The sequence below is a fragment of the Rutilus rutilus genome (assembly GCF_951802725.1).
Source record: "Rutilus rutilus genome assembly, chromosome: 14".
Lineage (NCBI taxonomy): Eukaryota > Metazoa > Chordata > Actinopteri > Cypriniformes > Leuciscidae > Rutilus > Rutilus rutilus.
In genome coordinates, this window is record NC_140219.1 from 5,246,122 (window position 1) to 5,376,732 (window position 130,611).

At 36.1% G+C, this 130,611-nt stretch overlaps 7 protein-coding genes across 8 annotated transcripts in view; 3 read left to right on the forward strand and 4 right to left on the reverse strand.

Annotated features, from left to right (window-relative positions):
• Positions 1-2,486: 2,486 nt before the first annotated feature.
• Positions 2,487-5,478, forward strand: LOC311303928 (uncharacterized protein). The gene is made up of 6 exons (XM_084430675.1): positions 2,487-3,416; positions 3,539-3,638; positions 4,151-4,269; positions 4,460-4,567; positions 4,640-4,807; positions 5,024-5,478. The coding sequence occupies exons 1-6, from the start codon at positions 3,405-3,407 to the stop codon at positions 5,192-5,194; spliced, it is 678 nt and encodes a 225-aa protein (XP_084286801.1). The 5' UTR covers positions 2,487-3,404; the 3' UTR covers positions 5,195-5,478.
• A 2,862-nt stretch (positions 5,479-8,340) lies between these two features.
• LOC311303924 (putative UDP-sugar transporter protein SLC35A4) lies at positions 8,341-9,985 on the reverse strand. Its single transcript, XM_084430670.1, has one exon. The coding sequence runs from the start codon at positions 9,977-9,979 to the stop codon at positions 9,026-9,028; it is 954 nt and encodes a 317-aa protein (XP_084286796.1). The 5' UTR covers positions 9,980-9,985; the 3' UTR covers positions 8,341-9,025.
• Positions 9,986-10,142: 157 nt separating this feature from the next.
• On the reverse strand, positions 10,143-15,369 carry LOC311303930 (SLC35A4 upstream microprotein-like). The gene is made up of 3 exons (XM_084430676.1): positions 14,666-15,369; positions 13,082-13,180; positions 10,143-11,156 (listed from the first exon to the last, which is right to left on the reverse strand). Exons 1-3 carry the CDS (start codon positions 14,678-14,680, stop codon positions 10,956-10,958), a joined length of 315 nt encoding a protein of 104 aa, XP_084286802.1. The 5' UTR covers positions 14,681-15,369; the 3' UTR covers positions 10,143-10,955.
• Positions 15,370-15,621: 252 nt separating this feature from the next.
• On the forward strand, positions 15,622-34,468 carry hmgxb3 (HMG box domain containing 3). The gene is made up of 21 exons (XM_084430596.1): positions 15,622-16,035; positions 17,357-17,483; positions 17,573-17,747; positions 18,682-19,152; positions 19,305-19,400; positions 20,428-20,559; positions 21,299-21,588; positions 22,275-22,378; positions 22,461-22,544; positions 22,647-22,738; positions 23,601-23,699; positions 23,822-23,968; positions 24,763-25,052; positions 25,146-25,273; positions 26,302-26,427; positions 26,515-26,699; positions 26,942-27,161; positions 29,642-29,775; positions 29,981-30,100; positions 30,176-30,385; positions 31,433-34,468. The coding sequence occupies exons 2-21, from the start codon at positions 17,359-17,361 to the stop codon at positions 31,925-31,927; spliced, it is 3,723 nt and encodes a 1,240-aa protein (XP_084286722.1). The 5' UTR covers positions 15,622-16,035; positions 17,357-17,358; the 3' UTR covers positions 31,928-34,468.
• A 435-nt stretch (positions 34,469-34,903) lies between these two features.
• On the reverse strand, positions 34,904-61,534 carry csf1ra (colony stimulating factor 1 receptor, a). The gene is made up of 22 exons (XM_084430614.1): positions 61,452-61,534; positions 59,059-59,223; positions 53,262-53,543; positions 52,554-52,841; positions 51,806-51,942; positions 51,173-51,335; positions 49,639-49,840; positions 49,352-49,467; positions 47,380-47,491; positions 46,651-46,838; positions 46,487-46,578; positions 45,077-45,203; positions 44,522-44,626; positions 43,365-43,475; positions 42,146-42,308; positions 41,466-41,545; positions 41,025-41,134; positions 40,734-40,856; positions 40,501-40,612; positions 39,654-39,753; positions 37,554-37,662; positions 34,904-36,599 (listed from the first exon to the last, which is right to left on the reverse strand). The coding sequence occupies exons 2-22, from the start codon at positions 59,105-59,107 to the stop codon at positions 36,441-36,443; spliced, it is 2,928 nt and encodes a 975-aa protein (XP_084286740.1). The 5' UTR covers positions 59,108-59,223; positions 61,452-61,534; the 3' UTR covers positions 34,904-36,440.
• Positions 61,535-63,001: 1,467 nt separating this feature from the next.
• pdgfrb (platelet-derived growth factor receptor, beta polypeptide) lies at positions 63,002-111,281 on the reverse strand. 2 transcript variants are annotated; one of them, XM_084430597.1, is made up of 24 exons: positions 110,804-111,280; positions 109,500-109,710; positions 92,895-92,974; positions 91,611-91,895; positions 90,487-90,744; positions 88,445-88,575; positions 87,387-87,552; positions 84,215-84,386; positions 84,011-84,126; positions 81,698-81,821; positions 80,202-80,410; positions 78,909-79,003; positions 78,698-78,830; positions 76,155-76,259; positions 75,961-76,071; positions 72,962-73,118; positions 72,199-72,365; positions 69,148-69,263; positions 68,397-68,519; positions 68,203-68,314; positions 67,221-67,320; positions 66,892-66,997; positions 65,881-66,134; positions 63,002-64,533 (listed from the first exon to the last, which is right to left on the reverse strand). In XM_084430597.1, exons 3-24 carry the CDS (start codon positions 92,941-92,943, stop codon positions 64,416-64,418), a joined length of 3,207 nt encoding a protein of 1,068 aa, XP_084286723.1. In that variant the 5' UTR covers positions 92,944-92,974; positions 109,500-109,710; positions 110,804-111,280; the 3' UTR covers positions 63,002-64,415. The 2 variants fall into 2 exon arrangements, with proteins under 2 accessions (XP_084286723.1, XP_084286724.1); XM_084430598.1 differs by lacking the exon at positions 109,500-109,710 and having other exon boundaries at positions 110,804-111,281.
• A 6,956-nt stretch (positions 111,282-118,237) lies between these two features.
• cdx1a (caudal type homeobox 1a) overlaps positions 118,238-130,611 on the forward strand; it is a 15,864-nt gene continuing 3,490 nt past the window's right edge. The window contains exons 1-2 of the mRNA XM_084430674.1: positions 118,238-119,528; positions 129,316-129,464. Coding sequence (XP_084286800.1) covers positions 119,171-119,528; positions 129,316-129,464 — 507 coding nt within the window. The 5' untranslated portion in view covers positions 118,238-119,170. The remainder of the gene's footprint in view (positions 119,529-129,315; positions 129,465-130,611) is intronic.

A 130,611-nucleotide genomic window follows, 5' to 3' on the forward strand; every position in this document is an offset into this window, starting at 1 on the left:
TGAAGTGCTTTTCAGATCGCATATATGTTGATCAATGTAATAATATATGCGATTTCATCATTCAATAATTGTGCAAAACAGCTGCACGTAGAGTGCATAGTTCATATGAACAGTTGTGCGAAAAACATGCAGATTAGGGGTTTTTAAATATCCCGTCTGACTCATGCACTTCCTCTTTCAGATCATTTTCACTGAATAATAGAATGAATAGATATAGATAGATAGATAGATAGATAGATACATAGATATAGATATTGCCCTCTGATTTGAGAAGTGTGGAGGATTCTCTCTTCGTGATCTCTTCAGTTCAGTTTCAGTTCATATCCTGATGTGTGGACGCTTAAAGCTGTGTGTTGATGAAAACCCTGTGAAAGAGAAAATACAAAACTACTGTGACCTGCTGTTGCGCTGTATAAAGAGAGAAGAGACTTTACCTGAGTAAACGTATTCATCTCTGTTGTGTTTGTTAGGGGTGAACAGTTTAGGACCCAAGGACCAGATGTTTGAAAGAAGACCCGGAGTCAGAATTATAATAAATTGAAGAAAAGTTTTACTGAAGATAGTTTGCAGTTTCATCAGCAGAAGTTCAGCTTCAAGACTCACACAGGAGTTCGTAGGCCGCCCCCCTTACAGTTACAAAGATCACAGCAGTTATACCATTTCCAAGGTCTAAGCTACGTCATTGCTTACAGGTTGAATGATTCTCATTGGCTAAGAAATTGATAAACATAGTAATTTTCCACACATATACAGATAGACTGAAGCATATCTCCATAGATTATGCGGCTGACACTCGGACCCTGAAGTTAGGCACGTCATGACCTTCCAGGTCGCAGAACAACAACTCAGTCAATCTCCAACAATGCCAGTGGTTCCTTAACCTGTAAGCAAAAAGACTAACATACACACCGACACACAGCTTTTCCAAGGCTGGATTTGGCCAGGCTCTAACTATAAACAGGAGTCTCGTCTCAAAACATCAAGATAATGCGTTCTTTCTCAATGAGAACTACATTATAGTCTAAGTAAGGCTTTAACTGACAAATGGTCCCTTAAACTATTGGCTTCAATGACCCCTATGTGTTTTAACACGTTGAAGACCTTTCTCAAACACAAAACATTTCCCTATTTCATTTCTGGAAGCCGGGTTAAATGAGCAAGCACTGTTCCTGCATTCAGATATCAAATACTGACATTATAAAGAATACATGAGGAGAACATTTCAGTAATCACACTGGTAACTTCTATAACAAAGTAAAATCTCCAGAGAAGTTATTCAACTCATTTGATATTTAGAACGAAAAATATTGATTAATACCTTGATTATAATCACTCATTACATATACATTGAAGCAGCAGTGGATTCCCTTCATGTTGAACACCTGTCATCAATGATCTTCTGTTGTAACAGTTTATTACTGTAATAAACCTCCAGAAACTGGGTTCTAACTTGCTTATGAGTTTGGTGTGTTGTTACAATATTCATATATTATAAAAGATAATGTAAATATAAAAATGAAGCCTAATAAAAAAATATGAACTATATACAGTATATATATGTATATATACACTACCGGTCAAAAGTTTTAGATCGGTAAGATTTTTAATGTTTTTAAAAGAAGTATCTTCTGATTAAAAATACAAACAAAAACAGTCATATTGTGAAATATTATTACAATTTAAAACTGTTTTCTATGTGAATATACAGTAAAGTGTAATTTATTCATGTGATCAAAGCTGAATTTTCCGCATCATTACTCCAGTCTTCAGTGTCACATGATCCTTCAGAAATCATTCTAATATGATGATTTGATGCTCAAGAAACATTTATGATTATTATCAATGTTGAAAACAGTTTTTTTACATTTTTATTTCATGATGCTATGATGTATAGAAAGTTCAAAAGAACAGCATTTATCTGAAATCTAAAGCTTTTGTAACATTAAACACGACCGTTCACAAGTTTGGGGTCAGTAAGAATTTTTATTTTATTTTTTGGGGAAATAAATCAATCAGGATGAGTTAAACTGATCAAAAGTTACAGTAAAGACATTTATAAAGTTAGAAAATATTCTATTTTAAATAAATGCTGTTCTTTTGAACTTTCTATTCATCAATTAATTTTGAAAAAAAAAAATCTTTGAAAAAAGATTTTTTCTATGAAAAAAAATATTTTCAACATTGAAAATAATATTGAATGTTTTTTGAGCATAAAATCAGCATATTAGAATTATGTGTGTAAGTTGATGAACAAATTAAAATAAAATTTAATTAAAGCTAAATAGAAATTAAATGTACATAAAATAATATTAAAATTAAAATAAATTGAAAAATAATGACAATAATTTTGAAAAAATTACAAACTAAAATGTAAATGAAAATAAAACAGAAAATATAAAAATGAAAACTTGTGTGTATGATATGTATATATATATAGATACACACATTAATTAATATATAAATATACAATATTATAAAGTATACAGTATAAATAAATAATATAATAATAATTAATATAATTAGATTAATATAATTGCTTCACTAACGTCACTTTCTTTCATTATATCTGAAGTTTTGTTGATTGTATCAGGTAGTGTTTTAATGTTTTTTTTCTCCTCAAGTCCACAGATGAATTCATGATAGAAATCATTTGTGATGTCACTGAAATCTCTAAACGAATACAGTGAAACTGATTTGTCCAATGATTTGCTCAGTTCAGCTGATGCTAAAACATCTATTTCTTGTTAAATATCTCAATCTTCCTTCTCTTTCTCAAAACGGAAATGCTCCGTTTCATTTCCCTATTTATGTCAAAGTAACAAGATTAAAAAAACAGTGTGACTTCCTTAAAATTATGCATTTGCAAATGAGAGAGAGATATGAGGTCAGCGAGGAAATGAATCTCACAGAAGACATTCAGAATAAACTGAGCGCATGATTATGACTCATACAGATGCATTTAATCAGTGTTCATTTACTTTGTATTGTTATTTTGAATGTTTTTGTTAAAGTTTAAGTATTTTTTGTGTGTACATTTTGTTATTTGCATTAGATTTTTTACATTTCAGCTTTAGTATTAGTTATTTTACATCAAGTTAAACTGAATGAAACATGAGAAATGTAGCCTTGGCAGCTATAGGTGAAATAAAGTAAGTTTAAGTTTTTGTATATGTTAATTTATTCAGTTAATGTTTACTTTATTTGAAGTAACAAAATGTTTTTTTCTTTGTTATATAACCCTATAACCCTGGATGCAACATTTAAATAGCCCAACACAGACACGGGTGAAAGTGAACACTGAGTAATGAATATTTCATGAGAGTGAACCCACACACACACACACACACACACACACACACACTCTCCCTCTCTCTCTTCAGCTCAGAGAAGCTCAACACAAGAACATGGACACATCTGTGAGTTACAAAAGAGTAATAATAAGATAAACAAAGATATACATAACTGCTCGTGTTTTGTGTGAAATATGAGTTTAATGCTGATGGAGTTGATACCGTGTGTGTGTGTGTGTGTGTTGTAGGTGGCTGATGGAGGCAGAGCTGAAGAGGTGTGTGAGACAGCGGACAGTAAGACAGATCTGCAGGAGCTCCTCAGACAGGAGATGGAGATGCATATTACTGGTACATCAGTTACATATTGACCATAACCACGACTGAACGATTGCTAGATTTTTTGCTTTCACAAATATAACATTTCTAATAAGGAATAAGGGATTTAAAAGGGATTAAAGAAGAAGAAAAAAGTAGAAAATCAACTAGAATCTAGTGTATAGTAATGCATTTGAACTATATGCAAATTATATTTTGTATTTTAAAATATGCAGTTTATAATATTTCATATGCCTAATATGCAAATGGTTCTGTTAAAGTCTCTTGTCTCTCATTCAATTACAAATTTGTTTGTTTGTTAGATTATTTTCTAATATTTATATTTCATTTAATTCAACTTGATTTCAATGAACAAAATGCTTTTAATAGTTTTAGTTGTAGTTAACAATAATAGCCCTGAATGGAAGCATCGTGCTGGAACATAAATAATATTAAATATTGGGGGACAATTTGTTCATATCTAATTATCGGAGGGAACTTACATCCTTGCACTAACATGATGATGATGATGATGATGGTTTCAGAGGGCAGGACCAGCATTCAGAGGAATCAGGAGAGGATGAGCCGAATCAGACAACTGAAAGAGGAGATCAGATTACAGGAGACACACAGAGAATCCCACCAATCACACGCCACTAGCATGGTGAGTGGCCAATCAGGAGACAGGAACTCAGTCCTGTGCTGATACCTGATAACACAGTCCAGCACTCAACCAGCATTCATTTTAGTAAATGCATTAACTAATGGGACGCTATTTTAAAGTGTTACCATATTGCACAAAAACGTATAAAGCAGGTGTTTTAACTGTGTGTGTGAATGTGTTTGTCTCTCAGGGGGTTCATGAGAAACTCCTGGAGCGCAGAACGAGACTGAGAGAGACTCACGAGAGACTGATCGAGGATGAACTGATGAAGATGGAGAGAGAACTACAAGAGGAGCAGGTGAGAGCAGCTGAACAAGAAGACCTCAAACGGGCCGTTCTGATCATGTGACTGCCTCCGTCCCGTCCGCAGGTGAGTGGTGTAGAGGGGGAGATGTCGTACCTGCGCAGAGAGAGACACGTCCTGGTTCTTCAGATCGAGGCGCTGCGCAGGGAGAACCAGCAAGCGTATGTGGACCTGGAGGACCAGAACCAACACCACCAGCAGGAGGTCCATGAGCTCAGAGAGGAGAGTCTACAGGTGACAACACGGGACATTTACGGCTTTTTAATGATTGGAAAACCAAATTAAGGAATGAAGAAAACCCAACATTAATATCCGTCTTCTTCCTGTTCTGAATGCGAAGACTAGGCTAGACTCGTGCTAAAGTTTTGTTTCAGTATAGTGCCCAAGTTTCCATTTCCCATCTGAATGCTGTCATCTAGTGTCAGGTCTGTGTTCTGCACGCGTGTCCAGGTGTTCAGGGCGTTTCGTGAGGTTCTGGAGGAGCAGAGGAGGATGTCAGAGAGCAGGTACAGGGCTCTTCTCATAGACGCCATCCAGGACGCGGTTCACCTGTCCTCACAAAACCTGCAGCTCCAGGAGGAAGTTCAGCAGCTCCGGAAAACTCAGATTCCCACTCAATGACACCGCTGATACAACATGGTTACCCAATAAGTTACTGTAAAAGATAAAATCAAGCTTTTTCAGTGATTATAAATGGAGATAATTTCAGAATTGATGAGCTGAAATGAATCAACACTGAACTGACTCGAGCTGAATAATGACACTATTGACTTTGTAAGTTTAAAATTGCCTCATATTTGATGAAGTTTGCATGGTTGATTCTGTTATTTTCCTGTTTATTACTGGGAAGCTGCTTTGAAACAATCTGAATTGTATAAGGCGCTAATAAAGGAGGCATGACATGACATTTTCAACTTTATGTCCATGGAGGGCTTCAGTGAGTAAAAACTAACAGGAATGCATTGCAGTTATACAGTTAAACTAACCAGGAGTAACGTGTCAAGCAGTTTGTATAGTGACATCGTGAGATGTCGATGAAAACTTTACAGTATAAGTTCAGTTAATAAGATACGTTAGTTAATAACAGTGTCTTCGAAAATCTAATTAAAGCAATAAGCCCCGCGAAGCCGTGATTTACAGTGAATTTAGAACAACTAAGGGGCGTTTGGCACGAGTGGAATGCCTAAAACCCCCTTAGCTGTTCTAAATTTACTGTAAAAGACGGCTTCGCGGGGCTTATTGCTTTTATAAAACGGTTACTCCATTAAAATATTCATTTTAATATCTATTTTATTCATAAAATAAACACCAGCAACAAAAAAATATAACGTTATAACACATTTTATTCCTCCGCCAAGCAATGTAGTTCCAAAGAGGTTGCCAAGCAACACATGCAGCAACAAAGAATCACAGTTGCGCAGTAATATTAATGTAATGCGGTCACAGGCATAGACATAATATACATTTATATTACACATGTATATTATGTCTATGGTCACAGGTGTATGTTTGTTGAGTAATTTACAACGGCTTCGAACGCGGCTCAACCAATCAGAATCAAGGATCGGAAATCCGTTTGATAAAATATAATAATAAATGCATCTCTACTCTACCATAGTGAAGCACAGAGGAAGAGTGTCATTGTTAGCTGCTGGTGGTATTAGTGAGCTACTTCACCGTGAAAAGTCATTTAATGCTTTGGAGAACAGCAGAATATTGCAGAATGGCTTGCTTCCCACAAAGGGAAAGTTGTTATCTGGGCGTTTCTTCAACTAGGGGCACTTTTAGGCTTGTGAAGTTGAATAAAAAAACTTGTTCAAAAGTCACGTAACACAGTCTCATAAGTTTAAATAATTTGTCTAGTTTTAAAGTCTGTAAGAGGACAAACTTAGATAACAAGAGAAATTGTTAATAATTTACATTTTTTCCGACCTGCAATGAACAAATGTCATTTCCACCACCACATCTCTATACAGCTGTTATTTAAAAACAGAATAACTTATGTCACTCAAGAATTGTCTAAGATCATTTTTGTAACTAGTTTTATCAGTTTTTCCACAATGTACAAAAATTATACATTTGTCAATGAGATAAATTAACTGCCCTAAGGACCAAACGGTGAACTGTACACCTGTCACACTCTGAAATTTAATATTGGTTAGGGCAAGAGCTTATTACAAAATAAATAACTTGAATTTTTATATTAAGTAGAGCATTATCTCGTAAATTGTGGATACATTTTTAATGTGTGATGAGAACTTTTTTAATGTTTTTAAAAAATGTGTGTGGTGATGGAAATGACAGGGTGGTGGTGGAAATGACAATGAATTAACGTGAATGTAGAGAAACAGTAATATTTAGAGAAATATTTATTTGAAAAACTCAACTCATCACACTCAGTAAACTCAAATCACAACGTCAATCTACTCTTGCAATCCATATCAATTGTACTTTGTAATCATAAATGTCATTTCCACCACATGCTGTCATTTCCACCACAGAGGGCAGTGTGGTGGAAATGACATTTCTGTAGTTTTTTGTGAAAAAAGGGAAGATAGCTTCACTGATCAGCTTTGAATTAATACTCAGCATTTCATGCATGCAAAATACTCTTATTTAACTTACATTTTTTTTACTTTTTAAAAACACCCTTGAAGGTACAGCATGTTTCCACCACATGCTGTCATTTCCACCACAGAGGGCAATGTGGTGGAAATGACTGTGGTGGAAATGACATTTCTGTAGTTTTTTGTGAAAAAATGGAAGATAGCTTCACTGATTACCTTTGAATTTATACTTAGCATTTCATGTATGTAAAATACTCTTATTTAACTTAAAATTTTTAACTTTTAAAAAACACCCTTGAGCATGTTTGGAAATGACGTAGAATAAATATATTAACGGATCAAGCAATATTTACCTTGATGAAAATTTTAAATTGCCTCCATGTCCAACATGTGCTCTGATGTCTCTGAACATTTCCATAGAAACCACCTAAACAATCTTTCACACAAACTTTTTAAAGGGACATTACAGTGTTGTGGTGGAAATGACACCAATACTGTGCGACAGCTATATTTTGTATAAAAAGTAATATTGATGGTGGTCTCACATTAAATGCTATAATGTATTTTAATTATTTTACTAGTGCTTAATTTAGGTATATTAATAGTTACCAGATAAGTCATACTTTTAAACTGTATTTTCATTGTTGAAGGTAAAAAGTCTGGGTGTGCGACAAGGAGAAAACAGTGATTTTGACACCTATAAGGAGGTTGAAAAGTATGAAAAAATCATAATAGAAAGGTAGTAAAAAGTTTTTAAGGAGATTTTATTGTTAGTTTGAAAAAGAAAGAGGATTTTGTCCAAAATTGTATGTATTTTTAAAAATATGACCAAAGTACATAAAAGTGCCCATAGTCTAAGAATCACCCATCTAAGAATGATCAGATGTTATTTTTCAACCAGACGTGCTCAAAGATCAAGTCCATCAAGCTCATGTTTAGACCTGGTCAGAGTCCAGATTTGAACCTTATAGTGAATATTTGGTCTCATATTAAACTCAAATGAACTGAGAGACATTTTTCAACTACTAATAAACAGTTTTAAGACATTAACATTGAGTGGAACAACACTGACTCTTCTTCCTGTAAAACGATGTCTGCGAGTTTAAACATTTAAAGAAAACAAATGGAAAGGCTAATCCATGCTAAACTACTTCATCTACAGTATTTGTGCGATTCGTGCTAATTTCCTGACCAGTGATTTGTAATTAAAATGGTTAAAACCATTAAAAGACCACAAAATAATGTACTTTTTTTTTTTGCCCAGTATGTATTTTGCAAAATGAAAAGGTCTAAAATTGAAAGTATATATTTTACAAGTAAAACCATTAGACATGTTAATCACTTACCAAGTCCATATATATTTATTTGCATAAATCAGTCTTAAATATGAGGCTGTACAATTCGTATTCATTTCAACACATTTAATCAAAATAAATACTGACAGATGCATATGAATAAAAACAACAACAAATCAGTACACATTCAGTCTTCATGAGATGATTCACAGTAAGATGCACTTCCAGAATGAGGATGAAGGCAACAGAGATATTTTAGGGCACATGCTGAGAAAATAATAATAATAAAAAAAAAACAGAAGAGGGAAATGAAATAATGAGAGAAATGCTGTGGTTCATACATAAAGAACGATAAAAAAGCAATTGCAATGATATACGTCTTTTGAAAAAGTCTTTTGTGGTTGTCCTCAGTGGCGTACGCTCTATTTTTATATATTTTTTTAACAAATTGCACAAGATATTACTAACTTTTTTATGGTGAACTTAATAAAATGACATATCTTCCAAAAAAATATTTCAACGATTTGTTTTAGTATACTGATGACAATGTAAAGGCCAATTATTTAATTTTGTTGTTGGTGTCGTCCGCTCTACCTGTAATACAGGTACACAGCCCATCCAATCAGCACAACAGGAAACAGGAAGTAAGGTGTGAGCTGTATTCCCAGAAGCCCCCAAGACAACACACCATTTACCAGCATAGCAGAAGATATGACAAAGAGCCGCGTGATTCCCGTTCCATGTTTCATGATGACGGACATAAGGAGCCCGTTAGCGGCCTGTCCCGCGATAATTAGCCAAACGAGCGTGGAGAAACCCTCCAAAAAGCCCTGCCGCCCGCCGCCGGAGAGATGCGACGCCAGATTGATGGCCACGCCGAAGACGTACAGAAACAAATTCTGGAGACTCAAAGGCAGCCGTTGGGTTTTCAGCACCCGCTCGGTGTAGACGGCAGCCAATCCTGAGATAAAACAGTACACAAGCACCAACAGCAAACCCCAGGATGTGATGTGAAGCCGGCCCATGGATTCGTCCTCCAGTGATGGTTCCCGATCAAAACCGGAGTAGCTGTGAGAAACGCCGGCGGCCACGAGCATCCCGAGAGCGAACCACTGCCCGCGCCGGAGACGCTTTCCCAGGCAGGACGAGTAGAGGAGAGCGGTGGACACGATTTTCAGGTTACTGAGCACTTGGAAGGAGCTGGGATCCATGTAGGCTTGCATGAACACCACCAGGTTGTTGTTGAAAGCGTAGAGCACAGCAGGAACGGCGTACGGCGTCACCGTCATCACAGACACCGACACTCTGAGGGCGGAAAGATTCCCAGATGCCAACAGGGAGGCGAATGAGACCAGAAGCTTGGCGAACTCGATCAGAACCACACATGACGACGGGCTGAAGGGAACGTGACCGTCGACTTTGGTGAGCGAGATGAGGGGAGCGTGGGAACCGTAAATGAGAACCAGGAGAAGCAGGAGAAGGACCCATCGTCTTCTGAGAGGAGGTTCTGCTTCAGAAGAACCAACATTATCTACCGCAATCATGCTCGCGATCTGCTTTCCAAAGTACAAACTCAGCAAACCCTACAAAAAAAAAAAAAAAAAAAAAAAGCACTAGGACGAACTTGATTCTTGAACAGCAAAGTATAAAACAAAATGGACATGATGTTATGTCTTGCACGACTTGGGAAAAACGTTCGGTTTGCGATTTTCCTGCGAAAAAAATTGGAATTGCAATTTAAAATGTGATTTAAAAAAAAAGAAAAAAGAAAGAAGGTTTGCTGTGCTTGTTTGTAGGGCTGCACAATTTGGCCGAAGATTTAGTAATTATATATCAATATAATTATAAAATTATAATCATGACTAAATAAAAACATTAAACAAGAAATGTTACTTTTGTAATGTTTCAAAGGTAAAATAAAAAATGAATTTTTTAAGAAAAATTATATAATAATTTTACAGTACAACTAGAAAAATAAGTACAACTGTAAAATTAAAATACTAATATTTTTGACGATTATTATTAAATAAAAAACTATTGTAATATTTTTGTTAAAAATTAAGAATTTAAGAACGTTTATATAATTTTTTTTGACAGTACAACTATAAAGAAAAGTACAACTATAAAATGACAATACTAATATTTATAGCTGTCTTAATTTCTTCATTTTCAAACGTTAAACCATCGAAGTTGTATTTGGGCGAAAAACTAACCATAAAGCCGCTCTGAGACGCTGCAAACACCGGCGTGTGTAAATAAACACAGTGCTGCGCTTCACTCTGAAACTTGGTTAAGGTTAAATCACAGCCTTTGCGATGTGATAATCGCTCTAAGCCATATCGTGCAGCCCTACATGATGCCCATTATAACAGTCTTCATTATAAAGTCCAAATCCACACTCACATATAGACCTCAAAACACAGTTTTTTTTCTAAACCAACAGGTTTGTTCATGAGGGAAGGAGCTCCGATGTGACGTTGAATGACATGCTCTCCTCTTCAGTCTGAATTCAGTCCACTTCTAATCACTGGGTCCTTTCTTCAGGGAGTTCAGGAAGTCTCGTACGGTCTCCTCGATGTTGGGCACCTGATAGGTCTGAACAGCGCAGATTCCCGTCAGCGTTCCCAAAGCGACTCCTAAGATGGCAGACGAACGCATTTTGGAAACCACATACCCAGCCAGGAATCCTTTCAGGAAGGGAGACGCTAATAATGACCCACCCTAAGAAACACAAACAGGACAGTTTCAGCTGCTGCCTGGGAAGTGTGCAGTCATTGAGCTGTCCATATTACAGTATATAAAGAGCAACATCTATATAACATACTCTCTTCTGCTTACCAGCCCACTTTTAACCACTGATGGTCTGTAGGTTTTTTTTTGGTTTGTTTTTTAACAAAATTCACTAAGGGCATTAATGAAGTATGTATAACGTTTATATTTTTTCATTCACTAAAATAAATATTTCATTTTGCTTTCTAGAAACTGGTAAAAAAATCATGGCATTAATTACAATAATTTAAAATAAAAATATATTTGTGGCAAAAATATCTGCTATAATGCTATATATGCTGTAAAAGTAATTATTTTTCAGAAATTATGTTAATTGCTTTTATAATAATAATAATAATAATATAAAGGAAATTATTTAATTTAATTTTGTTGTCATAATAATATTAGATTTAATATTTTCCTCACACTGTGTAAATGGATTTTTATACATAAAAATATTCAGCTGCAAATATTCAGCCCCTCACAAGGGGATCAGTGTATTTGGTGGTACTTAGCATTAAAAAGTTTGAAAACGCTTGCACTAGGATATAATTAAGTAATAGGGATGCAATATACATACATATATACAGACCCTTTCCAAAAAATTTGAATATCATGGAAAAGTTTATTTATTTCCATAATTCCATTCAAAACGTTAAACTTACATAGATTATAGATTCAGGGCCCACAACTTAAATGAGTTCAAGTATTTAGTTGTTTATTTGTACATAATTTGGGCTTCCAGCTCATAAAACCCACGAAAACAGGATTTCAAAAAACGTGAAAATTACATGAAATCACACAGTAATTACACAGTCATACCATGGTCATTGAACCAGGTTTTGGTTCTTTTGGCAGTGTGGGCAGGTGCAAATCCTGCTGGAAAATGAAGTCAGCATCTCCATAAAGCTTGTCTGCTGAAGGAAGCATGAAGTGCTCTGAAAATGTCCTGGTAGACGGCTGCGTTGAGTGGACAGCACAGTGGACCAACACCAGCCGATGACCAACACAGACTGTGGAAACTTCACACTGGACTTCAAGCATCTTGGATTGTGTGCCTCTCCATTCTTCCTCCAGACTCTGGGACCTTGGTTTCCAAATGAGATGCAAAATTTGCTCTCATCAGAAAAGAGGACTTTGGTCCACTGTGCTTTATTAAATCCAGAGTCAACGCAGCCGTCTACCAGGACATTTTCAGAGCACTTCATGCTTCATTTTCCAGCAGGATTTGCACCTGCCCACACTGCCAAAATAACCAAAACCTGGTTCAATGACCATGGTATCACTGTGTAATTACTGTGTGATTTCATGTAATTTTTTGAAATCCTGTTTTCATGGGTTTTATGAGCTGGAAGCCCAAATTATGTACAAATAAACAACTAAATACTTGAAATCGTTTAAGTTGTGGGCCCTGAATCTATAATCTATGGAAGTTTAACGTTTTGAATGGAATTATGGAAATAAATAAACTTTTCCATGATATTCAAATTTTTTGGAAAGGGTCTGTATATCTATATATATATATCAGCACCATATTTGCATCAGCCATAATTAATTAAATTTAATTAAAATGAAAATAACTACACTTTCCGATTCAAACACACACTCTTCTTCTATGGCAGGTTTCTCTCCTTTCCTAATTTATATTATAATGTTTTAATAAATCATTTAATTTGAATAATGTTACATGAATTTAATTTAGTGTGCGAGTATTTTCTGTTTACGAACAGGCAAAACCGTATCGATTTATAATATCAACATATTTATTATCGGCCAAAGCAAAACTAATAAGCAGTTCAGAACCAAAGTTTCTGTATGTGTTCCTCAGCATGTTAGGACCGGGCCGGATCAGAGTCGTGGATCTGGTTCTGTGGTACCTGTGGGATTCCAGCTTGAACCTCATTCTCCACCTTCTTCTGGATCTCCTCCAGTTGGTCTTTGAGCTGAGCCAGATCCTTCAGTCGGGTCACCGGATCCTGAAACGGATCCGACACACATCAGATCACATGCTGAACAACATGCTGTTATAAGAGTAATAAACCCTAAGAAGCCGTGGCATGATTTACTGTACAGTCAAATTCAGGTAATCACGGCTTCACGTGGCTTATTGCTTATATAAAACAGTTATTCCACACACCTGCAAGGTTTCATTAACAAAACACATAGACACCAAAATGTAATGTTATTGATAAAAAAATATGATTCTTCCACCAAGCAGTGTAGTTCAGCAGCAGGACGTCTAGGAAGATATTTAGAAGAATGTCAGTCACCAGACAGTTTCTGGTCTCATTGACTTCCATAGTAGGAAAAAAATATACTATGGAAGTCAATGAGACCAGAAACTGTCTGGTTACTGATAACCTTCTAAATATCTTCCTTTCTGTTCAGCAGAAGAAAGAAATTCATAAAGGATTGAAACAACATGAGGGTGAGTATATGATGACAGAATTTTCATTTTAAAGTGGGAGTATCCCTTTAATTTACAATGGCTTTGAACACAGCTGAGCTCAACCAATCAGAAGCAAAGACTGGAACAATCCATTTTATAATCATGTTTGGACAAAATTGACAGATGAACTCCTTTTGCTCAATTTCTAAGCACTTTCAAGCTGGTTAATGAGATCTTTTTTTATTTTTTATTATTAACTTTCAGAAAACAAAGACACTTAACATCAAACAGAAGAGAATGATACAACAGATCTTCTATTATTGTGTTTGGCAGTCCTTATCATTAAAGAGTTTGAAAACACTTGCACTATGATATAATGGAAGTACAAACTAATAATAAACTAATTAAATTGGATGCAATTTATATCAATGGCCATTTTTATTGTATCCATAATAATTAATGTATTACTTTTATTTAAAAATTCCAACACATACTCTTTATCTATGGCAGGTTTCAAATCTAATAATTTATTTCCTTATATTATGTTTTAATAAATAATTTAACTTGAATAATGTTACATGAACGCAATTTAGTGGATGTACTTTCTGTTTAAGAACAGTAATAGACAGACAGTACAGACTTATAATATCAACATATTTATTGATATGATGTGATAAATCACATAGGCCTAAATTACTTATTATTTTATCTTGATCAATTTACATATTTTCTTGTATCCCACAAGGAAAACATTAAATTCTACAGATAACATTATTCAAAATAAGATGTTTCTATACATTTCTTATTTCTAGTAATTGCAGTTAATCAGATCTTACAAGTGTGATGCTTTTCTTTCTATGACAGCCGTCTATAATGCCAAGAGTTCAGAAAGGCAGCAGTGACTTTACATTACTCCAATAAAGCGTCACAACAGCTCTAATAACCAAACAGCAGGTGACATTGATAGCACAACACTTAAATATAAACGACATACCCGATTTGTCCCTATCTGTACATTAATTCATTATGAAAAAAAGCGTTGTTTTAGAGTAGCCAGACCGTGGTTTCTCACCTTGTCTTCCGCCATACTGCAGAAATGATAAACGATTCAATGTGCGCTCGATTCATTTGCCCTGAATGAATGACGACTCGCTCGAACACAACTACTCACGCTGTTTTACTTTTAGTACAATGGCTCGAAATAATAAATATAACATTTTAAATGCATATTTTCCACTAAACGTTTATTCAAGTTATTAGTATCATTATTCAGTTGTACATAATTGTCCTCCTGACCGATCTGGGGTAAACGGCAATGTCACGTGCTACCTGTTACTTTCCTCATCGCTGTTCATGATTGACCAATCACTGTAGTTTTTCATTACGTTATCAGTTTTGTGTTATCAAGGTTGTAGGGGCTGATTTCTATTTGCGTCTTATTAAAACATGCCTCTTTTGGAAAGACTTAAATTATATTATTAATTTTTTTATGACAAAAAATATCCTGAGATTTGACAACGGCTCAACGGATTACTCGGCTCCCTGAGCACCAGAGCGACAACTACTTGAGAAATAAATATTATTAATTGATTTATGAATTAATCTCTTATTCTTTTTCTTCATATCTTTCTGATTCACCCTTTTCTGTCGTTAGCAAATTGTTAACTATTTCCCCCCCTCTGTATTCTGTTGACAATGGGTATTGTTGTTCAATTTCGTGTATTGAACACTAAAATGTGTATTATAAACATGTCACCTCTGTATTTTTGCATTAATAAAAACGGCATGTTATGAAAAATTAACAATCGGTTTTCTGTTAATAAAGTATATAAACCTTCAAAAAACATTGTCTCCTAGGAAACAGATATTTACCGTAGATATTTGCCACTATATGGTTTCTACAAACATACAACAGAACAACTAAACAGTGCAAAAAATAATAATAATAATAATAATTAAATAATCAATATCTATTCAAATTTCTCAGTGTTATTTACAGAACGACGATTGTCACGTGCAACCTGTTACTTTTCTAATCGCTGTTCATGATTGACCAATCACTGTCGTTCCTCTTTACGGCATAATGCAGTTGAGATTGTAGGGGCTGATTTCTATTTGCGTCTTAGTTTTTACATATATGTACCAGACCTGAAATAGTGTAAAAATAAATATCGCTTAAACACAAGGGCAAAATAAAGCTCGTACTCTATTCAGTTGGAAACGCTGTAGATCAAACTCTCATTGGGCCTCCAGTCGTTCATCTGATCTCTCCTCCGCCATTTTTACGGCACTATTCTGCAGGAAACACACGCTAAAACACCGGCTCAGCTCTGAGCTCTCACACTCCCCACACACACATGATCCAGATCCCCGATCCCGCGGCTTTACCGGTGTTATGCTGAGAGATTCGGCTGGATTTGGACCGATCCTGCGCTCATTCAGGTAAGGCTTCAATAAGACACGCGCTCATTGGCCGCAGTCAGTCAGTATCAGCACTCAACAACAACCGACATCACACACACACACACGGTGACGGGAGGGAATAAAACACACTCTGACATGTCTGCATACACTCTTTAAGCACTTTAGCCGCGGCTTTATGTAAATAAACTGTAGTTAAAATCATATATGCGTATATATTTTTATATGAAGCTGTTGAGTAGTGTCACGTGATGTTGTTCAAACGTTTTTGTTGTTTACCTGCATCTGTTCCAGCTGTGTAACTAATGCTAACAGTGCATACACGTACCGTGGTAGCACCATGTCTTGTATATGTACTATAGTAATACTATAGTATTCTCTGAAGTCCGTTAGGATCATATAAGGAATTTCAGGAGACCCGTAAAGAGCATGTAAACATGGATATTTCACTCCAAAATGAAAAATAAAACTGAAGAAAATATATTTTGCAAAAAGAAAAATACCAATGATTGTCTTTAAAAAAAAAAAGTAATATTTGTTTATTTATTTATAATCTGTCTCTTTAGTCTATTTGTAGGCATGGTGCAAACACATTTCCAACCAAAAAAGGGTTGGCAATAAAATATTGATTCCTGAATCAAAATTATTGAAATCCTGCTTCTGTTTTATTTATTATTAAAGTTCACTACACACCTTGAATTGCATAATTCATATTAATTACATTTGAATTATTTCAGTTCGAGATAAACACAAGAATAATAATAGAAGAATAAAAAAACAAAAAAACATACTAAATGCTATATCTGCATCTTGATAAGCAAATAACACACATGTTAACACACATCGGTCAAAGGATAGATTTAAGGCTTTGCAGTAATTTACAGTCTTTATTTCGTTATTTCTTGTTGCTGTTAATGAAGGTAGTGACCTATTTTTATTTTAAAATAAGTAAAAGAAGGTTTTTGTGATGCCCGTTACATTTATAAAGAAAATTCCCGGATAAAGAATTTTCCATATATATACTACATACATTTATAATATACCACATTTTAAATTCAGCATCAATATCATAGAAACATAACACATCTTTTCCCTGAGTAGCATTTAACAAAATAAAAGTCAAATCACACCAAAATATTAAATACAATCATAAAATAAATGTACACAGTGCAATGTTTTCAAGTCAAAAACCTTGCAATCACCAGCCGTACAGGATAAATCTGGTGAACAGTTTTAAATTATACCTTTTAAATTTTTTTGGTAATACAAAAAAACACTGTTAAAGGCTTGAATTGAAACATTTTGACATTTTTCTTTTATTCTCTTTCTCTATTTCTCCTAGAGATGGAGGCCATTTATGGAGAGATGGAGGTGGAGAGCTGCTACACGCTTCTGGAGCTTCCTTCGCCCAAGAAGAAACGCAAGAGCAAAAGCAGCATGGAGAACTCCGACAAACCCAAGAAGCCCAGGTAGACCCTCATGGAGAAAGCTGAAGGCGGGAGAAGCGTTAACATCTGTAGTTGTTTGAGCTGCTCTAACAGCCTGTCTGCTGTCACAGGTCAGCGTACCTGCTCTACTACTTTGACGTGCATCAGAGCGTTCAGCAGGAGCATCCCGATCTGCCGCAGTCGGAGATCAACAAATGCATCAGCGACAGCTGGAAGAGGCTGAACGTGGCGGATCGAGGTTATTACCTGGAGAGAGCGCGCATGGAGAAAGACGGCGTCGACCCTGTAAGTCTGTCACTTTGAGAAGACCAATGTAAATGAATTTCAGCCAGGGCGGTGGAAGTTAACTGCATAGCTAAATATGGTTAATTCCATGACATTTGTCTATACGTTTTTACATTTTAATGTCATCTAATCTGACGTTAAAATCAGCATGAAACGGAAGTCTTTTCTTCTCTATTATGATGTATAAAAACTCGGTCAAGAATAAATGTTGGGCAGGATTTTGTCCGTAGGGAATTGATTGGATGGTTGTGGTTTGCTATTGGTGGAGCTCATGTGAGTGACAGGTCGCCCCGCCCTCACGCCAGTAAACACATCATCAGAGAAGAGAAGAGAAGAGATGAGCTGCAAGAGGGAGGAGAAGATGTTTTTATTAAAGATTAGTAGGCGCATGAATTAAAAACTAATAATAATGTGCACAGATGCATCATATAATAAATACTACAGTGTTCCGTAAAAAAATAAGAATGGTACATTTTTAGTTTTTAATTTGTCAAATTGTTTTCACTTAAGTATATATTGAAAATTAGGCCTATTTTCTTTTTAATTAATTAGATTAGATTCAATTTAATTGTCATTTAAACAATATGTGCGTGTATATAATTTCTAGATTTATTATACATTTTTAAGTTTGTATATATATATATATGTGTATGTATGTACGTATGTATATATATATATAACAATTTTCAGGTTAATTTTTGATATATATATATATATATATATATAAATTCACCTGAAAATTGTATATATATAGTCTTTAGATTTATAATACATTTAAGTGTGAGATATTTAAAATATTAAAATATATATATAATTTATAAATAATATATATATATATATATATATATATATATATGTGTATATATATATGTATATGTATAATAATTTTTTTAATAAAAAATTATGACCATAAATTTTACGTCTCTTTTCACAGAGCAGCCAATCAGCAGCTGCGTCGTCTCAGGACGTCCCAGGTTTCCGCAAGATCCTCCCGAGGGCGAATTATGTGCTCCTGCCCAAGACTTCTGCGGGAGGAGAGCGGGCCGAGGGCGAGAGCGACATGGATGCCCTCACGGACGGGGCGGTGGATGGAGCCCCTCGGGGCCCCGCTCAGGAGCCTCTGGTGTCCCCCATGACTCTGGGCAGTGAGGTGGAGCTCTCGGAGCAGTGCATCGCCATCGAGGCGCTCAGTGAGGACACAACCGCGTCCCACAATCCCAGTGACAGACTGACGAGTCTTAGGCAGGACGGTCACAAAGCTGTTACTCTGCTGATGAAGAGGGAGGAGTCTCGAGTGTCTTACGGTGACGTTGGCATAGCGATAGAGAATGGAATGGAGGGCGGGGCTTTGATGCCTCAGATCAAAGCAGATGCCACTCATCTAGTTGCCATAATACCCAATCAGGTGGGCTGTCAATCATCACTGCAACATTCACATTGAAACATAAAGCACATGAATGAAGGAGCCTTGATTAGCTAAACTAATGAATGTACAGCTTTAGTTAGAATTTTTTTTTCAAAATGATTAATATTTATTCTGTGCCATGTGTTTCTCAGGGCCTCGAGAATAAAGTGATCAGCACGGCCAGCCCAATAATGATGTTTCCGTTAATGAGCGCTATGAAACCAGAACCCAAACCCTCCTTTAAACTGGTCAGTAAATCATCTGCAGAGATGTGATGTTTACCTATTCATACAGATTTCCGTATTTTCATACCCGAGAAGTAATAAAAGGGAAAAAATGGCTTTTTCAAATGCATTTCTTTCATGCATGGATTGCTTGCTTCCGGGATGTGTTTCCGGGGCTCGTGGAAATGCTTCTCCACACAAACTTCATCTCTGCCTCTGCTCTGAGTTTGAGTGGCTGATAACGTGTATTTGAGAATGAGATCATCATTCATAAATCTGTTGCTGACAAAAGAGAAGCTTTAAAATTCTCCCTGATGTTTTTCTACAAAATAAAGGCTGCATGGTTTAATATAGACATAAATCTTAGTATTGTAATGTTATTGTTGTTCGGTAAATTAAAATGATTATTATTATTAAATACTTTTTTTTTTTTTTTTTTTTTTTACTGTAATTGTATTAATACAATAGCAATATATTTCTTTATTGATTTTTATTGTAATTTTAATTATAAATTATAATTTTTATAATAATAATAATTATTAAATACTATGTTATCTTGCAGTAATACTATTAATGTAATAGTAAAATATTGCTTTATTGAATTAATTTTTATAATTTAAAAGATAAAAACAAAAAAGAAGTAAACAATAATAATAATACTTTTTTTTTTTTTACAAACTGGCAGTAATAGTATTAATCCAATAGTAATATATTTCTTTATTGATTTAATTTGTATAATTTAAATTAATAATAAAAAAAATGATAATAATAATAAATAATGATAATAATAAAAAAAAATGCTTGTTTGTTGTTGTGTATACACATTGAATGTGTTTTTCCTTTATTGTCACAATACTGCATCAGCAAAAACAATAAGTAATACAATATTTATACAAATCTCTTCCTCAGAAGCATTATATTACTCCACTGCCTTTTAAATACATGTTTTGTTCATATATAATAAACCCGCAGTCCAGTTTTCTGTGCACAATGCATGAAATGAAAAGGTCAGTTTATGTTCTGTAACTCTCACACGTGTGTCTGTTCTCAGCCCATCAAATACACACGGAGAGGACGGGGCAACTGCACCACACCCGGGTGTGTGTTTTCATACGTCACCCGTCACAAACCGCCCCAGTGCCCTGACTGTGGACAACACCTCGGGGGGAAGTGGGTCGCAGCAGTGAGTCCTCAAACCTGTGCTATGAGTCAAGCTTAGTGGTGGTCGATACTCATTCAAATACATTCATACAATAGATGATCAAAGCATACAGTTAAAAATCCTAAACATCCATATTGTGGTTTTTTTTATGTCTCTTCTGCTCACTTAGGCTGCATTTATTAAAAAAAAAAAAAAAAAAAATATATATATATATATATATATATATATATATATATATATATATATATATAAATATATATATATAAACTGTTATTCCTGTGATCAAAGCTGAATTTTCAGCATCATAACTCCAGTCTTCAGTGTCACATGATCCTTCAGAAATCATCCTAATATGATGATTTGATGCTCAAACATTTTAATGCGTTCTTTCTGAATAAAAGTATTAATTACTATTAATTACTTGCCCCAAACTTTTGAATGGTAGTGTCTCACAGTTTCTACAAAAATGTAAGGCAGCACAACTGTTTTCAACATTGATAATAATCATAAAAGGTTTCTTGGGCATCAAATCATCATATTAGAATGATTTCTGAAGGATCATGTGACACTGAAGTAATGATGCTGAAAATTCAGCTTTGATCACAGGAATAAATTACATTTTAAAATATATTAGAACAGAAAACGGTTCTTTTAAACTTCCTGAACTGAAATATGTGGCTTTTGTGCTTAAATATTAATTTCTGATTATAATCATAAAGATAGAGGAATTTAAACCAAGTTGTATTTCCCTGTTTTACAGGCTAAGAGAAGCTCAGTTAAAAGAGACCCGTCTTCAGCAAAACAGTGTGACGACTCCAAGCCTCCAGATCACGTGACAGACCCCGATGAGACGTCGTCCAAAGACACAGAACACACGAGCGCGTCCGTTATTCCTCAGAGAAGCTCTTCAGATAAAGCCGAGGACGGCGGGACCGCTGCTGTCCGCAGGGTGAGCCGTAGAAAGAGAGAGCGGATGAATGCAGTGTCAGCTCCTCAAACACCTGATGGCGCTGGTGTCAACAGATCTGATGCTGAACACACTGCGGTCCTGTAAGAAACTCAATCACACACTTCTCACACTCTTACTGCAGAATACCGGGATGACCGGCTATATTGAACAAAATCTGCACTTTACAACATTATTTATTATGAATTTGTGTTTCTTTTTATATTTTAAATTTTCATTTTACTTCGTTTTAGTAATTTTAATGTGCTTATATCATTTCTATTAGTTTTTAAAATGTCTATTTCTTTATTATTTTATTTAGCTTAAATTGGCTGAAGGATTAAAATGATTTAAAAACTAAAACTGAAATGTAAAATGATTCATTTAAAATTCAAATTTTAAAGTTTTTTTTTAAGTTTTTCATGTAATATTTATATATATTTTTGTGTCTGCTTCACTGCATTGACCCGAAAACAATATTTAATAGTTTTTGTTTTCAGTTTAAATTTTGAGTGTGACATGAACATTAGCATCTATTTCTTGACTCATTATTTAATCAATTTTAACACAAAAGAATTTGATTAAAAATGCGAAATAACTGATAACTGGACACTTGCTATGAGATGATTTAACTACAGTGTAGCACATTACTGTATGAAATGTATATTATTGCATACGGTGTACTGTTTGCATACAATGTGAACGGCACAAGTAATGCATGTTTGATCATCTTTGTCTTCCTCATTCACTGCGACTCTCTAATGTGTGTGTTTGGTGTCGTGTGCTTCAGAGCGTTGGGTGGTGGGCATATTCAGGTTGTCGCGAGAGAGAAACACAGCAGTGTGGTTCAGAAACGCCGGATACGAGCTATCCTTCCAGCACCCGCCCACAACAGTGAGTCCGCCGTCATTTAAAAGCACTAATGAATCTGTAAATGAACTGCATCTGATGTTTACATGCAGCCTTTCTCTCATAGATGTGTCTGGCCAGTCCACAGTGGTGCAGTGGATCACGGTCCCCCCTGATAAAGTCAAAACTGACACGAATATCATCAGAGCTGGTGAGTCAAACACCAAGGAGTGATCTAATGATATTTCTGTTGGGTTGCATTCATCTTATCTTCATTGTTGACTCTATTAGTTGTGATATGTTGTGTTTGCAGTGAAACCGTCACCCAGTGAACACATGACCGGTCTGAAGCCCAGCACCCTCAAACAGCTGGGTCACATGATCACACCCAGTGCCTTAGAACAGGTGAGATTGCTGTACCCAACACTCTGAGATGAGAACAATAATAATAATAATAGTAATAATAACTATAGTAATGTTCATAATAATAATCTGAGAGAATAATAAAGTATTAAAAACAACAAGGAAAATAATAAAAATAACATTAATAATAAAATTAACAATACAAAATACAACAAAAATACAAAATAATAATAAAAATATTAAGACAGCATAAAGTAAGAACAAGAATAAGTAATAACCTGAGAAAGAGAAAAATATTAACAATAATAACAACAGTAACAGTACAAAATAGTAATAATAATATAAACGATAAGAATAAAAATAATCTGAGAGAAGAAAAAAATATTATAGTAATATTAATAATAATTATTAAAGCAATACAAAGTAATAATAATGCAAATATTCTGAAAGAATAAAGTGATAAAAACAAAAACAAGAAAAACAAGGATACAAAGAAAAATATGAACAATAATAATAACAGTAACATTAAAATAATAATAATGATAGGAGTGAATAATAATAATAATAATAACAACAACAATAAAATAACCTGTAAGAAAACAAAAAAAACAATAATAATAATAATAATAATAATCTGAGATAATACTTTAATCTAGAATAATAAAAATAGCAATAATGATAGTAACAATTCAATAATAAACAACAACAATAATAAAAACAACAACAACAATAATAATAATAATAATAGTAAAATACAGAGAATAAAAAATAAATAAAAACAACTACAACAGAAAGAATATATATATATATTAATAATAATCTGACATGATAATAATGATGATAATAATAATCTGAAATTGGTGTGTGTGATAGAATGTAAATGTGTTTGCCGGTGTGATTGTAGAAGCCGCTGACGGTCAGCAGTAACCAGTACATCATCACAGACAACGGTGTGAAGATCCTCTCCATGGTGCCCTTCAAGAGGAGCGCCGGATCCTCCCTAGTTAGTGTTACAGAACACACACTCTTCAACATCTTCTGTGTTTTCCTATGATAACTGTGATCATCAGATTACTAGTGCTGTGTGTGTGTGTGTGTGTGTGTGTGTGTGTGTGTGTTCTTCAGGCTCTGGGGTTGTCTACAGCGAGAGGTCGAGGTCGCTGTAAGAATCCGGCGTGTGATTACGTCTATAAAAACAGACACAAACCTCAACACTGTCCGACCTGTGGCTGCGAGCTCGCCAACAAACACGTCAAGAAAAACAAACTCACGGTTCGTTTCAGGCACACCGTATCTACCAGAACCAGTCGCTTTATTAAAGTTATTTAAGTAGCATTAATTAATGCATCGTTTGCAGTAAGAGTTTGGCAATGTTTCTTTCATTTCAAGAAGTGAACATGTTTTAGTTCACTCTTGGTGGACTGTTGGAGTTTGGCATTGTGAATGTACATTCAAACTAAAATGTATTCAGACACCTTCAGCATTTCTCACATTATCACAGTTTATTCGCTATAGTTTAGAAAATGGTAATAAAATATGACAAGAACTCAGAGTTATCAAATCTGTTGATATCTGACTGGTTTTGTCCGTCCTTCTGTCAGACGGTCTCACACATGAATTATGCTGAATATCTGTCAGCTGTTAAATTAATCTTCACAATTAGATAATACCAGTTTAGCTCAACCAATCACCAAGCAATGCTTCATTTTGTTTAGTCTGTGGTGTAAAAATGTCGCATTAGCAATTAAAGAAAACACACTTCAGCAAAACATGGACAGGTCAAAGTGTCTGAATCATTTTGGTCCCAAATTTTTATAAATGTTACTGGTAGTCACTGTATGAAGGATTTTTGGGTATAATATTTCACATTTTACTTTATTTTGCTCTCCTCACTTACATAAATGAACTATAGTGTCCTGCACCCACTAGTAAAACATATCAAAAATGATATCTGGTGTCTGAATAATTTTTGGTTTGACTGTATGTCTATAATACAGCGCAACTAAAATGGTGTTTTCCCTGATGAGTCCCACACTAATGAGTGTGTGTGTGTGTATGTGTTCCAGCCGTGCGCTGAGGATGTGTCCAGTTCTGCTCTTCTGTTGGACTGGTCTCAGGCTCTGAGCGGGTCTCAGAAAGAGCATCAGCGTCACTCCACCGTCAGCCTCCTGCGCTCGTGTCTGCAGTTCCCGGAGAGCGAGAGTGAACTTCAGGACGTGTTCAGACTCATTCACGAGCTCAACAGCCTAGAGGAAGAGAAACACACGCAGGAGAGCAGCGGCTGGCCCAGCTTCTACGAGTCTGCGGCCACACACTGCAGTCTGTGTCAGTGCGCACTGTTCAGAGGAGACCCGGGGTGAGAGGAACCGCACCGCATGGGGGTGTGCTGGAGGAATGGGTGGAATCGCTGGGAGATTCTCATGTTGTGTTGTTGTTTTGCGTTGTTTAGTTCAGTCGCAGGTTTGGAGGATTGCTGGTTGTTGACGGATCGTGTAATTCGTCCCGTCACTCTGCAGCTGAAGGTCTGTACCAATCTCCAGTGTCTGGCGATACACAGTTTCACAGACCTACATCCAGGTAAACACACACACACACACATTTTCTTGTTTAAATATACTTAAAGTAATTTGTTTTAAAATATTAGTTTAAAACTTTTACTTTGCCATGAAAGTAGTTTGTCATGTTCATTTATGCTTTTGTCAGACCAGACTCTTTTATCCTAAGCTTTTGTCTTAAGTAACAGACCGTAGAATATGACAGTTTGTGGTAATCACTCAGGGTTATTACCGTATAGTTAAGTAAAACTAGCTAAAACAGCTAGCTGCCATGGAAGCGTTTTTCATGGAAAAAAATTCTCAATTTCATTTTCATGTATTAAAATAACTAATATATATATATATAAAAAATTACACAAACAAAAAATTACTAAAACTTTAACTAGAATTAAAATGAAAACGAAAATATGAAAATAAAACCTAATTCAAAATAAAATAAAAATCTAGAAAAACGATATAGACGATTAAAAATAATAATAAAAATGACAGAAAACAAACCAAAATTAACAAACCTTTAACTAAAATAAAAATAAAATAAAAACTAATTCAGAATAAAATAAAAATTAATAGAAATTAATTAAACTATTTATACATATATTTTTAGTAAAATAACTAATAAAAATGACAAAACTCCGCAAAATGACCAAAACTAATTAAAATTAAGATGAAAAATAAAATACAAACTATATAGACAATTAGAAATAATAATAAAAATAACAGAAACACAAAATTGTTAAAACTTGAATTAAAATAAAATAAAAACTAATTCAGAATAAAATAAAAATTGATAAATCTATAGACATATAAAAAAATATATAAAAAAAAACATATTTTAAAAACCAAAACCTAATACAAACGCACTACAAAATGACTAAAAGTTTAACTTAAATGAAAAAGAAAACAGGAAATATGAAAATAAAAACTCTTTCAAAATAAAAACTATAATGCTATCTGAATGATACTGAAATAACACTGTGCTGTATCGTCTCTCGTAACTCTGACAATGCAACATGTATTACTGCAGGTTCTGTGTGTTTGTGTGTTTCTCAGGTGTGTTTAATGTTGGCAATAAACTGCTGGTGACGCTGGATTTGTTCTTTAAGATGAGACATCAGATCAGACTGGGAGACGAACCTGCACATGCTGCTCTCAGTTTAATCAACCACTCACTAACAGGTGCTTCATCATCATCATCATCATCTTCATCTCTCACACACCGCACGTGTGCGTGAAGTTTACCGTGCCTCTTTGTGTCTCGTGCAGACGCTGTGTTGAGCTCGGAGCAGGTGTCACATGTTCAGGATCTGTTCTGCAGCGGTTACTGGGCGTTTGAGTGTCTGACGGTTCGAGACTACAACGACATGATCTGTGGTGTGTGTGGCATCGCACCCAAACTGGAGATCGCGCAACGCAACTCCAACAACACTTTACTGCTCAAAAACGTGGAGGTAACGCCAATGAAGTAACATTTACAAACTCAAAATGAAAATGAATCATAAATAAGTTCATGTTGAAGCACTAAAATTACTCAAACTAAAATAAATATAAATTAAAGCTGAACAGAACAAACTAATAAAAATGACAAAAGCATATAAAATGACGACAATTAAAATATGAAAAAAAACAAAAAAAAACACTGTGATAGTCTAAAACTCTCAGTAAATGAACACTGGTGTCACGGGTGTTGTAGTTCACGTGGCCTGATTTCCAGGCACCGGATGAGGTGCACGTCGATGAGTTTTGGCTGACGATGGAGAACGAGGCGCTGGAGCAGGCGGTGTTTCCCTCCAGTGTTCCTCTCACACGCTTCGACGCCTCCATCATCGCCCCGTTCATCCCTCCGCTCATGAGGAGCACGGTGGCCATCAACACGGAGAAGGACAAGATCGCCTCTGACACTCAACACAGAGGTACAGACACACGTGTTCAATCCTCTGCTGCTGCTCGTGTTAAAAAACTATTTAAATGAAATGAATGTACTATATTTTAGTTTGATAATGTTTTTTTTTTTTATATTGTTTGATACTAAAGTATATTTATGCAATAGTTATTACATTTATTCACTTTTTGAGCGTAGACCTGAAAATGACGTTTTCAACTTAAACTTTCATAAATCTTGAATGCTTTGGAGCGCAGACTTAAAGGGATAGTGCACCCAAAAATGAAAATTCTGTCATTAATTACTCGCCCTCATGTCAGTCCAAACCCGTCAGACCTTCGTTCATTCTTTTGGATGAAATCTGAGAATTTTCAGTCCCTCCACTAGGAGCAACGGTTTAACCTCAATTTTATGAAGTGCTTTGTTTGCGTAAAAAAACATAATTTACCTCTATATAGGTTAAACCACTGGAGTCACATGGATTACTTTAATGATGTCTTTCCTATTGTTCTGAACCTTAAATGTGTAAATTGCGTTGCTCCCAATGGAGGGACTGAAAGCTCTCAAATTTCATCAAAAATCTCCTCATTTGTGTTCCGAAGATGAACGAAAGTCTTACGGGTTCGGAACGACATGAGGGTGAGTAAATAATGACAAAATGTTCATTTTTGGGTTTAAGTTTTTTTTTTTGTTTTTTTTTTTTTACACTTGGCAGATTATTATGGAAGCTTGTTTCCGCCACTGAATAATAAATAAATAATAATAATTGCGATTTAATAATAATAAACCCGACTTTTTTTCTCACAATTGCGATATATCAAGTCAGAATTGTGACTTTTTTTTTCTCACAATTGCGAGATATGAAGTCAGAATTGTGAGAAATAAAGTCGCAATTCTGAGAAATAAAGTCGCAATTGCGAGATATGAAGTCAGAATTGTGAGATATAAAGTCGCAATTCTGAGAAATAAAGTCGCAATTGTGAGATATAAAGTCGCAATTCTGAGAAATAAAGTCACAATTGGGAGATATAAAGTCGCAATTCTGAGAAATAAAGTCGCAATTGGGAGATATAAAGTCAGAATTGCATGATATAAAGTCGCAATTGCGTGTTATAAAGTCAGAATTGTGAGATACAAACTATTCTGAGGTAAAAAAAAAAAAAGTCCGGTCTTTTTTTCCCTTAGAATTGGACTTTATATCTCATAATTGTGAGTTTATATCTCACAATTCGGAGAAAAGATGTCAGAATTGCGGGATATAAACTCGCAATTATGTGTTATAAAGTCAGAATTGCGTGATATAAAGTCGCAATTGCGAGAAAAAAAGTCAGAATTCTGACTTTATAACACGCAATTGCGAGTTTATTTCACGCAATTCTGACTTTATATCTCGCAATTCTGACTTTATATCTCGCAATTCTGACTTTATAACACGCAATTGCGACTATTTCACGCAATTCTGACTTTATATCTCGCAATTCTGAGAAATAAAGTCAGAATTGCGAGATGTAAACTCGCAATTGTGAGATAAAAAGTCGAAATTATCTTTTAAAATGTTTTATTTTGTGGCGGAAACAAGCTTCCATAGATTATTGCTAAAGTGAAAAAAAAGGTTTTAAAAAAGTGAACGTAAAAAGTTATAGAATTTTACGTTTATTGTCAAATTTAAAATTTAAATATGAAATATATATTTTCCAAAACAAGTTTTACTCTAAAACTGCGAGAAAATCAAAGCCATAAATCTAAACAAGTTGTTTCCCAAATTTGAGCTTGATATCCTTCAGTAAGATTTTGTTTGGTCGCAGTACCAAACGTTTCCACTAGGTGAAAACGTTTCCCATTCATTTCCAATGCGATGTGACTATTTTTTTCAGAACCATTTAACCTTTTCAAATCATGTCCATGATTTTTTTTTTTTTTTTTTTTGTGTTCACATAGCAAGTTTACCAAGTTTCGTACCATTCAGATAAAGTAACAAAAACGACAACAAGAAATTCGGTCCAGAATGACTGAAGAGCACAAGAAGGGAGAAGTGTCTTGCTTTATAGTTCACTCGACTTTTACATTTACATTTATGCATTTGGCAGACGCTTTTATCCAAAGCGACTTGCATTGCATTTCAAGGTATACATTTTACATTCTTCTTATCAGTTCTTTTTGCAACATCGAACTGTGATTTCTTCACAGTTATTGAACTGAATCAACATGAATCAGCTGACTCGAGCTGAATAATGACTATTGTCTTCTGTAGTCTCTTATCCGATGAAGTTTGCATCATTAATTTGGCTATTTTCCTGTTTTTTTCTGTGAAGCTGATTTGAAAAAATCTAATATTGTATAAAGCGCTATAAAAATAAAGGCGAAAGGTGAAGTGTCTGATTCCTAAAAGCTGTGACCTGAAAGCTTATAGCTTGATTTAAGCATCATTCTGTGTGTGTGTGTGTGTGTGTGTGTGTGTGTGTGTGTGTGTGTGTGTGTGTGTGTGTGTGTGTGTGTGTGCGCGTGTTTCAGGGGACCCGTCAGCCCTGGTGCGTCTGATCCACGAGGGTCTTCTGATTCCCGATCGGATGGATCTGCACAGTGAAGAGGAGCTCAGGGACGTGCTGGAAAAATGTGGGATTCCTCCTGCAGAAGACAGTGCAAAAGTACACGGCAAAACACGTCTAGATGGGAATATTTCATAAACTTCTATTGCTTATATACTGAGCTAATTATTAAAAACTTAAGCCTAACAGAAAACTTTCTGCATTTTTACAATAAAAAAAATAAATAAAGAACTTTATTTCATAGTGACAACTGAAAGAAGCATTTAAAACATGTAGAGAATGGGCTTCTGGTTTGGTTTGACAGGACGGGCTGCTGGAGTCGGTGTCTTTGCTGTATTCACAAACACAAAACGGACTCTGGACGGGACGTCAGCCACAAGCGCTCATGACGGCAGGCAAGATCAGTAAAGTCTGTCCTCATCAGGTACACAGGACTCACTCTTATAAACGTTCGTGATGATGCTGAGTTCAGATGAGCTGATGTCTGGTCTCTGGTCAGGTGGTTTGCGGCTCCAAGTATATTGTGCGTAGAGAGAGCGCTCGAGATCACCTGGACCTGCTGCTGTCCTCGCGCTTCTGGCCGCCGGTGTACGTCACAGACTGTGCCCAGAAGGTGGCGCTCTGCACTGACGTATTATACCCGGAACTAGCCTCACAGATGTGGGAGAAGAATCAGGGATGTTTTTCTGATCCCACTACAACACCACAGGTGACAGATTTAAAGGAATAGATCACACACAATTTTTTTTTTTTATTATTTATATTTTAAGTACAGTATATGTGTAATATATATATATATATATATATATATATATATATATATATATATATATATATATATATATGCATCATAATGCATTATTATTTTTATATAATTATTATTAAAAAGTTAAAAACATATTTATTTTTATTATTATTATTATTTATTTATCCCAATGTCATTCATTGCTTCCATGAAACAAAAAAAGCAAAAAAGAAATTAAAATTGTAAAAGAATTGTTAAACATTTATTTCAAAGGTTTAGGAAGAAATAAATTATATATCCATCCTTATTTATTCATTAAAAAAAACCTAACATTTTTAAGAAATTCTACACAATTTTATTTCATCTTAGAGTGACAACTCCAAAAAGGACATTAAATTACCAAACATTACACTGATTAATTATTTAGATATTTAAACATAAATATAACAATAATTATTTTGATTATTATCACCCAATGTAATTGTATAATTTGATGATAATATTATCATAATTATTTTTTCATAATTATTAAAAACATTTATTTTTATTATTATAATTAATTTTTTTATGTCATTCTGCTGTGATTTCTTCAATGAAACAAAAAAAGCAAAAAAAAGAAATTAAAATTGTAAAATAATTTTAAGCATTTATTTCAAAGGTTTAGGAAATAATACAGTAGTCAACATTTGAAGTGGATCAAAACCGTTCGTCAAAGTTATACATACCCGTTCTTGTCTTAGGACAACTTGGATGAACTTTTTTGATCTTATATAATATATTCATTCCTAAACCCTCATATATTTATTTCAAATGTTTAGGAATTTATTATATTATTTATTATTATATATATATATATACTGACAACTCCAAGAATGACATTAAATTATCAGAAATTAGTCCATTTATTTCCAAAAAGCTGCTGTTTTGTGTATAAGTGCTGATAAAGATTTCAAAACAACTGATTGTCTGTTGAACATGTCAGTCTCACAGCTGTCTTCTTCTCTTTCTCAGTACGTGTCCTGCTCGGAGCTTCAGGATCAACCGTACAGCTTAGATCTCACAGCAACTGAATCAAACCCTCATCTGCACCCGCTCACCAAATCCTCGTCTCGCTGGATAGTGCGACCCGACAGACCCGACTCCCCCCACGACGCCCAGCACGCCATGAGCCTCTGCAAAGAGCTCGAGCCTTACGCCGGCCTCGTCTCCGAGATGTGGGACCAGTCCGAGGGTGAAACCAGCAACAGCGACCGGCGTAAGGCTCTAGTGTTCGAGAACGCAGCGTATTACTACCTCTACAACAGATTACTGGACTTCCTGAGCAGCAGAGACATCGTGAACCAGCAGATCGCAGAGGTGTTGAGCGCGTGCCAGCCGGGAGAGGTGGTGATGATCCGGGACGCCCTCTACAGGCTCGGGGTGGCACAGATCAACACTGACCCGGAGGAAGAAGAACTGGACAAACACTCAGATGGACTTGTGTTTGAGGAGGTGATGCTCGACTGAATCAGGGACGACAAACACAAGCCGGAAATGTGCCTGGAAAATGACTTCAGGTTTTATTTAAGAGATGGTGTGGAGAGAAACGGAAACTGGGAGGAATAATTCATGCAGAAATAAACTCTGTCGTTATTTATTCACCTGCATTGTTGTTGTTGGTGTTTAATCTGGAAATGTGGAGCACAAAATTATCTTTAAAGCAGCTCTTTTTCATACAACAAGAGTCTCTTATGATTTCAGAAGAACATGAATACAGCACACATTTACTGTGATGATACAAGATACTAATCTTAAAGCAGGGTTTCTCAAACTCAGTCCTGGAGGGCCACTGTCCTGCACAGTTTAGCTCCAACCCTGATCAAACACACCTAGCTGTGAGTTTCTAGTGATCCTGAACATAGATATCATATATAAACGCTAGATGTCTTATGGCGCAGTCACTTCCGGCATCATCGTTCGGCCATCTTGTGACAGTGCTCTGTGCATTAAGGTGATCAGCACGCACACAAATCCTCTTATCTCGCTGAAATCTTGACGGATTTACAAACGGTTTGGTTTCTTACAAACGTTATTAACGTGGCTATAATTCCGAATGCTTGAAAATGTATGTTATAATTTTTCATATGTATGCAGTGTCATAACTACATCTCTGATGTTTATAACAAACCAAACCGTTTGAAAATCGGTAGAAAAATGAGCAAGTTATGGTTATTTAAAAGTACATGCACCATTGAAGTAGTGAGCGAGTACACTGTCGCAAGATGGCCGCCACGTGCGGACGTCGACCTCCATTGGCCAGCAGTGCGCACGAGACATCGAGCCTTATATGATATCTATGATCCTGAAGACATTGATTAGCTTGCTCAGGTGTGTTTGATCAGGGTTGGAGCTAAACTGTGCAGGACAGCGGCCCTCCAGGACCGAGTTTGAGAAACCCTGTCTTAAAGGGACAGTTCACCCAAAAATTAAGATTCAGTTGTTTCAAACCTGTATGAGTTTATTTATTTTTCCATACTATGGAAGTCAATGGGGCCAAACAACTGTTCGGTTGCTCATATTCTTCAAAATATCTTCTTTTTAGTTCAACAAATGATGACAGATTTGGGTGAACTATCCCTTTAAGATTTACATATTTAAATCATACAATTTCAATCCGTTTGGATTTCAGTGTTAACAAATACAGTTAATTAGTTTAACTAACAAAATGTGATGCATTTTATCATTCATTAATGAATGAAACTGCATTTCTTTAAGTGAATGTGATTTAAATACACAATAACCATATTAGTATTTATACATCATATTTATTTATGAAGATAAATATTTATATATTTATTATTAATATTTACAGTTTGTTTCTATCTGAAATTTTAACAAAATTAAATATTGCTCGTTCCACAGCTAGCCGTATTTTACTTTTCAATTACTTTTCAATTAATTATTTTCGCAATCAGCAGATTTATGCTGATAAATGCGTTTTGCGAATATGATAATTGAAGTAAAAATCAAATAGTTGCAATTAGTTAATAATAAACTATACCATGACCGTTCCATTCATGTATGACTGAGAAATATGCATTACATTAAGTTTATTAGTTTGTTAAAACGGTGAAATCCAAATGGATGGATATTTTTATACGCAATTAAAAATTTACACCTACATATCATTTTTTGTGTATGTTGCTTTTTAAAGCTTTAAAGGCCGTATAAATCATCACTCACTTTCATTGTGTGGAAAAGAGCAGCGTGAACATGTACTTTTGTGTAAAAACACAAACACGTTTGGAAGGACATGAGGGCGAGTAAATGACGCCGGCAGCCTCATTTTCCTTAACCTCCCAGCGTGTCTCTGAATCCTGATCTTCTGACACGTTAATGATTGTAAATAAGAAGAAAACAGAAAAGCGAAACCCACTACAGGTGGAAAACCGACAGTATTTATTTTCATTTCATATTTTGACAGCTTTTTTCATGCATAGAAAGACTCTTTGACATGTTACAGTATTTATTCGGAGTGCATTTTGATCTGTCCTAACAGAATCGGACTGAGATATTGAAGTTCGTGTTTGACTTGATCACTGGAGCAGCAGCTGGCATTGAGTGACCTCACACTCGCGCTCAATAAACTGTATTTTCACTGATGAAAACAAGATCACCTGACATTTTCCTGCTTTATTAGTAGCTTTCAGTAGCGAGAAACACAAAAATATACAGCTCTGCAGATATCCAAGGTGCAGAATTCATTAATGAGAGCATCAAGGAAACTATTAATAAACTTCTAGATAATATACATGTAGATAAACACTGAGAAAAGACATCATTCTGATTGAGAAATCTCATATAATTCAACTATAAATGTAAAAAAAAAAACAAAGATATAATATAAACATAAACATGGCAGTTTGTGCTTTGAGAAAGAAAACATCAAGTTAATCATATTTTTCTAAGCAACCTAAAGTTACTCTGGCAGTGTGTGTCTGATGCTACGATGCTAATATATGCTCTGAGAACCAGTGCAAACGTTAAACCACAGATTTTTCACAATGTTTGATGAAAGTAAGAAAGTTTGAACACAACGTGACATTCAGCTTAAAACATTTCCACCATATACATGTATTTCCTTCACACCAAATGATCAAAGAGGAGTTTACAAATATCTAATTCTTAAAGGGATAGTTCACCCAAAAATGAAAATGCTGTCCTCATTTACTCACCCTCATGTTGTTCCAAACCTGTATGACTTTCTTTCTTCTGCTGAAAGCAAAAGAAGATATTTTGAAGAAAGTCGGTAACCACACGACTGATGGACCCCATTGACTTCCATAGTAGGAAAAAAAAATACTATGGAAGTCAATGGGGACCAGCAACTGTTTAATTACCAACCTTCTTTAAAATATCTTCTTTTGTGTTTAGCAGAAGAAAGAAAGTCATACAGGTTTGGAACAACATGAGGGTGAGTAAATGATGACAGCGTTTTCATTTTTGGGTGAACTATCCCTTTAAGTCATTTTGCGTCACAGGTAAATGGATCTGATATTAAGTATTCCTTTCTGAAAAAATATCAACATCAAAATGAAGTGAGTTTATGCTTATAAATATTAGTAAATATCTTCCATTTGGGTCAGAGAAATAAACTTAATTCAAAGTGAAAAGATTATTTTTCTGAACCAACTGACCGATATTTCGGAAACACTTTACAATAAAGTCTCATTATTAACATGAATTAATAACATGAACTAACAATGAAAAATAGATTTTTTTATAGCATTTATGCATTAATGATAATACAACTTTTGATCTTTAAAATACAGTAGTAAATGTTGAGATGTACTAAGAAAGATTAAAACACGTTGTAGAAGTATTGTTCATTTTTATGTTTAATGAAACCTTATTGTAAAGTGTTACCGATATTTTTTTAAGCAAACACTTTTCTTCTCAAGTAAACGCATCTTGATTTAAGAATATTTGTACTTGTAAACAAGACAAAAATACTGAGGAAAATCATTTTTGCAGTGTAAATGCGCAGATTAACATGAAATGAAACTTGTCTACCTTTCATTCTACGTTACAGGAAAAGGCAAACGGTTAGTTTTTCTTCCTGAAATGGTTTCTGTCGTTGTTTTCCTCGCTATTTTTAAAGCTTTTTAGGGTTGTCGGTTAATGCGTTTAACCTTTGACCCGCAGCTATCTGAAGAAACAAGACGACATTATTGCACCAACAGTGTCAATATTTCCCCCGTTGGAGACGTGAATCTGTCCTCCAAACCTCCGCTGACCTCGCGCTATCACTCCAAACCCCCGTAATCATTGCGGGAAGCAATAAAACACTGTGTTTTCCTACAAGGATTGAGTAAGAACTAGAGCAGATGAATGATTTCATATCTGACCTTTGACCTCCACTGATTGACGTCCTGCATGAAACCCGTGCTGACATTAGGAGAGGTATACGTGTGATGCAGATGCACATCATGTTTGTTTGTTTGTGAGTTTTTCAGTGATTGCAAAAGTATAAAGTGGAAGTGAAACATGCAGCGTTTGCAAATGCAATGCGTGTTAAACGCTGAACACGATGCTTTCCAACCCTGGCGACCGAGAAGTTCAAGTAACGGAAAAAAAAGACACACGTTTACCAAAAAAAAAAAAGGCACGCCAAACAAATCCAAGGTTTGGAGTTTTCCACTCGAGCACTTGGCAGAGAAGTGAAACCGGTTCACTCTTAATCTTAGCAGACAAAGTGTACTAGATTTCATTGAAGCAGAGCAACGAAATCAGAGCCGGGACTGTGTTTGAGAACCACGGAAGCTTGTTTTTGCCACAGAATATAAAAAAAGATCACAATTAGGACTTTTTTCCCTCATAAACTTGGAATTGCGAGAGAAAAAGTCTAAATTTTGTGATCTAAACCCACAATTAACTCGCTTTTATTTCGCTTTTAAACTTTTATTTGTATTATTCTGTGACGGAAACCAGCTTCCACAGATCAGATGAATGAATGATGCGTACATGCGTGTGTGTGTCCTCAGCAGAACTGGTAGTTGTTGGCATTCATAAGTGGCTGATCTTCTTCTTCCGGGTCACATGATGTCTCGTTTGACTCCTCTTCATGCTTCACGGGGTCACATGACTCTGGTTCTTGGTCACTGTGCTCTTCAGACTGCACATTTTGGTACTCTGTCTCCTGTGAAGGATTATGGAAATAATTACAGAATGTGACTGGTTCATTACTCACAAACACTGGAAAAAACATGCTATTTTAACTGCGGGATGGACTGTGCACAGTATGCGGTTTTACTGTATGCGTGGATGGACTACATTTTTGAGATACCGTATCCCACAATTCAATGCGCTTGAAGTGATGTCAACCTCAATTTTTAACATCCCATTTCATGATTTGATCAGACTAACAAAAGTTCAGGGATTATTTTTGCAGAAAATTTTAAAATGTGAAATATGCTAAATTAAAATGCAAAAGTTGTAATATGCAAAACACAAAATTGAAATGCATAAGGTGATGCAGTGTTATTTTAATATCATTGACACACCATTATAGTTTTTTTATACATATTTTGAAAGCATTATTATTTTTGTATATTCCACTTTCACTTTAATTTTAAAGTTTATATATATATATATACACACACATTTCTATTTCAGTTATTAATCATTTTTGTACATCAAGTTAAACTAAATGAAAATGAGAAATGTTGTCTTGGCTACTAGCTGAAATAAAAACCATTTTTACATTATATTTCAGTTAATGTTTATTTAATTTCAAGTAACGAAACGAAAATGTTTCTAAAATTTAGTTTTAATTTTAAATGTAAAACACAAAATTTAAATGTATGCTCTGAAATGTGATTCGACCGTTAAGTGTTGTACAGTTTCACTATTAAAAAAACAATAGGCCATATTTTAATGTAAAAAAAGTGAGGCCTTTCATAACTTGAATGTGTGTCATTTGCTTCTAGTTATTGAAGCCGAAAAGATACACTTGCTTATGCTGCTCGATGCTGTTAACTGGTATTCCTACTATTTTATTTATTATCCAAATAGCTATCCGGTTTATTAATTCTTCCAGTTATTCACCTATAGGGGCGGATAATGAGTATCTAATGTGTTGATCGCAGTTTACCTGTGCGTCAGGTGTGTCTCCCAGCATCCTCTCGATCAGCTGACCGATCTTACTGAACGTTGGTCTCTCAGAGGCTTCCAGGTTCCAGCACATCTTCATGATGGTGTACCTGCACACAACATCATGTGCTTCATCATCACAGAACCTGTCGTCTGAATCACATTTACCACAAAACCACAAGATGAAATGTGACCCTGGACAACAAAACCAGTCACATGGGTACATTTTTTGAAATTGAGATGTATGCATCATATGAAAGCTGAATAAATAAACTTTTCATTGATGTAAGGTAAATATAAAATAAAATTTCAACTTTTTATCTCATAATTTTGACTTTACCTTATAATTGTCTTTTTATGTAATAATTGTGAAATTAAAAGTCAAAATTATACCTTAGTATGTAATTTTCAAATGTTCATGTCATAATTAAGATTCACTAAAGCATTGGTTTTCCTTTTGTGGCAGGAATGGGCTTCCATTCTTCAAAAGTGTTTATAAGCAATAAAAATAAGTTTAAGTTTTTTCCACCCTAATGGTCATATTATTTTATTTTACTGAAGCTTTATTTCAGTTGTAATAGTTTTAGTTCCAGTAAGAACACTGACAGTGAAGCAGAGTAAAGACACACGGCGTGGATGAAGACGAGAGGACGAGCATGAAATGTGTGGAAAATCAAAGGCTTGCAGTCGCATCATGTGTTTAACACACAGAACTAAAGATCCGTGCAGGACGACACAAACAGGAGCCGAGACGCAGGAGCCACTCGTGGAAAATTTCACATTTTCTTTTTCTATTTTTGTGCTTTATTTTTAGTATTCATAGAGTCAATGAAAACAACATACATGATCAGTCAAAGACTTGGACACTCCTGTTATTTCACTGATATATCATTATAGTTTTTATTCATATTTTGAATTAGATTTTATTTGTACATTTTCTGTTTTGGTTTTAATTTTAATTCAAGTTTTGGTAATTTTACTGTGTGTTTTTGTCATTTTTTAAAAATATGTCTATGAAGTTTTTTTTATTAGATTTAGTTTTAGTTGTTGCAGTGCATCAAGTTAAACTGAATAAAAATATGAAACATTGCCTTGGAAACTAGCTGAAATAAAATAGGTTTTTTTTTGTTTCAAGAAAAAAAAAAAAAAAAAAAATTTTAATGGCTTTAGTTTTAGATCATGAAAACCCTGACTCGACTATTGATATTTAAAACATTTTCATCTGAATCTTCTTGATTAAATGCATGAAATTAGTTTTGGATACAAATATTGTAGTTATGAATGTCTATACAAAATTAAATATACACATATTCTCATTTAAGTGCTCCTCGTCATCACACACATTTAAAGCGCACATAATGTCTGCCACATAAGGTAATATCATGCTTTCGTAATTCATAATTATTACATAAAAAGTCGAAATTATGACATACTAACTCATAATTATGAGATAAGTCAAAATTACAAGATAAAGTAAAATGTATGACAATGTTGAAATTTTTACGTTAAAGTCATAATTACGACATAAAAAATATTTTTATGACAATCAACTACAACAATCAAAATGACGACATTAAAAGACAAAATAATAACAAGTCAAAATTGACATAAGTTGTAATTATTACAGAAAGACAATTATGACTTTATAATCTGATAAATTAAAACATTTAATCTGATAATTATGATTTAGTATGTCATAATTTCGACTTTCTCATAATTTCAACTTTTTGTCATTGTGATATAAGTCACAACTACTACTGTCATAATTTCAACTTTTTTATCTCATAATTATGACTTAATGTCATATTTTCGACTATTTATCTCATAATTTTGCTTTTGAATGGCATAAATATTACTTTTTTATGTCATAATTAAGATTTACTGAAGCATGCTTTTTTTTCTTTGTGGCGAAAGTGGGCTTCTGCACATATTCCTTCTTTAAAAGAGTTTAAACGTACGATGTAGATCTCACGTAGATGGTTGAAATCACTACGTCATTCCCAAATTTCATAGATTTGATGATTTATTATTATTGTAAATTGTGGGAAATGGTCATAATAAAGAATGAATATTTGTGTCTGATAATGAACATCTCACTCACATCTCTGGAGAGGCAAAGTCAGGTCTGGACATCTGATATCCACATTTGATCATTTTATAGAACTTGGAGTCCACCAGGACGTTGGGATACGGGCTCTTCCCTGCAGAAACATGCAGACGAGTCAAAATCTCACACCTGTGTGTGCAATGAGACTGGACATGATTTTAATATTAATCTATTATGCATTAAAGACGCCTGATGATGTTTTTTAGATTAGCAGGTGTACAGTACACTATGCAAAACTAAGTGAAAAACAGGTGTACACCATGTAAAACAAATCAGGTAAAAACAAGAAAGCTTTACCATTAGTAGTTCTCACACATTATAAATAAAGAAACAAACAGACAAACATGAGAGCATATGATTTTAAAACTGTAAGTATTTTTTTTTTTTACACATTTAAACCATTTTAGACACTGTTTAATAAGTGTATAGCTCAAACAGTAGAGCATGACGCTCGCAACGCCAAGATCATGGGTTCAATTCCCACTGAAATTAACAGGTATGAACTGATAACAATATATTCCATCAAAGCAGAAAAATATTTGGACGTGTACAGTTTTTGGTTCTCTGCAGCTCCCTTAATTAATGAAATTATTGGGTCAAAGTGACCCGGGAACATCATAATCGTAACTATTACTAATTATCATAACTAATTTGGTACGCACATTCCACAGCATATCAGAGTGTTGATATGCTGATGCCTGTTCATGACACTAAATGAGACCAAAAAAGGTCACCGAATATCAAGAAATAAATCATGGGTTAACCATTATTTCCATATGTGGGTCAAACTGACTATATAATAATAATAATAAAAAGAATAAGTTCTGTGTTCCTGTCTCACCCAGTGAAAAGATCTCCCACAGCAGGATCCCGTAAGACCAGACGTCACTCTGAACCGTATAAACACATTCGAAAATACTCTCTGGAGCCATCCACTTCACTGGAAGACGGGCCTAGACACACACACACACACACACACACACACACACACACACACACACATACATTAGTATTGATTTAAACTGAACTTGATTTGTAGGTCTATCACAGCGTTTGTGTTGTTTGTTCCCTCACGTTTCCTTTGACCACGTAGTTGGAGTCGTTCATGATGTCTCGAGCCAGTCCGAAATCACAGATCTTGGCCACTCGACTGTTGGTGAGGAGAACGTTTCTGGCCGCCACATCTCTGTGAATGCACTGTGAAGATTTACAGTCAATCCATCAGATCAACTGATTACCTGAAGATGCAATGTAAATTTTTTTTTGCATCTATTGTTTATGAACGTAACTTCCTCCAGATCTTCGAGCAGATCTCGTCGTTTATGAGGCTGCTGGTGGTTTTCTGTTTTTATTTTAGGGACTCACATTCTTAGCCGTGAGGAAGTCGAGTCCCTGCGCCACCTGATAGGAGAATCTGAGTAAGTCGTCCATGTCCACTGGCCACGAATCTTCTTCCTGAATCTCAGCAGAAGAACCTGGAGCGCAAGAGGAACCGCATGCATTTCAACAGTTTCTTCTTTCTAAAGTCAAAATTAAAATTATGTCCTGAACCCATTTCCCTTGTGTAACATGACACATTTGTGAAACATGATTTTATATAATTATATGTATAAAATATACATACATACAAAATATCAAATATTTATAATAAAAAGGAAATATATAAAAAAAAATCATAAATTACAACACAAGAACATAAAAAGTGCAAATACAAAAAAAGAATACAGTATATGGTGTCATACCAAACATCTGATATTCATTAAAGATTTGTATGTCTCTGTGATGTGAAAGTGGTTTGTGACTCACCCAGAACAGAGTTTGTGTTCGATGTGACCGGTTTCATGTCCAGATAGTTATCAGAGCATGTGCTGGAAATCCCACTGTCACTGTCATCGTCAAATAATCAACATTATCAAATGATGAACACAACAGCCACTACAACCACTGTTATTTTACGATCATTGAGATGCTTTTATGTTTTTTTTGTGTGTATTTTACATCCTAATTTTTAGTAACCTTGTTGTGTGTTTGTCATTTTTCTTAAATATGTTTATTCATCTTTATTCCAGTTTAATTATTTTAGTACATCAAGTTAAAGTAAATGAAAATGTCAAATGTTGCATAGCTGAAATAAAATAATTCGGTAGCACTTTACAATAAGGTTGCATTTGTTAACAGTAGTTAATGTATGTCTATATATTTTAATGGCATTTATCAATCTTTGGTAATGTTAGTAAAATAAAAATCCAGCAGTTCATTGTTTGTTCATGTTACTTCACACATATCACACATGTCACACAAATACTAGTAAATGTTGAAATTAACATTACAAATTAATAAATGCTGTAGTAGTATTGTTCATTCTTAATTTTAATATATATATATATATATATATATATATATATATATATATATATATATATATATATATATTTGATCTATTTATATATTTGTTTGATATATTTGTGTATGTTTATTTAACAGACCTTCTGATGAACATTCGATCAGTGTTCACATTCTTATAATCCATCGTTGGCTCTGGAAAGTTCGGAATCGTCATGACGAAGTTCAGGAAGTTCTCGGCTTTGCTACGCAGGAAGTTCAGAAGATCCCCATGACAGCAATACTCTGTGATCACCAGCACAGGACCTGTGAATGGACCGGATATGAACCAAAAATCAAAATCCATGACCAGTTTCCGATGGTTTTACATGGTTTCGAGCTAGGCAAATAGCTTTTGCTTTTGACATCTTGGTCAATTAGAGCTCTAAAAACCTATTTAAAACCATTTTTTTCCCCAGCCATGCACTCTCTTGAAAATAAAGACAACCTTTTAGGGTGTGTTCACACGTTGCATGTCTGTTTTGATTAAAACGAACCCTGGTTTGATTTTTCTCTGTTAGTGCAGTTCATTTGAATAAGTGTGAACGCTGCCACCTGAACCCTGGTGCCACCAAACAAGCGGACTGACACAGCTAAGATGAGTCTAGATCCGCTTCCAAACCAACTCTGGTGCGGTTCGAATGAAATATGAACGCAACATGGACCAAAGACATGTAAATGACCAAAAACAAGACATGATGTCACAAGATGTGACTCTAAAAAGGACATCTGCCCTAAGCATACCTATTTTTTCTCATCATAGTCGTGATGTTGCCCATCACAGTTCGGTTCAGGCGTCAGAACCGCGTCTCCTCGCAGCAGATCTTCGTTTGTGTGTGACAAACACACACATTTTCTCTCTTCTTCACGAGTTCAGCTGGTCAAAATACCATCATATGTAGGCTACACACATACAGCGAGCGCATTTAGCCCAGAACACATGAATGTTCGGTAAATTCCGTTGCGAAATATACCTTATAAAAGCCAATTAGGTTGTGAACATCTTTATCCCTTTAGGATCCGTGTCTTTAGGTTCGGTGTTAAAATGCCAATGTGAACACTAAGCGGACCAGGACTAAATTTTTTTTTTTTTTTGGTTGACGAGCGGCAAACGAACCGAATTACAAGTGTGAACACACCCTTAGTGATCAGTTCTTAAAAGAAGCATTTTTTCTTAGTGTCGAGAACATCACAATAATCTAAAGAACCCTTTTCCACTAATAAAGAACATTTAGTGCAATGCGAAGGTTGCATGGATGTGAAAGGTTCATCCGTGCTCATAAAGCAGGGTTATTTTCCCGAGCGAGCAGGATTGAGTCTTACCGCCGTGTGTGCAGGCGCCCAGCAGGTTTACGATGTACTTGTGCTGTCCCAGATGACTGAGGATCTTCAGCTCTGACATCAGAGCCTCCCGCTCGTCTCGATGAGCGCTGGCTGCTCCCAGCATGCAACACAACACAGTTCAATATACGCTTACTGGCTTTGTGAAATAGTTTTGTCAGAGAAACATGTTTACAACAAAAGTAATGTTGGACCAAAATGGGGTTTTCAGTGGCTGTTGCCAATTATCTGCAGATGGTAATGGTAATTACTGAACTGAATAGACATTATTCAGAGCAGCTCCATGACAGGTTATGAAAGCGAGGCTGTGAAAGATAGACTTGCTGTGTTTTCAATGGTATAAAGCAGAACGTTTTTTGTCTACTGAAACTTCTTGGAAAGATATCTTTTGCAGCAGAACAAGCCAAAAACACATTGAATAACAGTACAACCCAGTGAAGAGTATGTCTATCCCTCACAGCCTCGCTTTCATTCCCGTTAAAAAAATCCTGTTTGTTTCATAATTAAGGAACTTTGCAACATTAACACCGTTTTTGAACTGAACTGAATCAACATTGAGCTGAATAACGAGACCATTGTCTTCTGTAAAGCTGCTTTAGAGCTGGGTCAAATTTGTTACATAGTTAAGAAGCAATTTTGACACTGTTATTGAACTAAACTGAATGAACATTGAACTGACTTGAGACGAATAATGACATGCTCATCTTCTGTAGAGCTGCTTTACAGCGGAAATGAATTCGTTTCATACTTGATGAATTTTGCAACATTACCACAGTTATTTTTTTCTGTTCATTTCTGTGAAGAAAAAATAACTGTGGGAATGTTGCAAAATTCATCATTTTTGAATCAGTCGATTGAATCAATCTGTTTTTTAAAAATAATTCCTTCAGAATAATTAAACAGTTTAAATAGCCTGCAGCGATTAACATGTTGTCAGAGCCTCTAGTAAATGACATGTTATTTTGTTTAGTTGTCTGTTCAGAATCGTGATCTCTATTTGAAGCAAAAAAAAGGTGAATCGTGCAGCTTCAGAAAAGAAATGTGAAATTTAATAATCATACCATAGTATTACCACAGTACTAAATTACTAAAAACATAGTAACAATGTAGTACTCTTTGTAATTGTAATGTTTTCTGACCTTTCAGCATTTTCACAGCCACACGCATGACGTTGTCATCCTTCCCCAGGCCGTACGCCGTGGCCTCCACCACCTTCCCAAATGCTCCAGCGCCGAGAGTCTTCCCTGCACACACACACACACACACACACCACTTACAGCTCAATACATGAACAAACACTTTACGGTAACACTTTACAATAAGGTCTCATTTGTTAACATTAGTTAATGCATTAAGTCACATTACTTGAACTAACAATGTTTTAGTCAATTAAAATTGTTAACTAAGATTAATAAATGCTGTAGAAGTGTTGTTCATTCTTCATTCATGTTAACTAATAACTAATGTTAACAAATGATAATAAATAAATAAACAAACAAACAAATAAATAAAGGAAATAAAATGGCGTCAGAGAGAAAACTGTATCTGAATTCTGAAAAATGTCACATTATTAGACTTTTATGACTTAGAAAAGATAGTTGAGGTTTAATGGTGTCAAATGGAACGTCATGATATTCATAATTCAAAAGGCTGTCATATGAGAGTGTGTTGGACGTCAGTGACCCAGTACAGACCTAGTTTTAATTTGTCTCGAGGAAACTCCCATTTCTCATTGTATGGAAGTTGTGTCGGGTCTATGAAGGTGTAGTTGTTTCCATTTGTGGCTTCAATGATTTTCCAGCGGATCTCAAATCTGGGTTTCTAACAACAGAGAAGAGAGGCATAAACTAGAGTCCAGGGCTTCACACACATATAAACATGATACTGACGGGCAATTCAAAGTGCGTGAAATCAACAGGTCTCAAATCTTCAAAAGAACATGATGAATTGTTGATGAGACCAGGGATATGAATGAAGAGAGTCAGGAACAGTTTGATTCTGTGTTCGTTTTTTAAACAAAGCAAACTACTCTTGAAAATAAAACAATATAAACAACAGTATGTTTTACAAGAGAAAATACTATATTCTTTCAACTTCAAAATATCAAATTTAATTCAATGTTACTTGCTTGTTTCATTGTAATTAATTGTGAAATTTACAAGCAATTTCTGAATGAAAATTGTTTCGACAACAAATTGTCTATTCCTTAAAAATCTCTCATATATCTTCTGAATACTTGGGGAAGAATTATATCATTGCCAAAGAAAGAAAGCAGGACAGAATATTTTTTGCAAAACAAAAAATTTTTTGCAAAAGAAAGCAAAAAGAGCAAAAAAAAGAGCAAAAAAAAGAAAGCATGCAAGAAGAAAGAAAGGAATAAAAAAAGCGAAAGAAAGAGCGAAAAACTAAACGAAAAACAAAGAAAAGGCAAAAAAGCACAAAAAAGAGTGAAAGAAAGAAATTATATTTTTGCGAAAGAAAGAGCGAAAGACAAAGAAAAAAAAGAGTGAAAGAAAGACAAAGAAAAAAAGAGCAAAAGGCAGAAAGAAAGAAAAAAATAGAAAGAAAGAAAGAAAGATTATATTTGTGAAAAAGCGAAAGAAAGAGTGAAAGACGAGATAGAGTGAAATAAAGGAAAAGAAAGTAAAAGCAAAAAAGAAAAGAAAAAGCTAAAGTGAAAGACAGAAAGAGCAAACAGCACAGAAAGAGCGAAAGAGAGACAGCGAAAGACAGAAAGAAAGAAAGAAAGAAAGAAAGAAAGAAAGAAAGAAAGAAAGAAAGAAAGAAAGAAAGAAAGAAAGAAAGAAAGAAGAAAGCAAAGAAGCAAAGAAAGAGTGAAAAAAAGATTAACAATCTTTGTTTCAATAAGAGATAGTGGTTGTCAAACAATAAGACAACCAATGAAACCAAGCAGCAGAACTACAGTTTCCACTGAACTGAGCAGGATTGAGGAAGTGATCCTCTGAGGAAGTCTTTAGCAGGACGGCAGAGATCTTACACTCACTGAAGCTCACCTGTCTGTACAGGACGGCAGAGATCTTACACTCACTGAAGCTCACCTGTCTGTACAGGACGGCAGAGATCTTACACTCACTGAAGCTCACCTGTCTGTATTTGTAGAACATGAGAGCGAGCAGCAGTGCCAGGACCAGCATGGAGGCTCCACATCCGTACATCGCACTGATGAACAGCTGATCTGAGACCAGAACACACACACATCACCACTGAACCTGAGGAATCAGCCGGAACCTTCTAGAAACACACTTACCAGAGCCGTCCATGGAGAAGACGTCACTGCCCTGACCGGCCAGATTAAAGGCCACACACACCACAGTCATCCTGCGGTTCGGGCCCACGGTCAGCACACTCTCCACTCCCACCGAGCCGTACGGATCCTTCTGGACCTCCACCGTCTGAGTCTGGATCGGCTGGAGGTCTGTGGTGTTCTCTGGACAACTGTTCAACACAAACATCATCATCATCATCATCACAGGACTGGCACTAAAAGCTCTACAGGAGAGCTGCATTTGAAGAGCATCGAACATTACACCGCTTTAATAGACAACTAAACAAAATAACATGTCATTCACTGGAGGCTCTGGCAACATGTTAATCGCTGCAGGCTATTTAAACTGTTAAATCTGAATAAATTATTATTTAATAAACGCTGATTGAATAAATGTAATGTGATGCATATTTGTCAGTCAATATATATAGTTTTCTTGGCACTCAAAGCGCTTTACATAGAAGACGGGAATTTCCACAACCACCACCAATGAATGCAGTTCAAATAAAAGAAATCTTAAATTTAGGCAGCAAGTTTCACTTCTGTAATTGGATGCATTTCTGAGTTTCTTGTTGAAGATAACTAATGAATCATTCACAATAAAATCCCAAATGTAAATTTAGAAAGCAAAATGGCTTGATTTTGATATAACTCAACAGCTCATAACAGTGCCAGTGTTGTCAGACGTGTAATAAAGAGGCAAACACGCACGTGGTTCTGCTTCCTGCGCACTGGTACCAGAAGATACTGGGAGCTGGATATCCAGAAGATCTACATGTCAGAGTTGTGACATTCTCCCATCTCACCGTCGCTACAGGTTTCTCTGTCAAACAAAACGAGCTTGAATATCTCAGACGGCTTTGACTTGATTTCTTCACAGGAATGTTCTGGGTTCAATAATCTTCAGCTCCATCAGTAGCGTTGATTACACAGAAAATGATTTCATTCCTCATGTTGTTTTGTTTTTTTTGTGTGTTGCACTTGTGATTGAAGTAAATGGCCCAACTATACACTGCACTGGAAATACAGTCCTTGCCTGTGCAAAGTTATATGAAATACTCTGCCTGTCAAAAGTTTTGAATAATTAGAATAAGTCTCCTGATGCTCACCAAAGCTGACAGTTTTATTGCTTACCGAATTTATTTTAGTAAAAATGGGAATTTTGTGGACTATTATTTGAATTTAAAATAACTGTTTTGGATTTGAATACATTTTAAAATGCAATTTATTCCTGTGATCAAAGCTGAATTTTCAGCATCATTACTCCAGTCTTCAGTGTCACATGATCCTTCAGAAATCATTGTGCTAAAAAATGTATACAAAAAATCGTAATTATTCCAAACGTTTGACCGGTAGTGTATATTAACTCCTGCCAAGAGCATTTGCATGGACATATGAAATTGATTTTTTTTTACAGACAGAAAAATCAAAACAGTAAATACATTTGTGATTAAAAGCAAAAAAAAAAAAAAAAAAAAAAAAAAAAAAAAAGATTTAGACAAATTTACAGCTCAAATATTTAATTTACACACATTTTGAATTCATTCAAGTGCTTAAAATTAGTGCCTGTTTGGTAAAGTTTTACTTGGTACTGAATGGGGGATTTTTATTTATTTATAGGGCTGCCAACTCTCACGCATTGAGCGTGAGACTCACGCAATTGACACTTTTCACACACTCTCACGCCACCCATCCATTTTCTCACGCACAGAAAAATCGCGAAGCAAAGACACGGAGACCGACAGACTAGCCAGAGCAGGTTACTTATGATATAAAAAAATCTCAGCTCTCAGATTCTGTCAATTTTATTACGAAATTCAAACACTAAATACCGCTTGTAAATGTGACGCGACAGATACCTAGCGGCACGTGAACGATCATCTCTACTAGCTAATAGTAAATAAACACGAATGAACAACGTTGAAAGATAAAGTACAACTTACAGAAATGTATTTTCCTCATACATAATATCGATCAATCAGTGTTTTTCAACCGCGGAAAGGGTCAACTGAACAGCTGGAGAACAATTATGTCACTTAACATTTACCTCAGGAAATCCATTTAATGACCATAATATAGGCTAGCACGTTAGTTAAAATTAAGCTAGAAAAAGGAGCTATAGAGAGTATTTTGCTAAATATGTGTAGGCTACTATTACATATTTATTATATTTGTACTTATATCATTAAATAAGGTTGTTATTATAATAAAAAAATGCATTATATTTTATTTGAGTTATTTTTAATCTCTATATTTTAAGCTCTCTATATGTTTACAGCATTAGGTGAGATTTTTTTTTTCTTGAGAAAAATGTACGCCTATCTTGTGTAGGTCTGATTGAGTCAATATTGAATCAAATCAAAAGATCTGATTCTGAACTTTATTGTGAAATTTGTGTCAAGCAATAATAAAAAAAAACATAGCTTACCAGAAATTGTACCATGTAAACATTGTAACATGTTGTCACTAAATCTAATACAATTCTGTTTAGTTAATAAAATGTTTTGACAATCACAATACACTTATTGTGATGCAAGACTTTTTTTTACATACCCAATCCAATACGCCCCAACCTCCCCCCCCTCCATAATTCTCCCTCCGAGCTAACCTCAAAAGTTGGCAGCCCGATATATACACACACACTTGGATGATGTGCAGACATAAACAGACTAACTGTACTTACTGTACATTTTGATATCAAAAGTAATGGAGGCATTTTTCCTGCTGCTGGTCACATGGAGTGTGTAGCTGCCGATCTCCTGGAAGTTCAGTCTCCTGAGGAACAGCAGCGCCTCGTACCTACACATTCACAAACACTGAGCTCAATATATCCCAACAAAACACACATCACAGTCGGCCCATGAAGATGTCAATCTGGCATGTGTGAAAATTCATCTTGCTTGCAATGGTTGATATTTGCATTTGGCTATATATTGTCATTTACTCACTAAATGTGTGCTTTCTACTGACCTGTCGTTGTAGTTGTAAAACCTGTTCTCTGGGAGTGAGGCATTGTGGGACGTTGGGGTCTCCCACCGGTGTGAGGTCAGAGGAGGATACGCTTCGATCAGAACAGAAAGATCCACATCGTCCCCTTCCCTCACCTCGATGGACAGACCGCGGTGAGTGAGTTTAGAAGAGAGCTTCGGGGAGAGACGAATGTACGGCTCGTCTGTCACAAATCAAAAAGTGCTTTAATCGTTTTAAAAACACCAAACAACACCAACACCAACGTCTCGCCCTTATAGAAACGGCCATCTGGAGGGAAAAACAAGGCTTTCCTCCAGTGCCAGCCAGTTAGGTTTGCAGTGATATTAAAAGACCAGCATATGAACCCAGAATATAAACATGACGTGCAGTTTCTCATTAAGCGCCTTTCCATAGAAAACCATTATAAACGCTTAACCATTTGGCGTGTTGTTTACATTCTGGGCTCGTCTGCTCGCTAGTATATAGTATGCAACATCAATAAGCTGTATATTTTATCCTTTAATATCACTTTACATTAAAGGAACACGCCGACTTTTTGGGACTTTAGCTTATTCACCGTAAACCCCAGAGTTAGATAAGTCCATACATACCTTTTTTATCTCCGTGCGTGCCGTAACTCTGTCTGACGCACCCACCGCTAGCCTAGCTTAGCACAAAGACTGGAGGTAAATGGCTCCAGCTAGCATACTGCTCCCAATACGTGACAAAATAACGCCAACATTTTCCTATTTACATGTTGTGATTTGTATAGTCACAGCGTGTACAAATAACAAGGTCACATGAGACACAGCCAACCATATACATACTGGGAACTATATTCTCAGAAGGCGAAGCACTGCTACTTGGGCGGAGTGATTTGCTCGCAGCGCCTGAGAAGCCCCGTGGTGAGGAGCAGAGAGTTCGCTCAGAGTTGGAGTAAATCACTCCGCAGAAGTAGCAGTGCTTCGCCTTCTGAGAATATAGTTCCCAGTATGTATACGGTGAGAAGATGGCTGTGTCTCATGTGACCTTGTTATTTGTACACGCTGTGACTATACAAATCACAACATGTAAATAGGAAAATGTTGGCGTTATTTTGTCACATATTGGGAGCAGTATGCTAGCTGGAGCCATTTACCTCCAGTCTTTGTGCTAAGCTAGGCTAGCGGTGGGTGCGTCAGACAGAGTTACGGCAAGCACAGAGATGAAAAAGGGTATGTATGGACTTATCTAACTCTGGGGGATAAGGTGAATAAGCTAAAGTGCCAAAAAGTCGGCGTGTTCCTTTAAGGCACTTTCACGTTCAGCCTTTTAGAATGCAGGACTATTGAAATACTGCAGCTGGTGCTTTATATGGATCACAAGTGCCCAATACTGTTCACATATTTTTGTTTTTTTCTTTTCAGAGGTGATCTAAATATACAAAATTAAAAAATGAACCGGCCCGTGCTTCAGTTCTATGGATGTTGTGCCCTCCAGGTCTCTGTGTCAGTCACACGACTGAAAACTATGACATATCAAGCATGATTCTCACCCACGACCAGCAGTTGTGTGGTGGAGCTGTTGGCTCCGGCCTCGTTCTGGCCCGTACACGTGATGTTGCCAGAATCAGACAGCTGAACAGCCGGCATGTTGAGGATGCTCTCGATGGCCAAACGATCCCCCTGCATCTTTGATTTCTCTTCTGCTCGAGGCAGCTGCGAATGAGAACAACATTACTGGACTCTTTACATGCTTAAAGAAGTCTCTTCTGCTCACCGAGGCTTCATTTATTTGATCAAAATTACTGGCATTTTGTGAAATGTTTTCTATTAGAATATATTTTAAAATGTCATTTATTCCTGTGATCATAACATTTCTGATTATTATCAATGGTAAAGACAGTTGTGATGCTTCATTTTTGTGTGGAAACCAAGATAAAGCAAGATTTTTCAGGATTCTTTGATGACTAGAAAGTACAAAAGAACAGCATTTATTTAATATGGAAATATTGTGCAACATTATAAATGTCTTTACTGTCGCTTTTGAATAATACAATTGTTTCCCAAAAACGTGCCAGTTAAAACTGACTATTGGCTTTTTAGTCAATTGAAAGAGGCCTGATGTATTTCATTAAAAAAATATTTTACCCAGAATCAGGCACGAGTCCAGAGGTCAAAGGTCGTACCTTTCTGGTGGAGTGTGTCCATGTGACGTTGTAGTAAAAGTCTGGGTTATTTGTGGTGCAGATGATCTGTAAGCTCTCTCCCACCAGTTTCACATACTCGGTTCTCCTCAGGAACACGTACGGTGGAAAACGTAACCCTGATTAAAAAATACAGCAGAGATATTAAATGAGTAGCTTTCATTAACTTTGATATTTTGTTACAACTCTGATGTACTGAATGTTGCACATCAGGGATTCCCATACGCTTTTGCAATTTTGTGCAGATTAAGATGAAATTCTGATAGCTTTTACTGTAAATCAATGAAATATTTGTAACATTATAGCAGACTACATATATTTTTTTCAAATTATACATTTTACATTTATTTATTTATTTAAATTTTTTATGATTGAGTTAATCATTAGCTTTTTGTCAACTCAAAGTTGGGAAACCCTGTTTTACATTATTCATTCAGCAATAAGAATAAATTGACACATTTTGGAATTTTGTGCTTTTTTACAAGCTTTTCATCTTTGGAACAGTTTGTGAAATCACAAAATTCCAAAATGTATCAATTTATTCTTATTCTTAAAATCTGGAGCTAGCAAGATGTAATATTTTTGAAGTCATTTTACTTCTCAAATCAATGTATTGATATAAAAATAAATGTATATTGACATTTGGACTGAAAAACAATTTTTTACTTTTAATTATTATTATTTTTGATTTTTTTTGCTGAGTAAGCACAGCAGCTTAAATAAAACTCACTTTGCCTGATGTTTATTTTGAATATCTTTGACACTTTCTTAACCCCTCCAATTCTAGCGCTGCAAATGTAGTCGGCGGTGAATCCAGGCTGAACGTTGCGAATCAGGACACCTTTCCTGGGGTCAAAGGTCACGTTCATGCCGTAAGGTATCGCTGAGCCGTTCTCCATGCGGAAGGTGAAGTCCGTGGCGTCGGGGTCGGTCAGAAGACACGGGATCAACAGATCTTCACCTTCTTTACGCACAAATGGCTGAATGAAACCCGGTGAAGCGAAGAGATCTCGGGGATCTGTAACAACACAGATGCGGTTTCACATGTTATTGAACACTCAACTTCACCAGTGACCAGATCTTTAACCACTACACCACACCTACTCTTGTTTTCCATTACAAATATCCAAAAATCTGCCAATAATCTCGTTTTCCCTTTGAATTAAGTTTACTTTTCTGATCCCATTGGCAGATTTTTTCTCTTGTTTTAAGCATAAACTCACCTCATTTTGATACATTTTTCACAAAGCCAGACTTAATATCTTAAGTCATTTTGCTTCTCAAGTAAATGTGTCTTGATTTAAACTGAGATAGTTCACCCAAAAAATTTAAATTCTTTCATAATTTACTTAACCTCAAGTTGTTCTATATATGGTCAACTATACATTTTTCATGTTCATTTATAAAGTGTTAAGTTGAGAAGTAGAAATGAACTCACCCCTGACAAACACATGAACTGAAGACGACATATTTGAGTCATTTCCGTTCGAATAATTGCACTTGTATGTTCCTGTAAAATCCGCCGTGGCTTTTTCCACACGGAAACTCCGGATGTTTCCGACATCTTTGGAGAGGTAACGTTTGAATTTGGCCAGTCGGAGATGCCATGTCACCGGGCCGTCGCCCTCACAGATCAAATGAAGAGGAGAACCGGAGCTGAGAATCACATCAGATCCGGCCAGAGCGCCAGAGTTCAGTCTGATCCGAGGTTCAGACAAACCTGACAATCAAAACGCAGAAGAGAAACAATCAAACAATCAAAACACAGAAGAGAAACAATATTCAAAATGGAACAGTTTAATAAACCTCTTTGTTAAATCAAGCTTTTCAGGCTCATATTAGAGCTGAAGATCTTTGCCCGAACCCGACGGGACCCGACGGGTTTGGTCGGGTTCGGTCTTAATTTCTATTATTTTACACGGGCTCGGGCCGGGCTCGGGCTCGCGCTTCGGGTTGCGTGGTAAATGAGCGGTCAGGTGATGTGTCAGATTAGCGTGAAAATGGATCTTTCTTGAGGAGGTGAAATGGAGGCTGGTCTCTGGAGGACTTATTTTATTTCTTTGTTCCAACTTCCAAGTGGCCTCTAGCCTCCGTTAGTCATGAATAAATGATGTTAAAAAATGTATAAATTACTCCTTTTTTTTTTACGAAAGACAAAGCTGTGTGCGTGCGGCGCAGTCTCTTTTTTCCTTTCTCTCCCTTTTCCGCCGAGTGGTGCGTGTGCCGGCTCGCGGTGTGAAGCGCGTGTCCGCGCTATTCTCCGACACTCTTATCACTGCTGATAGACGGCCTTTTGGACAGTCGGGCTGTAAACGGGTTCGGGCTTTTAAAAAGCTGTCAATCAAAATGTACTTGTCGGGCTCGGGCCTTTTCGGGCCGAACTTTTAAGGCCCGATTACAGCTCTAGCTCATATAGTATGATAGCTTGTAATGTAAATCAGTGAGATCTTTATAACAGAATAACCAACTACCGACATAAACTCATATAAATATCAGTCGTCACTCTATATCTCCAATAATGAGTACTATCACTCAGACGACAGAAGGCATGCAGTAGATCATGTGCAACAAGTTTATCAGCAAAGTTTTGATCATTTAGAGGCCTTAGAAATGTGTGTATCAAATATGGCTCTTTAGAGTTTCAAGTTTGTTTCAGATGTTACTCCAAACACCCTTAGAAGAGAAATAAGATTTATACATTTAGATCTATAGAAATAAACAGCCGGGAGCTTCTCTCATCATATTGCAACAATGGATGTTTCATGACTCACATTAATGACGTTTCCTGAGTCTGACCTCTCATTAACCCAGATGTCCTTAAACTTCAAACGGATTACTCAAACTCCTCCATCTGACAAACCCCATCAAACATTACAACTTCAGACTCTCAGTTCAGATTCCCACAACTAAATAATGACTCTTTTGAACAAGAACTCATATTTGATAAAACTCCCATCAATGATTCAGTTCCTGTTTATTTCTGTGAAGCTGAAACAATGTCTACAGAAATAAATAAAGGTGACTTGATTTGACTTTAGCACAAGGCGAGTGTACTGCATACTGCACACTATATACTGCATACTGGTTTTTATATAGTATGTGAAACAGTATAGAGCTGTAGAAGTGTTTTATTCTCTAAAATTTCTTCTAGATTCACCTTAAATGAAACCACAAACCTACAAGTGTAAATCAACTATATGTATATATCCTGGTTTACAAAACTCCCCAATAACATTTTAGTTTAGGGTCCAATTCTCACTATTAACTAGTTGCTTATTAGCATTTAGTATTATTAGGTTATTGACTGTTTATTAGTAGGTATAAAGCACATATTAATGCCTTATTCTGCATGATCATATTCTACATACCTTAAAATCTCAATACCTAAACTTAACAACTACCTTACTACCTATTATAAGCAGTAATTAGGAGTTTACTGAGGCAAAAATCATAGTTAATAATTAGTTAATAGTGAGAATTGGACCGTAATCTAAAGTGTGACCAAATTCTGGTTTAAAATTGTCAGATTATGACATGTTTCTCGACAAGCATCATTCCTGCTCTCTGTACTGCAGATCTCTCTTGAAACGCTGATGGTCATATCGATAAGAAAAGGTTCATGTGAATGTGTTGATATGAGGGGCGAAGTAATGAGGAGAGAAATGAAAGCAGTGTGTGTGTGTGTTCAGTGAGAGAACATGATGAAGAGTCGTGATCCGCACTGCGCAATCAGCCTCAAACATCCCGATCCTTCTCTCACTTCTGCTTTCCTCATTGACGCTCACGCATGAACTGGAATGTTAAAGGTCTAACAATAAAACACGTCTCTTTCCGTCATTTAATGGGACGAGCCTTTTGTTTGTGTTGTGTGTGTTTTATTCAAACTCATTTCAATGAGAATTTAAGCATCTGCGTCTTCTTGAAAAAACCAGTTGTTTTGGATATCAATGCAAAAATTAATGTTCTTACTCAGTTTTTTTCTTGTCTTGTTTTCTAGCGCAAATGTGACCCTGGACCACAAAACCAGTCACCAGTCGCACGGGTTATTTGTGGCAATAGCCAACCATACATTGTATGGGTCAAAATTATTGATTTTTCTTTTATGCCAAAAATCATTGGGATATTCAGTAAAGATCATGTCCCATAAAGATATTTTATAAATTTCAAACCGTAAATGTATAAACCATTTATTTTCGTGAGTGAATGCAGCACAATTGTGAACATAAATGGACAACTTTAAAGGAGATTTTCTCAATGTTTCGATGTTTTTGCACCCTCAGATTCCAGATTTACAAATAGTCGTATCTCGACCAAATATTGTCCAATCCTAACAAACCATACACCAGTGGAAAGCTTATTTATTCAACTTTCATATGATGCATACATCTCAATTGCAAAAAAAAAATGAACCATGTGACTGGTTTTGTGGTCCTGGGTCACAAATATCAAAACAGTTTGAATCAAGATAAATTTACTTGAGATGCACAATGCCTTCAGATATACACTCTTAAAACGGATGTGTTAAAAACAACACAACCTGTGTTATATCTTAACACACCTGTGTGTCTAGTTAAGGACAACACATTTTGTGTTACTTTTAACTCAACCAGTGTGTTATTGTTCTTAACACAGGGAGTGTGTTGAAACCTTTTACACACTAATGTGTTATAGTTACACAACTTGTGTCAGATATGTGTCACATGTGACTGTAGTCGGTGTGTATTTGCCAGAGTGCCTGTGTTTTTACAACTGAGTGTCTGGATGAACACTGAAACGTATTGTTAACTTGTGTTTATGGAGTCCAGTGACATTTAATAAAGAGTTTGTTTGAACATTTGGATGGTTTAGACATCATGAATCTACATAGACAAGCTCTTATTGAGAATTAACTGAGGTTTAGATGTTGATGTTTCACTGAATGTTTTATTTGAAGTCACCAGAATCGTGATTAATGGCTCCTTTATTTGAGCTCTTGACCCTTTACTCTTCTTTTAGTTTTTCTCTGGCTGCTTTAACTGTATTTTAATAAAATAGGCCTACATTTGTTATGGTGAGAGAAAATATGATCAGATGTTTCTTGATGATGTCATAATCAACAAGTGCTGATCTGATCAAGTCTTTGAGTATATGGATGGTGTGCATTTAATTTATTTATTTGCTAGTTATAACAATCTTGTGACACTACATCATGCTATCCAACATAATAAAAAATGTTTTCTAAAAATTTTAATCTGCAGCAGAAACTAGACAAATACAGACATCAAGAATCAGCGTATGAATCTCAACAATGGTGATAAACAAAAAGCTCCATGCCGCAATGCATGCTGGGAGTCATGGATGAGATTTGTACTATGGTGGCACCCAGCATGCATTGCGGCATGAAGCTTTATGTTTGTCACCATTGTTGAGATTCATACGCTGATTCTTGATGTCTGCTTGATACCATAGACTGTAAAGTCCTGTATGCACTGTACATTTAAAAACTAATTTTAAACTAATTGTAATATGCTAATCCTTTTAAAAGTCATATTTTAAATATTACATTAATCTTATAAATATTGAACTCTTGCTGAGCTTAACAACACTACATATCCATGGTGATAATATTATCATCTAAACATATTTTTCTCATGATTATTTCTGCTGTTTCAAATGTGTTAAAATAAATACACATTTACAGCAATCACAGAAGACTAATGTTAAAGAGTTAAAGGTCAAGAGCCCAAATAAAGCTGACACTAATCACGATTCTGGTGACTTTAAATGAAACATTCAATGAATCGTCAACACCAAAACCTGTTAATTCTCAATAAGAGCTTCTGTAGAGTCTGACAGAAATAAAGTTAATCTGGTTATTAATAACACGTGAAAGCAGCATTTGAAAAAGACATTGAAAAAGAGGCATGATGTGATTGGCTGCCAAAAAACACCCGTTAATCTTTAAGTTTTCATGAATTAAGATTTAATTTATTTATTTGAATGTATTGCTTTATTTATTTTAGAGCATTTTATGGGATACCATATACAATATACCTATACTTTTTTTTCATAAACACAAACTCTCCTCCATCCAGTGCTATTCTATCCAGAGTTACACTTGAACACACATTGTGTGTTAAAAATATACACAACATGTGTCAAAATACCATCAACACATGCTGTGTGTTGTTTTTTAACACATCTCTTTTTAGAGTGTAAGGTGCTAAGTTCACACTCTCAGAAATAAAGGTTTCAAAAGGGTGTTTTCGCAGAGATGCCATTGAAGAAAAACTTTTGGTTCCCCAAAGAATCTTTAGTTGAAATGTTCTAAAAAAGACATTTTAGTAATCTGAAGAATCTTTTGTTGAATAGAAAGATTCCATGGATGTTAACGTTTTTTCATAGAACAATCAATGTCAATAAAGAACCATTATTTTTAAGAGTTTATGCTTAAAACAAGAACAAATATCTGCCAATAGGGTAAGAAAAATAATTGTTAATTCAAAGGGAAAACACTACATTTGTTCTTAATCATAAACCTCATTTAATTTTGATTAATTATATATATACTGTATATATTTTTGCATCCCAAGTAAATTGATCTTGATTTAAGAATGTTTTTGAATATTTGTACAGGGAAGAAAATAAAAAATACTGAGTAAGTGCACACTTTAGTCTAATTCTCAAAAGCTACAGTAAACCAAAGTCCATCAGCGCTGGTCACATGACACGATAAACAGAGTCAATCCATAGACAACATTTCAAATCCACCTCAGAACCGATTTCATCCACAATTGTGTATGAAACACTGAGACACAAGAACCAGATCAAGAACCGGTTCACATCAATACAAAAACAAACCAAGAATCTTGGAAAACGATCTTTTCATCGTCCTGAAGATTTAATGCAGATCTATCTCAGTTCTGTCTCATTTCATCAAATTTGTCTCAGATGTTTCTATTAAAAATGCTTATAAGAAACAAACACGAGTCTAAAGCATGAGTATAAGAGATATTAAATGAATGGAGAAAGCATATCAGATCAATTGATGAGGAATGTATGAGGTCATATTATGACTTCTGAATACAGAGTTTGGCATATTTGAGCAGAGTTTGAGACATTTTTCAGATCTCTTCTGAAACTAATGTGAGATTACTATGACTTTTGACAGGAGAAACATCTGAGAATTAAGAGAAATAATAGAATATATATATAAAAAAATTTTTTTACAGTAATGTAAATGTTGAGAGTCTTACCCTGGGCTCGGCCGAACAGGATCCCACAGACGAACAGGACCGCAAACATCTCAGAGCGGCTCCTGTTCAACAGTTTATCAGTCTTCAGTGTCTCAGAGGAAATAAGGACTGATCCTTCGGTCCGTCAACACAGACTTCTCATTTCTGTCTGACAGGATATGACAACTGAGGGAAATTAGCTGACTGAGCAATGATCCTTAGAAACAGTATTACAAATAAACATTTTGTGGAGATAAAGTCTATTGGTGTGCACAAAAACGACGTTGATATTGAGAACGAAGTTCTTGCTCAGAATGTTTGTCTTGGTTTCCAGTACAAATATCTAAACATTCTTAGAATAAAGATGCATTTATTTGAGAAGCAAAATAACTTACGATTTTAAGCATTATTTTCTAAAAAATGTGCCAAATTTTAGTACGTTTATGGTTAAAACAATTCTAAAATATCTGCAAATGGGGTCAAAAAAATTAACTTAATTCAAAGGGACCTCATTGGCAGATATTTTACATTTGTTTTAAAGAGGCTACATGCGATTTTCTGAAATTTAAACTCGCGACTGACACCTGTGGCCAAAAAACGGAACTGCTCTTCCTTTCTGCTTGCTCTCGTACGTGCACACTTCACAAGTCATCCGCTGCAAAGAAGTCAACATTATGTTTACAGAGGTAAGAACAGTCAAATACATATATTGTTTGAGAAACTAAGTTTGTTTGCTGACTAGCGGTGGTGGCAGAGTGATCTGAAACGTTTAACATGAACGCGCCTGACGTCACATCCGCAGACAGCGCGCGAAAAATCCGACCCGACAGAAAATAGGAAAAATAGGATACAGGCTTATACAGTACCAGTCAAAAGTTTGGAAACATTACTATTTTTAATGTTTTTGAAAGAAGTCTCTTATGCTCATCAAGCCTGCAGTAAAAAAAAAACAAACAAAAAAACCCAGTAATATTATGAAATATTATTACAATTTAAAATAATGGTTCTCTTTTTTAATTTACTTTAAAATGTAATTTATTTTTGTGATGCAAAGCTGAATTTTCATCAGCAAGTACTCCAGTCTTTGGTGTCTTATGATCCTTCAGAAATCATTCTAATATGCTGATTTATGATCAATGTTGGAAACAGTTGTGCTGCTTAATATTTTTTTTATAACCTGAGATACTTTTTTCAGGATTATTTGATGAATAAAAAGTTAAAAAGAACTGTATTTATTTAGAATAGAAATCTTTTGTAACAATATACACTACCGTTCAAAAGTTTGGGAACAATAACTTTTTTTTTTTTAAGAAATTTGTACTTTAATTCAACAAGGATGCGTTAAATTGATAAAAGGTGATGGTAACGATTTATATTGTTAGAAATGTTTTTATTTTGAATAAATGCTGTTTTTATGAATAAATGCTGTTAACGTTTTACTCATCAATGAATCCTGAAAAAAGTATTCCAAAAAAATATATTAAACAGCACAACTGTTTCCATCATTGATAATAACTGAGTATCAAATCAGCATATTAGAATGATTTCTGAAGGATCATAAGACACCAAAGACTGGAGTATTTGCTGATGAAAATTCAGCTTTGCATCACAAAAATAAATTACATTTTAAAATATATTAAAAAAGAGAATCCATTATTTTAAATTGTAATAATATTTCATAATATTACTGTTTTTTTTTGTTTTTGTTTTTTTAACTGCAGGCTTGATGAGCATAAGAGACTTCTTTCAAAAACATTAAAAATAGTAATGTTTCCAAACTTTTGACTGGTACTGTAGGTGCACCCACTGTGAGCTGACAAGGTGTCAGTATGCTCATCAGGAGATGTTTGAGTCATAAATGGTCAAATAAAAAGGCTATTGGTACGTTTAGTTTGGGGAAAAAGTTGCATATAGCCTCTTTATGCATAAACTCACTAAATTTGGGTATTTTTCAGAAAATAATACTTAAATTCTTAAGTTATTTTGCTTCTCAAATAAATGCATCTTGATTTAAGAATGTTTAGATATTTGTACTGGAAAACAAGACAAGAATGATTTTTGCAGTTAAGAAGCAAAATGACAAGATAGGCCTATTAGGTCTTGCTTTCTGAAAAGATTGATCATATTGAATTGAGTTTATGCTTAAAAAACGTGGGTAAGAAATATACATTTAATTCAAAAGGAAAGCAAGTTTATTTTTCTCACCCAATGGACAGATATTTTTCTTGTTTTAAAATAAACTTAATCTTTTTATCACAAACTCACTTCATTTTGATAATTTTATCGGAAAACTCGACTTAATATCGTATCTGAAGAGTGTATCTTGATTTTAAGAACATTTAGATATTTTTACTGAAAAAGACAAAAGATTCTTTTTTTTTTTGCAGTGCAACAAAAAACAAAGGTTTGTTTACCTGAGTGTCAGTGAAGCTCTAAAGATCCAGATGAGAAGATCTTCATGAAACCTTCTGCTGTGTGTCCTTGTAATCTCCCGTCTGAAGCTCAAACTGAAGCTCGCCAGGGCCTGGAACGGTCACACTCCTCAAACCGGCAGCACTGCGGTACTCAACTGAAACGAATGCGGGTCCTGAACACTGAGAACTGCGGGAGTTATGGACGTCTGTCCGTGACCTCTTGAACAAAACCATCCAGTGTTCAGACAAGCCTCATGATCAGCACATCTGTGTTTACATGTGAAAAACAGGCCATCAACAGCTTCTTTTAATATCACATGAAGAAAGACTGCGGCTGTATTTGCCTGAGATGAGTGGATAATTGATTTTGCTCACTTTATGGCTTTTTTCTGTTGCTTTTGTTTGGACTACGAGGGTTCGAAGAAGGAAAAAGGCCTACGCGATTTTTCAGTGCACTCAATTACTCAGATCTTAGCAGTGAAAGGTCTTCAGTATGATGTATATAGATCCTGATGACAAACCAGTATTTGCCCTCTGATATTTGCCCAAAACATTACAGGTTTTGTTCATTTCTGGAAATGTCCAGCAGTTATTCAAGTAGCCTATACTTTCTATATTACATATTATTAATATACACTCGCCGGCCACTTTATGTACACCTGTTCATCTTGCTTGTTAATGCAAATATCGAATTAGCCAATCACATTGCAGCAACTCAATGCACTTACGCGTATAGACATGATCAAGATGATCTGCTGAAGTTGGAGCGTCAGAATTGGGGAAGAAGTGACTTTGAACATGACATGGTTGTTGGCGCCAGACGGGCTGGTCTTAGTGATTCAGAAACTGCTGATCTACTGAGATTTTCACACACAATCATCTCTAGGGTTTACAGAGAATGGCCAGAAAAACTGAAAATATCCAGTGAGCAGAAGTTCTGTGTGAAAATGACTTGTTAATGTCAGAGGAGAATGATCAGACTGGTTCAGCTGATAAAGGCAACAGTGACTCAAAAAACCACACGCTACAACCGAAGTCTGCAGAAGAGCATCTCTGACAACTCTAAACAACACTAAACACTAAAGCATGGATCCTGCCACGTACCAGCGGGTATTTCAGGCTGATATTTTGAGCCTCTTAGGACCAATTGATCATCGTTTAAACGCCACAGCCGACCTGAGTATTGTTGCTGACCATATCCATCCCTTTATGACCACAATTATTTCCAGATAGCAATTTAAGTGCTTAAAAAGTCAACTTATTTCAGTTAGCTGCAAAGGCAACAATTTCAACCTCATTTCAATTAACAAAAATGCTTTTAAAAGTTTCAGTTTCAATTAATTTTAATAACCCTGACGTCGAGTAAAGAGTTACGGTAGACTACATTTATAAATACATTTATGTTTCTCAGAGACAGTAATAACACTAAATTAAGAGCGAATGGAGACTTCTGCTGAAGTCTGTTGTTTTTAGGGCGAAGTTGATCGTTTAGGGTGTAACTAATATCTCCATTAGCTCTCCTGAGCCGTGAAAGAGCAACAACAGACACATTATTAAAGACTTTATCACAGCTTTTATTGTTTATCATACACAGACTGTGTAAAAGAGCAATGTACAAAATATCTATACAAAAATATACTTGTAAACATACATATAGCTTTGGTACCTTAGAGTGTGTAACTTTACTATGTGATATATGTATTGAAATGTGCAATTTAATAAGGCCTTGTGCATACATAGAAACACTTAAATTGCTATAATGACATAAAAGACAATGAGGAATAAACAAGATGAAGCCATACAAACTCCTTCTTAAACTCTGTTTGGGTATATCACGTGTCTGCATGAAAATCTAAGCACTCAAACATTGTGTGGAAGAGTTATTGGACTGGTACTAATATGATTATTTTGATTCTAATGTACCGTGAGTCATTCAGATATACTGTTAATATCAATGACACATTGAACATTGTACAAAAAAAAAATTATGTTCTTCTTCAGGATTGTCGACTTGTTTTCTAGTACAAATATCTAAACATTGCTAAATCAAGATACATTTACTGGAGAAGCAAAATTACTCAAGACTTAAGTCTTGTTTTCTGAAAAATTAAGCAAGCTTTTGCTGGAAAACAAGAGAAAATATCTGCCAATCGGGTCAGAATAAACTTGCTTTCCCTTTGAATTAAGTGTATATTTCTTACCACATTTTTTTTCTCCTGTTTTAAGCATAAACTCACTTGATACATATTTCTGAAAATAAGACACAATGTGTCTTTTCGCTTCTCAAATAAACCAGACTTAATATCTTTAGTCATTTTGCTTCTCAAGTAAATGTTGATTTAAGAATGTTTAGATATTTCGGATTGGAAAACATGACCATAGTAAGAAAGAAAATCATTTCTGCAGTGTAGTCGTAGTTGAGTTGCTTTCACTTTACAGAATCATAAACAATCACGTGTGTAAATATGCTTCAACTACTCATAAACATTAAAGTGCAAGTTTGCTACAAGAATCTTAAAAAAAAGAAAGAAAAAAAAGTTAATCAAAAGTCAGAAATACAGAAATGAAATATGCACTTCATTTTTTCAATAATGTTCAAAATAGGCTGAGAATGATTTAAACACCAAGTAAAAATTAGAAATCATCTATAATGTAAAACATCATATTTCTGATGTGTTTGATTTAAAACGGTGTACCTTTTGAATAACACAACTAACGAACGGTATCAGCTGATTGTAGCTTTGCCTTCTGCAGTTTATAAACTGCATTGTACCATTTTAATTAAAAAAACTGGTTCAAGCCTCAACCTTCACAGACGGTCCTTTAAGAGCACACGAGGAAGTCTAGCATATCATTCTGATGTATTTATGAACATTTCTTTTGAATAGATGCATACAATTTGTAAAAAAATCTGCTCAAAATGTACATTAAAATTACTTCATGATGACAGGAAGTAGGAATGCGTCACAGGAAGCTCTCCTCCACTTCTGGACTTCCAGAATGTTCCGGCAGCAGTTCCTCCCGCTCGGGTTCAGTACTCGGGGTTTCCATGGAGACCGTCTCCTCATCAGAACTTAAAGAGCTTTTGAAGAGAGAGAGAGAGAGAGAGAGAGAGAGAGAGAGACATTAACATCACATATGTTTGAACCTCCAGGGGGTGCTGTTATATATCGTTAGCCTCATAGCATAATTGCCTAAGTCATTTTTTGTTTTTTTCTTGTTTTCCAAAGACATTGAAATATGACTTAGGCAATTATGCTATGAGGCTAACGATATATATATATATATATTATAAATAATATATATATGATCATATTATATTATCACATTATATATATATATATATATTATAAAAATGTTATATATATGATCATATTATATTATCACATTATATATATATATATATATATATATTTATTATAATTATTCCAAATTTTAAACACACATTGAACAAATGTATACCATGAATATGTCGAGTAATGAATGTTAAATAAAACATGCTAAATAAATAAATACACAAATAAATATACACTTCATCAAACAATTTATATTATATATCCTTTATATTTTCTCATATATTATATAACTATTTACGCACATACTGAAAAAATGTATACCGTGAATGCAGATGTCGGCTTGGCCAAGTGAATATATGTAAAATAAATAAATAAATAAACACTTCACATTAAAATTATATATTATTTATATTATATGTATCCTTCATATTTTTTATATATCCTTTATATTTTATTAAATTTTATATATATATATATATATATATATATATATATATATGTATGTGTGTGTGTGTGCGTATATATACATATACACACACACACACACATATATATATATATTTATATAATTTATGTATTCATCTATAGCTAGCATGTATTTTACATGTAAAAATAAATAAAAATAATAATGTATATTCTGTATATATATACCCACATTAACTACACACACACACATATATATATATATAAAATATATACTGATTTATATATATATATATATAAAAATATCATAATAAAAATAATTATAATAATAATGATATAACAATAATATTTTATATATACACACACACACACACACACATACATACATATATATATATATATATATATATATATATATATATATATATATATATATATATACACACATGTGTGTGTAATTTATGTATGCTATTTTTTAAGTTTGAAAGTGTTTATTTATGCCATAAAAGTTAAGTACAGGCTCTCATTTTCGTTAAAATCGTTCCCATTTGCACAGATGAATAGATTATTCATGCAGTTTAAAAAAAACCAAAAAAAACAGAAGTGATCCTCTCTGCATGGAAGAGGAAGAGGTAATGTCTCATCTTTCCTTCATCCTCTGCGGTTTATAATGGTCTGATTTATTTCTGATCACAGGAAGCCAGCGTTACCTCGAGGGGGTTTCCGTCAGCACCGGCTGGTCCTGGGTCTCCTCCTCCGGCTTGGGGTCGGGGATGGGGATGATGTACTCGTTGTGTGGAGCCTCTCCGTCGGCCTGCGGGCGCGGGTTCGGGTTCGGGGTTTCGTCCGAGGTGGGAGACTCAAGAGAGAAGGCACCCGGGAACGGAGAGGGGACCAGCGGCTTCACACGAGCCACCGCAGGGTGATCGCTCTTCAGAAAGCTGTCGCTCACCTGAGAGTATTTCTGAGGGAGAGATGATGATGCTTTCATGAAGAAGATAAGAATTCAGAGCTCACAAACGGTCAAACGTTTGGAATAATTACGAGATTTCAATTATTAAAAGCCCCTAATGCTCACCAATGATGCCTTTATTTGATCAAAAATACAGTAAAAGCAGTGACATTATTACAGATTATTACAATTTGACTACATTTTAAAATGTAATTTATTCCTGTGATCAAAGCTGAATTTTCAGCATCATTACTCCAGTCTTCAGTGTCACATGATCCTTCAGAAATCAGTCTAATATGATGATTTGCTGCTCAAGAAACATTTCTTAAAACTCAAAGGTCTTAGTTTTAAAATGGATCCCATTAGAATAAATTCTGCTTTATGCTTAAAAGTACTTTAGCAAAAGTTGTGACCACAGAATGATGGAGAAAAGACATTTAGGAATATTGCAATTCGAATTGATTTGCAATCTAAGAGGTTAAAAGATGGTTTGTTTAAAATGTATCAGTATGTTCTCTCATTTTTAGTTAAAAATGGCTCCCATTTAAATGGATTATTAATGTATTTGAGTTTGATGGAATGCTTAAATTTTGCTTTATGCTTGACGATTCTCTGCATGTTCCTTTTCTTTGTGTTGATTTTAGAGTACTCGAGTGAAGGACTATAACCACAAAATGACAGAAAAAATCATTTTAGGAATATTACAATTAGAATTACTTTGCAATCTATAATTGAACCATGGAAACGAAACAAGGAACATAAAGGAAACCTTTTTATATCCGTCTGAGAGCATGTTCCCCATCGTGTGCACCAGAAAGGAGAACTCTGGACGCTTCTCGAACTTCTCATCCCAACATTTCCTCATGACCTCATAACTGCAGAGGAACAAACCATCAGCCTTCAATCCGAACCCACCATCACCACATTTATTTAGAGATGCCATAAGAAATTTCCAAAAGCACAATGGCTGTGTTTTAAACGGACAACTCAGCCTGTTACTGAGCACAATCTTATTTACTGTATGAATATAGAAAACAAGGATAAATGCAATAATAAGCATGCAAGCCTATATGTTTACGTAATTGTATGCAAACATACATGTCCTCGTTGGCGTATGAGGGTTTGGCCATGCGGTAACCTCTCTTCAGAGCGCTGTAAAACAACTCGTTCATCGGCAGGTCTGGATACGGGGTTCCTCCTGCAAAATCAGCCATAAAGAGAGCTTTTCATTTCACATTTCACTCGCATAAAACAGGAACAATCCTGTATTTGTAAAAGCAGTTTTTGCTAATTCATCAGTGAGCAGTTATGTGCTTAAAATGGATCGTTTTAAATCTCACATAAAGCAAACATGCCTTATGAAAGAATTTGCTAACACTTTACAATAAAGTCTTAGTTAATGCATTGAACTAACACTGAAAATAATTCTAATGCATTCTTTAATCTTCACATCAAAAGTATCAGTTCATGTTATCATTAAATAATATTAACAAACAATGAAAAGTTGAATTTGTATTAACTAACATTAACGAAGATGAATAAATACTAATGACAACTGCATTGCTCAATTGCTAGTTAATGCATTAAGTCACATTAACTAATAGGATCCTACTGGATAATAAAGTGTTGCCAAATAATTCTTATAGAATGGATGTCATTGCTAATAGTGACATGTATACAGTATCAACTGTGTATTGGTTTCACACTATGAAATGTATTATTTAAGCACAGACCTGAATAAGTAGTAATAAGACAAATTTCTTCTGTTTATAGGAAATATACATTTATACAATATACTGGCTGCCCAAAGTAAAAAGTCCCTACATAACATTGCATCAGATTTATGGATTTGGCAGATGCTTTTATCCAAAGCTTGCATTCAAGCTATATATTTTTTCCCTTGGGAATCAAACCCATGACCTTGGCGTTGTCAGACCATGCTTTTTCAGGTACAATATATAGTATAAGAAACCTCATCAATGTTCATTTCTATTTGGGGATTAATATTTAATGTTTATTCACAAAAAAAAAACCATGACTTCATAGACAGTCAGGAGAAAGAATAAGTGAACTGACTCACCCAGAGTGAAAATCTCCCACAGTAAGATGCCGTAAGACCAGACGTCACTCAGAGTGGTGTACAGGTTATGAAAGATGCTCTCCGGCGCCATCCACTTCAGAGGAAGAAACGTCTGCAGAGAAACACACACCGTTTCATTTTAAAATCACAACTATGACACATGTTTGAATGAATGTGTTGAGGGATCTACGTACGCTGCCTTTGGAGATGTAGTTGTTGTCGTGCATGATGTCTCTGGCCAGTCCAAAGTCACAGATCTTGGCCAGTTTGCCCTCGCAGATCAAAACGTTTCTTGCTGCCAAATCTCGATGGACACACTGACAGAGACACAGAAAGATGTGCTTTACTTTGCAAAGAAATAAAATGAGACACTTTCTCTAGATCAGCAAAAAATGAAATAAAATACTCAGCAGGAGGTTGAAGGTTAATCAAGACATTGTTTTACAGATGGGATGCATTTCCCATTTACAGCAGTAGATGGTGATGTATGTGTTCATACTGGCCAGGGTTATTATATTGAACTAAAACCAAGCAAAAACTTAAATAATGAACTGAAATACTTTAAAATGCTTAACCTTTTTTTTAAAAACTACTTCAATTTTTTGTCAGCTAGTTCCCAGAGCAACATTCTCATTTTCATTTAGTTTAACTTGATAAAATATAAAACTAATAAAAAAACTATAATATAGACATAAAAAACAACTAATAAAAATGCCAAAACTCAACAAAATTACTAATGCAAATTGTAAATTACAAAATAATTCAAAATATTAATAAAATGTATCTCAATGCTACTAAAATAACATGCTACTGGCATATTAAAACATGCCTGACAGCTTCTTCTGAGTGGAACGGTGAGTAAGTGGACTGATATTATTTCATCATGTCAGGTCTAATGTTTTGCAGGTCAACAGATTTAGTACTGTAGTTATTGCAGATGCTCACGTTCTTTGAGGCCAGGAACTCCATGCCTTTGGCCACCTGGTAACTGAAGCCAACCAGGTCACCGTAGCTCAGAACCGGAGAATCACTGATGACCAGAGAATGATCCACCCTGTGACCTGTGACACACACAACATAAATCACATCATTTGATGATGCAAATACAAACGCAAAAAAACATGTAGTGCCATGGCATTCTTAGAAGTACCTTCGAATTCTACCGTTGTACCATCGTATTAGCTTCTAGCATCACTGCAAAAAACTGATTTTCTTCCTTAGTATTTTATCTTTTTTTCTAGTACAAATATCGAATTATTCTTAAAGTGCCCCTATTCTGCTATTTTAAAGGCTCCTAATTTTATTCTGGAGTCTCCTACAATAGGTTTACATGCATTCAAGGTAAAAAAACACATAATATACAGTGCAGCATCACCTCTTTTCTCACAGTGTCTGAAACGGTTCAATAAAGGATTCGGTCTCTCTAAAGCCCTCTTTTCCAAGAGATTCCATGCTCTGAATGGTCAGATGGCCCAGTCTGTCGTGATTGGCCGACAGCTCACAGCGCGTGTCAGAGATGAAACACCCATTAAAATATCTGAAATTCAGGCTTCCTCAGCGCTTGACACACAGTGATACGAACAGTAACGACTGCATAGGTTTTACCGTATTAAATTCCAGCCTGAGTCCTCATCATTAGGAAGTGCATCAAAGTGGATTTGCTTTCGCAGCGCAGAAAACAGCGTCTTCCCGACATGACAACAACATGAACCAAACTTTTCCGGTATCGGCCACAACTACCGTGTTTGAGGGCGCTTAGACGCCCAATAGAGGGCCAACGCCGCTCTGCGCTGTTCGCAGCAGCCAATGACCATAGACTGGCATTATGCAAATTTGTTACAAACCCATGTAAGTTTGAGCAGGATGTGAGGCTGGAATAACTGACGACTCGTTTCAGGCAATAACTGCATTTTCTGCACTTCTTTGATCTTTGAAACTTTGCAGACCTTTTACATTCACAAACAGCTATTACACAGGTAATATGTGACACTGGACCACAAGACCAGTCACATAGGTCACAATTTTGAAATTGAGATTTATACATCATATGAAAGCTGATATATAAATAAGCTTTCCATTGATGTAAGGTTTGTTATGATAGGACAATATTTGGTCGAGATACGACTATTTAAAAATCTGGAATCTGAGGGTGCAAAAAAATCGAAACATTGAGAAAATCTCCTTTAAAGTTGTCCATTTATGTTCACGGTTGTGCTGCATCCACTCACAAAAATAAATGTTTTATATATTTACGGTAGGAAATTTACAAAATATCTTCATGAAACATGATCTTTACTTAATAACCAAATGATTTTTGCCATAAAAGAAAAAATTTATATTTTGACCCATACAATGTATTGTTGGCTATTGCCACAAATATACCCGTGCGACATGTGACTGGTTTTGTGGTCCAGGGTCACATATTGGTAATTTCAGGAAAAAAGCATAATAGGGCCACTTTAAATCAATATACATTTACTTGAGAAGCAAAATGGCTGAAAAAAAAGTTTTGATAACTTTGACTTTATGCCTAAAACAAGATTATTTTTTTTTTTATATATAAAACTCTTTTTTTTTCTTGTTTTAAGCATAAACGCATAAAATTTTTTTTTTGCAGTGATCACTACCACTGTACTGTTTTATCATGGCTTTCTACGTCCATGAGAAGCTGAACTCATCCTGACATCCTCTCAGCTCAAATTAAAACACGTCTCAAGAAATACTCAAACAATTAATAAATGTAGAAATATACAATGAGACTTTTTAGTCTTGATTTAAATAGCGCAGAAACCTCAAGCGTTTCACTTTCATTAAGTTATTCGGACATCCTGTCAGAGGAGGAAGTGAAGCATTAATGAGCATTATGAAAGGCATGATGGGAGCTTCAGGATGTTAGTTCTATTTCTCTGCAGAAGGTTTCAGTGTCTGCACAACTAGACAAAACCTTACAGTCTTACATCATGATGTGAACTTCCACTTTCTGAATCACCACAATATTACAATATTAAAATTAAAGTATAAATAAAGACTGTTTAAACATACTGAACTGTTAAATTTCATTTAACTAATTACATGAATTATATGCAAATCCATGAAGATTAACCAGATGTGGCAGACAGTGCTGCTAATAAATCCTGTGATCGACATTTGGAATTTCAGCAAATATTGAAATAATTGTTTATTGTGATTATTATCATTATTAATAAATGCAATGCAATTAAAAATGCAAAAGTGCAATTGAGTGCAAAAATGCAATTAATATATACTCTCTCTCTCTCTCTCTCTCTCTCTCTCTCTATATATATATATATATATATATATATATATATATATTTTTTTTTTTTACAAATATTCTTCCAAAATAAAAGCTAGAGGTTTTGAAATGTTAAAGTTAAGGATTTAAGACAAAAATATTGTTAACATAGTGTAAAACATATTTTTTAATATATAATTATCAATTGTTTTGTTTTTTTCAGTACAAATGTAATGTACAACAGTAATATATTTATGTCTTCATTTTTATTAGAGTTCAAACTAATATTAATAATAATAATAATAATAATAATAATAAAGACTGAAATGTCTCTATAATAATAATAAATAATTAAAAGGTCTCATTTTCATATGAGATTAAATCTTACATCGCTGTTAGAATTGCCATTTATGTAAAAAAATATATATAATAATTATAATATAATATAATATATATAATAATAATATTTTTGTCCAAGTTGTGCCACCCTAAATCTAAACCTAAAAATAAAAAAACAATCAAAATATCAAATATTTTATCTGTCATGTCATGTGACCATTAACCAACATCAGATAACCCTGAACATGCAAATGTGTTGTAAAATGATTTACATATTACCTTAAAATCTCAACAGGTATTGAAATAAATATTTGACATCAAAGGTTTGAGCTGACAGCAAGGTTTGGGAATGAACGCTGCTGTAGTTGAGTTGGAGGACTGTAGACAGCAGGGGGAGTGTGTACCTTGCTCCTGGTAGATGTCCTGCTGGTACGGGGACTCGTAGGGTGACGGCTGGATATCTGCATACTTGATCGAGTCTGTGAGCTCCTGCATCGGGACATATTCCATCTGCTCGTCTTTAGTCATGTCCATATATCCTCCATCACTCTCGCTGCCAAACGACACATATCTGCAGAGCAAATCAATACAACCCGATCACATCAATCTTACATTATCTAATGTTATAGTCATGCATTATTAATATTCACCATAGTATTTTAAGTTATTTTTAAACGTACACAATCGGTCAAAAGTTTGGAATAATTAACATTTGTTAATGCTTTTGAAAGAAGTCTCTTGACTTAGGTTCACTAAGGCTGCATTTATATGATCAAAAATACAGTAAAAACAATTTGCATTCTAATTTGGTGCTCATTAATTATCAATTATTATTGGTGCTTAATTATTAATAATGGTTCTTATTATTATCAATGTTAAACATTTTAGTGGAAACATGCTTTTTTTAAGAAATGTCTTTACTGTCACTTTTGATTTTTAAATAAATTGCATTTTTAAAATGTATTCAAATAGAACACAGTTATTTTAAATTGTAATAATATTTCACAATATTAGTGTTTCACTGTATTTTTGATCAAATAAATGTAGCCTTGGTGAGCAGAAGAGACTTCTTTCAAAAACATTATCAATTCTTCCAGTCTTTTAACCGTTAGTGTCTATGTGTAGAATAATGAAATCACATAATCATTTGAGAAATAATTCTCGTACTCTTTCCCGGTTGGCACGTCATTATCGTTACAGATCAGGCTGCCGTTGGTGATGTGGTTCTTGTCGGCGTAGGACTGGAGGAAGCTGTGCTTGTTCCTGTGCAGGTAGTCCACCAGATCGCCATAGCGACAGTATTCTGTCACCAGATATAATGGACCTGCGTAAAAAATAAAGATACAACCTGAAAAGACATCTCAAACCAAAAGGTCTGATCTAAAGAGATCAGTGGCTTTAAAGGAACACGCCGACTTTTTGGGACTTTGCTCGCAGCACCTGAGAGAGTTCGCTCAGAGTTGGAGTAAATCACTCCGCAGAAGTAGCAGTGCTTCGCCTTCTGAGAATATAGTTCCCAGTATGTATACGGTGAGAAGATGGCTGTGTCTCATGTGACCATGTTATTTGTATATAACAAACTATTGTATATAACAAACAAATTGACTATACAAATCACAACATGTAAATAGGAAAATGTTGGCGTTATTTTGTCACTTTTGGGAGCAGTATGCTAGCTGGAGCCATTTACCTCCAGTCTTTGTGCTAAGCTAGGCTAGCGGTGGGTGCGTCAGACAGGGTTACAGCACGCACTGAGATGAAAAGGGTATGTATGGACTTATTTATTTAATACGGTGAATAAGCTAAAGTCCCAAAAAGTCGGCGTGTTCCTTTAACCCTCTGGGGTCCTTCGGGTCCAAATGGACCCGAAGCGTTTAAATAAAAAAATGTAAAAAATCATAGCTTCATCGGAATGGTCCGAAATTTGGTGACTTTGTTGGTACTTGGTATATGAACAACCAAAAAAATTGGGGACAGGATTTGAATAGTCTAAGTGGTTGTAAAAAAAATTGTCACACTCAGGACCTTCGGGTCCAAATGGACCCACCATAGGAAATGAATGGGAAATTGGCAAAAATGTGAAAATGCAGAGTTTTTTTGTGCGTACAATCTACAAATCAGCCACGATCCAGAAAAAAAGCACACAACAGTGAAGGGGTTAATCTATAAAACATCAAGAGTGCAAAACAGACACATCCACACACACACACACACACACACACACACACACACACACACACAAACACACTTTTATACACATACACACTAATAAATTCAGATTACAAAAATCTGTTTTGAATTTTTAAAAATCACAGCTTCATCGGAATGTTACGAAACTTGGTGACTTTTATGGTATTAGGTATGTGAACACACAAAAATATTGGGGTCATGATCCAAGCACGTCACACTTCTGTTCTTTGGTCAAAAATGACCCCCATAGGAAATGAATGGGAAATTGTCAAAAATATGAAAACACAGAATTTTTTTGTGCATACAATCTACAAATCAGCCAGGATGCAGAAAAAAAGGACTCAACAGTGAAGGGGTGAATCTCTAAAACATCAAGAGTACAAAAAAAACCACACACACACACACATTTTTTTTTTATAAAAATAAAATAAAAAAATACATATATAAAAAATGTCTATTATATTCAATGGGAAAAAATGGGTCATAATTATTGCATAAATATTAATTAAAATCATAAAATTATCTCAAAACACCAAAAAAGAAAAGAAAAAATATTATAAAAAACAAGTAAAAAAAAAAATATGATTTTTTTTTATATATATATTAATCCCGCCCTCCGGGTCCATTTGGACCCGAAGGTCCTGAGTGTGACTGTTAAACGAAGGACCCCAGAGGGTTAAACATTTAATTTGGTTAGGCTAAAAAACTATATTACTTGGGAGAAAAGGTGTCTGCTTTCAACTAGTGTTCATTTTGCCAGTTATTTTTTTCATTTAGTCTCAGTCCTGTATTAAATGTCCTTTTTAGTTGTCATAATATTTAATCAACCTCGTCCTGTTTTTGTTTGGTCACGTTTTATTCAACTAAATGTCTTAGTTTTTAGTTGATGAATAGCATAGTTCCACATCATTCTCCTACGCTGCTGACATAGTAAACACAGCCCAGCGCTTCTTGGTTCTACGTCAGCTCACTATTGGCCGGATCCTGCATCAGCATCATACGCATGTGTCGTAGTGTTCCCATGACCAGCGTCGGCCAATAAAGAGCCTACGTTCTGACGTAGAACTAAAGAAAAATTACGTGGAAGAGAAGAGATTGTTGAATAATGCCGTTATTTTTGGGGGGTTTTGTGCACAAAAAGTATTCTAAAGTCCCTTCATAAAACATTAAGGTTGAACCAGTGCAGTCACATGGACTATTTTAACGCTGTCTTAACTACCTTTCTGGGCCTTGAAAGTTGCAATGAAGTTGCAGTCTATGGGGAGCTCTCGAATTTCATCAAAAATATCTTAATTTGTTTTGCAAAGATGAACGAAAAAGCTAGAGGATTAGAAATGTTAAAAAACTTGAGGGTTTGAACATTGTAAAGTGAAGGATTAAAGACAAAAATAGTCTGAGAGAGGTCTTAGTTGGTATCAGCAACAGCAATCTCATGAAAAGGTCTCATTTTCATATGAGATTAAATATTACATCGCTGTTAAAATTGCTAAAATAATATTTTTGTCCAAGTTGTGCCACCCTAAATCATTTTAAAATAAAAAAAACAATCAAAATAAAACATTTGCTACTAATGAAAAAAGATACAAAGAAAGAAAAAAATGCAATTATTTTATCTGTCATGTCATGTGACCATTAACCAACATCAGATAACCCTGAACATGCAAATGAGTTGTAAAATGATTTAAATATTACGACATGAGGGTGAGTAATTATTGACAGAAATTTCCTTTTTGGGTGAACTAACCCTTTAACATCTGGCAACCACAAGCATGAAAGCTTGTAGAATTATTATTATATTTAACTACATTTTAGTCTCGTCTTTTTTAGTCAATGATATTGTTGATATAATCACAGTTATCACGCGGTCTCATCATCGTCTCATCTTAGTTACGGAAAAAGAGGTTGTGAACGAAATGAACACTACTTTCAACAACCCTCGACCGTGTGCTGGGTGAGTGCTTGAGTTGTTTGCTCACCTTGTTTGGTGCAGGCGCCCAGCAGGTTGACGATGTTCAGGTGAGGACCCAGGTGACTCATGATCTTGAGTTCAGACATCAGAGCTTGTGTCTCGCTTCTCCGTGCCGTCGCTTCAGTGACGAGAGAACACGAATGACTACAACCAATCAATAACACTCACATACCTGTGCTTAAGTGTGTGTTTCACACGTACATTTGAGCATTTTCACCGCCACTTTAGTGGTGGTTTGCGAACGGCTGAGACCATGCGCCGTCGCCTCGACAACACGCCCAAACGCTCCAGATCCCAACGTGCGACCTGAAGAAACAGATACATGTCAGTAAATAAATCACCTGGACATACAAACACTAAGGGCCCTATTTTAACGATCTGAAACGCAAGTATCAAACTCGAAACGCAAGTAACTTTGTGGGCAGATCTCGGGCGCTGTTGCTATTATACCGGCGGGATAAATGACTCTTGTGCCCGACGCAAATCTAAAATGGGTTGGTCTGAAGTAGCTTCATTACTCATAGGCAGTGTTGGGTAAGTTACTTTAAAAAAGTAATTAGTTATAGTTACTAGTTACTTCTCAAAAAAAGTAACTGCGTTAGTAACTGAATTACATCATTACAAAAGTAACTAATTACCAGGGAAAGTAACTATTGCGTTACTTAAAAAAAAAAAAAGTTTAAATATAAGAAATTTCTTGGATACCCCCAATATGAAATGTTAAATGAATTAAATGTACACTAAATAGAACATGCTTCTTAAGAAATGTACCATAAATAAATAGTAATAGAAAATATAGCCTACATAACACATACACTAGTGCATATCATTAAAATGATAAAACTCACACACCTTTACAACTGGTAGACTGTATTGCCTACTTGAAGTATTTTCTTCCTCACAATATTAAGTTTAACAAAAAGTGCTCTCAATATAATAATGAACAATGTACCAACATAAATAATAATAATAAAATATAATCTTTTGGGGCTTTATTTTTATAACCTACAGAGAACGTCATTATCAGAGGTTAGCCAAATTCTAGTCGTGTTTGCCGCACAACAACCGGTCAAACAAATAGCCATGTTTGAACGTTCCCTGCAGGTTATTTTGGAGTTTATGTTAGGCTATATAAACTAATTAAAACATTGCATATGATACCAATATGCTACAGAGATTATTCTAATGCTGAAATGTGTAATTTATTTATAAATAAAGTATTTATGCTCGTTGCTCGGACACATTCGGTCTCTGTCGCGCACTGTCGAGCGCGTTCTCGGACACACTCGGTCTCTGTCGCGCACTGTCGAGCGCGTTCTCGGACACATTCGGTCTCTCTCGCGCACTGTCGAGCGCGTTCTCTGACACACTCGGTCTCTGTCGCGCACTGTCGAGCGCGTTCTCGGACACACTCGGTCTCTGTCGCGCACTGTCGAGCGCGTTCTCGGACACACTCGGTCTCTCTCGCGCACTGTCGAGCGCGTTCTCTGACACACTCGGTCTCTGTCGCGCACTGTCGAGCGCGTTCTCGGACACACTCGGTCTCTCTCGCGCACTGTCGAGCGCGTTCTCTGACACACTCGGTCTCTGTCGCGCACTGTCGAGCGCGTTCTCGGACACACTCGGTCTCTCTCGCGCACTGTCGAGCGCGTTCTCTGACACACTCGGTCTCTGTCGCGCACTGTCGAGCGCGTTCTCGGACACACTCGGTCTCTCTCGCGCACTGTTGAGCGCGCTGGCTCGCGGCATTCGCCTCGCTTTTGTCCAGTCCGGCGCCTCATAAACACACACACTGGGAGAAAACCGCTTCAGTGAGCTCAATTATAGTAACGCCGCATTTTTATTGACAGTAACGGCAACGGCGTTGTAACGGAGGAAACAGTAATTAGTTTGATTACTCGTTACTGACAAAAATAACGCCGTTAGTAACGCCGTTTATTTATAACGCCGTTATTCCCATCACTGCTCATAGGTGTGGTTTGGGCGTAACGTGAAATAAACCAATCAGAGCATCATCTCACATTCCCTTTAAGAGCAGGCACGCTTGTTCCATGGCGGATTGCTATTATAACGGCGGATTTGCCAGGCGCACGCCAGGAGCAGTTCACAGCCGAGGAGACCGATGGACAGAAAAGTGATATTGTATGGGGATGGGAGAAACCCACCCAAATTAGCTTCGGTTAAACAGGCGTATGATAATTTGGGTAAATGCGTAAGCTAGATTTATGCTTATTTTTTACATCTTCATGGACACCACAATGATTTCCCTCATGTGGAATATTTTTCCTTGTAATTATGTATGAATTGCAAAAATGGCAACTGCTGTGTCTGTGTGTAGATGAGAGAAGCAAAGTGTATGCGCGTTGTGCACATGCTACATTATGGCCAAGCATGCGCCCTTAAAATAGCATCTGAACGCGCCACTGAAAACGCACCACTGACTTTAGACTAGGTTTTTCCTGGTCTGTGGCGGAATTGTTTTCTGAAATGGCAAATTAGCACCAGGGAACGTTTGCGCCGGAACACGCCTCCTCTTTTCGCTGAACCGCCCCCGGGAGCGCAAGTTCATTCCCTAATTTACCGACGTGCGTCTGTGGAGGGAAAAGTCCGCTGTGCGCGGGTGCAAAATAGGGCCCAAAGTGGTAATTTAGTATTTTTGACCACTTTGATTGTCCAGCAACAGGAAAATCTGATTAGAAAAGACACTGAAGTAAGTGTGGTGGATCAGTGTGTCCTGTTCTCACCCAGAATCAGACTGTCCCGTGGCATCTCCCAGGCCAGGTCATAGGGCAGGTGAATGGGGTCAACGTAGATGTACTCGTGTCCATCTAAACTGACTGATTCAATGACCTTCCACCTGATTTCATACCGTGGCTTCTGCAGGAAGAACAATATAGAGTTTCAGTTTAACAATGTTAAATCTGTAGCAGTCAGACAAGATGTGATGTCACTGACCTTCCTCCACACAGCGATGAGGATGATGATGGAGATGATGACGATGACCACCAGTGCTAAGACAGCGGCCAGAACTGCCACCTGAGAAAACAACGCTGGACAGAAAAGATGAAAGTTTTGAAATCTTCATATAAAACACATTAAATACTGATTCTTACAGCTGAAGTGAATTTTTTTTGGGGGCACATTTTCAACCACATTTTTATACAGAAACACTTTTCACCATCCAATCAATTACTAATGGACATCAACATATTTTTATTTTAATAAAAACAATTCATAAATTATTTATTTACGGTTAAATTAGGTTTTTGGTTGTATTTTCAGTCACCTGTCATATAGAGACATGTTGAATTATATCACCCTGATTTTATCTTGATAGACAGAATTAAGAGCTGTATCTGTATCTGAATATCCAGCTTCATTCTCAAATAAAAAAATAAAACATTTTTGGATGTATTTTCAATCACTTGTCACATAGAGACACATCTCACTATTCAATCAATTATTGAGGATAAAACCATTTCCTGTGCTATTTTTTTTTTGCATCGAATATCCATTTCACTTATGTCAATATGTCAAATAGGAAGTCAAATTGGACAATACGGAAGGTTCATGTTGACTTTAAATCAAGGCAACTAGGCTCCATGTCAAATACACTGTAAATAAGAAGTGTTTCTTGGTTTCCTGTTATATGATAAGGAACTAGTGGAACTGGAGACAGGATGTGACACCAGTCAACAATATTAATACAAACACAACCTCAATTAATAAACAAATTAATTAAGAATGCTGAAAGGGGCACTACGTAGTTTTAATAAAATAAAATCATTTTCAACATAGAGACACATTTCACAATTCAATAAATTATTGTTCTGTGCCTTTTTTTTCTCATATCCATTTCACAGAAAAATATGTCATATTAGGAAAGTTTATTGAGACAAAAGTGACGGTTCATGCTGTCTTTAAATCAAGGCAGCTAGGCTCATATATAAATCTGTAGGCTCATACAGAGAGTCAATAAGGAGTGTTTCCTGCAGCTTTGGCAGGTGTTTGTGTTTCTGGGTTTTCTCACGGCTGAACCAGTATCAGGTTCTCAATGAGCTCAACGGGTTTCACGCCACATGCATGGTGCTAATGAAAGCAGTCCTGGAGGATCATGGGATTAAATCCAAAGTCACTCTGTGTTTGATCTCCACGGGTGCTGCTCCATTCAGCAGATCCTCATTTCACACATTCACACAGAGGCTTTAACACCCTCCACACACACACACTCACACTCATTGTACTCACTGTTGTTGACCAGTCTGATGTCTCTGGCTCGAGCTCCTCTCTCATTGCTGGCCTCACAGCGGATGGTGACCAGCTGCGGCCGGAGGAGGGTCACCTGACTGTGCACTTGATGGATCTTGCGTGTGTTGTTGTAGGTGACATTAGTCTGGATGGAGACACTCTCGGGATCCTCCAGCAGGGGGCTCCACACAACGCTTCTGTTACTGCACCTAATGACAACAACACAATGAATAAGCTCAGACAGGAATACTAGGCTGAATCCGAAATCGCCCCCTATACCCTCAAATAAGGCATTATTTGAAGGGACAGCCATTTGTAGCAGTGTCCGAAACCATAGTGGACGTTATTGAGTGCACTCATTCAATCCCACATTGCACTGCAATAAGGAGTGTACAACAGATGTACGCTCAACGGCTGATCGAATTCGCTCGCTCGCTGATTTTCATTCACTCCTTCAAGTGAACAGTATTAGTGGACTAACGTAGGGAATAGTGATTGAGGGTTTAGGGAACGATTTCGGATTCAGCCCTAGTGTACTGATTACCACTGTATGCTGCCTACATAGAAAAATAAATGCAGTATGTAGTATGCTATGTGTTGTCACATGACCTCATCACATTGCATGTTTCAATTAATGAGTCTTAAGTTGTCATCATAAAGTAATGTAGTTATTTTACATTATTAGTTCAATTTTGTGTAATAAAGTATTACTGCATATTCTGCGATATATACTGTACGCTACCTACTTAAAAATGTGAAGCAGACTGTACGCCATTAGAACAAACCCAAGCACATCAAAAAGTGAAATCTGAACATTTAATATAATGCATTCTTTAACAAAACTCACAAGGACCATTTTCAAACCAGAACAAACACACACAATATTATATCTGCTTGCATACTTAATTCCTGAGTTCTATCTAGCTGATCCCTCATAAGTGTGCTTCACCCATGAAGGAAGTGTCTTGTGAGTTGTGTGGTAATGGCCGTTAGAGCATATATGCTATATATTATTCATACAGAAGTATTTCTGTGCAGCTTCTTGGTGTTTTAATCAGCAAATGTGCAGCGTTTGGATGATGTACAGACCCACTCTACACACAGTGATGGACAGACACTTCCTGCTCGACTGTTTGTCCTTGAATACACTGTACATTACGCTGATGTGTGTTTATGTAATGCTTTCTGAGAGTACTGTGCAAACTCATCATGTTCATATTAACTCGTCTCTCAAAAACAGCTCATATTAAATATGAATGAGAGTCATTAGAGGGAAAATAAATATCTATCTATCCATCCATCCATCTATACATACATCCATCTCTCCATCCATCTCTCCATCTCTCCATCCATCCATCCATCCATCCATCTATCTATCCATCAATTCATCTATCTATCTATCTATCCTTCCATCCGTCCGTCCGTCCAACAAATACACCATGATCATGATGATGATGATGATGATGATGATAATAATGATGAAGGTGTGGTATTACTTGGTCATGCTGTCACAGCTGAACCACTGAATGCTGGGAGACGGCACCCCCTCCGCCACACAGGTGACCGCGTGCTTCTTCCCAGGCAGGTGGTGGTCAGAGAGCTCAGTTATCTGAGGAGGAACTACAGAAACAAGAACTTAAATTAAAATAAATGAAACCATTTCAATATTAACATTTACTCATTCAGCAGACGCTTTTATCCAAAGTGACTTAAAAATGAGCAATACAACAAGCAACTCATCTTGAGGAGGCAATAAACACGAGAAGTACCAGCAATACAACATTTCAAACATCGTCCACAATAATATAAACCAGAACAGGGAGGGATTAAGGAACAGTAAAAGCATAGAAGATTTTATATTTATTTATTTATATTTTATTTATTTCATTTTTATTTGTTCAATTAAACTAATTCAATATTAAATTTGATATTAAATTAAATTACACTCATTCATAATTAAAAATGAAATCAAAGTAATTATCAAAAAATGTATACAAGTTAAGTTAAGTTAAAGGGTTAGTTCACCCAAAAATGAAAATTCTGTCAGTAATTACTCACCCTCATGTTGTTCCAACCCCGTAAGACCTTCGTTCATCTTCGGAACACAAATTAAGATATTAATTTGATGAAAATCTGAGTGCTGGCTCACTCCTCCATAGGCTTCTAAGACATTATAACTTGCTGGCCCAGAAAATGTATTAAAGAGATCGTTAATATAGTCCAAGTGACTCCAGTGGCTCAATCCTAAAGGAGAACTCCGGTCAATTTTAACATTGAGCTCATTTTTTTGTACATTTGGAGTGCTGTCAATACAGAGAACAACGACAAAAATCGGTGTTGCCCGAGTTATTCTATTTTTAAAATTTGCACCCTATTGACTTCAATGGGGCAAGTAGTAAGCCTGCTTTTTAGCCTCTTAACATCCTTTAAGTGTCATTACAAGTGCACAGAAAATGTGAGTGATTCCTTCCGAGTGAACACGGGTGGATCTGACTGCAGTAGATGTTAGAGATATTAATAAAAATGAAGTTAATTCAGCCAGCGCTCATACCTTTGTTTACATCCTGTTTTCGGTGGAAGGCCATAGTAATCGATTGTCGAGTTCACGCGCGTGATCATAGGTAACTAAGCAACAGTGGAGACTCAGACTGTCAGCCCAGCCGATGACGGTGCTGTGTGGTGTTCTGAGAATATCAGATCTGATGGATAGTTCATCCGAATCAGATGTTGAACACACAGAGGATTTTTTTGAACTCGACAATCGATTACTATGGCCTTCCACCGAAAACAAGATGTAAACAAAGGTATGAGCGCTGGCTGAATTAACTTCATTTTTATTAATATCTCTAACATCTACTGCAGTCAGATCCACCCGTGTTCACTCGGAAGGAATCACTCACATTTTCTGTGCACTTGTAATGACACTTAAAGGATGTTAAGAGGCTAAAAAGCAGGCTTACTACTTGCCCCATTGAAGTCAATAGGGTGCAAATTTTAAAAATAGAATAACTCGGTGTAGGCAACACCGATTTTTGTCGTTGTTCTCTGTATTGACAGCACTCCAAATGTACAAAAAAATGAGCTCAATGTTAAAATTGACCGGAGTTCTCCTTTAAGTTTATAAAGCAACGAGAATACTTTTTGTGCGCAAAAACAAACAAAAATAACGACTTTATTCCACTTTTCATTTCCTTCTATCTGGGCCTCGAGTCTTTTCACATAGTGTTTAAGCGTAGCGCGTCTGTGTTGCACGTCACCACGTAGGCTCACTATTGGCCGACGCTGGTCATGTGTGTGATATGTGGTGACGTGCAACACAGACGCGCTACGCTTAAACACTACGTGAAAAGACTCGAGGCCCAGATAGAAGGAAATGGAAAAGTGGAATAAAGTCGTTATTTTTGTTTGTTTTTGCGCACAAAAAGTATTCTCGGTGCTTGACATACTTAAGATTGAGCCACTGGAGTCACTTGGACTATATTAACGATGTCTTTAATACATTTTCTGGGCCAGCAAGTTATAGTGTCCATAAGCCTGTGGAGGAGTTATCCAGCACTCAGATTTAATCAAAATTATCTTAATTTGTGTTCCGAAGATGAACGAAGGTCTTACAGGGTTGGAACAACATGAGGATGAGTAATTACTGACAGAATGTTCATTTTTGGGTGAACTAACCCTTTAAGTTAAATTAAATGTCAGCAGTCCAGCAGCTGGTATTATTCTTGGTGTGCGCTTAAATGAAAGACCAGCACGGGTGTCTGTTTTCAGGAAATGGGGGCGCCGTGTAAAAGGATGTCAAACTGTCTCACCTTTCACCTCTAGGTCAAAGGTCATCTCTTTAATGTCATCTTCATTTTGGATGCTAACAGCGTAGAGACCCATCTGCTCCAGTCGGATCCTGACCAGGGTCAAAGTGCTGACAAACCTGCATCAGATCCAGAGGACACATCTAATATCCTGTGGAAAGGTTTAATGTTGTTTAATGGAGGCTCTGTGTTGAGAGGGCTCATTACCGGGTCTCCTGTTCCTGTCTCGTGTGGTGTCCTCTAATAACAGTGCCTTCTTTAGACCAGCGAACGACGGGTTTGGGATACGCTTCGATCTCAACCTTTAACTCCACGTTTTCTCCCAGGTGCGCCGAGATGTTCCTGTCCAGATGTGAAGTAAGAGCCACGAAACCTCTTTCTACAGACAGACAGATGAAAATCACAGTCCATTAATACAAATGGTGCAGGAAGGGTTTATACACTGAAGTTCAAGGCTAACTATTAGCAATATTATTATATTATATACAATACTGTTTAAAGATTGGGGTCAGTAAAACAATTTTTAAAGGGATTTTTCACCGCTGGAAATAGGAATGTGTATTTAAAGTGGGTCATTTATGTAGTAGAAATGTGAAATTATTTTAGAAGTTGGTGCCTTCTAGACTTAGAAAAGCCAGGAAATGTATTTTTGGCTCATGTGGATGAAAGACAACAACTCCCAGAATGCACTTGCTTCGCTGCCCTACGAGGCCACTCCCAAGCCACACCTACCGGTTACAGAGGGCAGTATCGGAAGAAATGATACAACTAGGCTACTAGTTGACTCGAAACTGAAAAGACGGCGTTTTATCGTGAGATCCCCCTATGGGCGGGTTGAACACATGCGGAACGAGCTCCTCCTACTGGCTGTAGTCTCTCGCCTCTGGACAAAAAAGCCTCCGATGACGCAAAATGATGATTTTTGCGTCATCAGAGGTTGTTTTCCAGACACACAATACAGAAATCTCTCGTCTTAGGGGGACATGAGGGAGGGAAGCACGGTCACTCGAAAATACTACCGGGTTTCTACTGATACAAAGCTTAATGCTAATCGGTGAAGTATCCCTTTAAAGAAAGAAATTATTTTTATTCAGCAAGAATACATTAAATCGATCAAAATTGACAGCGAAGACTACCATGGAAATCCACAGTTCTCGCGAGAGCACAAGTTGAATTTGCTCAGCGAGTTACTCTGGCGTAGAGTAATGATGCTCATTAAATATGCCCTTGTATCCGAGCTGCACCAATCACATCGGGTCATCTGATATAGGCGGGCCAGAGGCGAGCTAAACAGATGACAACAGCGCTGTGACGTCGAAGTCATTAGTGAACATTGCAAGATGGCTATGGATGAACACCAGTTGTTTGAAACCGACAGGATACGGCAAGAGTCTAAACTAGTTAGCTCTGCTGGTAGCTAAGCGTATGGGGCTTGTTGTGATTGGTCGTAGTGTTATCCAATTGCGTGCAGTGAGATTTTCAAATGCATGCTTGGTGCCGCCCCTCGAGCTGGCCGGTTTTCATTAGTCGATGCCAGACCATTAATCTTTCAGATTTAGGTCTGGATTTCCAGGCTAAGTGAAGACATTTATTACAAAAGATTCTTTTTCATATACATGCTATTCTTTTGAACTTTATATTAATAAAAAAATCCTGGAAAAAAAAATTAAGCAGCACGTTTCATAACATCGATAATAATCAGAAATGTTGAGCATCAAATCATCATATTAGAATGATTTCTGAAAGATCATGTGACACTGAAGAATGGAGTAACGATGCTGAAAATTCAGCTTTGATCACATGAATAAATTACATTTTGAATGTATTTGAAAATATTTTATGTTGACTATGTTGATATTTCACAATATTACTGTTTTTACTGTATGATACTTTATTTTTATTTTACTTAAATAAATGCAGCCTTGGTGAGCATAAGAGACTTTTCAAAACCATTAAAAAATTTTACCAACAGCAAACTTCCGAATGCTGGTGTCAAATCCAAATGATGAAATCCTGAGCAAGACAGAATGGGTTTTGCTTGCTGATCTTCTTACATAATCTATTTAATATTCCATAAGTGTGCACTCACTCACGGCTGATAGATCATGATCTAAATGTTCAGGTGCTAAAAGCACTTTCTTCATAAACGTTGCAGCATCCTGTGTGTTGAGGCAAAATGCTGCGTGTGCAAATGCTGCTGACACTTTAACAAAGATCTGCATTGATCTACATCAGTTCCTCTGACTCTCGTTCCTCAAGGGTTCCTGTCTACGGCTGTTTGGATGCTGTGGTTTCATAATGTTAAATATAAACATAACTTACTCCCTTCAGCAGAAGGTCCGCATTCACACGCATCGTGACGGAGCACAAATATCACAGCCAGTTTTCCATCACAGGAGATGCTGTGAGACTGAGGGCTTGTTTTAAAGCGAGGAATGCTGATTTAATTAGCGTTTGCATCAAAGCATCATTGAAAAGAAGCCACCCAGATTTCTGAGCTCATGCACACATCAGATGATGAAGACCGCTCTTCAACAGCTCTGCTTTTACCAGAAAACTGAGCAAATGGTTATTTTAGCATTGAGATACTATTATAGCTTTTATTAATATTTTGAATTAGTTTTTATTTTTATATTTTCTGCCTTTAATTTAGTAAAAGTATTTTAGTATTTTAGTTATTTGTGGGTTTTTTTTTGTATTTTTATTAGTTTTAGTTTTTTTTTTTAATACGTCTCTATATATATATATATTTATTTATTTTATTTCAGTTTTAGTTATTTTAGTACGTTAATCTAAATGAATATGTTTTATAAAACATTTTAGAATAAAATAACATTAATAATATAATTAAATATTATACAAAATAATTAAATAAGTAAATATCGTTTTATGTTTTTAATACATCTGTATATTTTTATTTTATTTCATTTTTAGTTATTTTAGTACATCAAGCTAAATCTAAATGAAAATATTGTATAAAACATTTAAAAAATAAAATAACATTAATAATACAATTTTAAATTATACAAAATAATTACCTAATATAGTAAATAATCATTTTAATTTTTTATTTCAGTCAAAGTTCATTTTAATTTCTGAAACTTTCTTTTCAAATAGCATACGTTTTGCATGTTTTTAATTTTAATTTAATTTGAAAACAATTTACATTTATGCTTTTATCCAAAGCGACTTACATTGCATTTAAAGGTACGGTACACATTTTACATTCTTATCAGTTCAATTTTTACTCAGAAATTATTAGAATTATAACCCTGTTGCTGACATTCACTGATACGAGTAGCCAAACTTTATGATGTGCATTTATAGACAGAATAATGTAAACCTGATGAATCTGCTGTGTGATATCTGCACGTCTTACCCAGAACGGTGATGTCAATACTGGCTGAAGCTGTGTGTTCCCCCACACCCTCATGCACATGACAAACATACTGTCCTGATCTGGCCAGCGAGATGTCCGTGATGTTGAGACAGGACCGCATGCTCATGGACGACAGGACGTCAGTCAAGGGCTCAATGTCCCCCTCCTGAGAGTCAAAAATTGGGGTTTACATCAGTGTCAGAAATGTACTTTTCTATTGAGATTTTTGCAGAGATATACATACTGCATATATTCTGTATAAATATTATACTGTATAGATTGTGGCGTGAGGAGCAAACGATAGACACTGTGGGCGTGGCTTATTAACCACGAGGTGTTGAGGTGTTTATTAACATAAAAATAAACATAAAATGACAAAAAAAAATCCAAAAAGGGGAATAAAGTGTCCATGAGGATAAGGCTATCCAAAAAACAGGGAATCTGGTGTCCTTGCTGTGCTGCGCGCAGCATGTGACAAAGCGATTAAATTCACTCACTGCAAAAAATGTATTTCCAACTCATTATTGTTGACTTGTTTAGCAGTATAAATTTCTAAACTTTCCTAAATCGAGATATATTTACTTGAGAAGGAATATGACATATTAAGTCTTGTTTTCTGAGAAGTAAAACATTAATTGAGATAATACTTTTAAAAAATACAAGCCTAAAAACTTGATTATTTTTCGGATTTTTAAGCATAAAGTCACTTAATTTTGATACATTATAAAAAACAAGATTTTAAATCTTGTCATTTTGCATCTCAAGTAAATTTATCTTGATTTAAGAATGCTTAGATATTAAAATCCTCAAAAATTCTGTGATATTCATTATGCTGATGTGCATAAACTACAGCTACAGCTTTTGGCTTTTCACTTCTTTCCCCGTCCTTTTTTGATTTATCTCTTAATAAAAACACGTGTTCCTCATGACAACGGTCAGGGGAGAGGTGTGGCCGCACATCTTGAGGTGATTTCAACATGTGGACCTTCTCATGGGAGCTCTAAGTTCTCGGACGGAAAAATAAAGAAAACAAAGAGTTGAATTTTCAGCCCACTCACATCTTTGTTGGGAAAGTCCCACGTGAAGTAGACGAGTTGCACGCCGTGAACGGTGCAGTTAACGTTCAGCGTCTCACCCTGTTTCAGGACCGTTTTGGAGGCGTTGATGTAGGGCTCCAGAGCCTCGGGAGCTGAAGACATGTGTGCGAAAGAAAGAACAAAAACGGCTATTGTTTGACAGAAAACAAATCATCTGATGAGTTTATAAGTAGACTTGGTCCAGTCAATGATGACACAGATAATGGAGGAGAACAGATGTGTAACACATGGGCTCTCTTCATCTTTTAACCATCAGTGAGCGTTTTAACTCAGAACAGCTTCATTTAGCAAATAATCGCCTGTAATGTTGATACATGAATGCTAAATAAGGTCATAAATGTCTGTGATATTAGGGCATTAGCAGACCTCAAGTTAATTCATATGTAAAGGGAAGAAAAATCACGAAATTTTCAAAATTAAGAAAGTTTATGCCTAAAACAAGAAAAAACATCTGCCAATGGGGTCAGAAAAAGACACTTAATTCAAAGGGAAAACTATTGAATTTTTCTGACCCCATTGACAGATATTTGTTCTTGTTTTAGGCAAAATATCACTTAATTTTAAAAACAATTGTCTTTAATTACTCTCTCAGACTTTCGTTCATCTTTGGAACACAAATGAAGATCGTTTTGATGAAATCTGAGAGTTTCTGTCCCTCCATAGACAGCTACACAACTGACACTCGGACGCTTCATAAAGTTCATAAAGAGATTGTAAAACTAAGAGAGAGGAGAGAGAGTGATAGAGCAGTTTCAAAGGATAGGGATTATTAGGAGGCCATGATTGATTGATAAGGGCCAATTGAGGGAATTTGGCCAGGACACCAGGGTTACACCCCTAGTCTTTATGAGAAGTGCCACAGGATTTTTGATGACCACAGACAGTCAGGACTTCAGTTTAATGTCTCATCCAAAGGACAGACCATTTAAGAATGTTTAATCTTTTACTGGAAAACAAGACAAAAGTACTTTTTTTTTTGCAGTGTATACAGCAATTAAATGAAATGATGAGCAAACCTTTGCTGAAGTGTCTCAATATATCAAACTTTACTCAGATTTGCAGTCTGCAAGTCAGGGATCTTAATGTGCACTCAATCATTTCTCAATCTCAATCTGTATTTCATATTTTATAGCTCTACACTCTTACTGAATGATGACTAGTGACTCATTTGAGTCTGCTTTAATTCCTGAGAAACATCTGAGACAAAGTTGATACTTAGAGGGGTGGTTGATTATGATTTCACTTTTCTAACTTACTTTTCTAACTTACTCTAAGCAACCTGAGCATAAACAACATCTGCAAAGTTACGATGGGAGATATTTGCTTTTAAAGAAATCGCTTTTTTAAGGACTACAACAAACAGCTGGTAGGGACTACACGACATTCCTCCCGGGTTAGTGACATCACTAACCCTAAAATTTACATAAACCCCGCCCCCAGAACACGATTTATAGATTATCATGACAAAATATGCTAATCAATGACTAGAAGATGACTACACATAAGCTACATAAATTCATCAACTAACCATTCAGAAATGTCCTGTTGCTTCTACATGTTGTCACTTTTTCTTGATTCTCTCCATGATTGTCTGACTCCAGTTTGAACATAAAAGGCTAAAAGTTTTTTAAATGTTCAGTGCATGTCTGTGTGAGGTAAAATGACACGAGCTCTTGAAGCTCCGCCCTCTGTGCCGGGAGCAGCAGCTCATTTGCATTTAAAGGAACAGACACAAAAACGGTGCGTTTTTGCTCACTCTCAAAAAGTGATAATTTTAACATGCTTTATAAAAATATCTGTGGGGTATTTTGAGTTAAAACTTCACATTCACGACTCTGGGGACACATTCACGCTCTGGCAATATTTAACATCTTGTGAAAAGGGCATTATACCACCCCTTTAAATGAAGATTGACTGCGAACTCCAGTAAATCTCCTGAGAAACATCAAAAAACTAAAAAATGACCCTTTTCAAAGCTTAAAAGAGCATTTGAGCAAATATACCAAATATACTGAAGACGTAGAATGGGATGGACTCTTTCTCCTGGCCGTTCAGCTCTCCTCTGCATATGTAGTTTCTGTCGTCCAGGGCAGCGGTGAAGCCCACACTGGGGTTGTACGAGCCCTCCACCACCATATCTGTGTCTTTCTCGTACAGCGTGACGTTTATCGACGGGTCCGTCACCAGACACGGGATCGTGCTTTCCTCTCGCGTCTTAGTCACCATGCTGTGATCGTTCTTGAGGAACCACACCTCAGGATCTGAGGAAGACAGAATTAATAAATCAATGTGTGAACAAATAAATGCATGAGTGAATGAACGAACAAATCAAATGAATGAATGCATGAGTGTGAGAATCAATAAATACACGAATGTTTGAGTGAACAAATCAATGTGAGAATCAATAAAGTGAATGATGACATCACTGTTTTCTGCAGAGCTGAATCGAACTCATTTAATAATTGATGAACTTTACAGTAATTGAACTGAATCAACACTGAACTGACTTAAGCTGGACAATGACAAACTACTTTGCAAGCGGTTTTGAAACAATCTGTACTGTATAAAGCGCTATATAAATCAAGGTGACTTGAATTGATTGCGTGAGTGATTAATGAACTAATCAATGGAAGAATCAATAAGTGAATGAATGTGTGGGTGAATGAACAAAAAAAACAATCAATGTGAGAATCAATATATGAATGGATGCTTGAGTGAATGAACAAACAAAAATGAATGTGCGAATCAATAAATGAAATAATGTGTAAATGAGTGAACAAATGAATAAATGTGCAAATCAATATATGAATGAATGTGTAAGTGAAAAAACTAACATATAAAAGAATGTGAGAGTCGATAAATTAATGAATGTTAAGTGAATGAACCAAGGAGTCAATGTGAGAATCAGTAAATGAATGCATGAGTGAACAATTGAATGAATATGTGAGTGAAAATTAATATGAGAAAATCACATTCAAAACTACCTAAAAACGTCAATGTTTTTAATGTTAACATTTACCGTTCTAATCTTAAAATGTTCACATATAACTTGCCTGACTTGTAGTCTATGAGTATTAATGAACCAATTTAGAATATTTTCGTGAGTAACACACACTGATGTTCTTACCAGGCACAAAGACAGCCACCTCTCTGGTCTCATTTGTCCCGTTCTCGGAGCACACATAAACCCCGGTGTGTGTCCACGTCACCTGCTCCAGACTCAGAACACTGGACGTGGGACTTCGCGCCTCGGTGTGAAACGCCGGGACATTCTCCTCCCGCTTGTAGTGCCAGGTGACGTTCCTCCAGCCGGAGCAGGTGATGGTGAAGGAGGAGTTGATGGAGAGGATGACCTGTGGAACGCTGGGATTGAGTTCCAGACCTGAACCTCCCAGACAGAGCAGAACCAAACCTGCACACACACACACACACAACACACCAGGATGGGGGTTATTGCGCAACAAACTACTGTATTCTGTAAAACAGGTTGCATCGCTTCAGTTTCAGGTCATTTGTATGTGCTTTGTTTTTACCCAAGAAGAGCAGAGATGAGTATAACCAATGTCCATCGCATTTGCAGATTGATATCTAAAAGATTTTATTTTTATCACTAACATTTAGATATTTAAATCAAATAAAACTCTAACAATGAAAATAACTAATGCCTTTAAAAAGTCCATAGATATCACCGTCAGTTCGAACTGCCTTTAACACTTTCTCCAACAAGCGGATGCGATGAGACCCGGTTTCCTGTTTGTTCATGTGACATTCGGCATAAAGCCTATTCAGATTAGTAAAACTTCACTACTGCTCTACATTAACTTATAAAAAAAGGTTCCTCAATGAGAATTATGGGATTAACAAGTTTTGTAGCTATTTTTTTCCAAGACACTACAGACTAGTGGAGAGAAAACATCCAAAAAAAGTGTTTATTTTATTAAACTTTATCTATTTGCATCTGTCGATTTCAGTTAAACTACATATCTCAAAAGGTTGTGAGCTTTTTCTCCTGCACTATTCACAAATCTGCGATTCATTAATTGCCACATTGTGTAATTAATTAGATTTAAAATTGGAATCATTTTCTTTTAATACAACACATTTGTCTTAATATACTGTGATTAATCAACAGGGGAAGCATGATGATATCTACCAGCTGTCTTGACTTGAAACGGCCTTTTAAGCTACAAAATATCTTCACGTGAGAATCTATAAATTAGTTTTCCAAATCGGTTAATGTTTCAGAAATGAGCTTTTAATAACCAAAAGTGTCAAATAAGCAATAAAAGAATGTTTTTTGAGTTCTGTAGATTAAACGCAGAAGCCGCCGAGAGTCAGGCATGAATACACTGAGCTTTGGGTCGGGTTTATTTGGTTAAGTCATTATTTTGGGGTTTGTTTAGTCTGTTACCTGTTGTCATGGCAGTCAGCTGGAAGCGGCTGATGGTGAAACTCTTCATGCTGTCTTCCAGAGCGGGACACGTTTAGACTCTGCAGACGGAGGAAAAACAACTCAGGATTTATTCGCCTCAAAGCCAAAGGAAACGGCAATCTTACTCAACTTACCTCAACATTTATTTTTACAAAAGAGAATATTCCTCAGTTTGTCATATTCCTCTAGCGAAGTCCTTTTAAAAACTCATGCGCATGAAAGAATATACAAAGAGTTCCTGACTAAATTTCCACGTCATGCTCTTTAATTTTCTTGCATATCTACATTCAACGGACTGGATGTGCTGCTTGTGTGTCCATCGCTGTGGAATAACACACGGGTCGCTTCTCACACAGGCTTCAGAGAGGGACACACATGCCTGACTGCACACAAACAGAAGCATGTTTCACAAACCCTCTTATTGTTGCATTTTTCACTGCGGCACATTCACTGGCATTTACTACGGTAACGATGAGCTTCCCAACAAAACAACAGCTTAGTAAAGATTACATTAATAAAATATTTTACTGTATCATTTATATACTGTAGATATAAACAAAGAAAAATAAATATGAATAAATGAATAAACAAACAAAAACAAATAAATAAATAAATAAATCAAATTAAGATTCAATAATTGAATGCATGCATTATTAAAGGAACGAACAAATCAATGTGAGAATCAATAAATGAATGAATGTGTGAGTGATTGAATGAAAAAAAAAATGTATGTGCAAATCAATAAATTAATGCATGCATGAGTGAGAGTGAATGAACAAAAGAATCAATGTGAGAATAAATAAATGAATGTGTGAGTGAATGAATGAACTAAAGTATCAATGTATAAATAAAAAAACAATATAAAACAGCAAAATAAATACAATGTCAAAAAAAATAAAAAAAATAAAAAAATAATAATAATAATAACAATAAGTAAAATAAATAAAAATCATTCAAGCACAAACGTTGAAGGGTAACGTACACACTTAACTTGAATACTTGGTGTTAAAACCTAGAGGTTTGATGACATCATACCTCTGCAATAGTATTAGTAAGGATTGACTTACACCACTAACAAAGATGACTGAAAAACTTGATAAATGTGTTTATTTCCAGAATGCCTGCGAGTATCTGTCAGTGCTCCTGAAAGCACAAATAAACAATTAAAGTTTACAGGATCTGTCCCATTATGAGAGATCTGATCCCTTTTAAGGTGTTCTAGGGGTCAGGGGTCACAACGAGCCAAATCCACCAGGATGAGTGTGTGTGTGTGTGTGAGTGAGTGAGTAAACACAAGGGTTGATCGGACGGGGTTGTTGTGGGTGGAAATGGATGGGTGGGGTGGAGTGGGGGTGTTTTTGGAGGTCTGGAAACAGTTAAAGCTGGATCACTGGGTGCAAAACCAGGGTGGGAAAAACCAGAGAGGGCGGAAGAACATATCGCGGAGAAGAGGCGGAGGGCAAAAAAAGCGGAGGAGGAATCCTTCGAGGGAGTCGCTGGAAAAAGAGTGAAATGCTTAACTCTGGAGAAATGTTCTTAACTGATAAAATATGTTTGGTAGGGTGATCTAATCATAGGTATTTTTAGCCACACAATTAAACTCGATGTTCTCAAGTGTTGCTTCATGAAATAAAGCAGATTTCAGGAAGAAATAACCTTTTTGCCCTCATAAACCTCAATGTAGTATATTTCTGGTGGTTTTTACTCAAACTGTTTTAGACCTAACAGTAGAACAGTAAACACATACACTTTATATTGAAAACATTTTCCAACCAAGCAATAACTGTTGTGTCTTTTAAAACTATCACTATCTCACTGGAGCAATCAAAATCAACAATCCCTCACAAATCCTGCGAGATGTCCATTAAGACTCTCTCTCGTCACTTATATACTGAACTTCATAAAAACGCACTTCATAAAATGCTGCCGGTCCCTCAGGAGCGACGTACTGAAGAGAGCAAGGAGCCTTAAGTGCTGTTATAGTTGCTTTAGGAGGAGTTTGTCCAGTGTGTATTCCCAGAAAAGACTTGGAAACTTTCTCATGATCTCCGATACACAGGGGACGCACACAGAGACCCCAGGAGTCATGCTTACACATATACACATCATTGTGAGTCAATGAACCATTTAAATCCTTCTGAAAATGCATACAACTATTTTGAAGGAATCAAACAGTCGATGCAAATAAAAATAGGGCCATTTTAAAATGAGAAGCATCAGGTTTGTGAGCTGCAGTTACTTCTCTAGCTTTATAATGTGCTGAGTCCTCTGAAAGCTGCAGCGAGACCAAGAGCGACAGAAAAAAACATAACATCTGAAAAAAAGGAGAGATGAATACGGTGGAATATTTCGCTGCCAAGCAGCCCAGCAATGAAAAGAGCTTTGAATCAAACCCTTTCAGAGGGAGAGAGAGAGAGAAATTCTGGCTAAAAAACAGAAGAAGAAGAATATGAACGACTAAAGAACGGTAGCTCTGAAGGAAAGAGAGAGAGAGAGGCCAGAATGAGGCCGAGGTCCATGTCAGAACGGGGTCTTTTTCATGCTAACGTCTCTCTGGGCTCTAGAAAAGCTTCACTGTGGCCAACCTGCGTCAGAGAGACCACAGACTCATGCAGAAGCCATCAGATCACTGAAAAGAGCTCAAGCTAAAACAATTATACTACAGAATACAATGGAAATCTAATGCTGACACTGTCATCCACCCTCGTCTGGCACTGTTGACTTCATACATTAAATTAGCATGCATGACTTTACAACATGAAAAGCCAGAAATCCTTCAAGAATGCAGGTGAGATCACAGTATAACTGTTTTAGGTGGTTGCCAGGGTGTTGCTATGCAGTTGCTATGGCATACTAAGCACTTTATAGTGTTGCTATGTGTTTTTTTAAGGTGTCCTGGGTGGTTGCTAAGGCATTCTGAGCATTTTGTAGTGTTGCTACATGCTTTTTAAGATGTTCTGGGAGGTTGCCAGGGCGTTACTATGCATGTGCTAAAGTGTTCTAAGCAATTTAGTGTGTTGCGGTGTGGTTTTAAGGTGTTCTGGATGGTTACTAGGGTGTTGCTGTCAGTTGTCAATGGTCTAGCAGTTCAATTTTAAAGAGTTGCTGCGCAGTTTTAACAACATTCTGGGAGGTTGCCAGGGCATTGCTATGCAATTGCTGAGTGTCCAAAGCATTTTAGAGTGTTTCTATAAGGTTTCTAAGGTGTTCTGGGTGGTTGCCAGTGAATTGCTATGCAGTTGCAAATGCTTTCTAAGCATTTTAGAGTGTTGTTACGCAGTTTTAAAGATATTATGGGTGGTTACCAAGGCATTGCTATGCAGCTTCTAATGCACTGTAAGCATTTTTGAGTTGCAAAGGCATTCTGGGTGGTTGCTAGGTAGTTTCTTACTGTCTAGTCATGGTGAACACTAGTTATACTGATGGTTGAGTCAAATAGCTCTATCATTCTATGATATACTGGTTTACTTAATATAAACAGATGTAGTGTCTGAGTGTCTTTAGAGAGTGTGTGTGTGTGGGTGATGGGATGGGAACCGCGTGCTCGTATGACCCTTCCCAGCATCCCGAGCTCCTGCTAACACTCTCAAATGTGTCATTTTGTCACACAACAGAAACATCCCAGAATTCCCACCAGACGTAACACGGCTTCCGCAAGGACCGTCGTTCCTGCACCCATATAAACTACCCCCAAGCTGCTCGTCTCTGCTGGGATTATCTTTGTACGGGAGATTGTTTTCCTTAAACATCTGGCAGCGCCGCACTGATGAAGTGGGAGCCAGTTTGAGAGGGGAGAGGGGGGTAGTCACCAAAACTGCTGTCTGTTCTTCTGCATGGACTCCTGGGAAATACACACAGCCTTGAAAGAAAAGTGGGAAAAAAGAAAAACAAAGGCACTGAGAAAAGAAACAATTTTAGATGTTGTTCTTTGCATTCAGCTGCAGGGCCTCCTGCTTCCTGTGTGTGTTAGGGAACATGTGTATAGATTCAGCGTGGGTGTGTGAGAGACACGCAGACCACCAAGACCAGGAATAAAATCATCCGAAAATCCCCCTCGGACGCCAGAGCTCCTGAAATGTTGCGAAACACAGAGTGTGTCCGCTGCTGTCCTCTCCGTGTGGTGATGAGACAACACATTCACAGTACAACAGAGCCACATTAAAGGGATACTCCACTTTTTTCGGAAATATGCTCATTTTACATCTCCCCCAGAGTTAAACAGATGAGTTTTACCGTTTTAGAATCCATTCAGCCGAACTCCGGGTCTGATGGTACCACTTTTAGCATAGCTTAGCACAGATCATTGATTCTGATGAGTCCAGTAGCATTTCTTTCAAAATGACCAAAGAGTTTCAATATTTTTCCTATTTAAAACTTGACTCTTCTGTAGTTAAACCGTGTACTAAGATCGACGGAAAATGAAAAGTTGCGATTTTCTAAGCCTATATGACTAGGAACTACTCTCATTCCAGCGTAATAATCAAGGAACTGTGTGGCTGTACCATGAGTGCAGCAGGCGTAATGATATGACGCAGCGCCTGAAAATAGTCACCAGCCTGGTAACTTCTTCCAACGTGACCGGGACTAAGCTTGTCTAACCTATTAGACCTATTTTCAGGCGCTGCGTCATATCATTACGCCTGCTGCACCCATGGTACAGCCACACAGTTCCTTGATTATTACGCCGGAATGAGAGTAGTTCCTAGCCATATAGGCTTAGAAAATCGCAACTTTTCATTTTCCGTCGATCTTAGTACACGGTTTAACTACAGAAGAGTCAAGTTTTAAATAGGAAAAATATTGAAACTCTTTGGTCATTTTGAAAGAAATGCTACTGGACTCATCAGAATCAATGATCTGTGCTAAGCTATGCTAAAAGTGCTACCGTCAGACCCGGAGTTCGGCTGAATGGATTCTAAAACGGTAAAACTCAACTGTTTAACTCTGGGGGAGATGTAAAATGAGCATATTTCCGAAAAAAGTGGAGTATCCCTTTAAGGGAACTAGAATCAGGAACTAGACTATGCACTTTTAAAAAGTATTACTAGGGCCATTCCTTGAGGATTTGAATTTTTATCATCAATGGATTTTTTTTTTTGTCTGCTTGTTTCTTTTCTGTGAATGCATATACAGTACATGCTTTTCTTTTCTGTAAAGCACATTGTTAACACCAGCTAAAACTCTGCTATATAAATAAAGCCTTGCTTGCTTACTTATGTGTTCTAGATGGTTGCCAGGGTGTTGCTATGCAGTTGCCAAAGTGTTCTGAGTGGTTGTTTGACATTGCTAGGTGGTTGCTAGAGCATTGCTTGGCAATTCCTATGCTATTTTGGGTTGATAGCATGATGCTGAGCAGTTGCTAGGGTGTTTTGGTATAAACATCTCAGACAATGTTGACTCAGAGCTCCATTAAAAGGGTGTTGATCCAAAAAGGACAATTCTGTCATAATTTATTCACCCTCATGTCACTCTAAATCTGCGGAACTCAAAATAAATATTTTGAAGACTGCTAGGGGCATTCACTTTCATTGCATGCACAAAAAAAAAAAAAAAAAAAAAAAAAAAAAATCCACAAAAGAGAGCAAGCCATGCAGGTTCGAAACAACATGAGGGCATGGGTAAATAATGACAGAATGTTCATTTTTGGGGACCAAGTCTCCTGAACAATGAAAGAGCAACATTTGAGCAATAACATCTTTAGAGGTGTAAAAGTATTTGAGTAATAGAACTGCACTACTATAAACACATACTTTATTTAAATAACCATAGCATGAATCAAAATCTCTGTTTCTTCTTTTCAAAATCAACTTTTAAGTACTTATGCACAATTGAATGAACATTGAATGATGGAAACTTTATTTTCACTCAATGTTTTTTTTTTTTAGCAAGATACTTAAGACTTTTAATTGAGTAAAATGTTTGACAAAGTATCTGTGTATCTAGGCTATATCTGTTCCCTATTGAAATGTATCCGAGTGAAATGGCTTTTTGAACAAGAAAATATGTAGGGTGGAACTCGATTTTGTCCATGGGGAATTGATTGGATGTTTGTGGTTTGCTACTGGTGGATCTCATGTGAGTGACAGGTTGCTCCGCCCTCACACCAGTAAACACATCATCAGAGAAGAGAAGAGATGTCGCAGCAAGTCTTTTTGATTAAAGAGGGCACATGAAAATTATGAGGTGGACGTATAATCATTTATAATAAACACTGCAATATTCCATTAAAAAATAAATAAAACAATTGTCAATTTTGATTTCAATGTGACTTTAACTTCTTTATTCACCTCTGATCATCTTCCTCAGAGCAAACACATTTAAGACAGAGTCAGCAGATTTGATGACCAGCACATACATTAAGTGTATGGGGCTCTAATATTATTATAAAGGATACCGTACTTCCCTCACTTTACGAACACTGGAGAGAGGACTGACGCAGCGAGAGGACTGACCCCCAAACCATTCATCACATCTAATCTCACCGTACAAAAGGTTCACAGGCTCTTATCGCTAGTTATGAAAAAAGCAGCATGGTCTCGGGCCAAACACAGAGATGGTTATCTGTCTGGAGGACGGCCAGCTCCTACATGTGTGCACACACATATGTAACTCTCATCCCGTCTTCCTGTTCTCGATTAGCATTTATTAAAGGTGGGCGCTGCTTTAGGATCAGCCCTCCCAGAGCTAAACTTTTGGCACAGGCTGTGGGAAAACTGATCCAGTGTGTCCCTGTTAAAATAAACGTTCCTCTTTTTCTATCCCTGCTTTCCCCTGGGATGATGAGATGGTGATGTCGATCCCCAAACCCCCATCAACTCCATCAGGGAACAACAAAACACTTCTAGAGGAGAGTTTGCAGATATTTCATAACTTTACAATGGAAAACAAAGACAAAACCCACCAATTTGCAATCTTAGTTGAATCTTGTTAAGATCTGTAATACGAAACAAAGACTTTTTTACTACACTGTAAAACCCAACAAGTTAGGATAACTCATTTCAGTCGTGGAAACCGATTGCCTCAATCCCCTTAAAGGGATGATTCACCCCAAAATGAAAGTTGAAGCTGAAAAGATTTGTGTGGTTTCCAACAGGAGATGCAGAAACAAAGAAGAAAATAAAAACAAAGCATTCCAAGCACAGTTTCACACCGTCCAGAAAAACATCCACTCCCATTTCAAGCTGTTATTAAACAGACTGTTTCGGCTCTAATGTCTGACTGGATAAATCCTATTTAAATTCATTGTAAATTAACAAATACACACACTAGTAACCAAAAATATTGAACACTTTCATCTATAAACAGTTTACAGTTAAACTAATTACAAAAATTGGCAGAAAACTGTTTATTATTATTATTATAATTATGGTATGCTAACATTAGACAATTGAATAAACTAACATGAACTAACACTTCAAATTATTCTAAAGCATTTATTAATATGTTTTAAAATTTGCTATTATTAAAATCAAAAGTTGTACAGTAGGTGTTAATATTATTTAATGGACCTAAAATGAACCAACAATAAACAGTTGGATAGTGTATTAACTAACATTAACTAACGGGACTTTATTGTAAAGTGTTAAAAAAAATATTTATTGAATATTGGTGTTCCGCCAATTTATAAAAATGCCCATTTCATGGCTGAATTACAGTTTTTGCCAAACCAAAATCTCTGTTTTAAAGTTGCCCTGATGTTTTAAAGGGGACCTATTATGCCCTTTTTTAAAGTCTTGATTTTGTTTCCTTTCTCTATGAAGCCCCTCCTTCCGAAAAGTGCAATGTGCTCTGATTGGTCGGCTGGACCAGTGTGTTCTGATTGGTCAACCGCTTCAAGCGTGTTTGTGAAATGTCCCGCCCCTTACCATAACCGTGAGTTTCAACACACTACTAACTAACTCAGTCAGGCCCCGCCCCCTTTATTTTGCATATGCCTTGGGCGGGAATTATTTAAATGAGGAATATTGTGACGTGTTTGTTCCAGGAAGAAAACTCATGACTACAATCGAGGCGTTTCAGGGAGTTCAGAAACTGCTTACTAATATATAGAATAACTCCCTTTGGATTGACTTTGTGCTTTGTAACTTTAAAGACTTTTTTTCATCCTCAAACAGCAATATTACACATTAAAGAAAGTTGAAAATGTAAAAAAGCATAATAGGACCCCATCAAGAAAAAAATCATAACCACACACACTAAATGAAATGAATAAAATAAAAAACTCCCACTAAATTACTTGCGCAACAACAGCAGGAAATGGTTCAGCACAAACTCAAAACATTGAAAAACAGAAACATAGAAAAAGACCAGAGTGGACGAACTCTAACATTTTATTTCTACAGCATGTACTACTTTCCTACTACTGCCTGTTTCCCTTTTTCTACAGACCATCTTGAAGCCCTTTCACTTTGTTCCTCCAACAATGCCCATCTCTGTCATGGTTATCCTTGGTTAGCTTGGTTTCCCACTACCTAAAACCACAAGAGACCAGCAAGATATTTTCCAATCACCCTCTTACTCAACACTAAGTAGACCTAAAGTCTACTACTCATACTAATTTAGAAATAAAAGGCATTTTTCCAAGCCTGATTTTAGCCTCTGATTTGAACGCTCTGTTTAAAAGACAAAAAAAAGAAAAAGCAAATAGAACCCATTATAATCAGTGCCGCTGTCTACACTGGATACAGATGACTATACAGATGTGTTTTCAGTTTCTGATGTACTTAATCCACGCACTTGAGTCTGTCCACAACAGGACACATGGAAGAGTGAAAGAGCGTTCGCTTTACGCGTCCAGTTTAAACAGCACATTAGTGTCTCTGAACAGACTTCAGAAGGATACTAGTGTCGGAAACAAGTGGATGGTTTATTCAATGGCGTCCCGGATCGTGTCAGAGGAGCATATGTTTGTTCGGAGCATTTCGTTTTGTCAGCGAGGTACAGAGTAATGGAGAGTTAGCAAAGCAACTTTTGTTGAAAGATGAAGCAGCAAATTATTGGACAGCAGCTGCATCACAAACTGTAAGTAAATGATTTCATAATGCTTTGTCTGTAAATGACGGTTTTATATGGATAATGTTTTCAAAACACTTACTCACATGCAATAGCGAGTGGGCGTTGATACGGTTCCTATGCAATGACAGTAGCTTATCATAACAAACAGTGGCCGTTTACGGACAAGCATTAAAGGAACCGCCCCTTAAAAACACATCATTTCAGACAGTCAGAATGAAGGTTGAAAATAATCGTTTTTCTGCATATCTATTTTTTGTGTGTGTGTGTGCAAAACACTTTATTACCATTATAAGTGAACCTCAAGGAACATATCAAAATAAAAAATTAAAAACTATGTGAATAACTGAATATAGAAATACAGAAAAGAAATACTATGAATACTAAAACTAATGGTGCGTTCATATCAGAATTACCGGTATTATGAGTTTCTGACTAGTCAAAATCATTCAGATCTCTGTCAACTGTCACTGTAAAAAAATTGTTTTGAAGTTTTAAATAAAGTATGCTTTACAAGAAAATACTAAATCTAAAAAAAAGATTAATTCAATCTGTTATTTGTTGTTTCTTTGTAATTATTTGTAAAATTTACTATACACCAATTATTATTTTTTAAGCGAGGGAAAATTAATTTGAATAAAGCGTCTCCCCTTTGATCATTGTGGTGTCATATAAAAACAAAAAAAATCAATAGCCATGTAATTATGATATGTTTTGTTCTTCAACATTTAGCAAGAGAATACAATGGTGAATTAGTGTAACAATTAAGCAGCATTTTGATAAAATTAACAATAAAGCAGTGCATAGATTCTTTTTGGTAAACAGTTTCTATGTCAAAACAAAATCTCTGAATTGTCACCTCATAATTAATGTAATTGTAAGATCCTCTGAATTCAGTCAGCCGTCAGGTTTGTTTTCATGTCGTATTGATGTACACTGTAAAAAATATATTTTTCAAAGCTGCAAAGATTTCTGGAATATGTTTTACAAGAAAATTATATAAATACCTCAAAATGTCATGTTTAATGTAATGCATTACTAAAATTCATTAGCAATTTCTGAGTGAAAATTGTTTCTACACCCATGTTTTTGGGGCGTATCGGCTGACGGCGTGTCTGGGGTTTCAGGCTGCTGGTTTGTAAAAGCATCTGTGAGGAGTGCAGAAATAAGTGTGGTGAGGAGGAGCAGCGAGTGTGTTTCATGTGGGAGGCAGCATCACTCACATTAACTGTTCTCTCCTCTCAACTCATTAAGGATGAATTGTTATGGAAAAAAAGCATTTAGAAACATCCCACATTAAACAGGCGAATCCACAAGTTAAAGTTCGACTCCTTTTTCTCCCGGTTTCTCGTAATTCTCCAAAGCACTGCACAATTTTGACTTTATGGTCATGTTTATAACTTTTCGGGCAGACTTCGAGTGACTCGGAGCCAGAGAGATGTCACCAGAGAATGCCAGAAAGTTCCATTCCGGATGCTGAGGAACTGGGAAAAGCTGCAGCCTGAAGCTATTGGCCACATCTGGAGTTTCAGACCCTTTCCCAAACACAGATGCTGAAGCCATTAAGGGCGCGATGAAGCACTGCGACACAACGTCTAACATCGTCCACACACAACGTCAGTAGCTCAATGTGTTTTTGACTGACAGGAGAGTATTTGCTGTATTCTTTTAATGTAAATGTAATACAAATTGCTATGCATGTTTTGCATGATACTCATTCTTAAATGAATTCCCTCAAGCAATTGAGGACACTAGAAAGACGAAGAATCGAAGAACTGGAAGTTGAATTGTAATGACAGGAAGAAGGATTTACTGAACTGCAATTCAATTCAACACAGCTAATGCATTCTGGTCTGTAGACGTGGCTCACATCTCTCTTTCAGTGCACATCTGTGGGATTATTTTTCACCTGTTTTATGGTCCAGCAGGTGAAAAGGTTTTTTTTTTTTTTTTTTTACAGAACACCAACCTTAAGTTAACTATGACCAACAAGTGATGCGTTCCTTGGCAAACACCACTAAACAATGACTAAAAAAGCCAAAGATGGAATGACTCTGAAATATAATACAGTCACAGTCAAAAACAAACTCATCAAACCCCAACCCGTCGAACTGTGAAACACTCATAGAGAGACAGCTTTAAATGATTACAGCTCAAACTCAGACTCACGGCTCAACCAGCCTGCTATCAGGGCAACAGAGAAGGAAAGGAAATGAAGGATGAGGAAGTGGCTTTAGCATTCCTGTGGTGATGCAGGGATGATGAGCGTAAGACCAGAAACACACTCGACACAAGTACACATGCCTGGTCAACACTCTGCAAGTGTGCAATCTCAAAGTGATACTTATAGGGCCATTTTTAACAGCTTGATCCAGCGCAAACCCTCAAACTACTGTCAGGATTTTATCAAAGACATGCAGTGAAGAATTTGCTGAAATTTTTGCGGCTGATCTTATTGCATATTTTGTTGGAGTTTCCCTTTCAGATGCAAAATTTATGGGGGGAGAGTATTTAAAATAATTATGCAAGGGAATTCACTAAGGTTTGGGCTCGTCAATTTACTGGTATTTACACCATTATTTACCACCCCAAAAAAGCACGTCTTAAACCAGACACTAATTTGCTGTTCTTATGGTAGATTGTGGTCATTATGTAAATGATCCGCTGCGTCGGTGCTCTTTAATTTGCCAGTCGTCAGTAGATCACGAGCAGAACTTTCCACTCCCGTTGGCACTTTTTGGGAATTTTTTGGGTGTTAATTTGCCATGTTTAGTAAATCTTAATGTGCCTTAATAGCTATGTTTCCATCCACATATTTATTTTTTACATATATATAAAAAAAACTTTGAGGGAAATGCCAAGATGTACATAAAATCTTAAAATGTGCATTAAAAAAAATTATGGTATGTGGTGGATAATTATTATTTTTTTTGGTAAGAACATTTTTACTTAAACTATGATGGAAACACATTTAAAGGGGTGTGTGATTATGATTTCACTTTCTTAACTTTAGTTAGTGTGTAATGTTTGAGCATAAACAACATCTGCAAAATTACAGTGCTCAAAGTTAAAAGCAATGGGAGATATTTACTTTTAAAGAAAGAAATCGCTTTTTAAGGACTACAACAAAGGGCTGGTAAGGACTACACAAGCTTCCTTCCGGGTTAGTGACATCAACAACCCTTGAATTTACATAAACCCCGCCCCCTGAGCACGATTTATAGATTATCAAGGCAGAATCAATGACTAGAAGATAACTACACATAGGCTACATAAATTCATCAACTAACCATTCAGAAATGTCCTATTGCTCTACATGTTGTCACTTTTTCTTGAGTCTCTCCATCATTGTCTGAATCCGGTTTGAACATAAAGGCTAAACGTTTTTGAAATGTTCAGTGCATGTCTGTGTGAGTGCAAGCTGTTGAAGCTCCGCCCTCTGTGCCGGGAGCAGCAGCTCATTTGCATTTAAAGGAACAGATACAAAACGGTGCGTTTTTGCTCCCCCTCAAAAAGTGACAATTTTAACATGCTATATAAAAATATCTGTGGGGTATTTTGAGCTAAAACTTCACATACACACTTTGGGGACATCAGAGACTTATTTTACATCTTGTGAAAAGGGCATTATACCACCCCTTTAAATGGAAAACTCAAATGACTGCCTCAACAGATGATGTGATTGATAACTGGACTAACCAACGGACCGATCTCATCGCACACCATCTCAAATATTGGCACAATTAATTTGCATATTTGGATATAAATATAGCTATTGCATTATTGTCACAGTAGAAAACGTTGGAACTCAAGGGGGTGATAATGTTTCCTGTGGATTTAAACCGAATGTGTAATTATTCAGGAGGATAGATATAAACACATCAATGGTTTAACTAACTTTGCCATGACTGTAGTAGTTTGTAAACTGACCGTAGAAGTTTACACACATCTATAATGCTCCTTGTGGCAACACTGAGAATGCAACTTGGTCAGACACATTTATTAATGTAGCAATGCATGAAATCAAACTTGTGTATAGCTACAAGCATTTGCATTGAAATATGCAATTTATGCAATATGAAATATGCGGAAACACAACAAACCGTCATGCATACAAACACTCACATGCCAATCCAAACACACACACAAACACACACATACAGTGTTCTTGTTTTTCTTAAAGAGAGCTATCTAAAGGAAGTCTGTTCATATTTTCTTTGGTCTGCTAAACCAGTTTTCCTAGTCAAACCCAACACTGTCTCCCTGTGTCTCTGTTTGACTTGGACTGAGTGCAGAGAGACAGACAGAAATGCAGCTCATTTAGACTGATGAAGACAGCATCATCTGTCTTTCTTTCTGAATTCTTAATAGTAATAGTCGTTGGCCATCATTGTTATTTCTGCGTGCCGTAATCTTAGTGGTCATTAACCGCAGGATACAGCAGATTAAACAGACACTTGAGTGAATGAGTGAAGGAACTTCACCCTGATGAAAGAAGAAAAACTTCTGTTCGAGTGCCAAAGGAGACTAAAATCTGAATTGTACCGATGTTTCTTTGCCATCTGCCACGGTAATATCTTAATGTAATTTTTTTTATGGGCATTTACAATGGTAATTCTATAGTTTTTAGGACTTCGTACCATACTAATATCTTTGTCTAATATCAAGACAATTTGCAAGGAAATAAAATGGAAAACCATGAAATAGTTTTTAAGATATGATGCCATGCATGGTAATACCATGATGATATTGGTAAATTGGATATTGATATAATTATAAGAGAACTCAGGAGAAAAGAGGATGGATGGAAGGAAGGGTGGATGATTTTAAAATAAACTTTTTTAATTAGAACTTCATTGTCAATGTGCAGAATATTAGTACGGAGTCAATGAATGAATGACCGAATGAATGAATGAATGACCGAATGAATGAATGAATGACTGAATGAATGACTGAATGAATGAATGACCGAATGAATGATTGAATGAATGACCTAATATTTGAACGAATGACAGAATGAACGAATGACCCAATAAATGATTGACCGAATGAATGACCCAATGAATGATTGACTGACTGAATGAATGAATGAGTAAATGACTGAATGGATGAATGAATGAATGACCTAATAATTGAACAAATGACAGAATGAATGAATGACCCAATAAATGAATGACCTAATGAATGAACGAATGAATTACCTAATTAAAGAATGAATGACCCAATGAATGAATGAATTAATGACTGAACAAATGACCTAATGAATGAATGACCAAATGAATGGATGAATGAATGAATGAATGACCCAATAAATGAATGCCCGAACGAATGACTGAATGAATGAAAGGCTGAATGAATGAATGAATGAATAAATGACTAATAGTTTTTGTTAGATCATTCAACTTGCAAAGCCAATTTAAATGAAGTGCAAAATTCAGAATTAAATAATAACATTGAAATGAATGAATTAATGAATTTTTAAACATTTAAAAGCCTATCAAGGGACAAATTTCGCAAATGAACTATTAGCTAGAGGCATATACATAGTTTATCTGCTGTTAAGTTTAATATTAGTGGTATTCTGTGTTGTGCCGTTGAAGGAACCGAGCACTCGAAGATGCTTGTATGTAGATGTTTTGTATGTTCCGTGACTCAAGCGCAGCAGATCATGTCGGCACACGGGGGTCTTTGCGGTTCTGCCTGACCCTGTTCATGAGCTCCACTCATCCGCTGCTAATGGGGAGCACATTTTTCATGGGACTGGTATGCGGCCCAGATGAGGGGGGACTGTTTCTCTCTCTCAGGAAACAGCTGGTGACGCAACAGTCATAGAGCGATCCTTCCGTCCCAACGTCAACAACTCGTTCCTATCACAGATATCGGATACACTCATGTCTTACTCACACGCGTGACTAATAACATCACATTCTAGAAGAACTGGACAGAAACTCATCATGATACAACAATGAGTTGAATGAGAACCGCATGAGTAATGGGACTTTCTAGGACGCCGTGCCATGAAGGTTCTGCACCAGCGCATTAGCATACGAGAGCTTTGGAAACTGAGATCAGCTGTTGAACATCTGTGTGCCTTACAGCCCAGACTGATCGAAATATATACAAAGTCCTACGCTTAAGATAACCGTCAGTGCCAATGAACTACAACTGGCTCTGACTTTTACTAATGTTTGGGTTGCAGTGAAAAATACTTCATGCACAATAGATTTTTGTAAACACTGCATATTTCAATGCCGTTTTTATAATTCTGCCTATCTCTCTAGATGGCATTACAGCTATAAATATCCTGGATAAATGTACGATCCTGTATGCAGAGAGTAAATGATATAGTACTTTTGTATATATATCCACACACACACACACATATATATATATATTTTGGTATATATTTATATATGTATGTACATAAATATATATATATATATATATATATATATATATTTATGTACATACATATATAAATATAAATAAAATTATAATAATATATATATATATATATATATATATATATAAAAAAAATAATAATAATAATAATAATAATAATAATAATATAAATATATATATATATATATATGTATATATATATATATATATATATATATATATATATATATATATATATATATATATATGTGTATATGTGTGTATATATATATATATATGTATATGTGTATATGTGTATATATATATATATATATATATATATATATAGTTTGTGCATTCATGCATATATACATCTAGTCTACATCCAGTTTTTAGAGCTTTTTTGGGGACAAAGGCTCATCATGATGATCTAAACAATGTGACATTTGCTTTACATTTTTATCTAAATGTTTGTAAGCAGCATATGATAAAAGTCATGAATATAAACACCACCTAGATTCTGGTATGCAGCCGGCCTTTAAATGCTGTAATACGACACACAAACACTGCTGAGAAAAGACAGCAGAAGCGTTCAAATAAACCATCAGTACCGCACTTCAACACACACAGAGGACAACACTACATTACAACACCTCACAAACGAAAATAAACATCTGTGAAGTCTCACCGAAGTTGACGACCGTGTGTACAGTAAGTGCGTTCAAACACAGGCTGTAAAACACAGATTTGTTTGCTCTCGCTGAACTCAGCACATTCTCGTTCAAATGCAAAGTGTTTAACACACAAACAAACGGCAGAATTGAGCTTTTCCCAAATAAAAGCAGAAAAAGTCTCTCAGATGAGATAAATCTCACGAGCCCTCTAATGGCCATCTATCATCGCCCACATCTGGATGAAGACGATAAACTTCTCCGTGACAGAACGAGCATTAACCTTCAATAACGTGAGAGGGTTACGAATGTCCTCAAAACAAAGTTCAGTCTATAATCGTCAACCATCTACAGTAACTTCTGGAAAATATCACAGTTCTGCTGACCAGCTTCTTTTACAGCTTTGCTTCTCCCTGTCATTCACTAACACCACAAAAATGCATCAAAGCAGCGTTTTTTCCAACTCCTCCGTCAGGAAAACCCAACGGAAACGACAGTTAAATCCACTCCCATCTCTCACCTTTAGCAGCGCAGACGCCTGGACGTCAGATCAAAAGCATGTCTAGGAAAAGCCTGTGTTCCTGCTAACTTCTCGCTGTATGCCTCCGCTCGTCTCTCTCTCTCGACGTGTGGCGTTTTGTAGTGGTCTCTCGTACAGCTGCGTGAGGGAGGGATGGAGCTAAAGCTTCGGTCTCCAGGGTCCCAGACGGAGAGGAGGTTGGGCAGCAGATCTGTTTATTTAGTCAAATGACCACAGCAGGGTTCACTCACTCGCTAGTAAAACCAACATCCCTACAAAGGTAACACAGACTAAAGCCTAATGCAGTTAATAACAGAAAAGTCACAGATGAGATCTCTTTAATGTAGAGTTTTGCTTAAGTCTCAAGTTTCTTCTGAGAAAGATCCCAATAATCTCACATGTGTCTCCTTTTAGAGTTTTGAGAAGAATCTCAACAATGTCTCAAACTGTGCCCAGATTTCAATCTGCATTGAATGATCTGAGTATTTTATTGCTTTCTGGACGAGTAGTGGTTCATTCGGGTCTGTTTTAAGAGAAACATCTTTATTTTTTACTTTATTTATTTAAGTGAGTAACTGAGAACACCATTACACTCCTGTTCAAAAGTTTGGGGTCTGATAGATGTTTTTGAAAGCAGCCTATGCTCACCAAGGCTCCATTTATTTGATCAAAAATACAGTAAAAACAGAAATATTGTGAAATATTATTGCAAGTCAAAATAAATGTTTTCTGTCTGAATATATTTTAAAATATAATTTATTTCTGCGATGCAAAGCTGAATTTTCAGCATCATTACTACAGTCGTCAGTGTCACATGATCCTTCAGAAATCATTCTAATATGATGATTGGCTGCTTAAGAAACGTTTCTGATTATTATCAATGTTGAAAACAGTTACTATTTTTGCAGAAACTGTGATGCATTTTATATTTCAGGATTCTTTATGAGGAATTGAATGGACATTATAAAATATTTATATTTATATTTATATATAATATAAATTATATATAAATATATACAGTATATACATGCATGTGTGTGTATTTGTATATACAAAATAATTATACACAGTACACACACATATATTATGTACACCCAAACTTTTATTTTGGATGCGATTAATCTTTTCACAGCCCTAAATCTTTTGACGCATTATAAATTTCTCTACTGTCACTTTTGATCAATTTAATGAGTACTTGCTGAATAAAAGTATCATTTTCTTTAAAAACTTTGAACAGTAGTTCATGAGCTATGAAAGAGCAACCTGTGAGCAATGACATTTCCCTGAAAACAAAGACAGCGTACCGTGTGGAGAAGGTGTCTTTCTTCCAGAGGTTTAGTAGACCTGAGGAAACACAACAACACGAGCCCAGCCAGAACTCCTCAGCAACAGTCGCCCGTTTCTGTTTCGCTGAATACACGAGCCGCAGGGAAATGAGATGGTTTTTGGCAACTCTCACAATGAACTGCCCTGCCGAAGAGAAGAAAAGGAGAAGAAATAAAAAGAGGAGAGAAAGTTCTTTTCAGTGCAGAAAAGCACTCTGTGCAGACGGCACTCAAGCCAAAAAAAAAAAAAAAAAAAAAACTAAAACAAAATGGAAATTGCAATGGAATAAAGTGCGGTTTTGGTGGAGGGAAGGTGTGTCAATAGCAGCATACGGTGCTGAGAGCTCACGCATACACATTTACAAAGTATGAGGGTCTGTTTTCAATCTTGGCTTTTTCTGCTCTCTCTCTCTCTCTGCCGGGCAGCAAGCAGTGTAGCTTGCAAATTCATAACAACATCCAACAGCTGAGTAAGACCTTTTCGCTTTATTACAGGGAGAGAGAGAGAGAGAGAGAGAGAGAGAGAGAGAGAGAGAGAGAGAGAGAGAGAGAGAGAGAGAGAGAGAGAGAGAGAGAGAGAGAGAGAGAGAGAGAGAGAGAGAGAAAGAAGTTGTTGGCATTCGCCCTGTAATTGCGTGAGTGAACACAAAATGTCCTGATCAACTGAGACTCATTAGAGGCCTTGAACAGACACACAGGAGCTACAACAACAAGCTACACACAAAAGTGCAGGAATAAAAGGTTCTGTGCCAAAGAATTACAATGCTGGCTTGTCACAGACATTTTGTTTTTGTACATTCTTGGGCTTAGGTTGTTTTGTTTTTTTTAGCTTAAGATGTTGAAATGCAAAATATGATTGCTGTATCACATTCGTATTAAAGGGATAGTTCATCCAGAAAGAAATATATTTTTGAAGAATATGGGTAACCAAACATGTTGATGGACCCCACTGACTTCCATATGAAAAAAAAAAAAAAATACTATGCAAGTCAATGGGGCTCATAAACTGTTTGGTTACAGACATTCTTCAAAATATCTTCTTTTGTGATTAGCAGAAGAAAGAAATTCATAGGTTTGGAACAACTTAAGGGTGAATAAACAGCTGTTTCCATCTAAAGTTGTGAATTTAGCTTGTGCGCAAAATGGGAATATTGCATAAAACATTTGCGAATAAAGCAGCATTACCATCCAGTGATTCGAAGATAACAAAATCGTCACTTCTTGATAAACTGGCGCTAAATATAGAAGTAGGAGAAGCCACTGTATATAATAATTTTCATATATAATAAATTACTTGCGTCTCAGAGGGCGCAGACGAAACGCAATAAATGCATTTTGGAGGAAGATGCAGATGCTGTGCAAAAAAGATCGGTCTGCTAGTTAGTCCAGTTATGTCGTCCCATCTAATTTATTCAGTAAATGTAGCTGTTTCCATCACCATTGTTTTTATGCGCATTTTGCAGTATTGCATCAGAAACGAGTGATGGAAAAGCCAAATTCTGAAAAAGAATCCATTCGTAAAAAAGTTTTTACGCTCGCTTGAGGTGGTTTTTGTCTTTGAAAAAGAGTTCATGCGAATAATGGGAGATGGAAACACATTTGCCGAATAAATTCGGATGTAGCGAACGTTAAACCCACGTGACTAATCGGCTGTTTCCGCCGATTGTGTTTTATTTACTGTAGTTTAACAATACCGCTGCCATCCGCTCGAACAACTTGATGAGTTCATTTTTTTGTGCGAACACTGAAAAGGTTTGCTTCACGTTTGGATGGAAACCCAGCTAGTTTAAACACGTTTCTTATCGGATAAAAAAAAATGTATCCGACTCAAATGAGCGCATACGGTTTTTGTGTGCACATTTTTTTAATTTATGCACATCTTGGCGTTTTCATCCAGCAGTTTTTTTATGTGATATCCCAAAATGCGCATAAAACTAAGTGGATGGAAACCGCTACTGATGACAGGATTTTCATTTTTGGGTGAACTGTCCCTTTAAGAACAGCAGTCATTGTGTTGTTACTGGGTTGCTGCTTTTGTAGACTAACTTACCTACTTAAAATAAGAAAAATTACTTCAAAGCCCCAAATAACTTCATCCTACAATTTGTGTGACAAAGTTGACAAAAAAATAGATACATAATAAAAAAATAAAAAAAGATGAATCAATCAACTCACCAGAGTCTGTGTGGCCTTGTTGAATTATAGTAACGTTTGGTGCATATTAACAGATATTGCCTGATAAAAAAAAAAAAAAAAAAAAAAAAAAAAAAAAATCATATCTGACGTGTTCACCACAAGCACGGACCCAAGCATCTGTAAACGTTTATATTACGTTGGACGTTAAAAGAGCCTTTTCACACCAAAGACGACAGCTTTAACGATAAACATTACAAAACTCGTTTTAAAGTGGCTTAACACCACAACTATAACGATAACTACACGGAGAGACGGTGTCGTTGGAATCAACACATTTTTTCCAGCTGATGAACAATAAAAAACATCGCGCGCTTTAGATATCGTTCTTGGTGTGAACGGTCCTTCAGAAGAAAAATATAAACACATGTTTATATTTATATTACTCATGACACGCTAATAAGACGAGCTCTCGTGTGTATTGATGTGCAATTTCCGTCCTTCGAAACCTTTACGAATTTTGATTAAAATCGAGGCTTTGGAGCGCGATTCAAAGTCATGTGGTCCGCGAGACACAGACATCAGTTGGCAAGAACAGCATTCAACTAAAAATTAACTTAAATTATGAATTACATGAATTATTAATAATAAATAAATTAGCCTACAAAAATATGATTATAATATTAAAAAAAATTATAATAAATATAATATTTAGTTATTTGACTCATTGAATGCTGCATGATCAGCTAGGCTACAATAAGCTGCATAATAAGCTAATTTAGTAAAAAAAAATAAAAATAAGCAAACCACACCACTGGAATTATATTAGATATAGGCATATGCATGCAATTTATAGCTTAATATAATGTAGCTTTGGTTTATTTCTAAAACAGTTCAGCTGAAACTTTATATAGCCTAATACTCTTCTCTCATACAAGTGCAAGGTCATTTTAGTTTTACATGCAGCATTAATTTCAAAGAAACTGATTGAAAATGCAGATGCAAGATGTATCCTAATTTGGTTCAGCGGCCGAGTCTGACATCAATAAACTGGAACAGTTTGGGACACTCATAAATACTGTTTTGTTTTAAGGAAGGAACAAACTGTCCAAATACACAAAGTTATTAAAATCTGTCTGTTAGCTTTATTTGCTGAATCAGAAAACAACAGTTTCAGAGAGACGTCAACACAGCGCTGAATCTGTGAAACGTATGGCTTAGTCCATCTGGGCCTGAACATATCATCTGCCCCACTCAGTAAACACTAAACATCCTCTAATTACAAACAATGTGAACGAGACGAGATAAGTTTGATTAAACTCTATGACCACACACGAGCCGAATGCAGATGGACCTAGATACGCTAACAGTAGCTATTCATCCTCATGTGTGTCTGACAGCATGTCCCACACACACAAACATGTGCAGGAAATATACACAAACATATGCAGCAACACACACACAAGCACACACAAAACATACTGTCTGTCTTTATGATGTTCTGTGACCTACTGACTGAACATTTATTTGTCATATCCACAGTCCAACAAACATTGGTCTGAGTGAGAGAGAGAAAAAATAATCTGTCAAAGGAGAGAGAAAATAGACTTTAAGGTGAAAATGTTGATGTCTGTAGTATGAGCACACAGCACTAAAATGAGTGTCTGTTAGCAGTTTCATCCCAAACTCTCCGGCCTCAGTGATTCTGACATCCGTTGCACATAAACACTGACCCAGGATCAGTTCTCCTGTGGCTCAGACTCACTTTGTTGGTTTGGTTGAGGCATGTAAGGCTGATCTCGGGTCAGACGCTGTGGTTCGTCATCAGTAAACGCTCTCATTAGTCAGACTGAGTTGAGGACAGTAAACAAAAGCACCGGAGCATGTGGCTCTCTGCATTCTCTCACAGCTCGCTTTATCTGCAGCCCGTCTCATAAAGAGCCACTGAAGGAACTAATTGGTCAGGCCTCTGTCAGTAAATGGTGTGTGTGTCCTTTGGGAGGAGGAGGTGCTTCCTTTAAAAGTCTCTAAAGTTGGAATGTCACAGTAACACACTCAACTAAAAAACAGCTCATTAACACACACACACACACACACACACACACACACACACACACACACACACACACACACTATTACTCATGTAAAGCACAGAGAGACAGGACACTCACACACACACACACACACACACACACACACACACACACACACACACACACACACTGTGCTGTCAAATCGATTAATCATGATTAATTGATACTAAGTTTGTGTTTATATAACTGTGATACACACGCACACTTTTTTTTTGGAATACATCACAAGCATTGCTATGATGCCTTAAAATCATGTCTATAGGCAACCACCCAAAACGCCGTGTTTACCACATAGCAACACAACAAATACCTTAGCAACCGCGAAACGATCTGGCAACAATCTATAACATCAAAGCACCACTTTATTAAAAAAGAAGATTATTAAAAAATATTCAACATGTTTTTATTGTTGTTTCTAATAAAACAATTTCAGAATATAGTATTGGACCAGTATTTTGTATATTGGTAAAGTAACACAAACTTGTTTAGATATATGTGCATGCCTTAAAGGGATAGTTCACCCAAAAATGAAAATTCTGTCATCATTTACTCACCCTCAAGTTGTTCCAAACCTGTATGAGTTTCTTTGTTCTGCTGAACACAAAGAAAGATATTTGGAAGAATGTTTGTAATCAACAGATCTCGGTCCCCATTGACTTCCATAGTAGGAAAAAAACATACTAGTCGATGGGGACCGAGATCTGTTTGGTTACAAACATTCTTCCAAATATCTTCCTTTGTGTTCAGCAGAACAAAGAAACTCATACAGGTTTGGAACAACTTGAGGGTGAGTATGATAGAATTTTCATTTTTGGGTGAACTATCCCTTTAAGTTTAATTTAATATTAAATCTACTGTATTTAATTGGCAGTGGACATTTTTCCGCTATAAAAACGGACAGAAGACTCGTTCCTCATGAGCGCTGATGTTAATGTGATGTGAACAGACATTAATCCCTATTGAGATTAATAAACAGTTAAATATGAATTGGGTGTCTCGCAGAGGGAAATATCCTGTTATATGAAGGATAACCGCAGCGCCACACGTCCTGCTTAAAGAGCTGTGGTTTAGATGACACTAACAGACGTCGGAGAAATGCTGAGTGTGAAACTAAATCTTTATATCTGGCCCAGAAACAGCAAATCTAACAATAAAACCTCACTCCTGCTTTTATAATCTTGTTTTTATCTATTTTAAGCAGAACATCTGGTGAACTTTGGGGAAAACTTTATTGTGGGTGGAATTGGTATTTTCCAGTAAATACATCTCAAGAGCTGTTTATTTTTGTTTAGGAAATGAGACAGGAGTTCCTGTGGTAAGTTAACATATGGATATTCTGTGCATTTGTTGCATAAATATTGCATACACTAAATTATGCATTTCAATTCATAGAAAAAAAAAAAAAACATGCATAACATGAGGATTGATGCTATTTACAATAAATGCACACGTTTCTTCAGGACCAAATGGCATGGTAAAAAGATTTACATTTGCCAATAAGTCACTTTACATAAACATACATGCAACTGAAAAATACCTAAATTAAGTATTATTATTATTAATAAAAATAAAAATATATATTTTTTATTTTTTTTGACACAAATGTTCCTCCACAAATGTTTGATTCTTTGCATTTGGAGGTCAAGGTTTGGGTTGCTTCTGAGGATGCACGGCTGGACCGTCTCAAATATGACGGATGAACGTGGAACATGATGAAGTCAGAGCTCAGGCTCTCATCTCAGACAGGAAATGGAGGAGGAGAGATGGTCAATCCCAAATGCTGCGATCAACTTTTTGTGTGTGTGTTAGTGTGTGTGCATACACTTGAGAATGCTTATTTTAAGTGGACAAAGGGGGAAAGAGAGGGAAACTGTGTGCATCTGAGAGAGAGAGAAAAATGACATGTATGGGAAAACATTTGACACAGTGCAGCTTAAAATTAATAGAAACACTTGTGTGAATGTGAAACAAATTGTTTCTTGTTTATATTTGTTCTATTGTATTATAGTCTAGACAAGTTTGTGCATATGTGTGTAACCCAGGTTAAATCTGGGGGTATTGCTGATTGAGAATATCTTAATAGGGTGTTTGTCAACAGTTATCTACACTTACCTGTATCTCCCTTTTACTTTTACTCACCTGGAGAATGAAATCCGTTAATGTAGGTCTGCTGACAGCATCCATCCAATCTGGTTACTAAATGAATATTAAAGCTTATAAATAAAGCTTTTCTGTTATCAATGTAAAGCTGCTTTGAAACAATATATAGCCTATTGCAAAAAGCACTATAAAAATAAAGGTGACTTGACTTAACTTGATTTGACTTCAAACCATTTGCGCTACAATGTAAAAGTTTAGGCTAGGTGTCCTTAAAGAGATAGTTCTCCCAAAAATGAAACTTCTGTCATCATTTATTCACCCTCAAGTTGTTCCAAACCATGTGTGAGTTTCTTGCTTCTGTTAAACACAAATTCATTTCGAAGAATGCAAGTAACCGGACAGTTGACGGTGGCCAATCTGGCCATTGACTTCCATAGTATATATATATATATATTTTTTTTTTTTTTTTCCTACTATGGAAGTCAATGGCTACCGTCAACTGTCCAACATATCTTATTTTGTGTTCAGCAGAAGAAAGAAACTCATACGGGTTTGGAACAACTTGAGGGCGAGTAAATGATGACAGAATTGTCATTTTTTGGTGAACTATCCCTTTAATGAATGTTAAAACTCACATAAAGTACATTTTAGACAGTACATTTAGAGGATCAGTGATTTGTCATGAGAATGTCTATGGTAATGAGAACTGAAGACAGTGTCTGACAGTGGTTTACTGCCCCCCTGAGGCCAAACATGAAAAAAATGAACAGGATTTAAAAAGCCTTCTTAATACAATAAAGATCTATGTGCAAATTATTTAACAATCTCTACGCTTTATATATAGTGTGACAAGAAAAACCGAACCAAACAGCAAAACAGAACTTTTTGGCCTTTTAGCAGAGAAATTAGGCTAAATTTAAAAATGTTTTAAATATAAACATTATTTAATGTTTATATTAATATAATATAGCCTATACAAACCCCCAAATATAATAAATGTATATAATCAATGCAATATTTGTAAATAACAATATAACCAATTGCAATAATATAAAATGATAATTGATCATGATAAAATATAGGCTATTGTAAAATAATGAGCTCTACGTGCTGAATGACAATAAAGGCAGTGTAAGTGTGAATGTAAAGTGGCATTACTCGCAGCATCAGTGTCTCCTGGCCTGAGAACATGTTCTCTCGGTTCTCACGTCTGTCAGAGGAAGCAGAATCCCGCCTGTTATCATCATTTCAATACAGAGGCCTTGATTTACAGTGTCGCTCGTTTGTCGCTTTTATTGCGGCTCTTTGATGTGCGCTGCGCGAGACCCTTTGAAATGCACGAGCGCTTTCTGATGTAGAGTCACGAGCGCCGCTCTGACTCCCCGAAAACCTGCCGTGAGATTCCAGCGCCACATCATCATCATCACGGCCTTCATCACCCCAAACATCATCGTCATCACTGAAAGATGTCACTCAAATCATCATCCTCACTTCAAATCATTTCTCATGGTGATCATAATCAAAATCTCCCCTGATAGGCTATTATATCATCTTCATCATTTTAAACATGCCATGACACGTTAGCATTCTGATCATCATCACCATCATAATGACCTTCATCACATTTTTGCACAGGTATGCCTGTTATCTTAATCATCAAGTAAAGCATCCTGGACGGTTCGGGTCAAAATTTTGACCTTTAGCCTATGTGAAATGTAAACGCTCTTAACCTGCCAGGCACTCGAGCGCGCGCCAGAGTCTTATATTATAATCGAGATGTGGCGTCGGAGATAAAGCGTCGATAGCGGCATTCGGGCCTTCAACTATCTATGTTCAGCTCTCTGTTGTTCAGGGTGATAGGACTTCCGGCCAGTCGGCGGCACCTGTGTGTGCGCGTGCCATAAATCAGCTCAGGTGGGTGTCCCGGCGTGACGTCAGCGCTGGGCAAACAAACGCGCGCTCGCGAACGCTCAGGCAAGGTGAAGTTCAGTTAAAGTAAAACTTTCAGCTCGCTTGGAAAATGTCCGTGAGCTTCCTGCTGGACACGGCCATGTACGGCAACCCCGCGAGACACCTGAACCTCAGCCACCAGCCTCACCTGAACGTGTACCCGTCCGCCCCGTACTCGGACTACAGCGGGTACCACCCGGGTCCTGTCCTCGGGAATGACCTGCATCACACCGGCAGCTCGTGGAGTCCCGGGTTCGGCCCGGGTTCGCGTGAAGAGTGGCCGCCGCTCTATGGCCACGGGACGGGTCACTCGCTGCCGGTTAACGGCGTGGAGGTCAACAGCATTCCGCCGGTGGATCAGGCGCTGCTGGAGAGAGAAGAGCCGCAGGACTGGATGAGACGCGCCGCGGGTCCCACCGGGAACACTGGTGAGAGATCAGCACCTCTCCTGACCCCTAAACCCTCCAGTGCTCAATACTGGCTCACATCACACTCTTTCACTTCCTCTACACGATCCAAAAATACCATGCATCAGTTCCACCTTGGAGGTCTTTTTTTAGACATGTATGATATAACTTGATGCTTTTGTGAAATATACAGTACAGTGTTTTTGGACAATACCATTGGTAATACCATGTTTTATAGACATTCATCTTGGAAATACCATGATATTTTATGCTTTTATTGAAAAAAAAAAACAACAACAAAAAAAACAATAGTCTACAGTGTTTTTGGACAATACCATTAGTAATACCATGCTTTTGGTTGCGCTTTATTTTAAAGTATGTGCACTTACTTGTACTCACAGTGTACTTACAGTACTACCGGTTAATATAAGATAACTACATTAAGGTTAGGTTTAGGGGTATGTTCAGGGTTAGTACCTAGTTATTATTAGCCAGTTATTGTAATAACTATAATAAGAACATAGTATGTACATGGGGAACAGTACTGTAACATAAAGTGCTACCATGTTTTTAGACATAAATCATGATAATACCATGTAATTTGATGCTTTTATGAAACAAACCATAGTAATGCAGTGTTTTTTAGACAACAGCAAAAAAATTTTGGACAATACCATTGGTAATACCATGTTTTTAGGCATGCATAATGGTAATACCATGTAATTTTGATGCTTTTATGTAATGCACTATAGTTGTGTTTTTAGACATGTTCCCTGTGATCTCATGCTTTTTGGAAATATATCATCGTAGTACAGCATTTTTTAGACATGCATCATGGTAATACCGTGTTTTTGAACATATAAAACCATGTTATTCTTTAAAGTATGTTGAAGTACCACCTAAAAACCATGGTTTATGAATATGGAAATCATACAGTAACATGATCAAAACTGCTACAGTATAATCACCTGATACCATTCAATGCACCATTTTAAGACCACAGAAAGTGAAAGTTTAGCTTACACATATCTAATACTCTGAAAACCTGCTCCTTTCTGCATGAACAGCATTTTAGGTGTGCTAACTTATATTGTGCTGTAGGAATAGTTTTGCTTATTGTGACCTACAGTCACATCTGATTTATATACGGATCAGTTTATGAATCAGTCATGCTTAAGGCCTGTGGTTTACAGCTGAGAGATCAAAATACCAGCATAATTCATCCGTTTGATCCTTGATGTTCTACAACATCTGGAGATCTGAAGGAGCGTGTAGTTGAACAGTCAATAATAGATGTTTGCGGCCTTATCAGAAGTGCATTATGGCTAATAGTTTACCAAGTGATAAACTAATCTCTTCTGGGAATATTTGTGTAAATGTGTCACACACAATCAGGTTGGCACAGTTATAAAGCTCAGACGGAGCGAGACTCTTAGAGATGTTCACATTTCATTTAGTTCTAAAAGATTTGTGTCGCATGAAACACAAATCTTTTTAATGGCCTGGATTTGCATCTTTTTAATGGTCTGGATTTGTTGTTTTTGCTAAATCATATTTGGCCTCCAAATCTAATTTGATCCATTTCAATTCAAACCTATTTGTATAACACTTTTCACAATATATATATATATATATATGTATTGTTCCAAAGCAACTTAACAATGAATAATTCATATTAGTGGTAAATAAATATATGTAAAAATATAACGGTAAATAAATGGGTGTATAAGATCAGTCTTATTTTTTGTCAATAACAATGAACTGCAGTCTGTGCATATTTCTTAAACAGACCAAAAGGAGGAAATGAAGTCACGCTCATTAGTTTTGTCTTCAGCTTTCAAAGGGCCGTTGTCTAACACTGTTGGACTAGATGCAAATGTGGTCATCGTGTTTGACTGTTCAAATGTTCTGATATCATCACATGAGCAGATTATAGACCATGTGACAAAAACAAATATGAGAATGTTCAGGAAATACAGCTGGCAAAAAAATGAAACGCTAATCTGAACTGGTTTAATTTTCCACTCTACTTTTTCCTTAGAAAACACACACGTGTACCAGTATAACTTATCTAAATCACTTTACTTATCTCAGTAGTGACATACTGTTGACTTCTTTTGTTTTTATATAGAGTAATGATAATGACAACAGATTAACCCATATCCAAACCCTATCCCTAACAGAATGCATTTCATTTATTAGCTTTTATTTTACGAAAAAGTATTTTTCACTCTTTTAAATATAATCCATTGTTGCCCCCTACTGGACAACAGTAATAGGCGCCTAATGCTTCTGACGTGTTGCGATAAATAGGACTTTATTTTGATCTTTTATAATAATGTAGGTATTTACCACTCCATATTCTGACAAAATTTCTATCTATTATTGAATTGAATCCTGGCACAGTTGACTCCTTCACAGTTTGCTTCGAAAGCAGACCAGTGATCTGTTTACTGTCCGTCTATTACTGAGCTTCCTCACTGAAAACCTCATATTACTGACTGATCTGGAACACGTGATTGGTTTCAACAGAGTTTGATGTCAGGATGTTGCTAAGAACATTACACAAAAGAGATATTTGTTAAAATAGACAGTTTTAATTCAAATTATCTGCTTATCAATACATTTCAGTATCAGAGAAATTATGAGTATAATCAACATTTCCCTTGCCTCGTCCGCCATCTTGCATTTTTTTATTTTTATCTGAGCTCATCACAATGAATTATGGGAATTAAAAACTGCATTCGAATTTAGGCAAAATAAGGTTTTTGTGGAAGACAGCTTAACTTTTGCAAGTGACAGGGTTACTAATATTATAGGTAACTAAGACTAAAACTAAAACCATAACTTGAATCGTTAAACGTACAGTATGTAATTTTTTCGTCGCTAGGGGTCGCTAACCTCTTTACAATAAGTTTGATGACGCAACATTTGCTAAGAATTATGGATCTTGTCGTCAACGTCAAGCCGACCCATCTAATAATGTTTATGGATGACTGAATACATCGATGCTTTTATCATGACTGTGATATGAAGCAGGTCGGGATTGCTAAGAGACAGCTATCAGCTCCACACGCGACGCGAGTCCCGCGGATATAAAAGGAATAAGGACATTTCATTCTACCGAACTACAGGCAAGTGCAGAATTACTACTCACAGGTCAGTTTATTAGACAAATTAAACTTGTGAGGTAACGCAGCGCTGTTTCACTTGGTCTAACATTACACTATCACACTAAACTGCATTTGAATGTGTTGAAATTAATGTGTTAGTTTGTCTGTATGAGACTAGCAGTAAGCTAGATCAACATTAGAATAACATACAGATCATATTCTAACATTTTATCATTGTTGAACTATATAACATTGATTAGTTTTATGTAAATGTGCTCACCTGTTTAATAAAGTACATGTAGGAGCGGTCGAAGTCTCGGACGTGGAGCTCTCGGCATCTCGAAAACACCGCGCTGATATTGATTCTCGTTTTAGTTCTCCTTTTTTATCCAAAGTCTGCTTGCCATGGTCCATAATGTTTGAACGAAACAACAACAGCGTGCAAATAGACATTACGAACTACACAGTGGTCCACGTCTGTCGCCTTGGTTACTATCAGAGGGCTCTGGTTCATAGCTCTGGTTGCTATGGCAGTATGAGCGGAAACCAGGGAGAACGCGGATATGACGCCATTGACGGCGACAAAACGGAAATAAAGAAACGGGACGTGTCTTCGGATTAAATTACAAATTTCTCCTGGTTTGAAAGTTGTTGGAAACAGTCGGGATAATGTAAGTACACAACTAAATAAAAATGAAAATATATAACATAGATATAGTGATTTTTGCTATTTTTAAAGCAAAAAAGTTACATATTGTGCCTTTAATTGAAATAAAGTAAATGTTAACTGAAATAAAATGAAATATAAAATTGTAAACTTTTTATCAGCTAGGTGCCAAAGCAACATTTCTAATTACCATTTAGTTGAAAGTCACCATGAAATAAAAAAGGACAAATTCTTAATTCAGTTTCACTTTTTTTGGTGGTCCCTTTAACACATTCTGTTGACTATAAGTAACGTTGCACCTACATGTCTATTAACTCTGATTAGAGTGTTAGTAGACTATTAGTAGACTAGCAGGGTTAAAATAAGTTGACATGTGGTCGTCTGTTGGGGAGCATCAAAGTAAAGAGTTAGCAGATATTAAGCAGCCAGTCGGTGTTTGGTGTTTTTAGCCCCCAACGGCGCCTTCCAGGCAGCGAGTGGATGGGTAGGTTTAAGGTTGAGGTTAGGGTTAGCTGCCTGGAAGGAGCCATTGGGGGCTAAAAACACCATCGAGCCAGACAGTCTACTAATAATCTAATGAGAGTTAGTTGACATGTAGTTGCAAAGTTACTTATAGTCAACAGAATGTTCAAAAGGGACCATCAAAATAAAGTGTTTCCCTTAATTCTTATTTTATGGAATAGTGCAGTATATATTATAAATGATTAATCCGTGCACATCATTATAATTATTTTTTTAATTCATGTGCCTCGTGATCTTTAATTAAAGTAACTTCCCCTCCCTCTTGCATCTCATCTCTTCTCTTCTCTGATGATGTGTTTACTGGTGTGAGGGCGGGGCAACCTGTCACTCACATGAGATCCACCAATAGCAAACCACAACCAATCCAATCAATTCCCCACGGACAAAATCAAGTCCCGCCCTACATTTGTTCTTGTTTGAGAAGCTGTTTGACTTGGATATACATCACACAAGGGAAGAAAAGACTATTGCAACTTCTGTTTCATATACTGTATATATATATATACACACACACACACACACACATATAAAATAATACGAAAATAACACTGGTCTGTGATGCCTTAAAATACAGTCTAGGTAGGCAGCACACTAGTATTTGTCAGATCTAACAGATACGCGCTTCTGTCTTTATCTGTGTGAACCTCTTCCTGCTATGTTTATTACAGCACATCATATGACTGTGATGACTTGTGTGTATGTGTGCACGTTATAATGAGGTTAAACACTGTAAACCCTCATTTACTGAGTGTACACTGATCCAAGTTTAATTTTTTTTGCCTTCTTATAACTGGTGTGAAGAGATAAACCACTGTAAAAATCAGTTAGCCATTTGAAACGACTACATTTTACGCCCACTTAACAAGATCTTCTGTTAGTTCATGAAGGCGGTTTTGTAATCGCTGTACAAATAATTGGTTTCCCCAGGATTTTCAGATGGTCATTACCAAACATATTATGTATTAGTAATGTCACAATGTTAATTTAAGGAAGGAGATAAACGAGAGCGCAGAGGCGCCATCTTTCGTACAGAGACACAGTGAGTCAGAGGTGTGTGATGCCATCGTGTATGAAGGTGGAGCGGTGTTGCTCAATGTTAGCTGCTCGATTATTCATCTGTGTCTAAACACAAGGCGTCTTGAGAGTCGAACGTCCTGTCGACAAAGTGAAAGATTTTGTGAAAAGCTAATAACGGCAGAGGCCAGTGAGTCTGAGGCGTAGGCCGCACCCTGCTGTGTGCACTGTGGGAGGACCGGAGAACACTGATAAGGGGACCAAACTCAGTGTGTGTGTGTGTGTGTGTGTTTACACACGTCAGCCAAAGCTGCTGGAGAAAAGGGAAGAAAACTGTTGAGAAAGAGTTTCAGTCTATGAAAACTGCATTGAGGGGCTTTCAGGACAGAGGTGTGCGGTTCCTTGTTGTTTTAGTATCATTGAGATACTATTATAAATATTTTAAATTATTTTTAATTTGTATATTTCACGTTTTCATTTTAGTTTAAGTTTTTGTCATTTTTATTACTTCAAAAAGAAAGTATCTTAGGAAATAAGTTGAGGTTATATATACTCTAGGTTTCTTGACTCATTTTTAAAGGACACAAAGGTCCAAAAAGGTTCTATATAAGGAGAAATGTCATGTATAAGGGGTTATTGTTTGTTTTAGAGTGATAAAGTATGTTTAGTAGCTGCTTAATTCATAAAACTTTAATTTAAACTAAATTAATTAATTAAAACTAAATCCATTCAATGGTGGGAAACCCCCAAAACTCTATTTCAGTCATGCAAGTTCAGCTCATATCTCTTTAAATGGGTAAAAATACTTTACACTTTACTACCCCATGAAGCCACGGGAGAGGATTTATGAATGAAGGTGAAGCGACATAACTGATGCTGGTATAGGTCACATGATAATGACAACATGGCGGATGTAACATACATTTTTAGCGGTTGTAAAGTAAATACTTATTCAAATATGTACCTACTGAAGAGAGTAGGCCTATGCGATTTTAACGACTTCTAACGGCAGCTGCAGGGACGCGTGACTTTACCAATTGGTGATTGGCCCTTTCATTTAGAAGGCGGGACTTATTCCGCCATATTGAGAGTCACACTTTCTCCCATTCATAGCAATATGAGTGCACCGTCTTCATATATATAAAGTTTTTTATATGAAGTGCCTGACAGAACCCTTTTTTCTTCTAAGAGTGTTTAGTACATCACGTAAATGAAAATATAGAGAAATATAGCTTTGGCAGCTAGCTGGAATAAAATGTTTACGGTTTTTTATATATATTTTTATTTTATTTCAAGTAAATATATATATATATTTTTTTTTTTTGTGTGTGTGTGATCTGATATCAGACACAGTCAGATCGATACAGACCAGCAGGAAATGCTGTAATAACACTGAATGCGGTGGTTTGGAGGAGAATTGAGGCAATATGAGTGAAATACAAATTGCAATAGCGTGAATTTAAGATTAACTAATGATGTACAGATTTCAAATTTACACAGGCATGCTGAGACAGAAATCTGAGTGTTTGTTGTACTGTATGTTTACTGAAGCATTTGATTGGACAAATACCTGATGATGGCCACATGTAGACATAAACACTGTATTTGACTGATGTTTATCAATGGAGAAACAAAGATGATGTAGCTTGTAAAGGTCGGTTGCAAAACTTCCACTCTTTTTGTAATTCACAGGAAGATTGAAATATATTTCCAAAGATCAGAAATCTCTCAAATGCACAGGGGTTTGTTCTAGATTTTCCTCAGTGCTGAAGGATTTGTTTATAACACGGATGCTTTAGTTTCTGGCCGTTATTAAACCCAAACTCTCACTTATAAACTTTTTATAGTGTTTTGGGGTCCTGAAAACGCAAACGTTTTTAAACCAGTTTCAAAGTGCACGTTTTTGAAAACGAGACAAAGACAGTTTTCTTTGTAAACTGCAAAAACACAAATTTGTGAAAGTGGTGACATCATGTGCATGCTTATTACATGCGTTGTGTTTCTCTACAAAGTGACATCGCCAACTACTGGCCTGGCAGCAGAATACAGCGTAACGGTTTAACGATCTACAACAAAACAGAGCGAGCTTTGGTGATAACTAAGCGAATATTTTATTAACACAATAGTCATTTATTGCTATAAATAACATAACATTTTTAAAAAGTTGGTCAAAACCGTACATTTACCATCGTTCACCAGTGCAACTTCCCGGCGCCATCTTTATTTTTTAGTTTAACCAGAGACAGTATTATTATTGGGAGATATGAGGGTCTGTGGCTATACCACTGAAGAAAGCGTTCACGTGTGCCTTGATAACCAATCATTGAATTTAGTTCATAGTTGTGCGACAGTCAATCACTGTTTGCGGAGACCATAGAAAAATAAATGAGAAGTGCCGTAAACTGAATCATACCTGTCCGTGACTTCTCTTATAAAACAATTCGGTGTAAACTCTAAAAATAGATCAATCCTGCAAAGAGCAAACATGTTGAAGATTAGCCGATGAGCTGTTGAGTGATTAAATGATAAGCCGTTTTCCCACAAAAGCATTGTGAAGACTGACATCCACTAAAAAATAACGGCCTCTAGTCTCCTTCCCTCTGTACCGCAGTGTTACGCTATGTTTTTGATAATCTTGGAGGCTTGCCTTAAAGCAGCTTTGGCTTAACTGTCACAGAATGAGAGGCAGAGGATTGTGGGATATAAAGGCAGTGAAGGATCCATCTATGCTGCCTTCAACAATCGAGCAGATGAAGGAACCTCAGGAGACATTAGATTCGGATGTGCCTTGATGCCCTCCTACCTTGAAATGCAGCATTTTTTAATTTATGACTTGTGATGCAGCCTAAATCATAATCACACGTGTTCATTGGTTGGCCAGAGGACTGACTGAGTCTGGTTTCTCACAAGGTTTTTTTCTCCATTCTGTCAGCTGATGACGTCTGGCTTCCTTGCCACCGACACCTCAGGCTAGCTTAGTTGGGGACTCTTAACATTCAACCATATTATTGATTTGACTGCACTGACACTATTGCATGAGAACTGAACCAAGCTGGTGGATGACATCACTGCTTTATAGATTAAAAATGAACTAATTTAATAACTGACGTCAATGACACTGTTTTCTTTTAGAGTTGCTGCACAGCTGAAATGATCTTTGTTTGTTTCCATTCAAGCAGATTTTCAGATTTTTTTTTTTTTTTTGTGAAAATTGACTCTGAATTCACTCTTATGAATATTTGAATATTGCATTTGGAAATAAAGCATCAAAGCTGTTTAAAGGTCATTGCAAATATCTGAAAAGTAAAGTTATATCTAAGAAAAGCTCTTGAGCAGAATTACGCAGATTCAAACACCTGCGTTGTTACTTTCTACATATCGTAATCACATTGACACAGTTTAAGTGTGACTTAAGATTTAAAGTGGGGTAAGACGAGGCTGTCTAATGTCAGAACGCGGTTAACGCTAACAGAACATCAGGCAAACAACATCTCAAGAGGAACCAAAAACTGTGAGAGGAATAGAAAAGTGGTTTACCACAGTGATATTCTTCATCAGCCTCTGTAGAGGAATATTCACGTTATTAGTGCCAAAAGTGTCTTGGATGGTGACAGATTATGAAAACAGGAACTGAGATGTCATCTGTGACACTTCCTTTTTGACACCCAAACGCTTCAACAACATTTTTCATCTTTCTATTTATTTTGTATATACTCAATTTATAAATGCCCCTTTTAACAAAAAAAAAAAAAAAAAAAAAAACCAATGAATCGATCATGTATTTCATCAAATTATAGATATTTTAGATCGCTGGGATTGATTTGTTCTTCAAGCTGCACAACTCTAAACTAAAAACCAAGAACACAAATGTTGTGCAATTCTGAAAATATCAGGGGATTTTCAGCTTAATAAGTCATGGGAAGTTTTGTTTTAGTGCATTTTTCTATCCACCACTTCAATATTATTATTTATTATTTATTAACATTGAAGTTCCATTGAATTTTAAATGGTTCTGTCAGGCACTTCATATATAATTAATTGATTAATATAAATAAATCAATTCATTTTTTTACATTTTTTTATTCACTTTTAATTTTAATAACATCTCCAGCTTGTAAAGATACTTTATCACTAGAAAATTTTAAATAACCCATTAAACATGAAATTATTATATAATAAGTTAAGACATTTCTCCTTATATAGAATTCTCCTTTAAAAGAATGTCTTTTAAAAATTTCTCCTTATAAGACATTCTCCTTGTTTCTCCTGCCCATGACTTAATAAGCTGAAAATTATTATGCTCTTTGTGAATAATACAAATTGCAGTTTTTTTCTCATTGGAGATATTTGTATACAAATAAACATATTTTAAATATACTAATTAAATTAAATGGATAATAATACTCTCTATAAAATATATATATTTTTTTAATTCAGCAACCACAACTGAATACGACAATTAAAAAGAGAAATATCCCTGTTGTGCCGGCAGGAGGGAAGACGCGGACGAAGGACAAATACCGAGTGGTGTACAGTGACGTTCAGCGCCTGGAGCTGGAAAAGGAATTTCATTTCAGCCGATACATCACCATCAGAAGGAAGGCGGAGCTTGCCGGAGCCCTGAGCCTATCAGAACGCCAGGTGGGTCATTAACCCTCAGAAAGAGGAGGTTAAATGAACCTGCAAATTCATGCCGTCTGATTAAAGGGCATAATTAGATAATTATGGTGATATGTATATAATGGTACACAGGAAAAACACCAAAATTAAATGTACTACATTTCCTAGAAAAGATGATAGCCATTAGTCAGTTTTCCATTTAGTTATTTGTATGCACATTTTGGTACATCTCATAAAAAACACTGGATGTGAATGCCAAGATGCACATCAATTCTAAAAATGCACATCAAACCGTATACACTCATTTACTCAAATCCCTCGATGAGCAATAAAAACCCAAACACAAGATAACATGACATGCGTTCATTGAGAAATAAGAGCCACAGTGGCTTCGCCGATTGCAGCAACTTCCATTTTTATTACAGATATTTTGCGCCAATTTCTCAGGAAGTGATGATTTTGTTCTCTCGAACACATGGGATGGAAACGCTGCTTCATTCGCAGATGTTTTTTAGGCAATATTCCATTTCTGAATTCGTAACTTTTGGATAGCAAATGCCTTTTTAAAATCACATTAATTATGTAGAAACTGAAGAAAAAGCATGAACATCCATGTGTCACCTTAAAATCAAAACAATTATATTGTTTTATATATATAAACAGACAAACAGTTTAAGAAGACCATCTGCAACTAGTTAATCCGGTTACACTTTATTTTAAGGTGACGTAGTACTTACTCAAATAAGTAAAGAGTAATATTAATTAACTACGTTCTTTCTATAGAGTTACGGTTACGGTTTGGTTTAGGGTTAGTTACTTGTAATTATGCATCATTTACTGTTATTACTATTGTAAGTACATGTAGTAACGTGTAACTACGTCGCCTTAAAATAAAGTGATAACAAAAATCATTGCAAAAAATAGCTCAGAAAAGTGAAATTAGTTCAGACTAAAGCTCCGGTAATTTAAATCTAAGTATTTAAAAATCAATTTAATTTATGATGTAAATAAAAAAAAATGCTTATATACTTAGAATTAGCTCTAATGAGAATATAAAAAAAAATTATATATATATATATATATATATATATATATAAAATAACACACACACATACACGAGTACGAGTAGATGGGATGTGTCTACTACAGCTACTACAAAAGTATATAT

Coding starts and splice junctions, on each gene's coding strand:
- hmgxb3 (XM_084430596.1), top strand. CDS start 17,359: ATGGAGGCCATTTATGGAGAGATGGAGGTGGAGAGCTGCTACACGCTT. Junction 30,101..30,175: donor GTAAAGTCTGTCCTCATCAG/GTACACAGGACT, acceptor GTCTCTGGTCAG/GTGGTTTGCGGCTCCAAGTA. Junction 30,386..31,432: donor ATCCCACTACAACACCACAG/GTGACAGATTTA, acceptor TCTCTTTCTCAG/TACGTGTCCTGCTCGGAGCT.
- csf1ra (XM_084430614.1), bottom strand. CDS start 59,107: ATGTTTGCGGTCCTGTTCGTCTGTGGGATCCTGTTCGGCCGAGCCCAG. Junction 51,336..51,805: donor GGACACACTCCACCAGAAAG/GTACGACCTTTG, acceptor TCTCATTCGCAG/CTGCCTCGAGCAGAAGAGAA. Junction 41,135..41,465: donor GAACACAAACTCTGTTCTGG/GTGAGTCACAAA, acceptor CTTGCGCTCCAG/GTTCTTCTGCTGAGATTCAG.
- LOC311303930 (XM_084430676.1), bottom strand. Junction 11,157..13,081: donor TTCAAGCTGGAATCCCACAG/GTACCACAGAAC, acceptor TGTGTTTCTTAG/GGTGGGTCATTATTAGCGTC.
- LOC311303924 (XM_084430670.1), bottom strand. CDS start 9,979: ATGATTGCGGTAGATAATGTTGGTTCTTCTGAAGCAGAACCTCCTCTC.
- LOC311303928 (XM_084430675.1), top strand. Junction 4,568..4,639: donor GAGAACTACAAGAGGAGCAG/GTGAGAGCAGCT, acceptor TCCCGTCCGCAG/GTGAGTGGTGTAGAGGGGGA. Junction 4,808..5,023: donor TCAGAGAGGAGAGTCTACAG/GTGACAACACGG, acceptor ACGCGTGTCCAG/GTGTTCAGGGCGTTTCGTGA.
- pdgfrb (XM_084430598.1), bottom strand. CDS start 92,943: ATGAAGAGTTTCACCATCAGCCGCTTCCAGCTGACTGCCATGACAACA. Junction 88,576..90,486: donor CTACGTCTTCAGTATATTTG/GTATATTTGCTC, acceptor ACATGTCTTCAG/CTCCCGAGGCTCTGGAGCCC. Junction 79,004..80,201: donor CATCAGACTGGTCAACAACA/GTGAGTACAATG, acceptor TTTTCTGTCCAG/CGTTGTTTTCTCAGGTGGCA.